The sequence below is a fragment of the Pseudochaenichthys georgianus genome, chromosome 4, assembly GCF_902827115.2.
Source record: "Pseudochaenichthys georgianus chromosome 4, fPseGeo1.2, whole genome shotgun sequence".
In the NCBI taxonomy this organism is placed as follows: domain Eukaryota; kingdom Metazoa; phylum Chordata; class Actinopteri; order Perciformes; family Channichthyidae; genus Pseudochaenichthys; species Pseudochaenichthys georgianus.
Genome location: NC_047506.1, coordinates 41,536,590 through 41,680,768, shown reverse-complemented (window position 1 = coordinate 41,680,768; position 144,179 = coordinate 41,536,590). Strand labels below are relative to the sequence as shown.

Genomic DNA, 144,179 nt, shown 5'->3' with positions numbered 1-144,179 from the left:
AATGGAATTTAACCCTCTGGAGTGCGCATAATTTTACGTCATTAATCATATATTTTCGATTATAAGGAGTAGAAATATGATTAAGATATCCGCGGAATCGCTGGAAGAGTAGCTTTCCAGCGGTATCTCATGTGAGACTGTAACCAGGGCACAGCAGCCAATATGGCCGCTGAAAGCATCTTGACTTTACACTGTATGGGATTGGTGGATTTGTGTGTCCGTCAAGGAAATCTCGGCCGGCAGCCATCATGGTCTCAAATGACCAATGGACATCGAGAAATCACTAAGGGCCTACCCACCAAGTAAAAAATACATACACCACGTGTCTCCCATCAATTTACGTCTGTGAGGAGAGAGAGAGAGAGAGAGCGAGAGCGAGAGCGAGAGCGAGAGCGAGAGCGAGAGAGAGAGCGAGAGAGAGAGCGAGAGAGAGAGAGAGAGAGAGAGAGCAGCAGTGAAGATAGAGCCTCAGAACCTGAAGTCTTCGACTCTTCTGAAGAAGAAGAACACAAAGACAACAACAAGGATCCATTTGGACATGGGTAAGTGTAAATATTACAGTAATAGTGTACTGGCAATGTGTGGGGAATACCGCGAAAATGAACAATAGGTTTATTGATATATATTTTTTATCAATAGTCATGAACTTTTTCTTGGGACAAAATAGACTCCATTAGCAAACGTTTACTCTGTGTTAACGTTATTTTGGTGTGTAAAAGTGAGATTACATGTGTAGATGATTAAATTAATCATTTATTCGTCCCACAACGGAGACATTTACAGTGACATGATTTTGCCATCGATTATTTTATCATACTGTTCTGTACAGATGAGACTTTGTCATATATGTATTTATATGTGTGCCTGTTATTATTTTACCGTCCTGTACAGATGAGACTTTGTAATCAGATGTAGCCTATGTATATGTGTGTCTGTGATTTTATACTGAATGTAAAGTAACTGGAAATACCTGTGTGTGTGAGAGAGAGAGAGAGAGAGAGAGGAGAGAGAGAGAGAGAGAGGAGAGAGAGAGGAGAGAGAGAGAGAGAGAGAGAGAGAGAGAGAGAGAGAGAGAGAGAGAGAGAGAGAGACTCCTTCTGCAACCTCCCAAACTTTATTTTTATGTGTGCATTGTTATTTGTGCTTGAGCAACATTTTACTTTAACTTTATTTCAATTAAATTAGTTGTAATTATTGTCCTACACAGGCGGCGTTTATCCAGCAGCCACAACATCCATCTGTGCCGGCCCCCAGGTCAAGATCTACTGTGGCTCAAGGGCCTTCACCAGAGCCATCACCACCAAGGACCAGCAGACCAGCATCACTACAGCTGCCTGCACCTCCATCTGCGGCTGCCACCAGGTCAAGATACACCTCAGCACAAAGGCTCCACCACAGCCATCACCTTCAACCCAGCCAGCAAGGAGGTCTCGTATAGCACTTGTACACCCACCTACACAGCAGCCCATGCACCATCACCCCCACCTACACAGCAGCCAGACCCACTGTCTTGGAAGACAGACAAAGACCTTGACACTGTCTTGACATTTATAATGAATAGTTGGTTGAAAGTTCTGATGTTCAATATTGTAAATAGTGAGATTTTCCAGTTTCTTATATTTATATAAATAGTTGGTTGAAAAAAACATATTTATAATAAATTGTTGGTTGAAAAAAAAAGGTTGAATGCTCAATTTGTATTTTTACACATCACGTGAACCTTGGTATGTAATATGAAGTCATTATTCAGTCCTGATGTATCTCAGTCCCTGCTGTGGTGAAAGTAGAGTGATAAACACTTGTTTTACTCAAAATTTGAATTTAATTTTAGACATGAATAACACATTTATATACAGTGTAATTCAAATATTTCACTGCTTTTGTGATCCTATGACTTTGGTAACCAAATCTAAAACACCAAAACCATTCGATCACATGAGTAAATGTGTGTTTTCACAAGAGTTTTGAAGATTTTCCAAAAATCGGATGTCACATTTTAAGGTTTTGAGCTACTTATCTCATCACACAGTGCTCTAAGGTGAGCAATATGCATATATAGCAAGACCAGAGATTGTCCTGAACATTTTGATATGTAACACATGGGGTGCCATGTTAGAAGACATACATTTAAAAAGGTGATTTAAGAAAACATCTAAAAATCGAGAAAATACCCCTAGACTCCAGAGGCTTAAGAATGGTAAAACTGCGCCCCCTGGGTTGTCATTCCTAAATTATGAATGACAGCTTGTGGAAAGTTTGCTAGACTACTGGTTGCATGGCAACTAGGCATCTCTCGAGTTGCGGTAATTGGTTAGTACAATAAAGAAAGGATTTGTTTTGGAATTATTTTGTGTTCCGTTTTTTCTTGGGCGGCCCTCAATCCAATATTGGGTACCTAAATTGGCCCTCACTCATCAAAACTTTGAGAACCCCTGCTCTAAGGTGTAGTCCCAAACGACAGCTGAGGATTCTGGGTGGTGTAGTGTCTTCTGCCATCCTAAACTCCGAAAAAATATTAGTTTCTCCGAATCGAAGGGGAAAATACAAAAGCATTGCACACAATTTAAACCAATCAATGTGTGTAATTAACAAGGATAATCTGGTGTTTTTGAGTTGAAGAGTAGTGCAGATATCACTGTAAAATCAATCTACAGTAAGGAGAATACGTACTTCCGGGTGTAGAATCCGCCGTTATCCAATGGGAATGGACGCTCACATTGCCTTTAACTGCCGCCGACATGGACCGATGCGGTGCTTCCCTGAGCGTCAAATACCGCCGCCGATGGGAATACATTGCAATCAGTTGAAAGCTCTTTGCGTGCGTTTATGAAGCTGAAGGAGACTCGGCGCGTCACAACTGCACGCCAAGGGACCCTGACCAAGCGTCGCTATTGGACTATCAGGGAGTGAGACTGTGTTGGTATATCTAATGCCTAATATATCTTAATCTTCTATGCCAAGACTTGGAGGGTAATGCATTACATGTAACTGGATTACTTATTCATACAAAAAAAGGTAACTGTATTCCCTTACAGTTAGATCAAACTAATCAAGATCAAGTAATCAGATAAATGTTATATTTCTAAAACTTGTGAATCACTAGCAGAAGTGTTACTAAAACCTAAAAACAGGCATACAGTGTGTGTTGTAAAGGACCAGATGCTATCTCTTCTCTGTAATGCTTTAAGTGTGAATCTATACGCCTACTGCCTGAATCTGCTTTATGGTTTTCACTTTCTTTGCTTCATTTGTTCCGTTTTTAATTCAGTAGGTGAATTTATATGTTCATGAAATAGTGTGTGTGAGCGTAAAGATGGGGTAGGTAATTTTGGAGAAACCGGCTCGAGTGCGCTAGAATTTGAAAATACACAACCGGAGAAAATCTGCCACTTCCTTACAGAGCCCCTCCTCCAACACACACGAACGCGCACATGACCAATGAGGGCACGAGATAAGTTTGTGCCCAGATGGAAGGCTGACAGGCAGGTAGGCCATCCAGTTATTTTAGCCGGGCCGGCTCAGATGATTGGTCGTGCTTTTTACAGTACTACGGCTTCCACTGATTAATTTTTTTTATGGATTTTTTGTCAAAGCACTTAAGATATTCATTGCTATCGGGATGTTGAGAGCATTCCATGGAATATAACAAGAAGTGTCTTACCTACCCCACCTTTAATGTGTGTATGAAACTAAAACAGATAATTTCTGTCAGCTCGGATTTTATTTCTGCTTTTTTAAACTGTAGTCTGTGCTCATGTGTGTCAGTGTTGGTGTGTAGGCTACTGCCTGAATGTGCTTCATGAAAGGCAGCTTTTTCAATCAAGAGAATAATTTTGATACTCAGTAGATCACATTGTTATTTTTTCTTACATGATACACTTAAGTAAACAACGTTTTTATTGAAATTGCATTGTATTTGATCTTGATGTAATCCAAACGTAATGTCACATTATTCTGAAATGTTGATCCGACAAAGTTTAGGTTACTGATTACTTTCCTTTACACATAGTAACAGAATACACTTTTAAAGTAAGCCTTACAACCCTGTCTTAACCATAGAACTCTCTGGTCCAAACTACAAACACAGATGACATGTCCATTAGTGCTGTAGCGACGCGTCGACAACGTCGACTTCAAAATATCGTCGGCGACATATTTCCGCGTTGACGCGTCGCTACACACACACGTGGGTCACCCACAGCAACAAGCAGTTCTAGCTGTGGTGGCTACCATTAGCAGCTAGCATTTGCTCTCCGATTTTTACATTAAAATGGAATTATGGGTTATAAATTCAATAATTTTTGTATACATAGACGTTAAAAACCTATGGATTAACCGATTCAGCCGTGTTTTTTCTCATTTTAATGCCATTGAACACGTCTTTTGATCAGATTGATAGCGGTGGTGAGACGATCTCCCTAGAAGCTCTGTAACGGAGCGTCCACACTACAGCTTCAAAAAAAGCTTGGAGCTGGGCGTGTCTGTAGCTTGGAGATTTTATTCAAGCAATGCGACCAACAACCAATCACATGAATCTCCCGCCCCCGACATACAAAGCAAAAACCCCCGGGGATTTTATGGGAGCAATATATATATATATAAACTCCCCAAACAGGCGAAAACCTACCAGTTTCCCCCACTGTCTCTGCCACCTCCCTCCATGCCTGGTTCCTCTGGTTTGTATCCCGGTAGGTGTAGAGGGTCTGGTCATACAAAACCGGGTGATTTGCTACAGCGATAGTTAGTTTCTCCTCCGACTTTTTTTGAAATATAGAAATGAACGGCGGGATATCTCTCCCAGCTTAGACGCGGTTTGATTGGCTACAGCTTGAGCTATCAGATTTTCCGAAACGGGATTTGATTGGCTGGCGCTGGCTACTCCAGGGTCTCCGGCGTCAGAAGTTGAACATTGTTCAACTTCTGACGCCGGAGACGGACCGCTCTGCTACCCACAATTCAGTTCGGCGAAAAAGCGAGGCAACGTGACGTCACCCCATTCAAAGTGAATGGGCAGATTGGATTGTCGACGCTGTCGTGTGGACGGGCCGTAAAGGTACGTGTTGTGATGACTGTATTTGCTTCCCCTGTCGCGAGTCCGGATCACTCAGTGATGATACTATATACCTACATAATCTGTGGAGTCTCAGCTTTAATCGGGTATGTGCAGCTACGATAAGTAATAAGGCTACTTTTATCTTGAGTTCTGTGCCAATGTCCTTTAGCATTTTTCGCTCAGGGGTCATTTAGATGCTTCTTATGAGACTTGTGTTTTGGTAAACATGGTTTGTATCGTCAGTTAGCTGATATTATTTCCGTTAATCTGGTATAACACATTAATAGGTTCTTAAATATTAAGATCCCCTGAGACACAGTATCGTGAAAAAAAATGTTTTTACATTACGTTTTTTTTACATTACGTTTTTTATGAATTGAACAACAGAAAAATAATCGTTAGATTAGTCGACTAATCGATCAAATAATCGCCTGATTAATCGTTTTCAAAATAATCGTTTCCCCCCAGCACTAATGTCCATTGACTACTATACACACAGGCACTATGTGCTATATATTCTTACAAGATCAACACATGTGTACACCGCTAAAAGAGTTCCCAACAAATGCACCATTTACCTCTATTTTAGTATTCTTTGCTGGATCTACAGTAAAAACTGTTTTACGAAACTATTGATAAATAAATAAGAAATTAAACTTTAGTAGTAACCAAAAACACAACTTCAAGGTCAAAAATGAATACACAAATACTTTTTTTTATTTCATTCATTGGCAATAAGAAACATCCACACTAGCACTTGCCTTATCCTACAAGATGTTTTAATGTCAAACTGCTGTTTCCATGGTCAGTAATACACTTGTATGCTCCGTATTGAGATATACATATCCAAGATTCCTTCCTTCAACTCCTACACAATAGAGGTAGAAGGAAATGTTTGTGTTGCTCACAGTATAAATAAACGTTCCACATCAGCAACACACTGTCAACCGTTTTCAGTGTAAACATTTCCTGAGCATTTCCCGACATGTATGATCAGATGGATTCAGAAATCTCTCAAATCCAACCAAAAATAAGTCATAGAAATGTTAAGGATTTCTGGGTCTGTTGCTGTTACTGCAGCAAACACGGCTTTTCCTTTAAGGCAGCCCTCAAATATCTGAGGCCAATTCAGCGTGGCAATAAGTGAAGGATTACCATGGAAGCAGCCCTTTAGCTTTCTTTCAGCAGCTTGTTTACACGCGGGTTTGCTGAAGGTTGACCCCAGCTGTTGTCAACCTTGAGCAGGTCTCTGACTCCAGGCCTGTCCCATCCAACGCCTGCGTCCATGTGTGGATCTTGGAGGGCTGAGGGGTCAGCTCCGTTCTTACACCGTCAAGCCCCCTCGCCTGGATCCTCGCTCTGCCAGCTCCACTTACCGTCTCCTGCCCTGTCTCCTGCTCCCTCTCCAATCTACTCTACCTCTGACCGCCCTGATACGGAGCAGAGACATGTTTCCCTCTCAGCCAGCAAGCAGGGTTATATGTTGTTATCTTTCACTATGTGTGCCTTTCTCCACTTTTTCCCTTACCGACCTGTCGACTCACATCGCATTACAGCTGCGTGCCATAGGACTGGCAGCCATTGCGAAAGATCAGCTTCTATTAGGGCGCCTATTATCATCTCAAATCAGTCGCATTTTAGCAATTAAGTGTCGAAAGTTCACGCTGAATGTTCCAGCACCGCGCCTCGAGGTATAGAAGGCACATCAGGCAGCTGCCGATAACATGTTCTCTCTTTTTATTTCCTCCTCTCACACGCTGACTGTTTGTAACATTACGAGGGATTTCACAGGCCGGCGCAGGGTGTGATGAAATGCTAGATGAAATTGGCTGGCACTAGCAATAAATGTTCACGGTGCTCAGCCGGTGATGCACGGTGCAACACATAAGACGCTTTTGTCTTCTAGGCAACACTAGAGCCCTCTTTATAATCCTATTTCCCACTGAAGCCACCCCCTCCCGTACCCACTGCCCACCCCCTGCATCCACGCACACTCTCCCACCCCCCACTGCCTCCCGCCAATCCAACCCGAGGCTGTTCATCTCTAATGAAAGAGACGATAACGCACAGACAGTCGGGATCACACACTTAGATGCCTGCCCTACATAGTACCTTTTCTTCCACCAAATACTTCACAAGATGTCACTGACATTATTTAAAGTGATTACATTTAGCAGAAGTGAATGCCACGGAGCAGCACAATTATTCTCATGGCAAATGTAGCCCTTTTGACAATCCCCCCCCCCCCACTGCCCCATCACTGCGTGCGAACACGCCCACCACCTTTCACACACAGACACAACACACGATGTCCTGTCATCCATACCGTGAAAACTAGACATCAGAAAACAAAGAAAACGATGGCTTATGTTTTAATCCAAGAGGAAACATGAGCTGTCAGGCAAGTTCATCTCAACACGAGGGGCTGGTGTTCAACACTGCTTGTTTACGATGAAAAATCATTCAAAATTCTATTTATGAATGTTAATTGTTTGCATTGTTTCTGTTGATCTAGATTTAACCTGATTTTATCATTTCTTTTTGGGTTCTTTTATTAAAATATCAACACTAACTAGAGAGTGTAACATTAATGCACATCACATATCAAACACAACATCTGAAACACTGATAGAAAAGTCTGCTGGGTGCTTACCAATAAAATCTAATATCAACGTAGAAAATATTTCTAAAGTCCAGGCAGACATGTACACACACACACATGTTCATTTTCACGCACACACACAAATAGGACATTTTTTTCCACAAGGACGTGCGGAGCCTGAAGCCAGCGCTTAATTGCACGAGCTATCATTACACGGAAAATCAACAATTTTAAAAATACACCGAACACCTTTCATCTCCACCCTCCTCTCATCACACCAGTAAGAGCCGTCTGGAGGAGAGCTTGATGTAGTCAAACTATCTAAACAGCGCCAGCGGGGGCCTCACAATCAGCCCCACTGATGCAGATACTTTCGGACACGGCGGAGTGCTGCAATGCTGCCTCGCACTGCTGCCATCCTTTCACCATGTCGTCTCCAATGGGGAATCAGATGTGACCGGCGTGCCCGTTTCGCCCATGGTGAGCAGCAGACAAATGAACCAGGATCGCAGACACCCGACACAAACCTCTCCCCTCTGTATTGGTCTCCGCCTCGCTTTTGAAAAGCCATTTGGAGATTGGTGTTGAAACCAAACTGTTACTCGTGTGTGTTGCGAACAGCGAGGATGCACTTGTCTCCCTCCTTCCCGTCTGCAGCGCTGCCCTCAGCCCTTAGGGAGAGGATATAATGAGGATCTGTATGCCTACACCCTGCCTCGTTTCAATTGTAAACGCTGCACACACCCTGCACTTTGGGCCAGTGATGGTTGCATTATGGGCCACGCTCGCAATGTGACAGTCCATCATGTCCGCACTATGTGCCACCTCACTTTTCACTTCTGTCTCAAGCACTTTGTGTTATAGACTCGGTTTGTATGTGCCTTTTTGCTGCTTTTAGAAAGTTGCTAAAGTTGATAAAAAGGACATTTCTGCAAATGTTGCGCATACCATGCTAAATAGATAGCTACTAGGATTGCTAATAATGTTTATTTTCATTATCCATTAATCCTTCCCCTTATAATTTATCTTAATGCTAATTGCTTGCTCTATATAATGTCCTAAAATAGTTATGAATATACGTCGTGATTCCTAAAAGTCTACATTTCTACTTTCTTCATTCCTAAGCCGAATGAAAATGTGCTTTGAAATGATATAAAACAGAGAAGAGTCAGAAATCTTTATATGTTTAAGATTCTTTTAGCATTTTGGATGAAAAATTACTTAAACTATTATTTATGAAAACAATAGTCAGTGAATATTTTCTGCCAATCATTTATATTCTACGAACAACACTAACAAAAGCTAAGCTAGTTATACCAGTGTTCACACATTAGGCAAATTGCTCAGTATTATTCATACAATTGAATAATCAAACAGCGCAGGTGAGGCTGAGCAATTAGCATGAACAAGGTTAACGAATGAGTGACATGTCGGGTCAAAGGTCAACTCACATTGGAGGCGGGCGACGGCGCCAAACTCCCAATTTACACAAACCGGCCCAACCTCTTAGCCTTAATATTGACAAATGCATAACAGCAGTGTCAAGTGCTCAAGGGTGATCTACTTTTCTCCTGATGTGAGGCTCCCTGGAGTCTGGAGCAGAAACATATTCTCTTCAAACAATCCCAATGACAGCCAAATAGCCTGCTTGTCGCTTGTAAAAAACCTTCTAATGATGCGTGTCGAGGGAGCGCCCTGCCTTCTTGTAGCAGACGACTCCCCTGTGTACGAGGGAAAGCAGAGGGAAAATATAATCATGTTTCCCCCAAATCATTCCTTCTCATGAAACCCAACAACACTCAAGCATCTAAACAAACCCCCTTCTCTCCGGATCGCTCGCATTTCCTGCCTTACTGCTTTTCTGATCTGCCAAGTCATTATTCATTACAATAACCATTACATTTCCATTTTCAAACACTATTTGCACATATGCGCAGACTGGAAATCTATAGGAAAAAAAATTGGACATGATAGGTACATGAGTAGAAGCACAGGGGTCTTCGTGAAGCTATTGCATCGATGTAACAAGGAAGCTGTTCCATCCCTGTGCACACCGCCACCTTTCATATTATAATTAGAACACAAATGATAGGAAGTTGGGTGCTTGCTGTCTGGGGCTTAGTTTCCCCCCGTGAAATATTGGGGAGGGAAGAAAAAAACTGTTTCTTGTTTTATATCATGTCCCGGCCACCAGAACATAGATATTTCATTTTAGGTTGGAAATGCAAAAAAAAACTAACACTGGATATTGGTATTATTTAAATGGTACAAAATTGGTATTTCCATTATATATTCAAATAATATAATTGTATGGTCTATGGCAGGAACTTAGGATTCTCAGTCCTAAAAAAAAAAGAGATTCTCTTTGATATCACATAAGTCAATGCAAACCAGGAAATGATGATCTTTAGGTAGACTAAGACAAGGTTTGCCTTTTTTGCCAACAATATGGCTTACATGACGAATAGATCATTAAAATATTTGCGGACACATTTTCTGTTGATTGATTTATCGTTTCAGCCGTCTATTCACATGTGTACGAGACGTAACTGCTGCTGAATCTAAATTCCATCTTGTTATGCACCCAAACTAACCAATTACACCGTGTGTAACTATATCATGATGCTTAACAGCCTCAACTTTTATAAATCAGTCATTTACCATCAGTTAATAAGATCATTAGAGGAAGATCTTGATCTTATGGGAGCAGGCCAGTTCATTGTCAGATCACAGAGCCTCTTTTAAAAACATATATGTTTCATGTTCGCTGAGCAGATGACAGGACGGCCAATGAGAGCGCAGGAGGCTCCATATCTTAATGCCAAGAAAGTGGGAGTGCTAACGGGCCCTGATTAGCTCCGTTTATCTCTAATTAATTACCTTTACCTAATTAGATGCTCTGTTTCAGCTCGACGTGGAGTCAAGTAGACTAGATTATGAGTGTGCTCATTGGGCCTTTATAAAGGGCTGGAATTAATGTTACGTGCAGAAGAATCCGCTGCTTTAATTGCACAGGTGTTGCCTTGTGGCAGCACTTCATCATCCAGCGGCCCAACATTATGAGCAGGGATTGGTACGAATGGACTGTTCCGAGCTGCGCCGTCGCAGCAGCTCATTAGTTAGGCTTGTTATTGTATTATTTATTACATGTGGCCTTCCCCCATTGCCCATATTGATTCATGGACCCTCTTTTTACCTCCTTTTCTCCTTGACTGTCTGTTCTTTCATAGCCAGTTAGTGAGTCTAATCTCAAAGCCTGTTTTTCACAGAACACCAGAAGCCATAATGACGGGAACAAGTGGATAAGTGTGTTTTTTACACTTGCATCTCTTTTAGGAAGAAAAGCCCCAGTACGTTTTCAAATAGCTTTCCTTGATAAACAACAACAACAACACAACAAAAAGAATGGAGATGGGCTGGCAACATTAATTTGATGATAACTAACTTAACATTGATCAAATTGCACAATGAAATCCCCAATGTGGGTTTTTTAAGAATGTTTTGAGAATATACAAAGATTTGTGAAGATTTAAAACACATATAAAACAATCTCTTTGTATTTTCTTAATGTACACCCCAAATATCAATTTGTAATACATATAGTATTATTTTGAAAGATACATTTACCATGTATGGCTGCAAAATCCCATATTAGTTGGGCTGTCTCGTTCTACAATTTAAACCCCGTCAATCTATTGATATTTAGAGTGTCCTGCTAACATGTTTGAACGCTAACTAGCTAGCTTGAAAGAGTGTGCCATACAGGAGAAGCAAAGGAATGTTAATGCCTTCATTGTTAAACTAAGAGTATATTTGCACTTAGACATATTGTGACAAAGCATTTGATGAGAGGATTGATACCACTCTTAAATCTGACCTGACGGAGCCAGATTAAGGCTGTTTCTGTGAGCTAAACTACGCTAGCTACATTTTAAGTATCTTACCGTACAATTATTCTTGTCATCTATCTCTCCAATGCTTCAACCAGCTGATCTACTAACTGAGTTCATTGGAATGAAGGTTAGTTATAATAAAGGAATATGCATTTTAAGTTATTGTCACAGCATTTTTAAATCCTCCGCACCATACGCAAATAAATACAGATAGAGGCTTTTGTAGAATGATGTCAATTTAAGGACTGCCTGGTAGGGTTTACTAACAATATCACTACCAGCACCCATATAGTATTTCATTTGATACCTCTTTCCCCCATCATGTGAATGGAACATTCAGTTACATTAAATGCAGGAACAACCACATTTTGAAAATATTTCATGAATAACTTGTAAAACCTGTTATCGCTGCTGCAGTAATGGCCCAATTACATATTGCAATAATTCAAAGAAAGCTTGCAGGCATAGGCGAGGAACTATACAAATAGTCCTTGTTTTTTAGACGTCTTGGTACAGAAACTAGTTCACACTTTGTTATAGCTAAATACAAGACTATAGTCTTTGAGAATAGGACTGCAATAGACCCCAATCACATTGTGTGGTTTAAGTAAATTAACGTCAGGACCCAGACAAAGGGAAATGCCTTTAACTGGCAGCAGCAGCTCAAGCTAAACCTCGTTTCCAATCTTTCCGATGAGTTCCTCCACTCATCTCTCTCAAGCTCCACCAGGTGTGTTTTTCCTACTCTCCTCCAATCTCGCATGTTGTTGTTCCGGGGGAAAAAGCGAGGCTGACAGCTTGAGGAAGTTTGATGTCCTGGCACTTATAGCCCTGGCAGAGGAGTGGATAATGCAGTGAAGTGAGGGATGTGGAGAGAGAGAGAGAGAAAGAGAGCCTGGGGGAAGCAGACTACTGCACATGCATATGGTCCTCTCCTGGTTAGCCTCTCCTCCTTCCTCCTCATCACTTATGGCCCCTCGCACCCCCGTCTTATGGCACCTTTGCCAATAAGAATGGGCAAGGCAGCTGTAACCAAGCATGCTCAAGGCCACTGACCTGGAAACGTGGCTCAAACCTAGCAAGCCCACTCACTAGCCCCTACTGGATTTATATGGCCGGGAGAATGTGAACCCCAACCCCCTCCCACTTCATATCACACTGTCCATAACACTGGCAGTATTATTATTGTCCAAAAGGATTGCGCAAACGCTCAGTCTAAATATGTATACGAGCATGACAAGGCAGATTAAAATGTCAATATGTATCCAACACATTTTGTCACGTTAGCATCGGCGCTAAGTGAAGTGAACGCTTCAAAAGCTTTGCATGTCAAGAGTCTATGTTTTGAGGGTTTTCTTGAAGGTGCTCGACTATAATTGTCTTTAGTTGGCTATGATGGATGTATTAAGACACATCTCCGACCGCATCCTCTTCCCTCGCCGTCTTTACTTTAATTCCTCACATGTCTGTATGATATCACACGGTGTGACAATTTCTTAACAAGGCATACTTCAAATTCATTCATCAATAGCCCATCACTTCAGAAACGTCTCTCAGAAAGAAAATGGGCACGCCATGTTTGTTCAACGGCTCGGAATGAGTGAAATTAACAAAGATGATGTGACACTATCTGTCACCAGCCATTACAAATCAACGGGCCCTGGCTTATTCCCAGTGGTTCTACTTCCTTAAAAGTACAGCAGGTATCTTAATGCGTGATGAAAGGGCTCGTTTCATAGCCGAGCATGAAATATGAGGGACATGTGACGACTGCAATGCGACCCCCTGTCTCGGAAAAGCGTTCGCCGAGACGAGATGAGAAATCAAGAGTCACTTTTGAGATGTGACGACGGGGCTTTAAAGTGAAGTTTCTTAACTTGTGTCACGTTTAGAAACAATTACAGCCCATTGATGTGTGATGGTGCCGCGGAGGACTGCTCATTTTAGACGTTTAGCATTTCAAGTACGCTGACACATCCGACTTAAGACAAAAGGCTGCATTGTACTGACGCTGTAACGACAGACATTGCCTTCGCTTGTCTTACACCTGTGTCGTAATCAACCTACTTCAGCACGAAACAAGTAACGGTGACCTACATGTGCTCCATATCGCCCGTTGATGTTACTCCTTTCATTCCATTATGATACATATACATATGACAACATGGCGCTGATTTGAAGTCGGATGTTCGCCGCATTGTTGTTGCTTGATCATTTATTTCTGAACTACTTTAATACCATAGAAAGTTAGATAAAGGCCGTCTGCGAGACAAAGGTCACTCAGCCAAGAGCGTGGAGAACATTCTCCCGCTCCCCATCCCGTCTCTTTGAAGTGTGGGCGGAGCATCAGGGTGTCTCTCACACTCTCTCTCGCTGACACACTCCCGCCGCACTGCTGTCCTCAGCATCTCCGTGGGGCGGTGACTAATTGCCCCCGTAAATCACTGCGCAGGCCGCGCGATCCTCCGTTTATTTGTCCTGACAGTAATTTAGTGCTTGCTCTTTTACACACTTGTCATCGCGTGTTTTTCCTCACATTAGAGGCGGGTGGAAAAAGGACGGTAATTAACGGTGCGACGCGCGCTCGCCACCGCTCTTTCATCATAGTGTGATAATTGTGCTCCTTGTCTGTCACGGTAACCTCTCAGTTTCCCCTGGAACTTGCTCGGTGCTATTTGTCAACCCTGAGACATAGGGAGGATTCCGGGGGCCCTGGCTGCGACTCAGCTCCCCTCGCTGCCGGTTTTCCTATTTGTATCGAGGCCGGGTCATTTATATTTCACACAAAACTTGTCAGAAATATTAGCCCTATCCCGCGCAGGAAGATAAAAGATATATGGTAAACACACCTGAGTGCTTGATAGCTACGGAGTTCCAAACCCTCCTACGCTTTTTTATTTCCTGCTTCTTTTTTGTTTCTGCAAAGGAGGGGAGGTCGCAGAGGAGTTGGCGGGGACAGCCTAATAAACAGTTATTCCATTCATAGTGCTGAGATGCAATAGCCAGGGCAGTGCGGATGCGCAGAACAGCTGAGCCCATAGAAAAGACATCCAATGAGCTAATGTATTAGCAGGACAGCCCATCCGCTCGTCTCTTTAGAACGTACAGGGAGTAATGCAGTGGAGAAGCTGCAGATAGAACTTGTCATATTCTATTTTTATCAGGCGCGGCAGGTGATTCACTGTCTGCCTTGTTATCCTCTGCTGCTCCATGCTGCAGATGCACAGGATCCATCACCCATAACCTGCACCCCAGAGGTTAAGTCATCAATAACTTTGCTGCCGAAAATATTGCAGAGGACTTGGAGGTTTGCGTAAGGTCCTTTGACTGGCTGTCCACGCCCCCCCCCCAACTTCTCCTGGGTTTTTTAATATCTTTATTCTCCTGTCACAGACAGGGGCTAATGGGATGTGTGGTCAAGATTTCAGGATCCATCACTGGCTTGCTGAAGAATTAGCATGGGCCCTATGCATCACCTGCCAGAGCTGTCAGGCTGCTGTCTCCCGCGCTTCATTATAGCCCTGGTACTGTGCTGCCTGTCTCCCCTCAGCGCTCGCTTCTTCCCAGCCAGGAAGCACGGCGGGGGAGAAGAAAAAGGCCCCTACCACGCCCCTCAATGTCAGCCCTGGTCACCAGCCACTAAATTAGGATACACTGTCGCGCTTTCAGAAATTAGGAAGAGGAGCGAACAGAGCTTCTGTCTCTCGGAGGCAAGCGGTTCTCCCTCCCTCCTCTTATCCTCTCCCTCCCCCTTCTCTCTCTGACAGAGCTTCTTCTTTATCACAAGTAAAAAGTCTTTAAAACTATTAGGCTAATTACGCAGCATTTGGCCCCTGTCGCGCTGAAGGAACTGTTTGATTACTCATGGCCCTCTGGTTGGGAGTAGAGGGTACTGCTCTCATTTTTTGGTGGCTAACCCCCTTGTGCCTCATTCAGAGGCTGGACCCAGAAACCCCCCGAGAGCCATCCTTTATGTCTCCTCTGCAGCGCGGATTAGACCGGCAGTGCTAAGAAGGTCACGGTGAAAATGAAGAGAGCAAAGCAGGACTACAGCTGGGGACCCGGCCCCGGTCCTCTCCCCTCTCCCTCTCTTATTAGCAAATCAAAGCTGCCTCCGGAAAGATTCACACTGCTCACCTGATTTTGTCCTTTTCCGCTAATCACATAGCCACTTTGCCTTGACTGACAGTTTTCTTTATAATTGGCCCATGATCTGGCAAGGATCTAATAACCAGAAAATCCCCTCTGAGGGTCCGCCGGGCTTGGGCGACCCACACACACACACACACACACACACACACAGCCTCCACCATCCCCCTAACACCATCTGCAAAAGGCCGTTGCCATGCCGCAGTGTTTGTGCACAACAGCGGCAAACTAATCTTAACGTTCAATAACGGTGTGAATATTCAATGAGCGGCCCAGGCAGAGGATCCTCAGTAGCACACTCTAATTACTGTTCATTTGCCAGAGTATCAAAGCCTAATTACTGTTCACTTTAATGCTCGAGAGAAAAGGGAGGAGAGTCAAGGCGGGGTTAGGGGAAGATGCCCTCCAGAGATCAGCCAGTCAGTCTTTATCCGTCTCCCCGCTGCACTCATTGTCTTTGTGCGAGGCCGTGCATCCTGCCTGTATCCCTGCGCCTGTGTGTTTTATTGTGCGAGCAAACATTCAGAATGTCTTCAAACAAACACGTTAATCAATCACAGAGACAGCTTAGAGGATAGGAGAAAAAAGAGAAGACATGAGAGCACGAGACGACGGCACGAGACAGGGTCCATAATCCTGAGCTTATTGTTTCCTTTCCCTTTTTTATCTGTTTAATGTGTTTTGGGTAAATATCAGACAAGGGAAGGGAGGGGACTGCCGTCATATTGTCTTTGCCTTCACCAGAAGAAAGCTCCTTTTTTTCTCTCCTCCTCTTCTTCTTCCCTCTCACCTAATCCTGACAGAAGCCACCACAATCACTATCTGCCACCCGCTTGACAGTTTCTGTCACCAATTAGCAGCTAAATCAGCCTCTCCCCAAACAAGAAAACCATGCCATTTATATGTCTTATAAATCATTATTTAGAGCTCGTCTAAGTGGGTTTTCTTCCCTTCTGCTTCACACTCTCACTCCTTCACATTAGAACACAGATGAGTGTTGGCTCGCTGGTCCTCTCAGATCTCTGGGCCCCTGTCCCCGGGCCCAGGGAGGAGACCCCTTTGGGCGGGAAACAAACCCTGTCTTCCCCTATCAGGAAGTGTATCTTGTGAATCTTCTACCCCTTGCTATACAACATTTACAAGGCATTGACAAACCCCTTTAATGAGGCACACCCAGCTGTTAGCAGGCTTTCCGCGTGATAGAATGTTAAATGCAACATGCGTGCTTTGTTATCATTCAATCTGCTTGGGACCGCAAACTGGTCATTATCCAGCCATTATTTCCCCTGATTTACAATCGCGGGTGGAGGAGGCGATTGCTGGGGCTTGTTCTCCCCTCGGTGGGATGGATTGGAACCAGCTTGAAAATTAGCATTTACATGATCCGGCTGAGCAGCTTATTAGATCTGGATATTTATTTTCCACTTAAAGCGATGTTTGATTACACTTTAATAAAGAAATAGGGAAAGCACTGAGCTGGCTGGGACTAACTGATCCAGCCCAGTGCTTTCTCTGGGATTGTGTGTAATGAAGTGAGAGGGACACAATATACAGAAGCTTAGGTAGTTTATAACGGAAACGCAGATGAAGATGATAAGTAGGACAACAACAGGGGGAAGACCCCGCAAAAACCATATTCATTCCCTCAACACGGCTAAAGTGTTATTGTGTGACAAAAGGAAATCATAAAGGATTAATAGAATATTCTAAACCAACATTCAGATCAGACTGAGATACTGACAGGTTTAACCTACCGTTAGGAGGAACAACACCAAACATGCAACCTATGAAATGTGTTGTGATCCACAACGTGTGCTGTACCAAAGTGTAACTACAAACAAATCCAACACAAGGCTATAAAGACCAAATAAAGACTTGAAAGGGATTTCACATTCACTGTTTAATGCTGCTCAGACTTCCAAACAGAGACTGCTCAGTAATGAAATACGACTAATTGCACCAATGTGCTCTAAAACTAGATTATTTGCAATATGCTTTAATCTGATTTTTATTCTCACAAAAAAGGATAAATTATAGGTTTGAAAGAGAAACAGAAAATAGCAAAATATCAGTAATGTTGCATGTTTAATCCAACCAAGCACCGAAACAGAAAGACATTTAGTTGAAGCTGAATATTTTCACAATTTGGAAACTGGATACAGAAAATCACATAAAATAAATTTGTATTTAATCATATATCAGAATAGTTTTTTTTCTGTTTATATACTGATCACTTTATAAAAATCGTTTCACTTATAATGTGGTCTATAGTTGGCCTGTAAGACAATATGAGTCAAGTTGTAGACAAAACATTTCTCAGCTGTTAAAAAGAGTTTTCAACATTGGTTTACGGATGTCTTATGGGAGTATTGGGTTTACAAGATATTGCAGCACTGTGACAAAGTGTATTGAGATGTCCTATATTTAGAGATCCCTTTAGATATGTTATAAGGCTTATGTTGCCATGCTATGAATAAGAATGTTGGTAACAAAAATTCTTAAAACTACGTAATTCTTCCTGTGATTGACTTTAAAAATATTGCTGTTGGAAACTGTTAAACTGAGATTAAAAGGTGCATGCAGAAAGACTGTTTTTCTCAACATGTATAAGTGACAGTATAAGTTATGTCTTGAAATGTAAATAACAGAGTGCTGAAACCCAAGAGAGATGAGATCATTTTTGCATTAAAATCTCAATTAAAAGGGGTATTGGCTGGAGTTCAACCAAAAAACTATAAAGTAGGCCGTTCCTTTGGGGCCAGCGGTAAACTCTTCATGGTGCTAGTAATTGAATAACTATTGACACCGTCTGTAAAAAAAGCACATATGGGAATATCAAACAAATGAGCATGTCAGTCCAAGCTAAAACGGAGAATACTATAAGACTACGCTACGTAATTGTTTATGGACATTTGCTTTAAGTGTAGTGATGTTACGCTTGACATGATCAATATTTGCCTCGGGAAGCCATTCATAACCCAGTCACAGTTGATGAATAAGTCACAATCGTAGTGTATCTCTGGTGTAAAGCAAAGGGTCATGATCCCTGATGGGGGTGGTGTCTGTATCTCATTTCTGGACTTCAACATGATGCATGTGATCCAAACAATAGCCTTATTTATGCCACACACACCTGAGGCAGTGCACCTCACCGAGACCAGACAAAAGGTTGATACAAAACACTTGAAGTCATAAACTTAAGTTAGAACTTCACTACAGCTGGCTCAAATACACACCTCTCCCCACACGCACACACTGCACATAATCCCTCTCTCCTGGCTCCTGTAACGGCTGCTTGTGGTCCACCGAGCAGCCGAGGCACACAGAGAAAATGCAGAGGTGAGCCTTTGGCCTAGAGTGCCCCTCATTTAAGACGATCGACAAAATCAATAAAGTGAAGTATGTTTCCGCGCTCTTTTGGCTCTGTTCCCGCTCCTCGAGCATTCCCTCAAGAAACCTACTCCAGCTGAGTTCTGTTACTGCAGCTCTTCCCCCATGTGTATACATCCTCAACCACTCCATCTTCCCCTCAGCAAGTGAACACTCCACCAACACAAAATATATGGTGCTGTCTTTATGGTTAATGCAGTGGTGAAAAACAAGAACCAAGTAACAGCTTCAGTTATAGACCAAAAACACAGTGGTGTTCCACAAACACTTTAAAAAGGAAGTAGATGATTATTATTCAGGAGTCAAACAAAAGCTGGTGGCAACACCTCAATTAAAAGGGACACAGAAAGTGTAATGTAGTGCTATAGCCTATAGCGTTTGTAATCTTAGCAACTGATTGAAGTATGACTGGAGGGAAAAGCAACTAAATGATGATGCAATATAAAGAAACTTTAATATCTATTGTTTCCAAGACATATCACATTGCTAATTAGCACTATACACACAGAGCACGGCTGAGGCTGACGGGTTTTTGTTGTTTTGGGCTTAACAAAAGAGTTAGACTAACTGTTGATATTATTCCAAAAATGTTTTTCATTGCATGGCCTGAGATCTACTTCATATAGTAAACAAGTCTCTTCACTCAGGTGTTTTTCTACAGGCCCTAAAAACGGCAGTCATTAAACGGCTCTTAAAAAAAAGAATAATCTAGATGCTTCAGTGATGAACAATTACAGGCCATCAAACCTGCCATTTCTAGGTAAGATCATTGAAAAAGTTGTTTTTCAACCGTCGAGTAATTTATTGCAATTAAATAACTGTTTAGATGTGTTCCAATCAGGCTTTTGTCCAAACCACAGCACTGAGACTGCTCTTGTAAAAGGTCTTCAATGACATCCACTTAAACAGACATTGACAGAACTTCAGTGTTAGTATTATTAGATCTCAGTGCTGCGTTTGACACAACATATTACTAGACCGACTAGAAAACTGGGTGGGACTTTCGGAAACAGTTCTAAATTGGTTTGAATCCTACTTAAAGGACAGAAACAACTTTGTTTCTATAGGTAAATACACATCTGAGTTGACAAATATGACATGTGGGATTCCTCAAGGCTCCATCTTGGGGCCTCTTCTCTTTAACGTCTACATGCTACCACTGGCTCAGATAATGAAAAACAACAAAATAAGTTACCATAGCTATGCAGATGACACACAAATTTACATAACCATTTCACCAGGAGACTATTCTCCAGTTAAAACACTGAGTAAGTGCATTGAACAAATCAATGACTGGATGTTTCAGAACTTTCTCCAATTAAACAAAGATAAATGTGAAGCTGACCGTTGAGCGGCCCAGAAGAAGCAAAGAGGCAGAGGCAGAACGTCCAAAATACAACCCCGTGTGGGCATTTATTACTCACGGGCACATGACACAGCCTCAATCTTGCTGTTCACGTGAGCACAGTCACCAGCCACAAGGATCTCACACACACTTCACAAAACAGGAAACACAGAGCCTAAATACCCACACTAATTAACCCAACAAGACACTGGTGAGGTGGGAGGAGACAACACAGGGCACCAGGTGCACACAATCAACAGCAACAGACATGGGGAAAGGGAACAATATACAAAGCCCGAAGTCATCAGTCCACAGGGACGAAGCCATCTTCGTCACAATAAAACTGAGGAAATGGTTTTTGGAGCCAAGGCAGAACGTATAAAAGTTAACGCTGAGCTTCAGCCTGCAATGTTCAAAACAACAGATAAAGCCAGAAATCTAGGTGTAGTCATGGACTCTGACCTGAGTTTCAACAGTTACATTAAAGCAGTTACTAAATCAACCTACTATCACCTAAAGAACATATCTAGGATTAAAAGACTAATGTCACAGCAGGATTTGGAAAAACGTGTCCATGCTTTTATCTTCAGTAGACTGGACTACTGTAATGGTGTCTTCACAGGTCTCACTAAAAAATCTATTAGAAAGCTGCAGCTGATTCAGAACGCCGCTGCTCGAGTCCTCACTAACACTAAGAAAGTGGATCACATCACTCCTGTTCTGAAGTCTTTACACTGGCTTCCTGTGTGTCAAAGAATAGATTTCAAAAATACTGCTGCTGGTTTATAAAGCACTGAATGGTTTAGGCCCAAAATACATTTCTGATCTTCTGCTAAATTATGAACCATCCAGATCTCTCAGGTCTTCAGGGACTGGTCAGCTTCCTGTCCCCAGAGTCAGAACTGAACATGGAGAAGCAGCGTTCAGTTGCTCCAAATATCTGGAACCAACTCCCAGAAACCTGCAGGTCCGCTGCAACTCTTACTACTTTTAAATCCAGGCTGTGGACTTTTCTTTTTGCCGCTGCTTTTAATTGAACTATTCACATCTTAAACTGCACTGTAACTTTTATTCATGTATTTGTTCTTTTAATGTTTATTTTATTATCTTTGCTTTTTAATTACTGTTTTTAAATGCCATTTTCTTAATGTCTTTCATTTTTGTAAAGCACTTTGAATTGCCTTTTGTTGAAAGGTGCTATATAAATAAACTTGCCTTGCCTTAAAGAATTGACCTGAACAATAGATAAAAAGAGTTCCTGAACGTTATAATTCATCATGTACAAACCTTGTCTTTTCTGTTCAAAATGTAATGTCTTTCTAATGGATTTCACCAAAATACCAACCTTCTGCTACCAGAGAGAAAGTCATTAGATCACCAAAATCCAGATTCATCCTTTTAAGACTATTGTACAAAAGGCTCACCTAATAGCAAGAAGCATCAGACACTTAATCCGTAGCTAGCACTCTTCCCTTTGTAACCACACACATTTCAATAATGCTGTAATACCTGAATGCCTGTGCATCTATATCTCAATCAATCAATATCTGTATTTATATTCAGTTATTAATAGATCCTTAAAAAGCATTATATAAATAACATGCATTATTATTATTATTATTACAACCCGGTATCAACCCAAGACGTGAACATGTGAAGATTTTGTCCCTTCAAACGTGACAGTTACACGGTATTGTTAACCGATGTTAACCAGTGGAGAAATACCCGGAAATGCCAAGCAAATGCTACCCCGACGGTCGGTTGTTATTGTCAATATTAATATAATAATGATTTATTTTTTAATAGTCACACTCGATTACGCACATTTTCTTGTTGCCCCAGCTGGTCGACACCTCTTTTAGCAGAAACAAAGGCTACATTAATGTATTAAATCGATGTTAATCCATGCGTGTGGATGTGGAATTAACGGACGTGACGTTGTGCGATTGCGTTGCCAGGCAACAGCTTCGGTTCATGTTCATTTACAAACTCTTCCACTACAACCGTAGTTATATTTAAAAACATGTTAGAAGGCCTCACGAAATACTTTAATGTAAATTAAAATGTAAATGTGAAGGAATGTGTGTATAACAAAATACATCCATCATAAACAAAACCGGAAACAGACGTAGGCAAGATCCTCAGCTTGATGATTGGATGGTTTAGCCACAATGCACGCTGGGATTTGGTGTTTATGCGATGTGAAAATAATACTTTATTCCGAGTGTGCTTGCTTTTCTTTTTGAAAGTCATCACCTAACGGCATTGTAATACATGGTTCGGCTGCATTACATATTACATATCTGCCGTAGTTCTGTATTTATAGAGCCCTGATGAGAAGACTTCTAGACAAACATGAGGAACTGAAAACGTGACGTGGATCATAAATATATCAGCAGTTAAACAACATCTTACATTTCTTTTCACACAATACGTCTCCTTGCAGTATCAACACTAATTTGGCTGACTTTTATATTTGATCCAATTGGTAGATAGGCTGTATTTACACCATAACGGTCTTTGTTTTTAATATAACAAAATATATTAATAGGAGGATGTGCAAAACAGACAAACTAATAAGGCTTAATTTAAACATTAAAGAATACTTTATGTTATGGTATTCTTTTGAAGAAGAAAAAAGCTTTGGGGGTATATAAATGTTAATTTACATTAAAGTATTTCGTGAGGCCTTCTAACATGTTTTTAAATATAACTACGGTTGTAGTGGAAGAGTTTGTAAATTAACATGAACCGAAGCTGTTGCCTGGCAACGCAATCGCACAACGTCACGTTCGTTAATTCCACATCCACACGCATGGATTAACATGGATTAATACATTAATGTAGCCTTTGTTTCTGCTAAAAGAGGTGTCGACCAGCTGGGGCAACAAGAAAATCAGCGTAATCGAGTGTGACTATTAAAAAATAAATCATTATTATATTAATATTGACAATAACAACCGACCGTCGGGGTAGCATTTGCTTGGCATTTCCGGGTATTTCTCCACTGGTTAACATCGGTTAACAATACCGTGTAACTGTCACGTTTCAATGGACGAAATCGTGACATCTTCACGTCTCCCAGCATGGTAAATCGTCACATGTTCACGTCTTGCCGTGATACTGGGTTGTATTACTATCAGTATTATTATTATTAAAAAAGAGATCCCTCCCTCCCGTGTCCTGACTAAACACCCCATATTGCTTTCTATGGTTCTAACCAGCAAGAGCTTCATTACAATTACAAAGACATAGTTAAAAAGATATATAAAAGAGAGTATCATCAACAAAGAACAGTTCCAAAAATAATAATTGTCGTTGTCTCAATATTTTGTGTATGATTCAAAACTTTAAAGTTTGAGTAAGCCTCAACTCATTAAAAAGCAAGTTGCCTTTTTATGTTTAATATTATTTTTAACATAACTTTTGTTTTTGGTCCTTGTGACATTGTACTGTATATTATCCCCTCACACTATGTTCTGCCTTCCTCTATAAACTAAGACTCCACAAAGATAATCTTTTTAAACAGATGATGCTTCACTACAAAGTTCTCCTCAAGCACCCCGAAGATAGCTTTGTGCTGAACCATCAACAGTTTCAATAAATATCACATAAGAGGAAAGGTGCAGCTTTTATTTAAGATGTTTCATTCATCAGGAACTGGCTTTGTTTTTCTATTACTGAATAATCATTGTAGACATACCAGGTAAGCAGGCCATGGAGTAAAACTAAGTAGCAGAGGCATCATGTTCGGTGGTTAGCACTGTTCAGCAAAACCTGCCAAAACAGAAGTGTGGATGCTGTGATTAGCATTAACACTTCAGAACGTATGGTTTCATTCACCAAATTATTTCTGTGCTTTTAGCCACTTAAACATTTAACTAAATCTTCCTTCTGTGTACACAATCCAATTTTGAAATACCTTTTGTCTGATAAGTCCTATTTGCGGTGTGAGAGATGAGGGGGGAAACAAGCTTGAGTCTGTAAGGTCAAATCTTTGGGTTCATAGACCCCGAGGAGGTAAATTGATTGTAGAGTGTTAGGGGAGGGGTGGGAGGTAAGCATTTAACTGCTGACAGACAAACTCTGGCCCTGCAGGGGAGAGCAGGCAGCACATTGCTTGACATCATTTCCACGGGCCTGTGTTCCACAAGCCTCTCCTGTTCAATGGGGCAAGACCCTGTGCTTTTGTTACAATTAACCTATTAGGAGAAGTCTTTCATTCGCAGGTGATTCCACAATCCCTTGCGTGCCTCAATAACATTATTTTGATCTGAGGGACTACGGCCTACGGACATTTGCCGGATAAATTCTGTTGAAAGTGGAAGATGTTTCATCAAAAGCGATAGGTCAGCACTGGCGAGGTCCTATTAAAAGTTAACAGCATTTTTGTTGGAATAAACAATATTAAGCACACTTTATGTCCCTTGTTGTCTTGAATAAATGTGTTGTTTCTGCACTGTGTATAGTATATAGCCTGCAATAAAACAAATGACTCTTACCCTTGGTGAAAAACATAAAAGTATTTAAAGATTGACCCCAAGGTCTGCTTTGTCCGTGGCTGGAGGCATTATTATACCCTGGTTGTAACAAAAGTACCCCCCTCAGGTCATTACTCCCGGGCAGCCACGGACCCTTTGGCAGACAGAAGCTGAGCTCCATTATCTGGGACGCAGAGAGGGGCTGAACGTAGCAGAGAGGAAGGAGGGGGACGGACTGGCCGTGGATCTGAGGAAACGGAGGTGCAGTGGAGATGGCACCGTTCTGATGTGATGTTTTCTGGGGCCTCGCCCAGGCCTGGAAAGCCTCCCATTTGGGACAGGTTCTAGTGGGAGCTGGCATGAGCTGGCAGAGAAATACTTAACCCAATCAGGAACATAATTGCATATTTTTTCATCTGCTTTTCATTTGATGCATATATTCTCTTTAGTTAAACTGTTTCTTTCTCGCCAGTTCCAGCCCATTGGAGTGCAGATGAGAGTGCTTTTGTTCATTATATCAAGCAAAAGCACATTGTTAAATGCATCAGGCCAAACAAAGAAATATGTGTCAGGCCACACAGCCGTCACAATGCTCACTGCATAACTTATACTAAAAACAACACATTTAGCCTTAACATCAAAAGGATTGGGAGCGCTGTCCATTCAGAAGTACTGTTTTGGTGTTGCACTCCAGCTCATTTATTTGAAAGAAACAATGACTTTAGAGTGTGGTTTGAAGGTGTTCATGTCCATAGGAGGCCAGTCGGACTCCCGATTGAACCACACAGACAAAGCACAATCTTTTTTAGGATATTTTATTTCCTAATAATGCATTTCACTGCTTAAGTAGCTTCAGTGCAGATATGTCACAGCCCTACACGAGGAAACACCATGTTTCTGCTTGTGCACTATAGCAAGGCAAGGCAAGTTTATTTATATAGCACAATTCAACACAAGGCAATTCAAAGTGCTTTACAAAAAATGAAAGACATTAAGCATAAAAAATAAAAGCTAATACAATAAACATTAAAAGGAAAGATACATGGATACAATTACAGTGCAGTCTAAAATATGAATAGTTCAATTAAACATTAAAGAAAAGTACATGGATAAAAGTTACAGTTGCAGTTAAAGATGTGAATAGTTCAATTAAAAGCAGCGACAAAAAGAAAAGTCTTCATCCTTGATTTAAAAGTGGTAAGAGTTGCAGCGGACCTGCAGGTTTCTGGGAGTTTGTTCCAGATGTTTGGAGCATAATAACTGAATGCTGCTTCTCCATGTTTAGTTCTGACTCTGGGGACAGAAAGCTGACCAGTCCCTGAAGACCTGAGAGATCTGGATGGTTCATAATTTAGCAGAAGATCAGAAATGTATTCTGGGCCTAAACCATTCAGTGCTTTACTAAACCAGCCAGCAGTATTTTGAAATCTATTCTTTGACACACAGGAAGCCAGTGTAAAGACTTCAGAACAGGAGTGATGTGATCCACTTTCTTAGTGTTAGTGAGGACTCGAGCAGCGGCGTTCTGAATCAGCTGCAGCTTTCTAATAGATTTTTTAGTGAGACCTGTGAAGACACCATTGCAGTAGTCCAGTCTACTGAAGATAAAAGCATGGACAAGTTTTTCCAAATCCTGCTGTGACATTAGTCTTTTAATCCTTGATATGTTCTTTAGGTGATAGTAGGCTGATTTAGTAACTGTTTTAATGTGACTGTTGAAGCTCAGGTCAGAGTCCATGATTACACCTAGATTTATGGCTTTATATCTGTTGTTTTGAACATTGCAGACTGAAGCTCAGCGCTAACTTTTATACGTTCTGGCCTTGGCTCCAAAAACCATTACCTCTCAGTTTTATCTTTGTTTAATTGGAGAAAGTTCTGACACATCCAGTCATTGATTTGTTCAATGCACTTACTCAGTGTTTGAATTGGAGCATAGTCTCCTGGTGAAATTGTTTACGTAAATGTGTGTGTCATCTGCATAGCTATGGTAACTTATTTTGTTGTTTTTCATTATCTGAGCCAGTGGTAGCATGTAGACGTTAAAGAGAAGAGGCCCCAAGGAGCCTTGAGGAACCCACATGTCATATTTGTCAACTCAGATGTGTATTTACCTATAGAAACAAAGTTGTTTCTTGTCCTTTAAGTAGGATTTAAACCATTTAGAACTGTTTCCGAAAGTCCCACCCAGTTTTCCAGTCGGTCTAGTAATATGCTGTGGTCAACAGTGTCAAACGCAGCACTGAGATCTAATAATACTAACACTGAAGTTCTGCCACTGTCTGTGTTTAAGTGAATGTCCTTACAGTAAATACCTTTACAAGAGCAGTCTCAGTGCTGTGGTTTAGACGAAAGCCTGACTGGAACACATCGAAACAGTTATTTAAATACAAGAAATTACTCAACTGTTGAAAAACAACTTTTTCAATGATCTTACCTAGAAATGGCAGGTTTGATATGGGCCTGTAATTGTTCATTACTGAAGCATCTAGATTATTCTTTTTAAGAGCGGTTTAATGACTGCAGTTTTCAGGGGCCTGTGGAAAAATACCTGAATGAAGAGATTTGTTTACTATATGAAGTAGATCTGAGGCCATGCAAGGCAAAACATCTTTGAAAAATCCTGTTGGAATAATATCAAGGCAGCAGGAGGAGGACTTCAGAAGTTGAATAATGTCCTCTAAGTTTTTATCATTAATCTGATGGAATTGAGTCATGATGTCTGAATTGATGTTAAGTGGACACAGAGACAACATATGTGCTGTTCCTGATGCAGAGGCACTGACTGCTTGTCTGATTTTCTGAATGTTGTCAGTGAAAAAGAAGGCAAAATCATTGCACGCCCTGGTGGATAGAAATTCAGAGGCTACTGACACTGGGGGGTTAGTTAGTCTGTTGACGGTAGCAAACAAGGCACGTGCGTTGTTTATATAGCATTCTTTAAAAGACTTTGTAACAAAACATTAAATATAATACCTTAAATTGAATGTGTGTTAAGTTAATCTCAGTTGAACTGAGATGAAGAACATTGTAATCATGTCTCGCTAGCTGCTACATATTGTTACTGCTAGAAAGCACGCTAACATTAGCATTTAGCTGAGGACGGATCCATACACATGTTAAGCCTCTTAAAGCCCGGACACACCAAGCTGAATTTGGCCGTCGATGGGCGTAAGGCCGACGATGAGCGTTGACACGCCCTACTCAGATTGTCTTTTCAGCCATGCCGACACCTTGGCCATGTGTCGCACTGGAACACACCGCAAAGACTTCAGCCGACGGCCAAGTAGCACGTACGAACTGCGCACGCGTGAGTGGCAATAACTCTCCTTACCAGCAGGGGGTAGTGTGTATTCGTCATTCAAAAGAGGCAACAACCGGAAGACAGACTGCGTGATAACCGAGAGAAGAAGAACAGACTGTGATATTAACAAACAACAAATAGCGTGTGCGTTCTGTTAGGGAATAATTATTCCTTACTCCTAAGATATTTGACCTTTTCTGTGTGTTGACGTTTACGACGAACCCTGAGTCTGTTATCTGTCTTAAGGAATGGGAGGGTTCAGCTATTGTTGATATTATCGGTCACAGAGGGTTTTATGACTGTGAGAACGCTGGCTTCTAAGCACCACAGACAGGTGATTCAGTGTCTCCAGATGTTGGGGCTATCTCCAGTGTTCCCAGAATGTTTACGTCAGCCCCCCAATATCTGGATTAACTCTCTGTGAGCTAGTTAAAAGGTCTATCGAGAGAGAGGCTGGTCAGAATTGATGTGGCAACCCACCCGGGCAGTCAGAACCTCTTGCTGCTGTGACTTGTGATATAAATTCTCCGGCCGATACTTGTAATAAACTACCAGTGTTTGACATCAAAGCTCCAACTCTCCTCGTGTCTCTCTGAGTCCTGACTCTCCATTGCTGCAGAAGTTTCCCTTACACGTTCCATTTTCACTCTATAGCAAGAAGCTCATGGGGCTTTCCCGAACCTGTGTCGAGAGCTGGAGTTAAATGAAATCTCAGATTTGCCTTCTTAATAGTTTGTTTGGGTCCCTCACTTCCGTTTCGCTTCTCATGCACTGATTCGCTAAGCTGAACAGCCAATCAGAGTGATTTCTTTGGCCGACAGCCTACCGATTCAACATGTTGAATTGGCGGTGGAAGGTGTCGGCACGGCCGAAAAGACACGACGGTGCGGATCTATCGACGCCAAAAATCGGCTCGGTGTGTAAGGACCTTTAGGCCTAACAGAGCTGTTAGCATGGCCTTAGACTAACAGAGTAATAAGTAGCTGCTTGAGAATATATGTAACGCAGGTTCTGGTCCAGGCTCTCGTCATCTCACGCCTAGACTACTGCAACTCCCTCCTGGCTGGTCTACCTGCATGTGCCATCCGACCTCTGCAGCTCATCCAGAATGCAGCGGCTCGCCTGGTCTTCAACCTTCCTAAATTCTCCCACACCACGCCGCTCCTCCGCTCCCTCCACTGGCTTCCGATAACTGCTAGAATCCACTTCAAGACAATGGTACTTGCGTACCATGCTGCGAATGGATCTGGCCCTTCCTACATCCAGGACATGGTTAAACTGTACACCCCAGCACGTGCACTCCGCTCTGCATCAGCCAAACGACTCGCTGCACCCTCGCTGCGAGGGGGACCCAAGTTCCCATCAGCAGAAACACGTGGGTTTGCTATCCTGGCTCCAAAATGGTGGAATGAGCTCCCCATTGACATCAGGACAGCAGAAAGCTTACACACCTTCCGGCGCAGACTGAAAACTCATCTCTTTCGACTCCACTTCGAGCGATAGAATTACTAACAAAGCACTTATATACTAATAAAGGACTGGCTTATCTAAAGCCAGTTGAGTAGCCCTTGAAATACTTGGCTCTATGAAACCTGATGTACTTATATGATTCTGTTTTCTTCAAGTTTGTATTTTGTTGGTCGAACGCACTTATTGTAAGTCGCTTTGGATAAAAGCGTCAGCTAAATGCAATGTAATGTAATGTAATATTTCCCCTTCCGGAGATTGATATTAACCCTAACCCTACCCTATGATATTGTATTGATTCTCAAAAACCTAATATTATAATATGCAATGAATGTATGAACCTGCATTGCATTCTTTGCAGAAGTTGAAGGCTTCAGTTGTGTAATGATTCTGCTAACAAACCAACAAGAGGGGCATCGAGGGTGCAGACCCATGCTTCACCCAAGTTGCATGGCAATCGTGTTAGCACTTTTTCCACAAACCTGCTGACAAACAGACAAACCAAACCAAAATGACTGGGGTGAACATGGTCTGTCTACAGATTTCATATCACAGTTTATAATTGTGATGTGTAACTTTAAACGTCAGCGCTCCCTGGCTATACAGGGTACAGCAGCAGTGATTGGCTGATTGTAATTCAGAAATAAAGTAACCACATGGAGCCAGTTCTTAAAATGATTGCTAAAACAAGTTGTTAAGCCAACAAGGTGGATCCAGTCGTGTACAGTATAGGCTGTTATGGAATGTATGCAAATGTCTCTGCATAAAATCTTATCTGAGGAAAAGTAGAACACTGTTGGTTATTGTGTATTAACTCATTCATTACGTCTTTGGTTTGAAGACAGGAAGACCTTCATGTAAAGTGTTCTCCTGAATCTCTTCCCCCTCGTGCTGGGCATCATGGTGTGCGTCAATCAAACATGACAGCTATTTACACTCACCGGCTGAGATGAAAGGTTCTGGCTCCATCGCTCAGGCCCCGCTCACCTAAGAGAATGGAGAATGGGAAAGAAGACAGACAAAGCAGGAAAAAGGCCTGTACATTTTTATATTCTGAGCTGTCTCAGATGCTCTCCTACAGCAGGCACACCGATGTGCACGCACACTCACAGCAGCTATGTGTGTGTGCAGAGTCAGAGGAGAAACACACACACACTGCTGCTAATACTGGGGCGGGCCTTTGATGTTCAAGGTGCTGTATCTGTTGTGCATGTCTGTCCTCTCAAATCATTCCCAGCACCGGGAGTAAAACATGGAAACAAAGGCAAACAACATATTCAAAAAGTGTCAAACGACACATCTGCTGTTTCATGTTAGCGGGATTACGGTGACACGGAAGAGCTTCTCTCAGCGAAGACGCAGGACGGGCTAATTGACAGAGGCTGCCACAGGAGGCAGAGGTTAGAGAGGCAGCGAGTCTCCATCTCTGTCAGCAGCTGACATAAAGACGCTAACCTGACTGATTCATACGCAATCATTTTAATCAACTATTTAAATCATTCATAAACATTATTTGTTGCTTTTTTTATTTAGGGAATTTGCTGCTTTTCATTGTTTATATATCGTCGTGACTGAATACCATTGTTTAAGTCCAACATAGCAAGGAAGCAGGCCGCTCAAACAATTGTGCTCACATATTGTGCTTACTTCAAAAAGCTCTTTATGCTGCAGCACCTCTTTTCCCCCTCTGTCTGAAACCAGAGCCCAGTCGGCTCTGATTGGTTAGCTGGCCAACTCTGTTGAGATTGGACAACCGCTTAGAGATGTCCCGCCCCTTAGCCAATCACATTCAATGTGTTGGAGCGATAGCCACCAGAAGCGGGTGTTACGGGATGTCAGTATGTAAATAAACAAAGGAGTCCAATGGAGGCGGTTCAGGTATGCCATAGTCAGTGCCATCGTCTACATCATTGGCCTGCTTGAGCTCATCACATACATTGGTATTTGCATATGTCTGCCAATGAGTAACGATAAATTGCAGCAACTATTTTTACAATAACGTGGCTTTGAACCAGAAAGCAAGAGAGAAGTTGATTTTATAAATGTAAACTGTCACACTCACGACACACCTGGGCCTACAATTAAATAAGAGAATCACTATCTCAAATAATGATGTTCCCATCAAACATAATCCAGTATCTGTCAGAGTATTATTGACATGGAATAAACCCTGAGTGTGGAATTCTTCATTTCAAAAAATAATAATGGGATTACACGGTTATGTGCACAGTAACAAATATATTTCTCATCTTATTTGGGGCTGGGAAGCAGGTCAGGATTTCCTGTGGAGAAATACAAATTATAATGCTGTACTTTTAAAAGCTAAAGTATAATCCGTTTTATTTATGTGATTGGGAAAGCCTGTCACTTGTGGGTGGAGACTGATCCCGATGTCGGATTGAAAATATTACCACGACTTTGGGAAATGGTCAGCCAAACATGTTCAGTGTAGATGATGTGTAGTCATCACCGTGAGCATGGTCCTGTGACGGGACAGAGCACTGAGCTCTCCAGCTGTCCTGCCATCTTCACATGAACATGTCTCACTGACTTTAGAAGACTTTATTTAAGAGGGCTTTCTCTGTCAGAATATATCAATAAATAAATGTCATTTAAAAAAGAATTGTATATCCTTTTTTGAGTGTGTATTCTCTCTGCAGCTCAGGTATAAAGGGCCTGGCTAGTGTTGAGAAGTGGAAATGTGCTTATTAATAGTGACACTCACCTGCATGCATCGATATGACTTTTCTTCAAATAAATGCTGTTGGTTTAAATACAATTACAATGAGTTCCCTGGTTCTGATAGCATACCCACTGACTCATCAGGCATGCACATGGGATGGAGCTGATCACTGAGTCCCTGAGAGGACAGATGTGACTTTCAGCTCCACTGATAACTGCTCAGCTCTGTGTGAAAACAACACACCGCCTCCCTCTCACTGCGTGCCAGCACTGGCTTCAGACATGATAATGTAATGTCTCTGAAAGGCGTGGAGGAAAACAACTCTGCCGGTTTCATAAATCACTTCAGAAAAATGATAATAGATGCTGAAATAAATTTGACAATTATTGGCTGAGGGGAAACTTCTCAAATAAACAGCTTTATGGTAAGTCATATCACTTGGCAGTTGATCATCATGATCACGCCTGGATTGTCCCAGAAGGTGGCATATTTATTAGCATGCAACAGATGGGGAGCATGCGTTTTTCCTTGCTATGGCTTGTGAAATTGGTCTTTTGGTAGCAGTATAAATATGATGAACTGGAGCCTATAACAGGCACTGGATGCCACACAAGGACAACATGTCCAAATGAGCAGCAAAAGCCATGTTGTGTCTGCTTTACAACAGTGCCATCAATGATTGATCTACACCCCGCTGAGCCACTACAGGAAACAAAGTATAGAGCCTATAATTTAGTTGGAAAACAATGCATGAGACCGTGGGCTCGTGCATCCATTTCAGCACAAGCATTCCCCGGTGCAGATAGATCATTAAACTACCAGGCGCTTTGCAATATGGTGTAGTCAATGTCACTGAAAAGATGGGACAATAAAGTGAGGGAGGGGGTTGCAACAGCAGGGAGAGAGCATGGAGCTGTATTAATGTCACACCGGCTTTAGCCTGCCTCCTTAAGCCCTGCAAAGAGTCACCAAAGCCAATTTCCATTATCATATTGATTGAAATAGTTCATCATAGTGTAATTTTAGGTTTATCGCCGCCCGGTTGGGAATAAGACCAAAGCATTATCCAACAAAAGCTATTGTTCCAGGGGACGTTTCGCTGTTCCAGTTCATTGATGGAGTTGATTAAGTTTAAATGAAGCAGACACTGGATAAAAGTGAGGGTATTGACCAGCGAGCGGCGCGCCACGCTTGAGAAAGCCTGATACACGCGGAAAAGCAAGATTTGCTAAATGCTCTAATCTTCAATCAAATCTAACATCAATACGGACAAAGTTTGGTAATGAGAGATTCAATGAAGCATGCAGCAGAGAGAATTAATCCCCCTCGCCTAAACTGAGTTCAACTTTGAAGCTTGCTCCTCAGGACAGATAGTTATCTAAATGCTAAATAAGAAACGTATTGTACTTTTCACAGCATACTAATCATTTGTTCATTTTGTCTCCATTATTTGTTCGCTCCACATCCCTCTTGTTGATCTGGTGATCAGATCAACCTTGGATAGTGGAGGAGAATGGAATAATGAGGTGTGGAGCTCAGCGGCAGGAAGTGTCCCGGCCTGTGGGGACGCTGCTGCTGCACGGCAGAGCTGGAGAGGGACATGGGCAGAGACATTAAGAACATGTACAAGTAGTATAAACATTATTTACACTGGTCTACAGGTTAGGCGGGAATCATTTGGAATGTTGGGGGGGCTTCACACGTGGTACAAGACAATTATATTCTGTAATTTAGGGAAGATCACATGATATTCTTTTAGCTAGTTTTCACAGACTAGCAGTGGTTCCCGACATTTTTGGCTAACAATGCTTACCAGACATAAACGCATTGCAAAATGTTGGTCTTTTACCTGCAGACAAAGTTAGAAAAAGTAATTCCTACCTCATTGATACATTCAGAATCTGTACTTAATCTAATATTATTCACTTCAAAAGTTGAACTACCGGACTCTCTGTTTGTGCATTCAAGGCTACACGTTCTCCCACATCGCCAGGGCGGACTGGTCGGTTGTTATTGTCAATATTATATAATAATGATTTATTTTTTAATAGTCACACTCGATTACGCACATTTTTTGTTGCCCCAGCTGGTCGACACCTCTTTTAGCAGAAACAAAGGCTACATTAATGTATTAAATCGATGTTAATCCATGCGTGTGGATGTGGAATTAACGGACGTGACGTTGTGCGATTGCGTTGCCAGGCAACAGCTTCGGTTCATGTTCATTTACAAACTCTTCACTACAACCGTAGTTATATTTAAAAACATGTTAGAAGGCCTCACGAAATACTTTAATGTAAATTAAAATGTAAATGTGAAGGAATGTGTGTATAACAAAATACATCCATCAAAACCGGAAACAGACGTAGGCAAGATCCTCAGCTTGATGATTGGATGGTTTAGCCACAATGCACGCTGGGATTTGGTGTTTATGCGATGTGAAAATAATACTTTATTCCGAGTGTGCTTGCTTTTCTTTTTGAAAGTCATCACCTAACGGCATTGTAATACATGGTTCGGCTGCATTACATATTACATATCTGCCGTAGTTCTGTATTTATAGAGCCCTGATGAGAAGACTTCTAGACAAACATGAGGAACTGAAAACGTGACGTGGATCATAAATATATCAGCAGTTAAACAACATCTTACATTTCTTTTCACACAATACGTCTCCTTGCAGTATCAACACTAATTTGGCTGACTTTTATATTTGATCCAATTGGTAGATAGGCTGTATTTACACCATAACGGTCTTTGTTTTTAATATAACAAAATATATTAATAGGAGGATGTGCAAAACAGACAAACTAATAAGGCTTAATTTAAACATTAAAGATACTTTATGTTATGGTATTCTTTTGAAGAAGAAAAAAGCTTGGGGGTATATAAATGTTAATTTACATTAAAGTATTTCGTGAGGCCTTCTAACATGTTTTTAAATATAACTACGGTTGTAGTGGAAGAGTTTGTAAATTAACATGAACCGAAGCTGTTGCCTGGCAACGCAATCGCACAACGTCACGTTCGTTAATTCCACATCCACACGCATGGATTAACATGGATTTAATACATTAATGTAGCCTTTGTTTCTGCTAAAAGAGGTGTCGACCAGCTGGGGCAACAAGAAAATCAGCGTAATCGAGTGTGACTATTAAAAAATAAATCATTATTATATTAATATTGACAATAACAACCGACCGTCGGGGTAGCATTTGCTTGGCATTTCCGGGTATTTCTCCACTGGTTAACATCGGTTAACAATACCGTGTAACTGTCACGTTTCAATGGACGAAATCGTGACATCTTCACGTCTCCCAGCATGGTAAATCGTCACATGTTCACGTCTTGCCGTGATACTGGGTTGTATTACTATCAGTATTATTATTATTAAAAAAGAGATCCCTCCCTCCCGTGTCCTGACTAAACACCCCATATTGCTTTCTATGGTTCTAACCAGCAAGAGCTTCATTACAATTACAAAGACATAGTTAAAAAGATATATAAAAGAGAGTATCATCAACAAAGAACAGTTCCAAAAATAATAATTGTCGTTGTCTCAATATTTTGTGTATGATTCAAAACTTTAAAGTTTGAGTAAGCCTCAACTCATTAAAAAGCAAGTTGCCTTTTATGTTTAATATTATTTTTAACATAACTTTTGTTTTTGGTCCTTGTGACATTGTACTGTATATTATCCCCTCACACTATGTTTCTGCCTTCCTCTATAAACTAAGACTCCACAAAGATAATCTTTTTAAACAGATGATGCTTCACTACAAAGTTCTCCTCAAGCACCCCGAAGATAGCTTTGTGCTGAACCATCAACAGTTTCAATAAATATCACATAAGAGGAAAGGTGCAGCTTTTATTTAAGATGTTTCATTCATCAGGAACTGGCTTTGTTTTTCTATTACTGAATAATCATTGTAGACATACCAGGTAAGCAGGCCATGGAGTAAAACTAAGTAGCAGAGGCATCATGTTCGGTGGTTAGCACTGTTCAGCAAAACCTGCCAAAACAGAAGTGTGGATGCTGTGATTAGCATTAACACTTCAGAACGTATGGTTTCATTCACCAAATTATTTCTGTGCTTTTAGCCACTTAAACATTTAACTAAATCTTCCTTCTGTGTACACAATCCAATTTTGAAATACCTTTTGTCTGATAAGTCCTATTTGCGGTGTGAGAGATGAGGGGGGAAACAAAGCTTGAGTCTGTAAGGTCAAATCTTTGGGTTCATAGACCCCGAGGAGGTAAATTGATTGTAGAGTGTTAGGGGAGGGGTGGGAGGTAAGCATTTAACTGCTGACAGACAAACTCTGGCCCTGCAGGGGAGAGCAGGCAGCACATTGCTTGACATCATTTCCACGGGCCTGTGTTCCACAAGCCTCTCCTGTTCAATGGGGCAAGACCCTGTGCTTTTGTTACAATTAACCTATTAGGAGAAGTCTTTCATTCGCAGGTGATTCCACAATCCCTTGCGTGCCTCAATAACATTATTTTGATCTGAGGGACTACGGCCTACGGACATTTGCCGGATAAATTCTGTTGAAAGTGGAAGATGTTTCATCAAAAGCGATAGGTCAGCACTGGCGAGGTCCTATTAAAAGTTAACAGCATTTTTGTTGGAATAAACAATATTAAGCACACTTTATGTCCCTTGTTGTCTTGAATAAATGTGTTGTTTCTGCACTGTGTATAGTATATAGCCTGCAATAAAAACAAATGACTCTTACCCTTGGTGAAAAACATAAAAGTATTTAAAGATTGACCCCAAGGGTCTGCTTTGTCCGTGGCTGGAGGCATTATTATACCCTGGTTGTAACAAAGTACCCCCTCAGGTCATTACTCCCGGGCAGCCACGGACCCTTTGGCAGACAGAAGCTGAGCTCCATTATCTGGGACGCAGAGAGGGGCTGAACGTAGCAGAGAGGAAGGAGGGGGACGGACTGGCCGTGGATCTGAGGAAACGGAGGTGCAGTGGGAGATGGCACCGTTCTGATGTGATGTTTTCTGGGGCCTCGCCCAGGCCTGGAAGCCTCCCATTTGGGACAGGTTCTAGTGGGAGCTGGCATGAGCTGGCAGAGAAATACTTAACCCAATCAGGAACATAATTGCATATTTTTTCATCTGCTTTTCATTTGATGCATATATTCTCTTTAGTTAAACTGTTTCTTTCTCGCCAGTTCCAGCCCATTGGAGTGCAGATGAGAGTGCTTTTGTTCATTATATCAAAGCAAAAGCACATTGTTAAATGCATCAGGCCAAACAAAGAAATATGTGTCAGGCCACACAGCCGTCACAATGCTCACTGCATAACTTATACTAAAAACAACACATTTAGCCTTTAACATCAAAAGGATTGGGAGCGCTGTCCATTCAGAAGTACTGTTTTGGTGTTGCACTCCAGCTCATTTATTTGAAAGAAAACAATGACTTTAGAGTGTGGTTTGAAGGTGTTCATGTCCATAGGAGGCCAGTCGGACTCCCGATTGAACCACACAGACAAAGCACAATCTTTTTTAGGATATTTTATTTCCTAATAATGCATTTCACTGCTTAAGTAGCTTCAGTGCAGATATGTCACAGCCCTACACGAGGAAACACCATGTTTCTGCTTGTGCACTATAGGCAAGGCAAGGCAAGTTTATTTATATAGCACAATTCAACACAAGGCAATTCAAAGTGCTTTACAAAAAATGAAAGACATTAAGCATAAAAAATAAAAGCTAATACAATAAACATTAAAAGGAAAGATACATGGATACAAGTTACAGTGCAGTCTAAAATATGAATAGTTCAATTAAACATTAAAAGAAAAAGTACATGGATAAAAGTTACAGTGCAGTTAAAGATGTGAATAGTTCAATTAAAAGCAGCGACAAAAAGAAAAGTCTTCATCCTTGATTTAAAAGTGGTCAGAGTTGCAGCGGACCTGCAGGTTTCTGGGAGTTTGTTCCAGATGTTTGGAGCATAATAACTGAATGCTGCTTCTCCATGTTTAGTTCTGACTCTGGGGACAGAAAGCTGACCAGTCCCTGAAGACCTGAGAGATCTGGATGGTTCATAATTTAGCAGAAGATCAGAAATGTATTCTGGGCCTAAACCATTCAGTGCTTTATAAACCAGCAGCAGTATTTTGAAATCTATTCTTTGACACACAGGAAGCCAGTGTAAAGACTTCAGAACAGGAGTGATGTGATCCACTTTCTTAGTGTTAGTGAGGACTCGAGCAGCGGCGTTCTGAATCAGCTGCAGCTTTCTAATAGATTTTTTAGTGAGACCTGTGAAGACACCATTGCAGTAGTCCAGTCTACTGAAGATAAAAGCATGGACAAGTTTTTCCAAATCCTGCTGTGACATTAGTCTTTTAATCCTTGATATGTTCTTTAGGTGATAGTAGGCTGATTTAGTAACTGTTTTAATGTGACTGTTGAAGCTCAGGTCAGAGTCCATGATTACACCTAGATTTATGGCTTTATCTGTTGTTTTGAACATTGCAGACTGAAGCTCAGCGCTAACTTTTATACGTTCTGCCTTGGCTCCAAAAACCATTACCTCAGTTTTATCTTTGTTTAATTGGAGAAAGTTCTGACACATCCAGTCATTGATTTGTTCAATGCACTTACTCAGTGTTTGAATTGGAGCATAGTCTCCTGGTGAAATTGTTACGTAAATGTGTGTGTCATCTGCATAGCTATGGTAACTTATTTTGTTGTTTTTCATTATCTGAGCCAGTGGTAGCATGTAGACGTTAAAGAGAAGAGGCCCCAAGGAGCCTTGAGGAACCCCACATGTCATATTTGTCAACTCAGATGTGTATTTACCTATAGAAACAAAGTTGTTTCTGTCCTTTAAGTAGGATTTAAACCAATTTAGAACTGTTTCCGAAAGTCCCACCCAGTTTTCCAGTCGGTCTAGTAATATGCTGTGGTCAACAGTGTCAAACGCAGCACTGAGATCTAATAATACTAACACTGAAGTTCTGCCACTGTCTGTGTTTAAGTGAATGTCCTTACAGTAAATACCTTTACAAGAGCAGTCTCAGTGCTGTGGTTTAGACGAAAGCCTGACTGGAACACATCGAAACAGTTATTTAAATACAAGAAATTACTCAACTGTTGAAAAACAACTTTTTCAATGATCTTACCTAGAAATGGCAGGTTTGATATGGGCCTGTAATTGTTCATTACTGAAGCATCTAGATTATTCTTTTTTAAGAGCGGTTTAATGACTGCAGTTTTCAGGGCCTGTGGAAAAATACCTGAATGAAGAGATTTGTTTACTATATGAAGTAGATCTGAGGCCATGCAAGGCAAAACATCTTTGAAAAATCCTGTTGGAATAATATCAAGGCAGCAGGAGGAGGACTTCAGAAGTTGAATAATGTCCTCTAAGTTTTTATCATTAATCTGATGGAATTGAGTCATGATGTCTGAATTGATGTTAAGTGGACACAGAGACAACATATGTGCTGTTCCTGATGCAGAGGCACTGACTGCTTGTCTGATTTTCTGAATGTTGTCAGTGAAAAAGAAGGCAAAATCATTGCACGCCCTGGTGGATAGAAATTCAGAGGCTACTGACACTGGGGGGTTAGTTAGTCTGTTGACGGTAGCAAACAAGGCACGTGCGTTGTTTATATAGCATTCTTTAAAAGACTTTGTAACAAAACATTAAATATAATACCTTAAATTGAATGTGTGTTAAGTTAATCTCAGTTGAACTGAGATGAAGAACATTGTAATCATGTCTCGCTAGCTGCTACATATTGTTACTGCTAGAAAGCACGCTAACATTAGCATTTAGCTGAGGACGGATCCATACACATGTTAAGCCTCTTAAAGCCCGGACACACCAAGCTGAATTTGGCCGTCGATGGGCGTAAGGCCGACGATGAGCGTTGACACGCCCTACTCAGATTGTCTTTTCAGCCATGCCGACACCTTGGCCATGTGTCGCACTGGAACACACCGCAAAGACTTCAGCCGACGGCCAAGTAGCACGTACGAACTGCGCACGCGTGAGTGGCAATAACTCTCCTTACCAGCAGGGGGCGGTAGTGTGTATTCGTCATTCAAAAGAGGCAACAACCGGAAGACAGACTGCGTGATAACCGAGAGAAGAAGAACAGACTGTGATATTAACAAACAACAAATAGCGTGTGCGTTCTGTTAGGGAATAATTATTCCTTACTCCTAAGATATTTGACCTTTTCTGTGTGTTGACGTTTACGACGAACCCTGAGTCTGTTATCTGTCTTAAGGAATGGGAGGGTTCAGCTATTGTTGATATTATCGGTCACAGAGGGTTTTATGACTGTGAGAACGCTGGCTTCTAAGCACCACAGACAGGTGATTCAGTGTCTCCAGATGTTGGGGCTATCTCCAGTGTTCCCAGAATGTTTACGTCAGCCCCCCAATATCTGGATTAACTCTCTGTGAGCTAGTTAAAAGGTCTATCGAGAGAGAGGCTGGTCAGAATTGATGTGGCAACCCACCCGGGCAGTCAGAACCTCTTGCTGCTGTGACTTGTGATATAAATTCTCCGGCCGATACTTGTAATAAACTACCAGTGTTTGACATCAAAGCTCCAACTCTCCTCGTGTCTCTCTGAGTCCTGACTCTCCATTGCTGCAGAAGTTTCCCTTACACGTTCCATTTTCACTCTATAGCAAGAAGCTCATGGGGCTTTCCCGAACCTGTGTCGAGAGCTGGAGTTAAATGAAATCTCAGATTTGCCTTCTTAATAGTTTGTTTGGGTCCCTCACTTCCGTTTCGCTTCTCATGCACTGATTCGCTAAGCTGAACAGCCAATCAGAGTGATTTCTTTGGCCGACAGCCTACCGATTCAACATGTTGAATTGGCGGTGGAAGGTGTCGGCACGGCCGAAAAGACACGACGGTGCGGATCTATCGACGCCAAAAATCGGCTCGGTGTGTAAGGACCTTTAGGCCTAACAGAGCTGTTAGCATGGCCTTAGACTAACAGAGTAATAAGTAGCTGCTTGAGAATATATGTAACGCAGGTTCTGGTCCAGGCTCTCGTCACCTCACGCCTAGACTACTGCAACTCCCTCCTGGCTGGTCTACCTGCATGTGCCATCCGACCTGCAGCTCATCCAGAATGCAGCGGCTCGCCTGGTCTTCAACCTTCCTAAATTCTCCCACACCACGCCGCTCCTCCGCTCCCTCCACTGGCTTCCGATAACTGCTAGAATCCACTTCAAGACACTGGTACTTGCGTACCATGCTGCGAATGGATCTGGCCCTTCCTACATCCAGGACATGGTTAAACTGTACACCCCAGCACGTGCACTCCGCTCTGCATCAGCCAAACGACTCGCTGCACCCTCGCTGCGAGGGGGACCCAAGTTCCCATCAGCAGAAACACGTGGGTTTGCTATCCTGGCTCCAAAATGGTGGAATGAGCTCCCCATTGACATCAGGACAGCAGATAGCTTACACACCTTCCGGCGCAGACTGAAAACTCATCTCTTTCGACTCCACTTCGAGCGATAGAATTACTAACAAAGCACTTATATACTAATAAAGGACTGGCTTATCTAAAGCCAGTTGAGTAGCCCTTGAAATACTTGGCTCTATGAAACCTGATGTACTTATATGATTCTGTTTTCTTCAAGTTTGTATTTTGTTGGTCGAACGCACTTATTGTAAGTCGCTTTGGATAAAAGCGTCAGCTAAATGCAATGTAATGTAATGTAATATTTCCCCTTCCGGAGATTGATATTAACCCTAACCCTACCCTATGATATTGTATTGATTCTCAAAAACCTAATATTATAATATGCAATGAATGTATGAACCTGCATTGCATTCTTTGCAGAAGTTGAAGGCTTCAGTTGTGTAATGATTCTGCTAACAAACCAACAAGAGGGGCATCGAGGGTGCAGACCCATGCTTCACCCAAGTTGCATGGCAATCGTGTTAGCACTTTTTCCACAAACCTGCTGACAAACAGACAAACCAAACCAAAATGACTGGGGTGAACATGGTCTGTCTACAGATTTCATATCACAGTTTATAATTGTGATGTGTAACTTTAAACGTCAGCGCTCCCTGGCTATACAGGGTACAGCAGCAGTGATTGGCTGATTGTAATTCAGAAATAAAGTAACCACATGGAGCCAGTTCTTAAAATGATTGCTAAAACAAGTTGTTAAGCCAACAAGGTGGATCCAGTCGTGTACAGTATAGGCTGTTATGGAATGTATGCAAATGTCTCTGCATAAAATCTTATCTGAGGAAAAGTAGAACACTGTTGGTTATTGTGTATTAACTCATTCATTACGTCTTTGGTTTGAAGACAGGAAGACCTTCATGTAAAGTGTTCTCCTGAATCTCTTCCCCCTCGTGCTGGGCATCATGGTGTGCGTCAATCAAACATGACAGCTATTTACACTCACCGGCTGAGATGAAAGGTTCTGGCTCCATCGCTCAGGCCCCGCTCACCTAAGAGAATGGAGAATGGGAAAGAAGACAGACAAAGCAGGAAAAAGGCCTGTACATTTTTATATTCTGAGCTGTCTCAGATGCTCTCCTACAGCAGGCACACCGATGTGCACGCACACTCACAGCAGCTATGTGTGTGTGCAGAGTCAGAGGAGAAACACACACACACTGCTGCTAATACTGGGGCGGGCCTTTGATGTTCAAGGTGCTGTATCTGTTGTGCATGTCTGTCCTCTCAAATCATTCCCAGCACCGGGAGTAAAACATGGAAACAAAGGCAAACAACATATTCAAAAAGTGTCAAACGACACATCTGCTGTTTCATGTTAGCGGGATTACGGTGACACGGAAGAGCTTCTCTCAGCGAAGACGCAGGACGGGCTAATTGACAGAGGCTGCCACAGGAGGCAGAGGTTAGAGAGGCAGCGAGTCTCCATCTCTGTCAGCAGCTGACATAAAGACGCTAACCTGACTGATTCATACGCAATCATTTTAATCAACTATTTAAATCATTCATAAACATTATTTGTTGCTTTTTTTATTTAGGGAATTTGCTGCTTTTCATTGTTTATATATCGTCGTGACTGAATACCATTGTTTAAGTCCAACATAGCAAGGAAGCAGGCCGCTCAAACAATTGTGCTCACATATTGTGCTTACTTCAAAAAGCTCTTTATGCTGCAGCACCTCTTTTCCCCCTCTGTCTGAAACCAGAGCCCAGTCGGCTCTGATTGGTTAGCTGGCCAACTCTGTTGAGATTGGACAACCGCTTAGAGATGTCCCGCCCCTTAGCCAATCACATTCAATGTGTTGGAGCGATAGCCACCAGAAGCGGGTGTTACGGGATGTCAGTATGTAAATAAACAAAGGAGTCCAATGGAGGCGGTTCAGGTATGCCATAGTCAGTGCCATCGTCTACATCATTGGCCTGCTTGAGCTCATCACATACATTGGTATTTGCATATGTCTGCCAATGAGTAACGATAAATTGCAGCAACTATTTTTACAATAACGTGGCTTTGAACCAGAAAGCAAGAGAGAAGTTGATTTTATAAATGTAAACTGTCACACTCACGACACACCTGGGCCTACAATTAAATAAGAGAATCACTATCTCAAATAATGATGTTCCCATCAAACACAATCCAGTATCTGTCAGAGTATTATTGACATGGAATAAACCCTGAGTGTGGAATTCTTCATTTCAAAAAATAATAATGGGATTACACGGTTATGTGCACAGTAACAAATATATTTCTCATCTTATTATTTGGGGCTGGGAAGCAGGTCAGGATTTCCTGTGGAGAAATACAAATTATAATGCTGTACTTTTAAAAGCTAAAGTATAATCCGTTTTATTTATGTGATTGGGAAAGCCTGTCACTTGTGGGTGGAGACTGATCCCGATGTCGGATTGAAAATATTACCACGACTTTGGGAAATGGTCAGCCAAACATGTTCAGTGTAGATGATGTGTAGTCATCACCGTGAGCATGGTCCTGTGACGGGACAGAGCACTGAGCTCTCCAGCTGTCCTGCCATCTTCACATGAACATGTCTCACTGACTTTAGAAGACTTTATTTAAGAGGGCTTTCTCTGTCAGAATATATCAATAAATAAATGTCATTTAAAAAAGAATTGTATATCCTTTTTTGAGTGTGTATTCTCTCTGCAGCTCAGGTATAAAGGGCCTGGCTAGTGTTGAGAAGTGGAAATGTGCTTATTAATAGTGACACTCACCTGCATGCATCGATATGACTTTTCTTCAAATAAATGCTGTTGGTTTAAATACAATTACAATGAGTTCCCTGGTTCTGATAGCATACCCACTGACTCATCAGGCATGCACATGGGATGGAGCTGATCACTGAGTCCCTGAGAGGACAGATGTGACTTTCAGCTCCACTGATAACTGCTCAGCTCTGTGTGAAAACAACACACCGCCTCCCTCTCACTGCGTGCCAGCACTGGCTTCAGACATGATAATGTAATGTCTCTGAAAGGCGTGGAGGAAAACAACTCTGCCGGTTTCATAAATCACTTCAGAAAAATGATAATAGATGCTGAAATAAATTTGACAATTATTGGCTGAGGGGAAACTTCTCAAATAAACAGCTTTATGGTAAGTCATATCACTTGGCAGTTGATCATCATGATCACGCCTGGATTGTCCCAGAAGGTGGCATATTTATTAGCATGCAACAGATGGGGAGCATGTGTTTTTCCTTGCTATGGCTTGTGAAATTGGTCTTTTGGTAGCAGTATAAATATGATGAACTGGAGCCTATAACAGGCACTGGATGCCACACAAGGACAACATGTCCAAATGAGCAGCAAAAGCCATGTTGTGTCTGCTTTACAACAGTGCCATCAATGATTGATCTACACCCCGCTGAGCCACTACAGGAAACAAAGTATAGAGCCTATAATTTAGTTGGAAAACAATGCATGAGACCGTGGGCTCGTGCATCCATTTCAGCACAAGCATTCCCCGGTGCAGATAGATCATTAAACTACCAGGCGCTTTGCAATATGGTGTAGTCAATGTCACTGAAAAGATGGGACAATAAAGTGAGGGAGGGGGTTGCAACAGCAGGGAGAGAGCATGGAGCTGTATTAATGTCACACCGGCTTTAGCCTGCCTCCTTAAGCCCTGCAAAGAGTCACCAAAGCCAATTTCCATTATCATATTGATTGAAATAGTTCATCATAGTGTAATTTTAGGTTTATCGCCGCCCGGTTGGGAATAAGACCAAAGCATTATCCAACAAAAGCTATTGTTCCAGGGGACGTTTCGCTGTTCCAGTTCATTGATGGAGTTGATTAAGTTTAAATGAAGCAGACACTGGATAAAAGTGAGGGTATTGACCAGCGAGCGGCGCGCCACGCTTGAGAAAGCCTGATACACGCGGAAAAGCAAGATTTGCTAAATGCTCTAATCTTCAATCAAATCTAACATCAATACGGACAAAGTTTGGTAATGAGAGATTCAATGAAGCATGCAGCAGAGAGAATTAATCCCCCTCGCCTAAACTGAGTTCAACTTTGAAGCTTGCTCCTCAGGACAGATAGTTATCTAAATGCTAAATAAGAAACGTATTGTACTTTTCACAGCATACTAATCATTTGTTCATTTTGTCTCCATTATTTGTTCGCTCCACATCCCTCTTGTTGATCTGGTGATCAGATCAACCTTGGATAGTGGAGGAGAATGGAATAATGAGGTGTGGAGCTCAGCGGCAGGAAGTGTCCCGGCCTGTGGGGACGCTGCTGCTGCACGGCAGAGCTGGAGAGGGACATGGGCAGAGACATTAAGAACATGTACAAGTAGTATAAACATTATTTACACTGGTCTACAGGTTAGGCGGGAATCATTTGGAATGTTGGGGGGGCTTCACACGTGGTACAAGACAATTATATTCTGTAATTTAGGGAAGATCACATGATATTCTTTTAGCTAGTTTTCACAGACTAGCAGTGGTTCCCGACATTTTTGGCTAACAATGCTTACCAGACATAAACGCATTGCAAAATGTTGGTCTTTTACCTGCAGACAAAGTTAGAAAAAGTAGTAATTCCTACCTCATTGATACATTCAGAATCTGTACTTAATCTAATATTATTCACTTCAAAAGTTGAACTACCGGACTCTCTGTTTGTGCATTCAAGGCTACACGTTCTCCCACATCGCCAGGGCGGACTGGCCATAGGGACGTTCAGGACGAATCCCGATGGGCCGGTACTGAAGTGGGCCGGTCGGACGATGTGGGCCGGTCGGATAACTCACTAGCACCCCCCCCGACAATTTACTAGCGGTATTGACTTACGTTACCGAGGTGGGCCGGCGGTACCGAAGTGGGCCGGTCCAGAGTCCCGGGCTGATTGGTATCCAGTCCGCCCCTGCACATCGCACTTATTTAGGTTGTAGATTGGATCGTGGATTCCAAAAGCAATACGTTTTATACTCTTCCCTATAATAATCCTATCAGCTTGTGACCCTGTGGGGGGTCTCGAGCCCTATATTAGGAAACACTGAAACCGAACTGAAGGATGTATTTAGATCTGGCCTTTATAATGCAGATGGCACTGTAGGAAGTTTAACATCACTAAGTGTACAGTATGTCACATGGGAAGATGTGATGCTGCTTCACCTCCGGATGATGTCTGCAGTGTGAAGCTTCTAGTCACCCAGAGCATCCTCCATCATCTGCAGCTCCCTCAGAACTTCCTGCCCCTAACTTCGCAAGCTCTCGCGGTATTTTCGGATCAGTCCCCATCCACCAACACAGCGCTGAAAAAGACTAAAACGTATTTATTGTGCGCAGCGCAACCCTCAACTGACCCGCCGCTATACCTGCGCAGGTTATCCCCGGGATGTATGACGTCACGATCAACTTAAGCGTCATGTGACCTTTTTAAAACTAGCCTACCTAAAATACAAAAAACTTTTATATAAAAAAGAGCATGAAACACAACTAGATGTTGCCTCTACGTAATAAATAAATACTATTGTATGTATTTATTTATATGGATTTAACTGTAACCTTATAACAGCAATATAATATAGAAACATTTGTATAAATCCTTTTTTTTTGTGGAGCAACTGCTTCATAAGGCATACGATGTTTATGAATGTTAATATGAATATAAGTCACCACCAGTATTACACATATTTTAAAACTAACCCTGAATAATAATGCTTCTTTCAAATATTCCCTATCCTCCTGGTGAGGCCTGAGGAGTCGCTCCATCCGCAGCATAAAGTGAGTAGGAGCTGCATCATGTAGGGGGGGGGGGGGTGACATGCTGTCCCACAGAACAGGTGACACCCCCGCACTGAACAACATGCTCCACCAATAGCTATTTTCTTTATAAAAGGCTTCCTGCTGGCTACGCCCAAATCCACTGTGTGCCTCGACGACACATTATGGGGGGGTTTAATTTCTATTTTAGAAATAAAAAAGAAAAGCAAACCCGTCAATGTTTATCACACTATTATTGTATATTCAGGCCTTGAAACGCCTAAAGAAAGCTTCCCAGCGCCACCCATCGGGTCTTAAGCGGGCCAGAGTTGGTTTTGTCTCAACTCCCTCTCTTTACCTCCATATGCCAGCTCATTATTTGCATTACTTTGTGCAGAGTGACGGTAAGTGTTGTCAACCTGCGCTGAGTGCATTTCCAACCCTGTTTTCCATTGTTGGGATGTGAGCTGTGGGAGATGAAGCCGAGCCGTGTGTTGTCAGGATCCCATCTAATCTGCATGTTTGTTTCTTAAACAGGGCATGTTCACTTATCCCCCTTCTTTCTCCTGAAAATCGACAGGAGATGCAACCTGGGAGAAGAGCAATAAAACAAACTCTGGCTCTCAGAGGCGCGCGCGCTTTGTAGCGGCGCGTGTGCCTGTTAGCGGCACATCCTGCGCCTTTTCATCTGTCAGTTACTCCCTCATGTTTTGTCATTTGCTCTGTATATTCATTTGTCGCCTGCTATTTTTTTTGTCTTCAATGCCTGCGTTACACCCGCGGTTGTAATTAAATGTCTCCCTCAAATGCGACAAAGGCTTTTTTTCTTTCTGTTTTTGTTTAGGGATGTGTTTGATTGCAGATCCTGGAGACTGCGGAGCTGAAGGCGGGGAGGTGATCTCTCTGTGGCCGCAGCAGGGTGGATTGAAGCGGGGAGGAATCGCCTGCAGAATGGGGCCTTGAAGGAGGTCTGGAAGTCAGTTGAAATCCTCCCTTCACCGTGCATAAGCAGTGGAATGCATCCGGCCTGCAGTGAGAGTCATTCTAGGAATACTGCATCAGTAGGCTAAATATATATAGTATAACTATATATATATATAATAGTATAACTAAAAACATCACAACACTTAAGCATAAAAGGTGCGCATAAAAGGTGCGCAAAAATCAAATGCATCATCTGCATTATTTGATCGAATTACCACCTTAATTCCCTGCTTTAAATTGAGTTGTAGCCTCATGTACTCCATTATCATTGTTTCAGTGTAAGCACAGTGCTCTCAGAACGAAATGAGCAGCGCCCCCTAACGTTCGCTGGCTGACACTGCACCTCACTGCAGACTGAGGCTCCTGGGCCCAGCGGTTAGTGAACACTTCTAATCCCAGAGAGCCGTTTCACACCCCTCTAAGTGAGCACTGCAACAATCACAACCGTAAATATTCACTTCTGTGTGAATGATTGCAGGATTTAAATCCAGAGGTGGGAGAAGTATTCAGATATTGGTAAAAGTAGTAGAGTAGCCTACTCTGTTACAAGTAAAAGTCTGCATTGCAAATGTTATTCAAATGCAATAAAGTATTAGCATTAAAATATAATTGAAGTACCACAAGTAAAAGTACTCATTATGCAGATTGGTCCTTTTCAGAATAATATATATGATATGTTTTGATTATAATTAGTAATGCATTCATGTGTTATCAAACTGGTAAAGGAGGATTTAATACAAATTACTTTATTCTCTGCTGGGTAGCATGTGAATTTAATCCAGGAGGAACTGAAGCTATTAAATAAATGTAATGGAGTAAAAGTACACGGTTAACCTTTGAATTGTATACCAAGTAGCAAATCAATCTCAAAATCATACTTAGTACTGTATATGTACTTAGTTGCTTTGCAGCACTGTTTGAATCATATCTATGTTGGTGTAAAATGGGACTGAGTGAGAGGGGATGGAAGTCCATGTTAAAGCAGCAGTGATGGATCACTACAGACGCCTTCTGATTTATTTTCTTCATGTCCATTTTTTCTTTATTCCCTGAAATCCGGGCTGACTCGTCATTTCGGCTCATATACTACATTTCTCTCCTCATCCGAATCAAACGCTCTGTGCTCGGCCTGTCAGCCTGCAGTTTAGTGATGTAAAAAGAAAGGATAAAAAAGGAGGTCAGGCTGAGCCCGGCGGGATCAGGGCAGCTGCTCCCTGACCGGTCCCCCCAACACCTCCTGCACCCCCCAACCCCACCGTACACTGGCATTCAGCTGCAGAGTCATTAATAGGAAGTAATGATGTAGCCCACGGTGCAGCATCGCCACACAACACGCAGCATGGGCATATTGTTGGCCGCATTATGAATCTGCTATACTGTAAATGACTGACTGGTGATGTTTACAGTGCGGCTATTGATGCATTCATCTTATTGTCCAGTTACTTACTTCAACTCTGTACAAATAATGTGTAGTCGATACAGACACTCTATGGATAAATATCGTACACTGTTGATATATTTACTGTTTATGAGTGTTTTTTGTTTCATTGTATTTAATGTGCAAGGCATTGTTAACTTTACATGCTGCTTTGACGAAATAATTCCCATTGGGATCAATAAAGTAAATCTAATCTGAATATTTTAACCATCGTACATTCTCTATTTTATCAATATTTAGATAGGCCTACTTAGATTATTTTTCTTTTTTTTTACTCAGAACATGCGTTGCATACACCATCATTTTCATTTTCACACACAACATTCCCTCTTCTTCCAGGAACACACAGAAAACCCACCTCTGTCTCAGGTTATGATAATGTGATCGTGCCATAACGCACTTCATTGTCTGCCCAATTAGCTGAAACAATTATTACAACTTTGACTTTAATTACGTCTCAATTTGCCGCGCTGCTGTTTAACACTGCAGTGATTACAGCCCGTGGCCCCGGGCCTTCGGGGCCGCGCTGATTAGGACCTGTCAGCTGCTGCACGCGCAGGCAGCCATGCGTGATGTGCAACATGACCCGCTGTTGTTCAACCATGTCAACATATTAACCTGAATTCCCCAGTCATTATGGGCTGAATTGCCCACATAAGAAAAAAAAATGTACATGTAATGTGTGCGTAATTGAAAGAAATCGTGTTTCCTCAAGTCTATTAGCAGGGAGCGTGACGTTACTGAGAGTCCCAGGGCCTGTAGTTCAGACAACAGAAGATTCAATGAAATACATGTTTATTATCAGATATTATGCTGGATTAGGAGAGTGGTGCAGTACTGTTATTAATATGATGTAATGTAACTACATTTACTCCAGGGCTGTTCTTATGTAAACAATCAGGGTACTTCTCTAACTGAGTATGTTCACATCATGCTACTTTATATTTTTTCTCCGCCAGTCTGTGCTAAGCAAATAATGTACTTAGGCAAGGCAAGGCAATTTATTTGTATACCACAATTCATAAAGTAATGCAATTCAAAGTGCTTTGCAGGATCAAACAGAGAAAACACAATACATTAAGAAGAAATACAAAACACACAAAATAATTAATTAAAAGAAAGAAAACCATGTTTAACAGTCCAAAAATTAGAACATTTAAATTTGAAAAGCCATATTAAAAATAAATGTTTTTAGACTTGATTTAAATTATTCTAAAGTGCTTGCCATTTTCAGATGTTCTGGGAGTTTGTTCCATGCATTAGTAGCATATGCAGAAGGCTGCTTTCCCACGCTTTGATCTCACACATGGAACAGTGAGCTGGCCTGCGCCTGAAGACCTAAGTGGTCTGCTGGGTTCGTACCACTGAAGGAGGTCCTTGATATATTTGGGTCCTAGCCCGTTTAGTGCTTTATACAGTATGTGTGCATTAACATCTTAACATCAATTCTCTCACTAACTGGAAGCCAATGCAGCGATCTCAGCACTGGAGTGATGTGATCTGTTTTCTTTGTCCGGGTTAAGATTCTGGCAGCAGCATTTTGAATTAGTTGGAGTTTACGGAGTGATTTTTTTGTGAGGCCTGTGAAGATGCTGTTGCAGTAGTCAAGCTTGCTAAAAATGCATGGACAACTTTTTCAAGGTCTTACTTGGACATAAGGTCTTTAATACGCGAGATATTTTTTAGATGGTAGTAGTCTGATCTCTTGGTTGCCCTGATGTGGCTGTTAACATTGAGGTCAGAGTCTAAAATTATACCTAAGTTTCTTGCTTGACTTTTCGGTTCGAGTAATAGTGATTCCAGGTGTGCAGAGACTTTAATTATTTCTTCTTTGGTTCCAAAAACAATTACTTCGTTTTTTTGTGTGTTGAGCTGTAAGAAATTACGACACATCCAGTCATTTGTTTTAGACATGTGATCAATAAATCAGTAGGACCGTATTCATATGGAAAGTGATATGTAGATTTGGGTGTCATCCGCGTAATTATGATAAGAAATGTTGTTATTTCTAATTATTTGAGCAAGTTGGCAGCATGGACAAATTGAATAGAAGGGGCCCGAGGATCAACCCCTGGGGAACTCCACAAGTCATTTTGGTTCTGTCCGATGTACAGCTACCAATTGTAACAAAATACTCTCGGTTTTCAACATAGGATGTAAACCATTTTAGGACAGTGCCAGACAGACCCACCCATTTCTCTAGTCTTTCTATTAAAATGTTGTGATCTACAGTGTCCAATAGAACTAAAACTGTGGATTTCCCACAGTCGGTATTCCAATGAATGTCATTTAAAATCTTTAATAAAACCGACTCTGTGCTATGACGAGACCTAAAACCAGATTGGAAGGTGTCTAAAATGTTATTGGAGGTCAAAAAACTGTTAAGTTGAAGGTAGACAACCTTTTCAATTATTTTGCTTAAAAATGGTAAATTTGAAATTGGCCTGTAATTACTGATTGTTGATTGTGTATCGAGGGTGTTCTTTTTTAGCAGTGGCTTAAACTTACTGCACTACATCTATTTTACGTATTTAGTTACTAGTAATTTAGTAGATTCATTTGCAGTTTCTTGATATTTGTATTGAAACACATTAAATATGTTATGTTATAGGTTAAGCTACATGTATGTCAAGTAATTCAAATAAACCCTACTTTTACCAAGTGCAACATTAAAGTGATGAACACATAAATGCATAAAAAATCATAAAATGTGAGTATGTTTACAATGTACTATGCTACTTGTACTTAAGTAATTAATTTGAGCACTTCTTCCACCAGTGTAACTATTACATTGCATCTGATGAGTCATGGGGTGATTACATGTAGGCCAACTGAAATAAAGAGGTTTGACAAGGCAGGCTGGTGTTTTGGGAGGGCCAAAAGGTTCATCTGAAGCACATTTGATCCTTGTCAAAATATATTGATTCATGTTCTTTCAGCAGACAGTTGATGTCTCCCTTAATTTCTGACTGGCCATCTGCACTGAGTGATGAGGGCGGACTCCTGTTCTCTGGAGGCCAACACATAATGTCAGGGATCAACACATCAGTTATGAAATATGAAAATGATCTTTTCCCATTCAATCTGAGATATGACACAACATTCTGTAACACTTTCTATGAAGTAAATGTCTATATTGAATTATAATTGGGTTATAACACTGTATAACTATTGTAAGCATTTGTATAATGCTTTATATCAGCAGTAATAAAACATTACAACACATTGTATGACCTACAATGTCAAGTATCATATCACAAAATATTGCTGTTCACTTTTTCCTCTATACTAAAAGCAAACAATAAGCACTTGTATTAACTTATAGTTTCATGAAAATGCATTATGAAAGTGATTATAATGCATTATATAAAGGTCATAATGGTGGAATAATATTACACTATGCAAAGAAGTGTCAGTGAGCTTTTTGGAAATGTTGTGACACTTGACCATATGTCATTGAAAAAACCTATACAAATGTGTTATGATAGTTTATATATAGAATTCTGAATATTTATGAGTGCATGGATCTATTATTAGGCCTATACATAAACAGTTAACACATTATGTTAAGTCATAGAAGGTGCGACCCAAACCTCATTTCTAAAAGATGATCAGTGATGTCAGAGTGTATGCATAATGCAGAGCAGATGCTCCTATATCTCCTATATCAAATAGTTCATATACTCCAGGTGCTTACAGATGAGGATTGTCCGAGTCCCGGCTGCAGACTGGGCCTCAGGTTTATTTTATGAATTTCCCCTCAGCCACAATCAGTGCAGCCGAGTTTCCTTTGGTGTATCCAGAGGTGAATAATTGATGGGAGGATAAAAGCGTTTTTGGTAGAGAGCTAGACAGTCAGACAGGAGAAGGCTGGGAATCCCCCCCCAATCCCCATCTCAACCCCGCCCGCCCCGTGCCGCCTGGTGGCCTCGCACGGTGCTCCTCGGACGGCTGCTTGAAGTGCAAATCTGTGTTCCAACTTGTTCCCGGTGCCTGTCAGCATGTTTTCCTCTTGTCAGCAGCCGCAGTGTGGGCCCGTGTCACCCCCGCTCCGCCACTGTAACAGGATCATTGACAGGCCAGTGACACTGCCCAACCACATAATGGAAACCTATTGATTTGTCTCCTTTTTTTCCCCTTTTCTCACACAGTAGCAGTCTGTGGCGCTTTTGGAATAGCTGGCAGAAGGACAGGTCATGATCAATGGCCCTGATCTCTGGACCGCTGCTGCCAAAAACACAGCACTGACAAAAAAGTCCTGCAGTTAATGCTCACTTTCTCAGGACACAGCGATTACATGTTAAGTTCTGATGGTTTGAAGTTGGGTTCCATGAGTTATTATCCGTCTTCACTTTATTACACTGAAAAATCTGAAAAGTTGACTTTAATTAAATGTATTATGTCAACAGATTTCACATAGGCCTAACTGAATTAGGTTGAAAGCAATAATATTAAGTTGAACACTATATTTTTTATTTAAACTAAATATTATTGCTTTCAACTAAACATTTAAATAAAGTCAACGGTTCAGTTTTTCAGTGTACAGTAGATAGCGGTCAGAAGCATTAGCATGGGAGCTAAGCAGTGTTCTGCTGTGTGGACGGTATCAGTAAGCTATATTTAGAATATTTTCACGGGTTTACGTTGCTGTCAAAATGTCCTTTATGACAGCTGAACCCTTAATCCATGATCTTTACCAAACCACTATGACTCCATTGACAAAAATAGTCATTTAAAGTTGCAAAACAGTAGAGTTTCTGGTCTACCACTGCCTTGATCAGTTGGTTAGTTTATGTGATTGTGACACTTTGGTAAATACAAACTAACCAGAGTAACTAAATAATATAGTACTCCATTTCGTGTCTCCAAATCAGGGCCAAACTAAAAGCCATCTAACGGAAATCTGAGAAAAGTAAGAGAAAAATACAAAATATAAGAAAAATCCCTTTATTCCCTACTATTAAAAAAAAAAAGTACTTTATTAGCTAATAAGCAAAAATTCCAAAATCACAAAGTAATTCAGGTTAGGGTTAATGGTCAATGTTCCTTTTTTAATCAGCTATCAAGCAAGTGCTACATGTGTGTATAAAATGCAGGTTTTCTGTGGAGTGCATACAGGGTTGGCGTTTGCCATTTTAATGGAGCAATCTCCAGGGAGGAGCCCCCCCTTTGATACCCATGGCAGTGATAAGCATGCTTTGGCTGCCTACCATTGGACACCCATGGCAGATGGCGAGTGAGGGTCCTGCAACAACACATTTCTTTATGTCGGCCTTGTCCCCTCTCTCTTCAGCCATTGGAATAATGAAAAGCCCAATTCTGGTCATGGCTAACTCAATCTCATTATAATCTCTCCTTTTTTATTCATTCGGCCCCTTGGGATGCTGTCTGCCAGCGATGTGGCTTTCAACCTCCAGAGAGAACATCTTTTGAAACAGCTAGGAGACCTAATGAAGTCACAGTGCCACAATTATTTCCCAAAGAAGGAACATTAATGTACTTCAAAATTCCCTCCGGAGAGGCATGATGACAATTGGTTTGTACAGCTTTGATCGCTGCTTTAAATACTGCCCAAGATAAACTGCAGGGTTAGCCCCCTTTGCCACTGGTAAGTAGAAAACCCAGGAGTGGCTACCAAGCCATTGGATACATCAAATACTGCGCCTGTAACGCTAAAAAGTGGAGTTTAAAATAGCACATAGCCCTAAAAGTACTTCCTGTTGGGAATAATGGCACAACATCATACAGGAATCTGCATGTTTCACCCTGAAGAATTGCAACAAATAAAATGTGTAGTAGGCAGGGGAATAGTTCACCATGAAAGGGTCAGCTCCAGAGGATGCTAAAAGCTGTGCTCTATAGGGAGAGTGGAAACATTGTATATGAATACAACTGTAGACAGGGAAGTAGATGCAGCACATAGTATATAACATGATAAACACTAGACAACTTATATTGTCTTTGATCAAATGCTCCAGAAATTCATATCGTTTTTATTTTGCAAAGAATGTGATTATGTTACTACCAAAGGATATCAATTTACTAAATTAGTGCCATTAGTATTATTTTTTCAATAAATTCAATACCATATGATATAAATAAATAGATAAAGATCTGCTGTAAACAGTATATATGTTACAAAAAGGGTCAATGCAAAAACTAGGAATTAAATAAGATGGCTAGAGTCACAAACAACATGTCCTTAAGTGCAGGGGTGTCAAGCTCAATTTCATTGCGGGCCACATTCGCATAAAGGATGCACTCAAAGGGCCGGTTGTAACTATATATAATATATATATATAAAATAATGTATAATATGACATTATTGCCTCTGAATTGGATTATTATCGGATAGGATAATAACTTAGTAATTAGCTACGTCTGAAAGCAGAAGTCCAGGGCAAATAATTGCAAGTCTCTTCAGTGCGCATGTCACAAAACAAGATGCATTGTGGGACATGTAGTTTATGGGCAACCTGCTTTTGTAAAGTGGCATGTAACCGTATAATAAACGTATTATATTCTTTGCAAGCTCTTGCGGGGCCACATAAAATGAAGCCGCGGGCCGGATTTGGCCCCCGGGCCTTGAGTTTGAGACCCCTGCTTAAGTGCTTTTATTAACAGCCAAAATGCTGAAAGAACACAAAGTAACAAGGATATAGTCCAAAATAGAAAGAAAACAAACCTCAATATATATGTACAGGTCGAAGAAATATAACTGGTACGTCTCTGCTCTACAGCCACAGTCAGACTAATTCAAAAACACTTAAGCCCCTCCCCATAGGACAATCCACTATGTATACCCTTAATTACTGTTATTCTTATCATCTACAAACGTATTCAAAATGTAGTTCAAACGAATTAAACACAATAAATCAAATAGGTCAACATATTCTACATTTCTGACCACAGGAAGAAAATGGTCACCCGTGCCCATGCACTACAATACATGCATGCTCCAATTGAGCACACCACATACAGCTGTATCTTTACTTTCAAATAAAACCACAAGTTAATAAATAAGAGTTGACATATCATTTGTTGACATGACATGTTATTAATTAAACACAGATATAGCAGCATATAACATCGTGACTTCAGTGTTGTGTCTTTCTGTGTTTCTCGTTGGCTCTCCACATCGATATTCCAAAAGATACAGCTTATTCTCTGGAACACAATTGTCACCTGACGTTGAATGCCCAACACATTTGGCCACCATTTCTTCAAATTGAGAACCACACAAGGCGAACCTTTAGTTAAACCTCTCCACAAAAACTGTAAATAATCTCTTTAATTTAACTAGAAGACATACTAAACTGTAGATCGACTCTCAAATCAATACAGCATATCTTATGAAACTGTTTTCTGGATGTGCCATGCTGTAATTCTCGAATCTACATCCAACTGTTGATGTAACTTATCAAATAATTATACATAAATGCTTTCGTCTAACTATTTAAGAACAATTCACTTTATCTAAAAGATAAAGTGAATTGTTCTGCATGTCTACAATTTTAGAAAGCTGGATATTCCAAGAAAAATAGATAAATACATTTCATTACATTCGGTTATTAAAGCTAAATATTTATTTTATTTAGAATTCTTCTTCTTGCATTCTAGGTGTTATATAATAATGTGCATATCATTGGAGAAGCATGATTGAATAACACAGACATGTATTTATTTTTTAAAGACGTTTTCTAATATGAAAATTGAAATTCTAAAATTGTAATATTCTAAGAAGTATTTATGATAATGGCGACATGTGAGTTGAGTCTTTTGGCGTCGACTCACCCACTTCCTGTAGGTGCCGAAAAGAGGGCGAGATGGACAAAGTGTATGACAACATGTCCTGGCAAAAGACAAAGTGCTATCTTCCAGTGACAAACCCGGAAAGTTCTACACATTTCAAATGATTTGTCATCTTTTTACCTCGCATAGTCTGAAAGTATGGACGAGTCTCTGCATCCTGCAAAACAAGCACCACGTTCATGAAGAAACATATGGAGGGCAGGTTATCGAAATGCCAAAAAAGTGGCCAGTGGTTTTATAGAATATTTCAATACATTCTCCGTCATAGAAGAAAAAAAGCAACTAATTTAGCTCCAAAACTTCAGGAGCACAGATCTGGATGTTGAACACTATGCTGTTAATAATGGGGACGTTTCCTCGTTAGAGTTTTCTCTGTATCAAAAGATGTTACCGTGGCTATATTGAGAGGCGGTTTTCAGATGTGATGTTGCTGGTTGAAGGTTAAGCAGAACAAGCTGTCCTAACATCTTGAATGTCACTTTGATTAAGAGATGCTGCGTGTGGGGCAGACACCGAGGTGAACTCCGACGGAGCACAGACTAATGACAGCCCTGTGTACACTGCTTAGCAACACCTTATTTGATCTCCTCTCTAAAACTAAATGAGATATGAACTTAATTAAAAAGGCTCATTTTAAATCTTGCCAATATAGGACTGGCAACACTTCTATTACATTTTGTTGTTGTGATAAAACGTTTCTAAGGAAAACAATATTGTTTCTTTCTTGTAATGAGAAATGTACCTTTTCTGACCTAAATTGTCTTAAAACATATTGTATGTTGGACTGTTAGAGGAGCTTGGGACTTCAGCTTTGCATTGCCATGACAATAAGACCTATGAATCTTGAATTGAATCTTGAATAAAAAGTTCAGAAATGTTAATATTTTCTTCATTTCATAATGAATATGATTTCTCATCAAATGCTTATGACAAGGCACTTTTCTTTATGAGAAACACATGTTCTAAAGAAAGACCAGTTTCCATTGAAGAGATGTCTGCTGCCCATTGTTTTGTCTAACTTATCTAGCAGTCAATATCGATCAATCTTATAAGCTTTCCTAGCCAAGTATAAGGCAAAGCATAACAGTAAAATATCCTATACATACATGTGTGCTAATTTAGTTATATTAATATATCATTTTAAGTAGTCTTGAGTTCACTATATATTTCTAGGACTAATCTAAAACAATGTATGGATTATACAAACAATGTGCACATTCAGGCAGCTGGAAGTTCCAGATGGGTAGAACTCTACGTTGGCTCTTGGCGCTCATGGGAAATCTGTACTTTGTGAAGACCCAAAACCTCCACCATCCCGGTCCCTGACTGAGGCACCCTGGTGTGCAGGAGGTGCCTCTGTAGATGCCTGATCCAATCCTCCTGGATAGACAGGGGGCCCTGGAAGACCAGGTCACAGAACCTGCAGAGGGAGGGGAGACCCGTCAGTTATTGTGCACTCATCGTCTCCCAGTGTGAGAAGTAAGCATGCTTTCTCATATGACTTTATTTCTATTCAGACTATAAAGCGATCTATCCAGCAGTTACATATTCCAGATGTTCACGGATTAGCCAGGGGGGATCAGCAACATGTTCCATTATAACAAGTTAAAAAGTCTTCCCGCTGTCAGAAATGTATGTTTCCGGAAGAGGAGCGCCTTTGAAGTGCATTAGTAGAGGAGAGAACTCTAAGACTCTCTCAGTTGGTTAGTCGTCAGGCTTCTGTCAAACACCTTGGGCCCGTAAAGAAACAGCGCCAATGTACATGTTCACCATGTGAATTGCAGTGCTTCTCAAAGTGTGGTCCGCGGACCACTGGTGGTCCGTGAGCGCCCCCTAGTGGTCCGTGAGTATATTGGTAACATTTCACATTTGAAATAAATAAATTAATTTAAGTTTTCCGCACTCTCGCGGGAATATCTCCGCAATGGAGCGAGCTTAAGTTTCACTTTTCATTGCATGATATAGCCCAGATAAACACCTTCATCACACATGTGGCCACTTGTTTGTACCATTTTCAGGCGATTTGTAAAAAACGATGTGTTTTTGGATATTTGTGGAGTTAGGTGGTCCGCGAGTGTTTTTTTATTGGTTAAGTGGTCCTTGGTATGAAAAAGTTTGAGAAACACTAATGTAGAGGGATGGGATTGTATTTCTCTGAGAGTTAGGGTTAGGTCCATCACTGTTCCCAGCATGCCTCTGGGTCACTGGTCAGGTGGAAGATCAGACAAGCAAGGACGTCCATGTAGTACACTGTGTACACATACTTACTTTGGTCTGCGTGCATTTTGAAAGGGTCGAGTTTTCTTCAACCAAGCTCAGATTGTGTGCACTTATCCAAAAAGGCAATCGCAACATGTGCGACCCTTCCCCTACGTAGCCTAGTTGGTAACCAATGAGGCTACTCAACCTTTTGACCCTCATGAGTTCAACTCATAATGCACTGTATTTTGCCATATCTGTTAGTGTGAACGCACTCAGAACAGCAAGTATGCTCATGGGAATACAACAAAGAACAGGCGTACTCGATGCTCTGCTGACATTAAAGGCCTGCTTAAAAAACAGAGAACCAAAACCAAATAGCAGGATCAATGCGATACAATTGTCCATACCCGGTCCGGTAAGCATTAGAGTGTGGAAGCTAATTTCGGCCCCTGGGTCTTTTCAATAGTTTAAAGAGCCTGTGACAGCATCCCAACAACTGTTGTGCAATGAAATATTGGGCTACTAGTCATCTCGAACCGTCAGTTTAAAAAAGAAAAAGCGATACCGTTCCGTTAAATATCAATAATTTCGAACATCGCGGGGAAATTCCTTCGACTCATTTTGAAGTTTTGGGGGAAGCCGGAAGTGACGTCAATGCGGGAACGCTTCACTGTGCGGCGAGAGAGCCAAACACGGAAAAAGTGTGTTGTCATGCGTAGAAATGGTGAATTACTGAGTTTAGGCACGCTAATAACGTGTTAATGAAGTTGACTACAGTATATTCATATTTGTCAGTGCTTTCATGTCAATTCGGCGAACATAAACATAGATCAGGGATCACCAACTACATTTGTGCAAGGGCCGAAATGTAACCAATAGACACTATCGCGGGCCAGCGATTTTTATATAGCCCAGAATTTTATAAATAGTATTCAGATTACTTTTGGAATACTTTCTTTTTCCATAACAGATGGGTATGTTTTGGTGCACAGGAGACACTTATTTTACTGTTCTAATGGCTTATCAAGAACTCAAACACAACATCTTGGTGTCATTCTGGACAGCTCTCTCATCTGCACCCACATAAAAAACATCACCCGGACTGCATTCTTTGTACTGTCTTAAAACCTTTCCTTGGAATATGTTATGAATTGTAAGGTGTCCTTGGGTGCTTTGAAAGGCGCCCCTAAATAGAATGAATCATCATTATTATTATTATCTGAAACGATGTAATAACTTTTAAAACTTTTTCCAGTCACTTGCCCCATGCATTCAGCAGCAGCAGGCCATTCACTTTGATTTCATCCCGTTATAAATGTCATAATTTCGACAATAAATAAATGCTACATAAACGTTATCTTGCACATTTTATCTAACCATCTCCGTTTCTAACTTTCAATATATTTAAAAAGAGATCTCTCTCTCTCATCTGCGTGCGGGGGCGGGGCCTCACAGACACGCTGCATCTCTCTCTCTCGCTCACAGACACGCTGCAGCGCCGTGCAGTGTGCACACAGTTCTGCCGGTAATGAATATTACATTTTGTGAGGAAACTTTCCCACCAATAATTCCAATAAGTATTCCAAAATGTATTCACTTCAGGTTTACGAAAGTAACTGCAATCAGATTACTCGTTTTTCAAATGTAACGCCAGCTGAATGCAGTTAGCCTACTTGATTTTTGTATTCTGATTACGTAACGCCGTTACATGTATTTTGTTACAACCCAACCCTGCTTCTAGATGATCGTGGTGAAGATGATGATTACATTAGGATTACAAATCGGTAGTGAGAGCTGCTGAATTTCCTCCCGTAGGATGTGATATAAAAACAAATCGATTATTTTTGTGGTTGTAAACTCAAGTGGATGAAACTACATTTATTAGTGCTTTCATGTCAATTCGGCGAACATATGATACATTAAATGATCGTGAGGATGATGATCGTTTGTTTGAGCTGGTCTGCATTTCCTGATGAGAAAACAAACGGATGCTTTTTGTAGTTGTAGTACAACAACATGGATTAAACGTGTTTTTTTTACCACAATGTTGGGGAAATTAATGGATAAAATGCACGGATTATTATTATTATTATTCCCACTCCGATCGGGACACGAGGTCCACCGTTTCCCCGCAGCGAGGCTCCCCCGTTGACAGTTTACGTGGGCTGGGTGCAGTGGCGGACTGGCCATCGGGACGAATCCCGATGGGCCGGTACCGAAGTGGGCCGGTCGGATAAGTCACTAGCACATCCCCCATAGGCGGCGCGTGAGGCTCAGGTTTGGGAAGGCTAAATAACTTCTTTTACCTGACGCTGCCCGCCTCCGGCGTCTATAGAAAAGAGATCCACTCAGTGTGCGGAGTTTAAATCTCTCAAGTCATATTACAGGATAAAGGAAATACAGTTTAAACTGCCGTATGCAGAGAAGACGCCGACGTGTCGCACTTATCATTCATATTACATCATCAATCAGATCATCGATCATATAATATCATAATATATCATATATTTCCTTATCTGAGTCAGCTTCTCCAGCCTCATCTGGCCGTGCAACACTCACAGTGTCACAGACTGTATGCAGAAGTATTATTTAACACATTATGTTGACGAAACACTCGAGTCAAATGTAATTAAAGTCAGATCCACGCGTGTCTTAGACGTGAACGCGCTCTCAGCTGGAGAGAGAAACCCTGGCTTGATTTACCGAGTTGATAACCAGCGTCGTAGGACCGCTTAGCGAGATCTCGTTTGTTAGTTTGTTGTTGTTAGTTTGTTTGTTACTCAAACATATCCAGGGTCTGTTGAACTGGCTTCGTAGTACAGGGCACAGGTGGCTCGCAGCGCTAATGTCAAAGACACAGACATTATACATTATATTTGTATTTTACCAGGATGCAGTGACACAAATATTTACATATTTACATTTACTATCTACAGCACCCGCCGCCCCTGACATCCCCCACTCCCCCCGTTGACAGCTTACTAGCGGTACCGAAGTGGGCCGGTCGAGAGTCCCGGGATGAGTTTTAGTCCCATTCCACCACTGGCTACATGACCGTATGATCGCCCATATTGACGCACCTCATTCCTAAACTTAGAAGATACAACATAAACCGATCCCTCAGCCTCATATGAGCTCTCAGACACGTTCAACATTAACCTGTCATCGCTGTCTGAGCTTGCTGCTGTGTGCGCCGTCGTGCGTTTACATCTGACTGTATATATATAAAGGTTTACATGCAGATGCTGGGATCCTGGACGGTGCAGCTGGAGCGCTGTGCCCGCAATGACGTCACCCATCATTTGGCGGGACTTGAAGAATCCGCGAGAAGATCCAGAAAATGGTCAACATTGAAGGATTAATGGTTATCAAAGTACAAATATCCAAAATCAGTTCAGTAACGGTTTTCAAGGGGACAATATTTACTCAAATTGATGGGTTTGGATGATGGGGGAAAACCGTGTCACAGGCTCTTTAAGAGTATCAGATTGTGCTTGCCCATAGATTCCAGGTCACCACTGGTTTTGGATGTAACTGAAAAGGATAGGAGTGACAACTGGTCACTATTTTTAGTGTGCTGGCTTATCTATTTAATTCAAGGCCTACATATGAAATAGAGGTGTAAGCACTCTCACTCACTCTTCCCTTAAAGAACCATGGTTAACCTTGAAATCTCTGTACCTGCAGGTGAGCGTGCATATCTCCGCATTTAAGGAGAGTAAAATCTTCTTCTTTAGCCCGGGCCTCGGCTTCTTCGGTTTATAATCATCGCCTAACAAGACAAAACAGTGCTGCTTAATCTGAGGGCATGTATTAAGTGATCACTGACAAAACGCATACATAAATCATCCCAAATCCAACTATTGCATTTAATACTGATATTTACTATTCTAGTGAACATGCATTTGAGATGGGCCGATGTATCTAATGTCTGAAGCATTACTCACAACATGAACCACTTGATTCACGTGCTCAAAACAGATATTTCATGTAAACGAGACACTTTGCTGATATTTTGCATATCGTCAAAAATGTACCTGCATCTTGAAAAAGGGCAAACCTCTTCCTGTGTGCGTAGCCTCGAAGATGACCAGAAAGCCGGGGTAAAGTGTTGTTAACCCGAATAGAAATGTCATCCGAATCACATTCATCTGAAAGATAGATAGACAATGAGAAAGAAATATTTAACTCAAAGAGAGAAAGGCAAATGAGGAAACTCAAATGATGTGATTATACTATCCATCAGCCAAAGATAGACACTGCATTATTAAGGAGAAAAGCATGTTGGGATCGTGTTTGAGTTCATGCAGTAATTTTATTATCAAGCAAACTGTTATTCCCAGTGTGTGCTAAAGTCTTCTTCCACCTGCTTTCATTCTGAGCAGCTGATTTGCACTCTCCTATTAGAAAAGTGTTCCTGTTAAAGTATAACACAATCTGGTGTCTTCGGGGGGGCTATGTTCACATACACCACCTCACGAGTGTCACAGAGAATTCATAAAACATCACAGATGTGTTAGTCCTATGACAGGAATCTGGCAGAATGTGCTGTGAACCATTTCCTGTGTTATCCCAAAAGATCTAACAAAATTAAAAAGTTAAAAACCTTTTTTCGCTTAAACAATGCTTAGAACAATGTCCTACCGTTAGAAACATGTCCTACCGTTAGAAACATGTCCTACCGTTAGAACAATGTCCTACCGTTAGAAACATGTCCTACCGTTAGAAACATGTCCTACCGTTAGAAACATGTCCTACCGTTAGAAACATGTCCTACCGTTAGAAACATGTCCTACCGTTAGAAACATGTCCATAAGTGTTGAGCACAAATGAGGTTAATATCAATCTAACTTGCCAATGAAAATATATTATCATATGATATTAACATTAACACCGTAATTATATATTTGACCTTATGTATTTCATCAGTTTCAGTACAGGAGAAATAAAGCCATCTTTGCGAGTACATTACAGATGTCACGGTAACACCATAATAACAGCAATAACCATACAATTTAGTTTAAAATAGAACTCAACAAAGAGTCCTTTCATTGTAAATCTTTATCTTTTATCTTATTTCTCTCAGAACCTGAATAAAAGTTGGATTTGGACAGACATTAAACACCGTTGTGAAAACACGGATGATGGGTTTCCAACTCCACATCAAGAGGACCTCATGATTTTTTAATATCAACTTCAAAAGCACTTTGGCGACATTCAGTGTTTTTTCTTTTCCACCAATCAAATGATTGTGGACTATTGTTTAACTGACCCCCACCTGCAGTTTATGTGTAATGAGATATTGAAAATGTGTAATAAAATATTGATGAACGTCAGAGAACTGAAAGCTAGTGTATACACAATTAATAGCAGACCCCCTTGCAATCGAACACAGCTAACAATGTTTGATGTGTAGACATCTCATGAATGATCCAGCTGAGCAGCAGTGTGCTTCCAAGAAAGAGCGGGGGTTCCTGAAATGCTTCATATATCTGGAAAGAGATTTGGCCAAAAATCAACAAAACGGGTACATAAATGCTGACATTTGTATACAATTTTAGGATTTATTTACTTCTTAACTTCCTTCACCTTTTAAAGATACACTTGCAGAGACTTGAAATGTACCTAGGATGCTTTCCAATTAAGCTAACGGGGCCCTCTTGTTCTCAAGTGTGTCTCTCCTGGGACGTGTCTCCATGTTTAATGTTCACAAAGCTCATTATTTTCCTCATACTGCTTTTGCTGCAGCACCTCTGTTCACCCTCTGTCTGAAACCAGAGCCCAGTCTGCTCTGATTGGTTAGCTGGCCAGCTCTGTGGTGATTGGTGAAGCTCTTCGAGATATCCCGCCCCAAAGCCAATCACTTGCAATGTTTTGGAGCGCTAGCCAATAGCAGTGTGAGTGTTACATAGTGATGTCATTATGTTACGGAAGTAAACAAAGGAGGCGTTTTAGGCACCTGGATATAGACCTGGATACAGCGTGGAGGCAGAACCCTGTTCATTCCTATGACAGTTGGGATTTTAACCTTTGCAGACCATTTACATGCACACAAACAGAACACACTACTGGAAAGGGGAAACCCCAAAACGCATAATAGGGCCTCTTTAAGTTACTTTATGTACAATAGTGCGGGGCTTAAAAATACAAAACCACCAAGTTGAAGATGTATCTTTACCGTGAACCCATTCTGGTTCCATCCTGGTGATCTGGGTCTGCTCCATGTAATCTTTGGTCAGAGCATAGAGCTCCCTGGTTCCAGAAGCTTCCTGGTTGTGTCTCGCTGTGAGCTGCATACGTCCCCGTCTCATCTTGAGAAGACCAACTAAAGTGCTGGAAGAAGCCTTGGTGTCTCGTTGTGCTTCAGCCTCCTGTTGTGGCACGAAGCTGTCCAACATGAGAGCGGGGCTCCTCGTGTCATGCTGGGTTTTCAGCGGGATGCCCATGTGCATCAGAACCAGACTATTGCTGCTGATGAACTTCTGAGAGACAAAGGGTGGTGGGGGGGGCTGGTTCTGGAGGATGTTCTGATGTTCCCTTTTGTCCTGCAGCAGTTCATTTAAGATGGACAGTGGAGACTTGCTGGTGCTGGTTGCACTCCTACCGATTCGCTTCAGGTGTCCCCTCACATGGTTGGAGAGGCCGGTCTTAGTATCGAACCACCCGCAGCACAGCGGACATGTGAGCTCTCCTCTGGTGTCTGGCTTCACAGCTGCAAGACCAGATGACATGTGTCAGAACACAGCAACACAACATGATATGTTGATGATAGATCGCTTATTAATGCGCATGCCCACTAGAGTCTCACATACCCAAAAGTCAATTCGAAGTGGCTCTAATATTTCTATTTATCATAATGACAATGTGAAAACAATGTGACCGTGTAAAAGCGGTTGCTCATTGCATCTTAATAAGACTTTATGGAGCTTTATAGTCAGTTTTAGCTCATTGTTAGCTGTTTAGCTGTATAGTACGAAAGCTTTTTTTATAAACTAGTCGTGATTGACCTGCTCATCACGAAATGGTACACAAACTGTTAGAAACTAACTGGTGAACAAAGTGGAACATTCAGCAGATTAAGATCCGGATATATACATTGTACAGAAATATAAGCGCAACACTTTAGCTTTTCATGAGCTGAAATCAAAGATCAAAGTCTTTTTCTATGAACACAACATTTTTCTTGTTTAATACTTTCTGTACTTCTAAAATAAAGACATTGGAGGATCCGAGTGACTTGTAGGGTTATACAATGAAAGGCAGTCACTGATGTACAGTATGTCAGGGACAGCTTATGTAAAGCCTCGTAAATCTTTAAAAGTGCTTTAAAGTAAATTCTGAAAGACCTGTAACCGGCACAGGGGGAATGTGATCCCTTTGTTGGTGTTTGCTAAAATCCTGGCCGCAGCATTCTGATAATGGAAGGAAACCATCCCAGTTCTCGCATGGCCTGCATATTTAACTGACATGTCACCCATTGAGCACGTTTGGGATGCTCTGGATCGGCGTATACCACAGCGTATTCAAGTTCCTGCCAATACCCAGCAACTTGGCACAGCCATCGAAGTGGAGTGGCCCAACATTCCACAGGCCACAAACCTGATCAACTATTGTGACCAGGCACACTGTGCAATCATGCTGTCCAATCAGAATCTGGATACGCCACACCTGTCCGGTGGATGGATTATCTCGGCAAAGGGGACGTTTTTTCAAATTTGTGAATGTCAACCTTTCATAATATCTTCACATGCCAAAAGCGGCATTTTGAGGTTAGGGTTATAAATAACAACAACGATTTTAAGATGTATGAAGTATGCATTCAGATATGCCCACAATGACATCGCTAACACATAATAATAATAATGTTCATCATGTTCACCATATTAGCTTAACATATTAGTTACAATTCAGGACAGAAGTGAATGTTCTGTACCCAAATCTCATGGCAAACTAAACAAAGGATGTCCAGACATTTCACTTAAAAAAATGTGTTGTGTTGAGTTGTTGTTGTTACCTTTTCTAATGTTCCTCATGGTACAGGGGATCCTTCTGCGTGTCCGTGGCTGATGGTCGTGCAGCGCCACCTGCTCTGGTGAAACCATGTGTCGAGCGTTATAGCTCAAGCCGACTCGGTGCAGGTGCCCTCGCACGTGATTGGACAGGCCCACCCCGGACTCAAACATGGCGGGGCAGTACGGACAGGGCTTGTGCTCCACCCCCAGTGAGGGCAACACATCAACACTGTCACTTACAGACATGCAGGGCGACTCTGGGGAATCACCACACACTGGGCTTTCAACGTGCTCCTCTTTGATTACCAGCTGCTCGATGTCACTACAGTCCTCATCTCCATCCTCCTCATTCGTGTACACATGCAGGCTTTGGTCTTTGGCTGAGCACCTCTGCCTCTTTGTGAAATACCTCCGAGCATACGGGTTGCTCACATTCTGGCTCTCTAAGAAGCTGCCTGTAGCTGCACTACTGTCATCACTGGAGTTCTCCCTGCCCTCACGGCCTTTCTCTAACTCCTCATCTGCTGCACACCGTTTCCTGAGCCTCTGGCAAAGCGTTGTCGATATATTACCGTTCATGTTGTCGATAGTGCTATGCAAGGGTGTTGACATTGTTCTTATTGACAGAGAATTTTGGTTTGCTCGCGGTTGTAAACTCACGTTTTCGGGGTGGGTCTCGAAATCCAGACAGAACGTCTGGTCTAATTTAAGATTTCTGGCTGATGGTAAAACATCAGCAGTCGCAGGACGGTTCGCCTGCTTTGAGCTGCCAAAAGCCTCGCAGTCATTGTTTTCAGAGTCTTTTTCCACATAGGTGAGAGCAGTTGCCACATCGACATCTTGCTGTAGGAGGAGTTGTCCATGCCTGTCCACCCTCCACATAGACGGCAAAAGCATGTTTTTAGAGCAGCACTGAAACTGAGGAGGATTTACAGTTCTGTCGCTGGGCCTTTGAATGTAAATGCCCTCTGTTGTCCTGGAGCGGGCCGTTTCTCCGAGAGTCAAGACATTTGGTTTAGACATGGCGATGTTGGGCTTGTTCGCAACCTTTTTATAATCGCCATAGTTTGAACGCAGGTGCTTCAGCTCGGAACATCTTTCAATTATTACTTTGTTTCTGCTTGTGAAAAAACTCATTCTACGCTGAACACGGTCCACTTCCTGTGCATCATTATCATGAGTCATTCTCCTGCACTTAGGCTGGTGTGTGTCGAGGTGTGCGACATGTATGTGTGCTTCAAGTGCCTGCTTTGTCAGAGTAATGTAGTCACACTCCTCACAGAAGTAGTAGTGCTTCAGATGATCATGCATTCTGGCATGCTGGACAGACATCTTAGGGCAGTTACAGCCGAACACACACCGAGGGCACTGCACTTCGGTGCCCCGGTCTGCGGATTCGGTGTTCTTGAGACCTTTGATTTCCTTCATACGTGTTTCCAGTCTCTCTTGGTGAATAATGATGTGACTCATGAGGGAGTTGCTATCACAGAACAGACGCCCACATTCCCTGCATAGAAAGGGCTGAGAGACACCCTCCCTCTTCACCTGATTATGCTCGCCTAAATGATACATCATATGTCTATGGAAATGTCTTTTTTCCTTGAAATTAACATTGCATAGTGTGCATGAAAAGAAAAGTGTCTCTTGTTCCACTTGTTCTTTCTTCAGCTGTTCCACTTTTGAACTGGAATTGTCTTCATCTTCAGGGTCATTCCCCTCATTACAGCCTCCCTGCGCTGTGCTATGAATATGGCGTTTGGAGTCTGAAGCTGTGCTCGTAGAAGTGCCTCTGAGTGGCACGCTGGAATATCTAACATCAGACTGAGTACACGAAGAATCGTCTTTGTTGGCAGTGTCAACATTTCCCAAATCATTGCCACTGGTGAAACAGCAGCGTCTGTATGTGTGATTTAAGCTGTTGTTAACCTTTTCCAGAGAGCCTGACATGCTTTTTACATGTGTATTGTGCTCGCTGTCCCTCTGGTGCATCACGTTGGTCTGCAGCCTGCTGTCACTGTGTGAGAAGCACTCTCTCTCTGAGTCCCATCTGATTACTTTAGCGTCGTCATAATCATCCAAGGAGCTTTCTGACCATTCTGCGTCCCGTGGAGATCTTGTTTTCATTGTCTGTTTTGTCAAAGGTTGGCTAATGTGCATTTCCTCGCCGCCGTCTGCAGCTGACGGCGTGGAACAGGCCAGTTTGGACTCCTTCTCCTCCGAGTGAGACGATGGCGTGTTGACACCTGGCTGTGTGGCCGGGGGTTTTTCGACGGGACCCGCTGTGTTCTTCCAAGCGTCTGATTGAAGCTCACTAGGTGGTGGTAACACCTCGGGGCGCGTGTCCTTCTCCGCTTGCCACGCGGCATCCAGGACATTGTTGGATAAAATAGTGCCTTTGTTCAGGACACAGTGTACCTCTGAGGTGGGGTGTGAACCAGGTCCATTAACAAGTGCTCCTGAAGGCAATGAATTGCCTGCATGGGGAACAGCAGGGACACTGCTGTATACAAATGGATTCGGCTGGGTTCCATTTAAAGGGTTTTCGTGTTCATCTGAGGACAGACCGGCAGCATTGTTCTTCAGGGACAATGTGTGACACTGTAATGGCTCCAGAGTACGACCTGGGCTGTCACACACCCACTCCGCGTCTTCGTCCTCTTGTGCATGTGGCTTCAGATCTGACATCGTGGCAATACTTTCTGAAATATAAAAGAAAATTATTTTAATGAACTCTTTATTTCTAATCATTACAAGCGAGCTCAGTAAAGCAAACACTGTCTTATGATATGATATTATTCTTCATTGGTAGAGCTCCTTGCATGGAAGAGATGCAACACAACGTGGTTTACAACAAGGGAACAATGGACATAAACAAAGACATAAAAGCAGGGATAGAATGTTAAAGGAAAGTACAATGGGAATAAAACCAACTTGATAATAATAGTGAAAGTAAAGTTAAGATGAAATAGAATACTTAGACTGAACAACATAAACCTACTGAATAATAATAATAATACATATAAATAAAAAGTTAAATACATAACAAATCTGTACCCACAGCAATACACACGGCAGCAACACTAAAGTTCTACCAGCATAATATTCATTTTATTTTGGTATTCAACCATCCGAAGATAGTTTGAAGAAAAAACAAAGCACATACAAATTACAAAACGAAACACTGTTGCACAACACATAAAGTAGTTCACTTGTCTCATGCATGCTGATCATTTGGCTCAGTTAAAAAAGTATTTCCCTCCATAAAATGAGAGTGCTTTTATTCCGTGCTGCATTATGATTTTCCAACACCCTCTTTCGCCACTTCTATTCACAACAAACCCCGCTGTTAGCCCCGAATACCCTGGCGAGGATGCTTAATTATGTGAGGGTTCCTCTGGGACGCAACCTTCCTGCGTCTCCACCTCGAGTTCTCAGTCGTCTGCTAAAATTGACCAATTTCCATGGGAACAAAGTACACCTCCGATGAGATCACATTGCGTCTTATCACTCTGTGATGGTGCCAACACGGAGCCCAGCATGAGACTGTTGTTACTTGAATCCTGACAAATTGGCAGGCACACAATCTGTTTAAAACACAAACAAAGACCCGCACAAAGAAGACATATGCCTTCGCAATCAGGGTGGGGAGGGTTACTTTAAATATGTAATCTGTTACAATAACTAGTTACATGTAATCAGTGACCTAATCTATGTATCAACATATAAATGTTATAACCTGATTACTTCCGATTATAAATAAAAATAAGATGATTTTTACGTTAAGTGTGTGTAACAATGTAACCTTAGAAAAGAAGAAACCAAGATATTTCATATCAAACATGTAATAATAATAATAATAATAATACATTTTATTTTTTAGGCGCCTTTCATGACACCCAAGGACACCGTACAATTTAAAAAAATAAAAAAATAAATAAAATAAAAGCTAAGAGGCAACAGAACAAGATAAAAACACAAACAGGAAGATATGTATGTAGTAACAGTAATAGTAAAGTTCTGTTGTTTAAGCTTAATACATGAATCCAAAGCAAGCTGCATTTGTTGTTTAATAAATCAGGTGTTCACCCACTGCATTAAGATATACATGTATTTCAAATAAAGAAGAATTAAAATAGCCTAAATACAAGCCATAAAGAAAATGTATTCAGCACGTCTACCTGTAATATATATCAACCTTTATTTAAAAAAGTGCTGTGTTTAATCGTGCTAGTAATATCAATTGTTTATGTAAGAGTAATCTGATTACTTATTTTTATGTTATTGTAATCAAATACAGTTACCTTTTTTTATATCCTGATTACATACACTCATTACATGTAAACCGTATTTCCCCAACCCTGTTTCTTCCCTAATTATACTATGAACTATTCAATTGGTTATTAAATAGGATCATATTAAGGATTAAATTAAACATGTGTATGCTACATTTTACAACAGATTACACCCTGCAGTCCAGAGCTGATTTATTTCTAAACGTATGCTCTGTGGATTTGACATCCAGGGTGGCTCTCTCTACAGGAAGCTGTGTTGCTAACGAAGTGATAAATTCAGTGCTAATGAGTGGCTTCACTGTTACCACCTCAGAGGTAAAACCTTCCGAGCTTCATATTCTCCCCATCTGTTGTGGTGTAAGAGGTTGGAGGGGAGAACAGACGCTCTCCATTTAAAACCGACTTCACTGTTACCCCCAAACGGCAGGGTGGCAAAACCATCAAAATATCTTGGTTGGAATTGTGTAAGCCTCATTAGCAGCCAACTCACACAACCGCGTCTATATATAACGAGGGTTCAACAGAAATGTAATTTTTATGAATCTATTTGCCTCTATTTACTTCATTTAGTCAATGTTAAAAGGCTGACTTTGCCTGGAGATATTTACAGGGATTATGAGCTTTAATGCTGATAAGCTGTATGCACAGATCAATCTGTGATGAGCCGTGCTAACCTTGCCTGCTACGTTCCCCAAACACTCACCTCCTTTTCAGTTTGGTCAATTAGATTTATGGGCGCCTCATCATCATTGTGTTCTGTTAGACAATAGAAAGCAAACAATCATTAGTGTGAATGCTGTTTACAGCATTCCACTATAGTTCTTCAAATCTTTAATCTTCTTCTCCTTATTTCAACCAATATTTTGCCGTTGAATAACTTTAGCCTATACTTTCAGCTACAGAAACCATTCAAATATCAAAATGTTCAGCATTTTCCGCACATGATGGGAAACTTTTCAAAATATGTTGTACTTTTTGAAATATTCAGCTTTTTAAACTCTTTTTTAACATGTAACTCAATGGGAGGAACCTTCAAATCCTCTTTTACCTACACCGTGTGCCAAATGCTACTCCTTCCATACTTTCAGCTAGAGACTTCATTCCAACTTTAAAATGATCACCACCAAGACCTTCAGCTATAAAACTTGTACTTCAGATTTTTCATATCTTTTACACATTGAGATATTTAACTTAGTTTGGAGCTTGGTAAAGAGGCCTTCTTCAGATTTTAACATTAGTGGGTATTGCGCATCTCATTAAGGCTACACTGATAAAATAAGTAAATAATACTATGATTATGTGTTTAAATTATACAAGAAATTACTAATAATTTTCTTTTACTCAAAATCTCTCTTATTATTTAATGTGTTACTTGAATTTAAAGAGCCTGTGACAGCATCCCAACAACTGTTGTGCAATGAAATATTGGGCTACTAGTCATCTCGAACCGTCAGTTTAAAAAAAAAAAAAGCGATACCGTTCCGTTAAATATCAATAATTTCGAACATCGCGGGGAAATTCCTTCGACTCATTTTGAAGTTTTGGGGGAAGCCGGAAGTGACGTCAATGCGGGAACGCTTCGAGAGCCAAACACGGACACAGTGTGTTGTCATGCGTAGAAATGGTGAATTACTGAGTTTAGGCACGTTAATAACGTGTTAATGAAGTTGACTACAGTATATTCATATTTGTCAGTGCTTTCATGTCAATTCGGCGACGTAAACATAAATGATCGTGGTGAAGATGATGATTACATTAGGATTAAAAATCGGGAGTGAGAGCTGCTGAATTTCCTCCCGTCGGATGTGATATAAAAACAAATCGATTATTTTTGTAGTTGTAAACTCAAGTGGATGAAACTACATTTATTAGTGCTTTCATGTCAATTCAGCGAACATATGATACATTAAATGATCGTGAGAATGATGATTAACAATCGTTTGTTTGAGCCGGTCTGCATTTCCTGATGAGAAAACAAACGGATGCTTTTTGTAGTTGTAGTACACCAACGTGGATTAAACGTGTGTTTTTTTACCACAATGTTGGGGAAATTAATGGATAAAATGCACGGATTATTATTATTATTATTATTATTATTCCCACTCCGATCGGGACACTAGGTCCACCATTTCCCCGCAGCGAGGCTCCCCCCGTTGACAGTTTACGTGGGCTGGGTGCAGTGGCGGACTGGCTATCGGGATGAATCCCGATGGGCCGGTACCGAAGTGGGCCGGTCGGATAAGTCACTAGCACATCCCCCATAGGCGGCGCGTGAGGCTCAGGTTTGAGAAGGCTAAATAACTTCTTTTACCTGACGCTGCCCGCCTCCGGCGTCTATAGAAAAGAGATCCACTCAGTGTGCGGAGTTTAAATCTCTCAAGTCATATTACAGGATAAAGGAAATACAGTTTAAACTGCCGTATGCAGAGAAGACGCCGACGTGTCGCACTTATCATTCATATCACACTGATATCACATCATCAATCAGATCATCGATCATATAATATCACAATATATAATATATTTCCTTATCCGAGTCAGCTTCTCCAGCCTCATCTGGCCGTGCAACACTCACAGTGTCACAGACTGTATGCAGAAGTATTATTTAACACATTATGTTGACGAAACACTCGAGACAAATGTAATTAAAGTCAGATCCACTCGTGTCTTAGACGTGAACGCGCTCTCAGCTGGAGAGAGAAACCCTGGCTTGATTTACCGAGTTGATAACCAGCGTCGTAGGACCAGCCGCCCCTGACATCCCCCACTCCCCCCGTTGACAATTTACTAGCGGTACCGAAGTGGGCCGGTCGAGAGTCCCGGGATGATTTGTAGTCCCATTCCACCACTGGCTACATGACCATATGATCGCCCATATTGACGCACCTCATTCCTAAACTTCTAACAGATACAACATAAACCGATCCTTCAGCCTCATATGAGCTCTCAGACACGTTCAACATTAACCTGTCATCGCTGTCTGAGCTTGCTGCTGTGTGCGCCGTCGTGCGTTTACATGCAGATGCTGGGATCCTGAACGGTGCAGCTGGAGCGCTGTGCCCGCAATGACGTCACCCATCATTTGGCGGGACTTGAAGGATCCCAGAGAAGATCCAGAAAATTGTCAACAGTGAAGGCAGATTAATGGTTATCAAAGTACAAATATCCAAAATCAGTTCAGTAACGGTTTTCAAGGGGACAATATGTACTCAAATTGATGGGTTTGGATGATGGGGGAAAACCGTGTCACAGGCTCTTTAAGGAGTAATTTTGTATCTTCATTTTGATAAGTACATTTAAATCATAGCACCAAGTAAATGTTAACTAAAGTAATGCGTTGACCTACAACCTGTGAAAAGCTAGTAAAATGTACCTGGGCAATTTGAGTAAAGGTGGGCGACGCCCCCGATGACTTTGCGCACGGTACAGACATTTGAAAAAAAGCAGACGGTTCCAGTAGAAGAGATGAAAGCATGAAAGCATGGACCCTCGTCTAATATGAGTACTCGTAGATTTTGAATCATGTAAGTATATTTTTGTACTTTATTAACTCTGTACATCCCTGTTAGCTTGTCAGCTTAATATGGATATCAAACAAATGTTAGCTAACGTCAGTGTTTCAGCTTAGCAATTTAGCTAGTTAGCGTGCTTGCTACTTTAGCCTGCTGTCATGGACGAAGGGACACACAACATGTAGCCTAAGACTTAGTGGTTTAGTAGTTGCTTCAAATTAGTTAACAGTTGGCGAAATTCACCGTTTTGAATAAAACATGTGGCAGTGGGGCACCGCACTAGTAGTTCAGAAGAGTTTTTTTGTTGGTGGTGTTCGCGCTACATTTTCAAATCCTGCTCGGTAGTTAGCAGTGTGTCGCCAAACTGAGTTTTCCTTTACTGTGGAAGTCAAGCCAGTTCACTCACATGCATCCGACTGTGTGTGATGCACATGTGTGCTTTTATTTCTGTACTTAAAGTAATGTGTGTTCGCTACAATAATCGACATGTCTGTTAAACAGCACCACGTTGAAGTTAGACGGAAGCCGTCCTCCCGCCTGATGGCGCTTCTGGAAGAGTCTGCAGAGGAGCTGATTAAAGAGAACCAGGTAAATGTTCTGCTTGATTTGTGTTAAAATGTGTCTGCTGTTCTGTTTGTACATGAATATCTCTATTCTCTAAAGGTAAGTAGGCTACATCTTGCCAGTATGTGAAAAACCTCTTCAGTCTCCAGTTTTTAAGTTAACATTTAGATAAAGTACATTGGAATCTAATTTGACTGTATAATATTTATATATATTTTCAAACTTACTCAATTTCAATGTTTAATATTCTGATTCAAATGTGTTTTTCAGGAGAATTGATAGTTTGAGCTTGTAGAACCCAATTATTTAATCAGGTTCACTTCCTGTTGGGAACAAGGCAAACATTTAATGAACTGAGCTTCCTTACTTGTGGTCATACTTTGACCGTAACAAATAAGAGTTAATATAAATTCCCATATCCACACTGTAGCTATATGATATAAAGCCCTTTGAACCTTTTGAAGCTTCTTTTTGAACCCATCCCCTCTGCTTAAAAAGAACATGGCTACTTAAACACTAAATTAAATAGCTAACCCAACCCAATCAGTTTAGTAAATTCACAGAAAGGTTTACACTGATTTACATGTTTTGACAGAATGGAGGCAAAGATATTGTGGAGAAAGGACTATGCTGAGTGTCGTGAAGATCCATGTCCCCCATGAAGTGCAGCAAAAGAAGACGCCACACCTCCCAACGTGTCCATCTCCATCGAGGGAGAATAGTGTTGTTTTAAAAGTGTAACACAGTTTTATTGAATAAGAATTGCATTTGATGTTACTTAATAATTATAGTTAAATATTACCTACATATTTATTAAATGAAAGATAAGAATAGCAAGTAAAAATAACCTGAAAAGCCAAATATGTTTTACTGAAGATTTGTAATAAGATGCACATGTAATCTTAAGTAAAATCTACTATACAATAGTAAATAAAATGTACTTACAAAACTGAGTGTGACAGTAAAGTTTACTTAAGTGCCTTTAGTAACAAACACTTCTTAACTGTAAATAGAAGCTATTTGAAATATGCGTTGTTAAATTTACTTAGGTTTTCTGCATGCGTTTTCTTACCTCGATGTTCCTAAGTAAATCTTACTCCCCGTTTTTTTCAGTGTAGAGTGTGTGATGTCACAGCTAGAGTGGAGGACAGCTTGAAATGTGCCTTACATTTTTTTTTAACTGCCATAATTCAAACCCTACACTCCTGGGACATAATTGTATGCTTCAATTGTAGGAAAACATCTCTTAGCTTGAAAAATTCAAAAAATGATGCAAAAAAATGAAACAAAATGCCTCTTGAGGGCATGAAGTGACAACAAAATTCAACATGTCTCCATTAAGGCCCATTGTAAATTAAGCCCGATCTGTCCTCAGAGCAGCAGCTGCACACCTTTAGTAAATCTGCCAAAAATGCCACATTATTGACCCGAAAGTACACAAACAGCAGACTCAGACACTTGTCGGGGTCCTGAGATGCTGCACACGTTGACATTTTGCCAATATTAGCTACCGTTTTTTAACTATAGTTAGAAATGTAAGAGCTTTATTTCTCATTCAGAACAATGGAAAGGCTCTCCTTTCACAGCACACATCTCCCTGGAAACCTTTGATCTCTGGGCTCACCTACACAGATGTTTGATAACGTCGTCACCATAAGATAAGATGTATGGAAGCAAACAAGAGACAGAAGTATTTGAATTTGATCAGACACCGAATTTATAGCATTGAAAATAATTACTTTGAAAATCATGTATCTGAATTTGTTTTGCTCCGAATGTACCTATGTGAAATACAAATGTAAAAATTCAAGTAAAACAATTTGAATGTTCAAATTCAGATCCCAAAAATTCAAGTGAAAAAAATTCGACGTCAAATATTTCGGTGTTTAAAATTCGATGTCAAAACATTCGGTGTATAAAATTCTACGTAAAAAATTGCGATGCAGCATCATCCGGGCTACTCAGGCAGGATAAGCAATCGAGCCCAAATGCAATCAAACCGACTTCTGGCCTATCAGAGCCAAGCGGCGAACCCTGGGACAGTGCGGTGAAGTCCAATGCTGCAAACTGTAGGCGATGGATGCAGATGGGAGCAATTCCCGTAGACCCTATGTTAAAATGTCCAACTTAACATCAGAAAATTAACATGTTTCTAGCCTGGATCCACAAAAAACATATTCTGTATAGTTAGATTCCCCCTTCATGACAACGGGACTGCTACTCCTAGCTCCTCTGTCTCATTGCTAGCTCCGTTAGCTCCATTGGCTCCGTGATGCTACAGGGGCTCAGCTCATGAGAACACTACTTGAACTCGGCTGTGTTTGTTGTGTTGTTTCCTGGTGGACTATTCGTCATGCAAATATAGGATTTATCTGCGGTTAAAACAGACCGTCCATGAATGCAGTTTCTTCGGTAAGTCAACCCTGCGTAGGCGTACTTTATGTTATGTTACTGGTGTTTTTATTAAGCTAACGTCAATGAATGTTTAGAGTTGGGTTAGCATTTGAGCAATCGTAGCTCCATCTGTGCTAACGATGCTATGCGTAGCATCCAAGAGTGTAAAACATTAGTTTTAACTCCCTCCAAAGATGTTCTATGGGATTGAGATCTGGAGACTGGCTTGGCCACTCCAGGACCTTGAAATGCTTCTTACGAAGCCACTCCTTCGTTGCCCGGGCGGTGTGTTTTGAATCATTGTCATGCTGAAAGACCCAGCCATGTTTCATCTTCAATGCCCTTGCTGATGGAAGGAGGTTGTCGTCACTCAAAATCTCACGATACATGGCCCCATTCATTCTTTCCTTTACACCAGTGCTTCTCAAAGTGTGGTCCGCGGACAACTGGTGGTCCGTGAGCGCCCCCTAGTGGTCCGCGAGTATATTGGTAACATTTCACATTTTAAATAAATACATTTCCGCACTCTCGCGGGAATATCTCCGCAATGGAGCGAGCTAAAGTTTCACTTTCGATGGCATGATATAGCCCAGCACAACACCTTCATCACACTTGCTACCACTTGTTTGTACCATTTTCAGGCGATTTGTAATCTGTTCTAGAAAAACGATGCGATTTTGGATATTTGTGGAGTTAGGTGGTCCGCGAGTGTTTTTTTATTGGTTAAGTGGTCCTTGGTATGAAAAAGTTTGAGAAACACTGCTTTACACGGATCAGTCGTCCTGGTCCCTTTGCAGAAAAACAGCCCCAAAGCATGATGTTTCCACCCCCATGTTTCACAGTAGGTATGTTGTTCTTTGGATGCAACTCAGCATTCTTCTCCTCCAAACACATCTAGTTGAGTTTTTACCAAAAAGTTCTATTTTGGTTTCATCTGACCATATGACATTCTCCCAATCCTCTTCTGGATCATCTAAATGCTCTCTAGCAAACTTCAGACGGGCCTGGACATGTACTGGCTTAAGCAGGGGGACACGTCTGGCACTGCAGGATTTGAGTTCCTGGCGGCGTAGTGTGTTAATGATGGTAGCCTTTGTTACTTTGGTCCCAGCTCTCTGCAGGTCATTGACTAGGCCCCCCCGTGTGGTTCTGGGATTTTTTCTCACCGTTCTTGTGATCATTTTGACCCCACAGGGTGAGATCTTGCGTGGAGCCCCAGATCGAGGGAGATTATCAGTGGTCTTGTATGTCTTCCATTTTCTAATAATTGCTCCCACAGTTGATTTCTTCACACCAAGCTGCTTACCTATTGCAGATTCAGTCTTCCCAGCCTGGTGCAGGTCTACAATTTTGTTTCTGGTGTCCTTTGACAGCTCTTTGGTCATGGCCATAGTGGAGTTTGGAGTGTGACTGTTTGAGGTTGTGGACAGGTGTCTTTTATACTGATAACGAGGTCAAACAGGTGCCATTAATACAGTTAACGAGTGGAGGACAGAGGAGGCTCTTAAAGAAGAAGTTACAGGTCTGTGAAGCTGACAATTGAGCGGCCCGACCAAGCAAGGAGGCAGAGGCAGAATGTCCAAAATACAACCCGGTGTGGGCATTTATTAAGTCAGGAACACATGACACACAGCCTCAATCCTGCTGGTTCTCCCTGACCACAGCCTGCAGCCACAAGGATCTCACACACACTCTCTCCCAAACAGAAAAACCCCAGAGCCTAAATGCCCAACCCAATCAACCCAACAGGACACAGGTGAGGGGGGAGGAGACACCACAGAGCACCAGGTGCACACAATCAATGGCAACAGACATGGGGAAAGGGAAACACATTTCAAAATAAAATACCATAAACACTACATCAATCAATAATATAAACTGTATAAACATGTGCACATATGCAAGGCCCGAAGCCATCAGTGACAAAGTTACCTTCGTCACAGTGACCAAATACTTATTTTTCTGAGGAATTTACCAATTCATTCATTAAAAATCCTACAATGTGATTTCCTGGATTCTTTCCCCCCATTCTGTCTCTCGTAGTTGAAGTGTACCTAGGATGAACATGACAGGCCTCTCTCATCTTTTTAAGTGGGAGAACTTGCACAATTGGTGGCTGAGTGGCTGACTAAATACTTTTTTGCCCCACTGTATATATAATAATAATAATAATAATAATAATAATATTCAGGGGAATTCAGGTCCATCTTAAAGGACAGAGAACACGACACCATTGGTAGATGTGAGTGCTCGTATATCCTAAAATCGTTTTAAATGTTGCCAGTTTTGAATGATTTTAATAGTTTGTTTTACTTTGCATATTGACTGGCTAATGTGCCATTTTATTTGTGTTTTACAGCTGTATTTGTCTGCCTGTCATGTCTGTGTTTTATCAGTTGTAACTTTGTACATGCTGCCCTTCTTGGCCAGGTCGCTCTTGGAAAAGAGATTTGAATCTCAATGAGTCTTTTACCTGGTTAAATAAAGGATATATTCAATTCAATTCAAAACCTTTATTTATCCAGGTAAAATTCCATTGAGATCAATGATCTCTTTTTCAAGGGAGACCTGCAGCAGTAGGTTCCACAAGAAGACATAAAAACATAAACAACAGAACAACAAAAGGACATCATACAGCAAAATGTACAGGGATTACAATTTACATATTTAACCACATGTACAGCATCTGATTTTGTAGCATCCAACCGAGCTTTAAAAACATGTAGTGGTACTAGCTTGGTAATTTTCCATTCTTTTTGCAGACTGTTCCAAGTTAGTGGAGCTGCACATCTAAAAGCTTTCTTCCCTAAGACAGTCCTAGCACTTGGCACATTTAATAAAACCACAGCATGCGATCTCAGGCAATAAGTACGTTCAATTCGCCGAGAGATCAGGGAGCAGATATAAGATGGTAGTTTATCCAACATGGCTTTGTAAATGAGAAAGTACCAGTGACTGAGCCTCCGTACAGTAAGTGATGGCAAAACCGCCTTGGTATACAGGGTACAGTGATGCGTAAGTGCTTTACAATTTGTCAAAAATCTCAGTGCACTGTGATACGCAGCATCTAACTTGCTCAGGTAATTGGCAGGTGCATTCATATAACAAATCAGCACAGGTAAAAAGGTCACAGTGACTAGCCTTTTCCTGGCCTCAAGCGAGAAACAGGACTTATTTCTGTAAAAGAAACCTAACCTAACCCTCAGCTTTTTAAGCAGGTTATTTACATGAAATTTAAAAGTGAGACAATCATCAAGCCAGATACCCAAGTATTTGTAACAGGTAACCACTTCAAGTTGTATTCCTTGCGCAGTTACAATATCCAAAGCAGTCTCCAGTGTATTTTTAGCTTTAGCTTTAGAAAAGAGCATTACCTTGGTTTTATCCACATTTGAAAGAAGCTTAAGCTCAGAGAGCTGAGCCTGAATAATGTTAAAAACAGCCTGTAATTTAACAACAGCCTCGTTAATCGAGGGACCTGCACAGTACATAATGGTATCGTCCGCATAAAAATGTAAGGTTGCTCCTTCGACATTTTCACCTAAACTATTAATATAGATATATAATACATTTTATTTCTATAGCGCTTTTCTGGAACCCAAAGACGCTTTACATTTGGGAGGGAGGGTAGACAAACAAAACCAAAACAAAGCCAAAAAGAAACAAAGAAACAACAAAATAGAAAAGCAGTTAGGAGGAAGTTGGTTGAGAGGGGGGGGGGGGGCTTATGGATACAGAGTTGAAGAGGTGGGTTTTGAGGCGGGACTGGAACAGGGTGAGGGACTCAGACTCACAGAGGTATTGGGAGAGGGAGTTCCAGAGCTTCGGGGCTGCCACAGAGAAGGCTCTATCCCCGAAGCTCCAGAGTTTGGCCTTGGGGATGGAAAGCAAACCGGCTGAGGTGGATCTGAGGGACCGGGGTGGTTGGTAGAGGATGAGGAGGTCAGTGAGGTAAGGGGGGGCCAGATGGTGGAGGGCTTTGAAAGTGAGGACCAGGAGTTTGTAGTGGATGCGGTGTGAAACGGGGAGCCAGTGGAGTTATTTGAGGACCGGGGTGATGTGATGCCATGATTTGGTGTGGGTGAGGAGTTTGACGGCTGCGTTCTGGACACGCTGGAGTCTATTGAGGGAGGTGGTGCTGATGCCGTAGAGGAGGGAGTTGCAATAGTCAAGGCGGGAGGAGATGAAGGCGTGAATGAGTCGCTCAGCTGCAGGGCGGGTGAGAGAGGGACGGAGTTTGGCAATATTGTGGAGGTGGAAAAATTAGGTTTTTACAACTTGACGGATGTGAGGCTCGAGGGAGAGGGTGGGGTCAAATATAACGCCACGGTTGCGTGCCTGGGTGGAGGGGGAAACAGGGGTGCCATCAATGGTGACTGTCAGGTTGGAGGTTTTGGAGCTGAGGGTGGATTTGGAGCCGATGAGGAGGAGTTCAGTTTTATTGCTGTTGAGTTTGAGGAAGTTGTGTTGCATCCAGGATTTTATTGCAGTCACACAGGATTCAATGTGGGTGAGGGGGGGGGGGGTTGTGGGGGGATTTGGTGCTGAGGTAAATCTGTGTGTTGTCAGCGTAACAGTGAAAGTCCAGGTTGTATTGGCGGAGAATCTGACCAAGGGGGAGGATGTAGATGATGAAGAGGAGGGGGCCGAGTACTGAACCTTGGGGAACACCTTGGGTGACTGAAGCTGTGGCAAAGGAGTGGTTGTTGAGGGAGATGAAGTGGGATCTGTCGGAGAGGTAGGACTGGAGCCACCTGAGTGCAGTACCTTTGATACCGATGTCCTGGAGTCGGGTAAGCAGGATGGTGTGGCTCACGGTATCGAAGGCTGCACTCAGGTCGAGGAGGATGAGGATGTTGAGGGAACCGGTGTCAGCAGAGGTGAGGAGGTCATTGAGGACTTTGATGAGGGCCGTTTCTGTGCTGTGGTGGGGACGAAAACCAGACAGAAGGGGTTCAAAAAGCTAGTTGGTTTGGAGATGGCGGTGGAATTGTTTGGATATAATGCGTTCTATTGTTTTTGAGAGAAAGGGGAGGTTGGTGATGGGACGGTAATTACTGAGGGAAGAGGGATCCAGACCGGGTTTCTTGAGGATGGGAGTGACAGCAGCAGTTTTGAAGGCAGAGGGAACGGTTCCTTGGGACAGGGAGGAGTTGAAAAGGTTGACATGGTAGGGGCAGAGGACGGGGAGACAGGACTTCAGTAGAGGGGTGGGTAGAGGGTCAAGGGAGCAGGTTGTGGGTTTGGAGGAGCTGATCAGTTTGAGTATTTCAGGGGGGGTAACCAGAGTGAACTGGGAGAGGCGGCCGTGGGGAGGAGGGCTCGGGAGGTCCAGAGAGATGGGGGGAGAAATTGTGGCGGTGGATGTTGGGGGAGATGTATGTGTGTCAGATGCAGCGGATAGGGAGAGATTAATGGCAGTGATTTTGTCAGAGAAAAACTGGAGGAATGAACTGCATAAAGTGGAAGTGGAGGAAGGGAGGGTGTCAGCACGGGGTTTGAGGAGCTTGTTGACGGTGGAGAAGAGGGTCCTGGGGTTATGGGAGGGGTCGGTAAAGATGGTGGAGTGGTAAGCAGTTTTTGCGGCAGTGAGGGCGTCTCTGTAGGTAGTGAGATGGAGTTTGTAGGATTCATGGTGAACTGTGAGGGATGATTTATTGGTTAGGCGTTCAAGCTGGCGGCCGGTTTGCTTCAGTTTACGGAGTGCAGGGGTGAACCAGGGTGAGGAGGTTTTAAAAGTGAAATGTTTCCTTTTGAGGGGGGCCAGGCTGTTGAGGGAGGCGAGTAGGGTGGAATTAAGGTGGTTGAGTAGTTCATCGAGTGAGCTGAGGTTCGGGTCCAGGGGGAGAATAGAGGACAGCAGGTCGGAGAGGTGCTGGGGATCAACAGAGCATAAATTACGGAAGGTGATGTTCTTGGATGGGGGGGGGGGGGGTGGCGGACAGGGGAGGCGATGGTGAACTGTATGAGTTTGTGGTCAGAGAGGGGAAAGGGACAGGGGTGGAGGTCGAGTACTGGGAGGTTGGTGGAGCAGACAAGGTCAAGGATGTGTCCTTTATCATGGGTGGGGAAGGTGACATATTGGGTAATTGAGAAATTGTCCAGAAGGGAGGAGAATTCAGAAGCGAGTTTGCAGGTGGGGGAGTCCATGTGGATGTTGAGGTCGCCGAGGAGTAACAGAAGTGGGGAGAGGGATGAAGCAATGTTGAGGAGTTCAGTGAGATCAGGGAGGAAGGAGGGGTGTGGTTTGGGGGGGCGGTAAATGAGGATAACTGTCAGTGAGGGAGGGACTTTGAAGGCGAGGAATTTGAAGGATGGTACTGAGGGGAGGGTGAGTTCTGTGGTCCTCATGTTGTGGTTGTAGATGACAGCCAGCCCACCACCACGGCGTGAGGGGCGGGGTTTAGTGATGTAATTAAAACCAGGGGGGGGTGTTTGGTTGAGGGAGAAGAAGTCATTGGGTTGTTGCCAGGTTTCAGTGAGCAGAAAGAAGTCGATGGATTTGTCCAGAATTATTTCGTGGAGGATGTGGGCTTTATTGTTAAGTGACCGGATATTGAGGAGGGCAACATTGGTCAAGTGGGGGGTTGGAGGGGTGGTGGCAGGCTGGAGAGGTATGAGGTTGGCCAGGTTAGCAGCGCGGGGGTGGGCATGAGAGGGGGGGCAGTGGAGCGGAGGAGGGGGGCTTGATGGTGGGGAGAAATGGCTTGTTATGTTGGGAGGCGGAGGGGAGTGGGATCCGCTCCAGGTATTTCAAGCAGCTGGGAGTATAGGTGAGCGGGGGAGAGAGGAGCAGTAAGAGTTGCGTTCTGATGGCAAGTCAGGTGTGCGTTGGGTAGAGCAGATGGATGCTATTGATTGTCCGTGCTGAAAGTAAACAAAACTGCGGCGGGTGCTTCGGTGAATGTAGCGGGGTCGACGAAGGATGACTGAGATGGAAGACGGGGTGGAGGAGTTGGTGAATGACAGGAGCTGTGAGATGGAGTATTTCAGCATGATGACAGGCGGGAATGCTGGGAGCAGTGTGTTAGCAGCGATAGCGGCTAGCGGGCTAGGTGCACAGAAGTGGAGGATTGTTGTGGAGACGAGGAAGATCCACGACATGGCAGGAGGATGTGAACAGCGGGACGGGACAGATCAATCAATCAATGTTTATTTATATATCCCAATATCACAAATGTTACATTTTTCTCAGTGGACTTCACAGTTTGTACAGAATATCAAAAATGTAATGTGGATCAGTATGTGTGAAAAAATTATAAAATTATAAAATTATAAATTGTCCTGCTGGTCCACGTCAAAAATGAGCTGGTGTACCCCGAGGCGGACTCTTGCCCTCTGTGCCCTTGTCATCCTTCTCATGGTGGGCAAGAGGCTCTTGAAAAATTGCAAGTCCTCGTCCTCCTCCACCACTGGTGGGGTTGGCTGGGCAATTGGTCTGAAATTGCTGACAGCAGACAGCAGACTTCTTTCAAACGGGGAGATCTCCCTCCCCCTCCCCCGTGTTTTGCCCCGGACCTCAGGATTCTCCTCCATGCTGACTGCTGCTGGCTGACTGGCGGGCTGGCTGGCGGACTGGCTGGCGGACTGGCTGGTGGACTGGCTGGCGGGCTGGCTGGCGGGCTGGCTGGCGGACTGGCTGGTGGACTGGCTGGCTGGCTCACTCTCTACCTGGCTCTCTTCCTCTTCCACCAGGGTGGATGGAGGCAGGGTCTGCCGGGGGACATTGCTGGACGTCTCACGGTCTACGATGAATGGGGTTAAAAACCCCATCACTGCCATGAAACGCCAGGGCCTGTACCCCCCTGCAGACCCTGCCCCGCTTCTTTTGGCCTCCTTTTCCACATTTTTTTCCTTGCGGAACCTGTCCCTCAGACTCTTCCACCTTTTCTTGCAGATGTTCTCTAATGAAATGAAATGAAATAATAAAGTTAATAAATAATAAATTGAATTTCTTTAATTTATTCCTCCATTAATGAATGCTATTTTTATGCTACATTCCATGCTGGCTAAATATACTGTCTATGCTTGATAGCTGTGAATCAAATCAAGTTTTATTTATATAGCACATTTATAAACGATTTTTGGTCGAGCCAAAGTGCTGTACATATAATAAAATTAGCCTACAGTAGAGACACTTTACAGCAAATACAACAGCACAGATTGTTCAGAATATCAGTATGAGAAAAACGACACCCTCTGCATGTATTATATGTTATATATTATGCTTATACTTATATTATATATAATATTTTTTTTTATTATATTAATATATATTATATGTTATGCGACATTACTAGCTGGCTAAATATACTGTCTATGCTTGATAGCTGTGCATGTATTATATGTTATGTTATATATTATGCTTATACTTATTATAATATTTTTTTATTATTATATTAATATATATGATATTGTAGTGCCGAGAGATATGGGAGTCGGAGGCGATGCATCGAAGGTGGTCACCACAATATGTTATTATGCTACATTACTAGCTGTCCGTTCAATGCTAAAACGAAGTAAACTGGATATAAACTCTCCAAACAGTTGAAAACCTACCAGTTTCACCAACTGTCTCTGCCACCTCCCGCCATGCCTGGTTCCTCCGGTTTAGGTCCCGGTAGGTGAACAGAGTACAGTCATACAAGACAGGGACATTTGCCACAGCAATTATTAATTTTTCCTCCATTTTCTGATATATGGAATAGTCAAGACCTGCATACACGCGGTTTGATTGGCTAGTGCTTGTACTGGCGGGAATTAAAAAACGGGATTTGATTGGCTGACGCCAGCTTCGAGCAAGCCTCGAGCCTCAAAAGTTGAACATTGTTGAACTTTTGACGCCGATAGACGCTCGCGAGGCTTGCAACGCCTTGCCATGCTACCCACAATGCAGTTCGGCGAATTTTGAAAATATCCTACGTCACCCCATTCAAATGAATGGGCGAAGCGTTGGAAGCCTTTTTTGACGCCTGTAGTGTGTGCGGGCCGTGAGAGTACACAGGTATAGACAGAGAGAAGGAAGAAGTAAGATGTCCCCCGACAAACTAAGCCTATATCAGCAAAACTAGGGGCTGAATCTAATCAGCCCTAACTATAAGCTGTATCAAAAAGGAAGGTCTTAAGCGCACTCTTAAAAACGGATAGGCTGTCTGCCGCCCGAACACAAACTGGAAGCTGTTTCCATAAATGAGGAGCTTGATAAGAAAGGCTCTGGCTCCCATTGTACCTTTAGAGACTCTAGGAACAACCAACAACCCTGCATTCTTGGAACGCAATGCCCTAGTAGGACAGTAGGGTATAATGAGTTATTTAAGGTAAGATGGCGCCTGCCCATTAAGGGCTTTGTAGGCGAGAAGAAGAATTTTAAATTCTATCCTGTGTTCTATAGGGAGCCAGTGAAAGGCAGCCAGAACAGGAGTAATGTGGTCCCTTTTCCTAACTCTGGTTAGTACACGAGCTGCAGCATTTGGAATCAGCTGAAGCGACTTGACTGACTTCTTGGTACACCCTGATAATAAGGAGTTACAATAATCCAGCCTTGAAGTACCAAATATGTACCCCAGAGATGAAGGCAGGAGGCAAAAAGAGTCCACGGTTGTTGCGTGGGACGGAGACAGACAAGTAGGCGATGTAGCAGATAGCAATAGCCACCCGGCACTTTGATGGCTGAGTGAGGGCAGCCGGCAACGGCAGCCAGCAACGGAGGCAGAAGTCTAAAATAAGTTAAAATTAAAAACAATGTGCAGTGCAGTAAAGATGTGGGGCAGTAGTCCAATTCGAAAGTGTTGCAAGAACGAATGTTAGCTGAGGGTGATGGAGGGTAACAGAGGCGGAGAAGCGGCGAACAGTCAACGCCAGCGTCCTCTCCGGCGGGAAAAATGTGTATAAATGTATATAGCCTATGTACAGTGGGGCAAAAAAGTATTTAGTCAGCCACCAATTGTGCAAGTTCTCCCACTTAAAAAGATGAGAGGACTGTAATTTTCATCCTAGGTATTTCTCAACTATGAGAGACAAAATGAGAAAAAAAAAATCCAGAAAATCACATTGTCTGATTTTTAAAGAATTTATTTGCAAATTATGGTGGAAAATAAGTATTTGGTCACCTACAAACTCCACTATGGCCAAGACCAAAGAGCTGTCAAAGGACACCAGAAACAAAATTGTAGACCTGCACCAGGCTGGGAAGACTGAATCTGCAATAGGTAAGCAGCTTGGTGTGAAGAAATCAACTGTGGGAGCAATTATTAGAAAATGGAAGACATACAAGACCACTGATAATGTCCCTCGATCTGGGGCTCCACGCAAGATCTCACCCCGTAGGGGGTCAAAATGATCACAAGAACGGTGAGCAAAAATGGACCTAGTCAATGACCTGCAGAGAGCTGGGACCATCAGTAACACACTACGCCGCCAGGGACTCAAATCCTGCAGTGCCAGACGTGTCCAACTGCTTAAGCCAGTACATGTCCAGGCCTGTCTGAAGTTTGCTAGAGAGCATGTAGATGATCCAGAAGAGGATTGGGAGAATGTCATATGGTCAGATGAAACCAAAATAGAACTTTTTGGTAAAAACTCAACTAGACGTGTTTGGAGGAGAAAGAATGCTGAGTTGCATCCAAAGAACACCATACCTACTGTGAAACATTGGGGGTGGAAACATCATGCTTTGGGGCTGTTTTTCTGCAAAGGGACCAGGACGACTGATCCGTGTAAAGCAAAGAATGAATGGGGCCATGTATCGTGAGATTTTGAGTGACAACCTCCTTCCATCAGCAAGGGCATTGAAGATGAAACGTGGCTGGGTCTTTCAGCATGACAATGATCCCAAACACACCGCCCGGGCAACGAAGGAGTGGCTTCGTAAGAAGCATTTCAAGGTCCTGGAGTGGCCTAGCCAGTCTCCAGATCTCAACCCCATAGAAAATCTTTGGAGGGAGTTGAAAGTCTGTGTTTCCCAGCGACAGCCCCAAAACATCACTGCTCTAGAGGAGATCTGCATGGAGGAATGGGCCAAAATACCAGCAACAGTGTGTGAAAACCTTGTGAAGACTTACAGAAAACGTTTGACCTCTGTCATTGCCAACAAAGGGTATATAACAAAGTATTGAGATGAACTTTTGTTATTGACCAAATACTTATTTTCCACCATAATTTACAAATAAATTCTTTAAAAAAAGTGATTTTCTGGATTTTTTTTTCTGATTCTGTCTCTCATAGTTGAGGTGTACCTAGGATGAAAATTACAGGCCTCTCTCATCTTTTTAAGTGGGAGAACTTGCATAATTGGTGGCTGACTAAATACTTTTTTGCCCCACTGTATATATTTATATAAATATATACAATTTCAGAATCAAAAAGAGCACTCTCATAATAACGTAACACTTTGGACAATAAGAAATATAAAGTTAACTGTTGAGTTGCTCAGTTTTTTAGATTGACAGGGTTTAATAATACAAACAAAAGGAGAGGCACCGTAAAATAAAGATTGGTCTTTCAATAAATTGTGTTGATTTTGTCTTTTGAATTGTTTGTCTAAAGTCAAGTAGCTAGAACTGTTACTTATAGTTTGAATGATACAGTCTGGTTATAATGTTTGGAGGAGGCATCACAGGTAAGAGCACCAATTGTTGTGTTCCATCCACAACAAATGCACACAGATTGATGTGTGTGTATTTATTTATCTACTATTTCTTGAATCATTACTGTCAGTCCAAAACAAGAGATTTTCTTTTAAATATTAAGCTTCTTCACAATTTGTCCTACTCTTCCAGTTTAACACTTCACTTTCAAGTTTTCAACAAAGTCATTGCAATGCATTTGAGCTGTAACAATTTTGATTCAAATCATTTCACTTTTCTCCGCTAAGTTCATCAACACACTAAAAGCAGCTACAGAGACCATTCAGCTTTTTCTGCATTTTCAGCTAAATTCAGCAACAAATGTACAGTTTACAGCATTCACATGCATTTTCAGCAGGAAATTTATTTTCTAGTTTGCCTTAGTTAACTTTGTAAGCCTATGTTTATCATGCAGTCTTAATATACACTGAAAGGCCATTATCAGGTACAACTGTACAGTGAGATCCAATCACAGGTCTGACGTCCTCTGCCTGCCCGGCTCTACCTTAACCTAGGTTAGAATGTTTCATTTTTCTGGGTTTATTGTCAGGATGTTGTATCAGATTAAATTGTACATGTGCACATGATAATCACAAGGCTGAACAATAAAAGCTTTTATTTGTACCAAAATAAAAATGGCTTCAAGTTAGTGAATTAAAATGGTGGTGTGCGGCATTCACTAACTGATGTGAGAACATGGCACTGATGGCACACAGTGGCAGGGATCAGTGCCATGTTCTCACATCAGGACAGATTGGAGTCTGGCTCACAACCTCGGCGCGTGTCAAACTATATTCTCTTTCATCCTGCACTCATTATTTTCCGTACATTTAATGAAAATGACATGTCAAAGATAGTGCCCAAATTAATTATTGTAATACATTTGCTATGTGTAAGTACTAAGTAGTAAGTAATGATCAGTCAACAATAGTGCTGCGTACCTGGACTCACATTCAGGTTCAGGTCCGGACTCAAGTCCAGAGGTTCAGGTTCAGGTCCGGACTTATAAGTCCGGACCTGAACCCATGGCTTGTGTCAAGTTGTGCGAGTAACTAAAGTGAACTTATTGTGAGCTAATTATCAATTGAAATTAACTCATAAACAACTGAAATTCAAACTCGTCAGGTTTATTGTGCTCCCTTCCAACTTGTGTCTACATTTCTCTAAAAAGTACAAATGTAAAAAACACTTTTTTTTCCACTTAGTCTACAAATGACTTATGACAGCAACTACAGTGAACTACTACAAAGTTCAATATAATAATAATGTTTACATTATACAGTACATACTACATACATAGTGATGTACATACATACTGTTAGAAATTAAAATCAATGTTGATATGGCGTAATTTTGAATTAAATACACTATTTAATTTAAATCAGTTTTATTCTGAAAATCCGGAAGTTCACACTATTTACTTAATACTTTTATTCTGAAAATTCTTCACTTCCGGTTAGCATTAGCATGTGGGGAAATGCTACGTCTTCAAACCGTGAATCGAAGGTGAAATGACATGTGATGTTGTACACTGAGCACACTGGGATTAGCACTCATTTATTGACACTGAATCACGTTTATCAGGGAATGTTTAAATAACCACAGACACCAGAATATACGTAAGTGCTAGTTTTTTTGCGAGTCCAAGTACCGGTTCCCGACGTTCCGGTTTTAACCGGACTTGAACCGAAACTTTTTACAAGTCCAGTACCGGTTCGGCGTACCGGTACGCAGCACTAGTCAACAATGTACTTCTATCTAGATGAATGTGAAGCCTTTCTATCTGACCTGTTACTGTCAGTGTCATTATGTTGTCTTCTGCATTTGAAGAATCCTCTTTGAATGGTAGTAGAGTCTTTATGGTAGTGTTAAGGGTTCCCTGGCTCTTACATGTCAAGATGGCCTTGAGCAAGGCCTCTCAAAACGTGACACCCTAATACAAATATTTATAACAATAATTTGAGATGAGGACAGTGACAATCAATGAGAAAGATTAGCCTATAGGAAGAAGAAGCATCAGTTGAGGATGATCAGGATTAATGAATATTGGGTAACAAATGAAAGTAATAATTCGAACTCGATTTTGACAGGAAAGCAACTGGACACTTCTAGAATTGTGTGAGTAACATTCTGTTTTTAGACTTCTCTGTTTCAGTGTGTGTACTCTGTATCAATGCTCTGTAGTTGATCTGACTGAAATTGTGATTTTAAATCTTAAAACCGCTACAGTATCTGTCAGGCAGAAACTTGGGACAGGTAATTTGACTGAAAACCTTAAAACTGAACTAACTGACTGCTAGGGTTAACTTTGATTTAAACATGTGTATACTACTAAGAGCTTTATTGAGTAGGTGTAACTGTATTAAGGGTTAAACTCATAACTTTATAACTTAGGGTTTAATGTAATTGACTTAAAAGACAATAACGAGTCAGGAGGAAGCCAGTCTTGATTGAGGCCCATCAGCTGTGATCTGAGGCCACTCCCCCCACTTCCCCCACAGAAACTGTATTTAAATCTCATCCTAATCACTGACCTGCCAGTGTGCAACTCGATTTTGACAGGAAAGCAACTGGACACTTCTAGAATTGTGTGAGTAACATTCAGTTTTTAGACTAATGTAATTGACTTAAAAGACAATAACAAGTCAGGAGGAAGCCAGTCTCGATTTCCTTTTGAGGGCCACCAGCTGCAGAGAGTTAACTAATTAAAGGGACGTGGCCCCACAGCTGTGAGAACTCAGCAATCAGGTGTCCATTTTAGGTAGCACTTTCCTGGAGCGTCAGACAGGCTAAGACTGGCAAAGACATTAGAGTCCTGCGGGAGTAAGACTGGCAAAGACATTAGAGTCCTGCGGGAGTCTCTAAGACTGGCAAAGACATTAAAGTCCTGCCGGAGTCACGAGGGAGGCAAAGAGGAGGCAAATCCTACTTTGATTGAGCTAAGTGTCGCTGGTGTTTTATTTTATTTGGTTGTTTAGCCCCTCAGGCTATAATCATGTGTATTTTCTCCATTCCTGTTTATGTGTCTTCTCGCAATTATCACTGGCCCCGTGTATCTCGTAATCGCTATAACCGGCCTGCTCTCGTCTATCCCACATGCTCCACTGAGATCCAACATCTAGTTTCAGGCGGCCTGTGGAACTGCCGGTCAGCTGTTCCTAAGGCTGACTTCATCTCTGGCTACGCCTCCCTGCAGTCTCTGGATTTCCTTGCTCTCACTGAGACGTGGATTACTCCATCCAACACATCCACCCCAGCAGCTCTCTCCACAGCATATTCCTTCTCCCATACACCCAGACCCACTGGCAGAGGAGGAGGCACTGGTCTCATGCTCTCTCCCAAATGGAGCTTTTCCCTCTTCAAGCTACCTAACTTCACTCCTTCCACCTTTGAATTCCACGCCGTCACAGTAACCCATCCTATACAATTAACCATTGTTGTTCTCTACCGTCCACCAGGCGCCTTGGGGGACTTCTTGGAGGAATTGGATAATCTCCTCTCACACATCCCTGAAACTGGTCCTCCCGCTGTACTTCTCGGAGACTTCAACCTCCAGACGGGGATGATAGACGAACTAACATCTCTGTTAACCGCCTTTGCTTTCTCACTGTCTCCGATAAGATCCAATCTTCCTATTCCAATCCCAAAAAACTATTTTCCATCTTCTCCTCCCTCTTGGACCCCCCCAAAGCCCCTCCCCCCTCCTCACTTCTGTCAAGCGACTTTGTTAACCACTTTGAAAAAAAGGTTGATGATATTCGCTCTTCTTTTTCTGACTCACCCCTACTCACCGCTGGATCACCTGACCCTCCTTCCACCCGTACACTAATCTCCTTTCCCCCTCTCTCTCCAAGTGAGGTTCTTACCCTCATTACCTCTGCTCGCCCTACCACCTGTCCTCTGGACCCTATCCCTTCAAACCTCCTTCAGACTATCGCTCCTGATATTCTACCGTTTCTCACCCATTTCATCAACACTTCTCTAACTTCTGGTCACTTTCCAAACAGTCTCAAGGAGGCAAGAGTAAACCCTCTCCTAAAGAAACCCACTCTCAACCCGTCTGATGTTATAAACTACAGGCCTGTCTCTCTCCTCCCGTTCCTGTCTAAAACACTTGAACGCGCTGTCTTTAGACAACTCTCCTGCTATCTCCATCAGAACAACCTTCTGGATCTGCACCAGTCTGGTTTCAAGGCAGGTCACTCCACAGAAACTGCCCTCCTTGCTGTCACTGAGGAACTGCACACTGCTAAAGCAGCCTCCCTCTCCTCTGTCATCATCCTGTTGGACCTGTCTGCTGCATTCGACACGGTGAACCATCAGATCCTCCTTCGCACTCTCCAAAACTTGGAGTTTCAGGCTCTGCACTTTCCCTCCTCACCTCATACCTCAAAGACCGCACCTACAGGGTTACTTGGAGAGGGTCTGAGTCCGACCCTTGTCAATTAACTACAGGGGTCCCTCAGGGCTCTGTTCTTGGTCCCCTCCTCTTGTCCTTGTACACAAACTCGCTCGGATCAGTCATTAGCCCGCATGGTTTTTCATACCACTGCTACGCTGACGACACCCAATTAATTCTGTCCTTTCCCCGCTCAGAGACCCATGTCGTCGCACGCATCTCTGCTTGTCTAGCTGACATCTCTCAGTGGATGTCTGGTCATCACCTCAAGCTCAACCTTGACAAGACTGAACTGCTTTGCCTTCCGGGAAAAGATTGTCCCACTCTTGACCTGACCATCAACATCGGCACCTCTGTTGTTTCCCCGACTCAGACTGCAAGGAATCTGGGTGTGACCCTAGATAACAACCTGTCCTTCACTGCAAACATCGCTGCTACAACCCGCTGCTGCAGATACACGCTCTACAACATCAGGAGGATGCGTCCCCAGCTGACCCAGAAAGCGACGCAGGTTCTGGTCCAGGCTCTCGTCATCTCACGCCAAGACTACTGCAACTCCCTCCTGGCTGGTCTACCTGCATTTTCCATCGGACCTCTGCAGCTCATCCAGAATGCAGCTGCTCGCCTGGTCTTCAACCTTCCTAAATTCTCCCGCCCCACGCCGCTCCTCCGCTCCCTCCACTGGCTTCCGATAACTGCTAGAATCCACTTCAAGACAATGGTACTTGCGTACCATGCTGCGAATGGATCTGGCCCTTCCTACATCCAGGACATGGTTAAACCGTACACCCCAGCATGTGCACTCCGCTCTGCATCAACCAAACGGCTCGCTGCACCATCGCTGCGAAGGGAACCCAAGTTCCCATCAGCAGAAACACGTGGGTTTGCTATCCTGGCTCCAAGATGGTGGAATGAGCTCCCCACTGACATCAGGACAGCAGATAGCTTACACACCTTCCGGCGCAGACTGGAAACTCATCTCTTTCGACTCCACTTCGAGCAATAGAACTATTAACAAAGCACTTATATACTAATAAAGCACTGGCTTATCTAAAGCCAGTTGAGTAGCACTTGAAATGTTTTTGCTCTATGAAACCTGATGTACTTATATGATTCTGTTTTCTTCAAGTTTGTATTTTGTTGGTCGAACGCACTTATTGTAAGTCGCTTTGGATAAAAGCGTCAGCTAAATGTAATGTAAAAACTTGAAATAAATAAATGGAAATGGTTTAATTGAACTTAAAGACTGGAAACCAAAACAAGTCAGCTAATTACTTTACAATGTTTTTAATTAGAGAAACCAATGGATGCCATGATAATGGGCAATGAAACTAAATATAATCTGTGTGGTATGCAGCTTTGGACAGCAGTTTAACAGGTAACTGCTGCCAAAAGGCTCAAGTATAAGAAGTTGAATGTACCTGTTATTTAAATATACATTGTGGAGATTTATTTGATATGGTTGTGTTCTTTGGGTATGCAGAAGAGCATGGAGAACAGAAACAGCATTTGATGCAATGGCTCTACTGAAAGACAGAGAAAGAATCCAACATCATTCGAGTCACTTATCAGGAAATAATACCAAACATTTAGAAGTAATAGCTCGTTAGATCTTAGTATTTGTATCTTTTTTTCTCTTGTATATGATTGTATGTATGTGCAATTCTTGTTTTGGACTATTGATTGAACAAAACCATCAAGACAAAGTCATCTTGGGCTGTAGAAAATTGTAATGTGCATTTTAAACGAAATCTTGACATTTTATAAAGCAAATAATTAGAAAATGATCTGCTTATTAATTCATAGGGATAATTATTGTTAGCAGCATCTCAAGGAAACGTCCTGACATCCACTAAAAATTAAATATATTTACGTTGAGACGTTTATTTTAAATTTAGAACACAATTCAGTGCAAACAAGTGAAATAACACAAACTTCCTGGTCTGCTGAGGACAACACACACACTGAAGAGAGTTTGGTGCTGTAGGCTTGTAAAGGCTGTGAATGTCTAAGCAAATTCTTTCTTCCTGTTCAACTGAAGACCCGGGCTGGCAGCACAGTGGAGACGGCGCTAAAAACCAACTGGGACCAGTCAGCCAAACCATTTCAACTGCTGGAGCTGTCTGTACGGATCAACAGCCAGCCTCACACTCCTCTGCCATCGCCTCCGCTGCACAGACGTCTAAACAAGGGGAGCCACGCTCCCTCAAGTACTGCACTACACAACTTCCTGGGCTAATGGGATCTATTGATTTATTTGACACAGTGTGAATTTATGAAGCTGCCTCTTAAGTGTGAAGGTATCAAAGAGTGGCTCAAAAACAAACAGACAGAGATTCGGCTTGACACTCCGGTAATCCCAAGGTGAGTGTGTTCTCTCGGAGAAGGTGCCACAGTAAACAAAACATCTACTTTCCTAGCCCTGCCGTTCTATTCTCAGTACCAAGAAAAGTAGGCAGAAATTAGCAAGACGCCACAAATCTCCCTTTCTTGAATGTGACTTTTCTTTTTTTAGTAGCAAAACTATAAACCCCAATTTGGAGTATTCATGAAACACCCTACATTTCGTAAATTAGCACAGGAGAAAATAAAGAGAGCGGCTTCACACCATGTCTTTGTCTGGATTACGCACTCTTTTATCCCACTGAATTCTTGTCACCCAAAGGTCATTTCCATAATAATGGTCTTCTTTCTCCCTAATGGGATTTTGGCTGTGATTATGTATGCCAGCGTCTTGTGCAGACACTATCAGCCCTGTCATCCTGAATTGCACAAATGTAATTACACAAAGCCTTTGATAACTAAACAATGTAATTTACTGCTTGAGTGAAAATATATACCGTGTTATACGACTCAAATTAGACTCTAAAGGACAATATAGGAGTACCATAGGAGGTGTGTTGCAAATAAAATGATCTTCTTTGTAATGAGAAGATTAAATGCTAATACATGCTTTAACAACAAGAATACCGAGTGTTCATTCAAATGACTTAGAAAAGATAAGTTAAAGGAATAGCTCCATATTTTTGGAAGTATTCAAATGATACTTCATTGTCAAATGTTAATGCATACAAATCATTTTGTCAACAATCGGCTGTGGAGAGAATATATGTTTTTAATTTAAACAGATTTGGGCTAGCTGCTTCCCCATTTACAATTTCAGTTTACGTTAGATAGACTAACTAGCTGCTAGCTTAGCATCATTTCTAAAATAATGCTTTAGAGTTACAACTTTTCAGTGGTTTTAAAACAGTTTTGATTTACTTCGGATGCCAAAGATAAGCAGAGTAGACCATCAGAGATAATATTGGTTATTTCTATAAAATTATTATTATGGCTGTCCAATATGGTTTGTCAGATTGCCTGCAATATCACAACGATTTACAGCATGACCGGAAGATCTGATTATCACACTTTTACAGACAACTTTTCAGGAACAGCAGTACATTAAAGGACATTTTCTTTGTAGAGTTTTCTTTCTCAATCATATGTATTCACGTAGCTATAACACAAACTGTATAGTACAGTTGTTAATCTTACAAAGTCGCTAATACAAACATTTACTCATTGCTATGCCAAAAACAGATGTGTTAAACAAAGAAAAATACTATTAAAATGAAGCACTTTGTACTTGCTTCCGAAACAAATGCATGTGCAGTCAGATCAAGACTTTTACAACTTGAGGCGGTACTGCACAAGGGGTCCAAAATCAACACAAAACGAAAGTCCCTTGTAGTTGCTCTAGCAAATACAATGGACAAATGATAAGTAATAATTTCTTGCACAATCCGTGGTGTGTGAAAGGCATCTGCAGCTACATAATAAAAAGTATAAAAACTGTTGGAGAAGTGCATTAGAAACAATCCTGTTCTTTGTCCGAGATCCTTCACGAGTAAAAGTGTGTTGAGGAGCCCCCCCGATCCTGCCCACAACAAACTTCTCCGTGCCCCCCTCGTCCTAGAGAAGGGGAATGAGTGAAATGGCTGTGATGGTAGATTTACTGATGGAAAAAGGTGAAGCGAGAACATTGGGAGTGATAAAAGGGGACAGGGAGCGAGTGACAGTTGGGTTAAGACAGAAGTCATGTTCAATAGCAGGTAGAAACATCAAACGGCGAGTTCACAGGAAACCCATGCAACCTTGTCTTGAAGGAGGATTTTCTGTTGTGTGGAGTAGATTATATCTGTTCAAGCTGCTGACACAGCCTCATTTGCTGCCCGTAGTGTTGGAGGGGGATTAAACGATATAAACTTTAAAGCTTTAAACAATACCTTTCAAAATTAAATGGATTAAGGGAGGGATGTCTGATGGGGATTTCCCAAGGCTTTGTTAGTTTTAAACTCTACTCCTTTTAAAGAGGGAAGAAAAAACAGCGGTTAAAAATGTCTCAGGCATGTGACCGTTTTAATGAGGCTGCTCTCACGTTGAGGAGGGCAGTGGAGCAGATGGCTCTCATAAACATCATATCTGCTCTGTTTAGATACATGACTTCTCATCTCCCGACACTGAGAGGAAAACAAACCCGAGCACCACCACAAGCACTACCCACTTGCCCGCTTTTGGCAAGCTGTGCCGGCTCGTCGAAATGGCACATTTCCATTTCTTGCATTACTCCTTCATAACAATATGCATGAGCTGCGCAATGGATATACATACACTCTAATCTGTTATAAACAGGGTCTGGGAGTAACAGATTACATGTAACGGGATTGCATAATCAGGATACAAAAAAAGCAAGCTGTATTCCCTAACAGTTACATTAATCGGAATCAAGTTTATTCCCCGGTAAAAATAAAAAATGTAGCACAATGAATATATCACAATGTATGAACATGGATGTAATCAGATTACCGGTAGATTCTTTAAAAATGTGGAATACCATGTTAAAATATATTTAAAAAATTAAGAGATATTAAAAATGTTACCTGCCTGAATTTGCCATTGCCTGAATTTTGTTTTTTCATTTAATTTTTTATTTTGTTTATACTTAATAATAACTTCATAATTATCTTATTGATATTTCTTTACTTTTGTATTGTTTTGCATTATATTTTTTGTGTTTATATATTTGTTTTGTTCCATTTTTAAGACATGTGACAAAACAATTTCCCAATTTACGATAAATAAAGTATCTATCTATCTATAATTTATAATTCAGGTAATCCAAAAGTAATGGAAAGTAATCACATTACTTTATATTGTGTTACTTAGATTACGTTACCCGATAACAGTTTTTTGCATGTAACTTGTTATTGTAACAAAATACATTTGATAGTAACCCTCCCAACCCTCTTAGTATGTAGAGGGGCTGCAGCGCTGGGTATGTTGCTTTAGTGACAGATATGTTGACTTTTATTAAATGTTATTATTACCATATAACTGAGAGCACACAGACACGAACCAAGACAGAAGTTGTTGCTATGATTAGGCAGATGCTTCCCTCTCAGGTTTAGATGGGGAAAAAAATTAAATATATTTATATCAAACTTTGTTGCCGCAGACATGTGACCATTCAGATGAAAGGGAGTCGGTGTCAAACTGCTCTCTAAATTGAGGACGGGCTCCATGTTGCTGAGCAGACATCAGTGAGCTTGAATTTGAAGGCATGTCAAGTATCGCAGGTATTAGTATGAAATCTCTCATTATCTTTCTTTAAAACATAATATGAGTGCACCGCTGCGGGGACGGGGAGCAGCGGCCCCGTAGTCACTAATGGCAACCAAAGTGTAGTCATCTAGATGTCTATTATTAGACCTGGAGAACATCTCTTAACAGCAACTGGATCAAGTGTGTCGTCTGCAGCCTGTGATGGGGTTTATAGAGCTAGAAGTGGCTCAAGTAAGCACCGCATGGGGTCAAAGAGATGACATGAATAGCAGAACAAAGAAGCAGCCAGCCTCTGACGAGAAAACGCCCAAAACTGCGCCTGTCAAAAAGTCACAAGGAATTCAGAGGGGCAACGAAAGCCTATTTATCTAACTCTATCAGGGAAAACGGACAGCCTGAGCGCAGCGGCCGTGACAGCAGTGGGATTCCCTTGTCACTTCCCAAGGTCCACACACACACACACACATAAACACACAGACGCGTGTAAGGCGATTATTCAGTGCCGCTTGTCAATTGTACCTTTTCAACCCGGATCAATGCGTGGTCTTGCACCGGGGGCCTGTATCAGCGCCAGTCATTAACATGTGAGTGGCACTCTATCAGCCCCAGATCCTAATAAATCAAAGGGTCGGCCACAGAAGAAAAGAGGCTAATATTTCCTCAATAACCCCAGAGGGACACCATGGAGAGATGCAAATTGCCTCCCAGGAGACCCCGGGGGATGTGAAGGAGAAACTCGCTGGGAGGCAAAGGGAAGCTAATGAGTATAATGCTAAATGTATACAAGGAGAGGGAGAAATCCCTCTCTATTCATACCAATTAATACAATCTTATCAATGGAGGTGTACTGTAGAAGGAGGGCCCGCGTCTAACCCCGTGCCCTCCTCCCCACTTCCACCGAGCAAGCGTCTGTATTATTCAGCACGGGCCGGGCTGCGGTCATTAGCCCTGTGGGAGGCTGGGCCAGGCCTGGGGAGTTAAGGAGATTTTAAAAACCACTCACTCCTCACATCAAAACAAATCGGGGCAAATCAAAGGGGCTCAAAAATGTCCTTTCTTGAAGGGGCGAGGGAGGAGACCCGCCATTGTTATGAAAGGCTTCTTTCTGTGGCGTCAAAGAGCAAACGCATGAAGAAGATAACGTTAGCTATAGCTTCATTCATCATGCTGCATTTAAGGAAATAATGATTAGCGGTGATTAGAAAGTCGTGACATGAACTAATATGGATGCACGGTAGTGTTAAATGTCTAAGCATAATAAGTAGAAACTGATGGCATCAATATATTCTGTTGATTAAATGGAGCTTTACTGTGACATTCTAGCTTTCAATAGTTGTTCTCATTAACAGATTAACAGGATGGTCCCCCAGTTTCTTGATAGAAAAATAATTATTTGTTGTATTGCAGATGAAACCTGAATAAATAAACCCAACAAACACACACTGTGAACATAAATCCCCCAAAATGTATTTTCCAAAACAGAAATCACTTAATGGGGGCAACATGTTTTCCAACCAAAAGCTGACGTTTCATGAACCTTTTTCAAATCAAGTTATTTGTTTGTGGTAATAATGTTGGTATTTTATTATCCCCTTGAGATACAATCTGATCTGTAATTGTATAAATACATGGTCTTTTGAAGAAGCAGCAGACACTTCATTGGTCAAATAATTGGTGTGGCACTAAATCCTCCTCAGTACCAAATATCACCAACAGAAGGCACCGGCAGCTAACGATTGTTGCGGAAAATATGAAAAAGTGGCAAGAAGACGTGATGACTCATGATGTGATGACTCGTGCAGAACATAAGTTTCATTGCAATGATAAGAGCCTGACACGTTCCTTTAAAAATGTAATAAGACATAACGCAAGGAACATTAACTGGGTATTTTTGCCATGCTCCACAGCGCCCCTAGTGGTCAGTAACTCCACAGAGGACCTTTAAGTTACCTCTGAATCGATACTGCCATACATCCAAAGAAAATCGAACAGGTTTGTATTTTAAGGAAGCATTTGAACTTCCTGAAAAGGTTAAACAAATGCTTCAAAAGCATAAAAAGAAGGGGGGGAAAAAGCCTCAATCTATCATTTTGAAGGTCATTTATCAAGGTGGAGAAATATACCTGACAGCAGGCGGATTTGTCTTCTGGAGATCACGGAGGGGACTCAAATGAAGGTTAATCACTATATAACTTTCTGCATGTCTAATCCTACACTCCAGATTTCATTGAGCATAGCTGTAAAATCCCTCCGTCAGCATAATTGTGCCTAACCTGTGCCCCGCACGCTCAAATCTCTCAAATATCACAGCCAACTCTGAGAATAAGTGGGACATTAATGAGGAAAGTGCTGAGCTCAACCTTAGAGCAGTACCAGAGAAAGGGTTAGCCGCCTCTCAGCTCATGTTCAACGGAAGCTCTCTAATCCAAACCCTCAAACACAGAGCTGTTTGGACCTGTGAGGTGTTCAATACTGACTTCACATTCTTGCATACTTTGGTTTATCTTGATCAGGCCTAAAATATAGCAAAATATATTTCTAGGTAATCAAGATTTCATCATCAGGTTAGTAAAATGCAAAAAACACAACCTATATTTATCATAATAATACCTTAGAATATTCTGTATATTAACATGACTCTTTTTATCTTTGATTTACTTTCAGGTTTCATTTCATTACAAAATGTTCTTTTTTGTATTGTAAGCAATTCTTTGTTTTCATGCATCATTCCTTTGATTCAAATGAATGTGATTACACACTGCACATTAGCTGATGTTGCTTGTCCTTGTATCATCCCCTTGAGCGAGGGCTGAGCGCATCAGTGATCATATTCTGCCCCTTAGTGGAGGAAACGGTCCATAACGCGAGTGAAACATGATAATTGGAGGCTTGATCTACAGAGGCTGGATTGTGGACAGCTCCTGACTTACTGCTTCATTCAGCCTTGGACAAAAAGCAATCTCACCTGCTGGCTTCTTAGATTTAAGTAACGTAAATCTGTCTTCCCTTTCAAACAAAACCTTCTCCAAGAAAGAGTAACTCCCATGGCTCTTTAAAAAACACACTGCCACTCAATGTACATGTAAATCCAGGGTTGTGAACATGAAAAACATCCCAAACTAGAAACTAAAAAAGAATGGAAATCCAAGTCTGGATTGAAATAAACTGGCTTCAAAAGCTTCTAGCTTGAGGGTTTTTATATAATCAGACTGCACCGGAGAATCAAAACCAGAGAATGAACCCTGATCCCTACAAATTCATCCAAAAATATGTTTCTGCAAATCCCTCTCAGTAGGGCTGCCATCACATTAAGACAGGGGGAACCTGCCTTATAACTCCATCCTACTGCAGCAGCAGTGAATGTTCACCATTACGTTTCAGTAAGAGGATATTAAGTCCATGTAATTGCACATACATGTGTAAAACCAATGTGTAACCAATCCTATTGGCAACTAGGATCCTGGTCCTCCCTAACACAACATATGGATTCAAAATGTCATGATTTGGGGATGCAGAGCGGTTTATACAGGCTTTTCTAAACCAAATGTTTGTAAAAGTGACGTTTTTATAAAGGTTAATTACGGTCATACATGCCATTCAATTCCGTTTGCTCTTTCTTATGCTGCTTCACACCGGACGCAATGTGAATATTCGCTTCGCTCTAATCGCATCGCTCTAAACGCTCGAGTTTCACCGCTGCTGCCAGCTGTGTTTACTCGCATCATTCAAACAAGACGCGCTGGCTCGGGAGCTACAACTACAACTAAATGAACATATTTGACCGTGATTAAATTGTAATACACATTTCTAAATGATGCCGAAGTAACAACATACTGATACCGGTTAGTAAAAACCATGAATTAATGCTTTGACAAGTCTGCAGACAAAATTCTTGTTTCCTGAATGAAGATTGGGTCGACCAGGCTAAGCTAACGTTGTGCTCACTCCACACTCACAACAACGGCCTACAGACATAACTAAACCAGCGACTGTATTCACCATGACACAGACAGCCTGTGGTTTGTACTTGTTTAACTTTTGTCTAGTTTCTGAACAGATATGAGGAGCTGTGAGCTCTGTGTGCTAACTGCTAAGAGCTAACGGCTGATGTTTTCTGGTTGAACGTTAGGCTGAGATCCTCACCGCTGATTGGCTACCGCGAGATCGCGTCACGCGAATATGACGCTCGAGTTGAACAAATTGAACTCGAGCGTTTGTCGCGGCCCCCTTCAATCGCCTCAATCTTGCCGCGGAATTCGCGTCCACCGCTTCATGCTTATCGTCGGAGCGAATTTAAGTCTGTCCGCGTCTCTGCATTGACTTTACATGTAATCGCACCGCCCCCAAACATCGCATCGCGTCTGGTGTGAACGCAGCATTAAGCTGTGCTTCAGGACACAGACAGCGGTCTCCTGAGGAAAAGTCTTCGTCTAACTGAGCCATCCATCCACATCAACCTATTCTGTACGTAAACTTACGTGGACTTTGCAGAGAAATAGGTTCAGTAATATTTTGCATAATAATGTTAAATGTGTCTCATCGCATTAATGGATATGATACATGAACCCTTGATTAAAATGCACATTTATTTTATCATTTTAAGTACGATTTGGTAAGTAGCAGTTATTCAGTGCCATTACCAAAACTGTTGTCATCTTCTCCAAGTCAGGGTTCCCTCATTGTTCATAGTTAAAAAGTGTTTTAGCCCGGAGCTGAATCATCTGGAATTATCCGCCTCCTACCCAAAACAAACGGCCCCAGCTAATAAAACTGAAAGAACACTTAATAGTGCAGTTTCAATGTAAACATCTGTATTTCTTTAACTGATGTAAACCTTAGCTTGTTTCTCAGATAACCTCAGAGAGGCCGGTGATTACATCTTTATGGATAAATAGAACCAAGATCAAAGAGCTTTAGATAATCCGTCTTAAAACTGGAAAAAAAAAGTTGAATAATGTCACCTTCTGGCAGAGAACCAAGACACTGAAGCATTTTAGAATAGAATAGAATAGAATTCCTTTATTGTCATCGCACCAGGTACAACGAAATTTAAAAAAGCAATCCTCGCAATGCATTTCCACATAAAATGAATACATATATATCTATATAAACTAGGGCTGTTAAAAAAAATTAACGCCACTAATTATTTTAACGCGATTAACACGTGTATTTTCTTTCCTCGGCCGCCCCGTAGCTTCAGAGCGCATCGAGTTTAAAATACCATCTACAAGCTGATGCTGACAGCCCCGCTCCTGCTGTCCACTTGTGGCAGACCACACTTCCACGCTCACCGGCAGGCACCGACTGGCCATCGGGAGGACCGGGAGGGTGTGTGTATGTGTGGCCCGAGCGAGCGAGAGAGAGACCTTACGTGTATTGTTGTTGTTAGCATCTGGTGCTAGCTAGCTGCGCTAACGGATACAAGGAGCTGTTTAAATGAAAACAGAGGAGCGCTCTATCCACACAACTGCGCCGAGCACTTGACTTTATGCAGGAAGCCAGACAGTGGGACATTGTAGGAGAAGTCAGCACACTCAGTACGGATAGTGCAACATGATTGCAGCGTCCAGGCAGCTCCCGTTCGAGCATATGCCTTGAGTTGCACATAGCTCCAACGATCCATCACACACACACACACACACACACACACACACACACACACACACACACACACACACACCACACACACACACACACACACACACACACACACACACACACACACACACACACACACACACACACACACACACACACACACACACACACACACACACACACACACACACACACACACACACACACACACACACACACACAGTTTGTATTATTGTATGAGCGAGGTTCCAGGTTGAATTGAGGCGAATATTTGTAATGTTCAGAGGTTGTTGTGTTTAATATTCATGAGAATATTTGTCATTGTTCAAATGATAATAAACATTAGCATAAAGCATATTTGTCCACTCATATGTTGATAAGAGTATTAAAAACTTGAAAAATATTCCTCTAAGGTACATTTAGAACAGATCAAAAATGTGCGATTAATTTGCGATTAATCGCGATTAACTACGGACAATCATGCGATTAATCGCGATTAAATATTTTAATCGACTGACAGCCCTAATATAAACATATATACATTAAACATGCTCACACATCCATACATACATGCCCGCACATTATTTAAATACAGTTTACAATATAAAAAAACACAGGGATGATATTTTGCATCTCTGATGTCGATCAGTTAATAAGTTAATACAACTATTAAAAAGTAGTGCAGTTGAAAGTTGTAACTGTTCAGTTCAGCGTTTGACAGTGTTCAGTTCTCGTATGGCTCTGGGGTAAAAACTGTTTTTCAGTCGGTTTGTTCTTGATTGAATTGACCTGTAGCGTCTCCCGGAGGGCAGAAGAGCAAACAGGAAGTGTCCAGGGTGTGAAGAGTCTGCAATTATTTTTGCCTGCTCTGTTGAGGCAACGTTGGCTGAAGAGTTGGCTGAAGAGCAGCCGATGACCTTCTGGGCTGTGTTGATGACCCTCTGAAGGGCTTTCCTGTCCTTTTCTGAGCAGCTGGCACACCACGTGGTTAGGCAATATGCGAGCACACTCTCTATGGAGCAGCGGTAGAAAGACACCAGAAGCTTCTCCTCCAGGTTGTTTTTCCTGAGGATCCTCAGGAAGTGGAGTCGCTGCTGGGCCTTTTTCACAGATGTTGTGGTGTCGATAGACCAGGATAGATCTTCAGCAATGTGTGTGCCGAGGAACCTGAAGGCGGGAACCCTTTCCACACAGTTGATGGACAGTGGATCTGGTGTTGTGCTGTTTTTCCTGAAGTCTATAATGAGTTCTTTTGTTTTTATGGAGTTCAGAGCAAGGTTATTATCTGAACACCACACTGCCACTGGATTTCATCCCTGTAGGCTGACTCATCTCCTCTTGTGATCAGTCCAACCACGGTTGTGTCGTCCGCGAACTTGACGATGGTGTTGGTGGGGTGAGTGGGGGCACAGTCATAGGTGTACAGGGAGTAGAGCATGGGGCTCAGCACACAGCCTTGTGGTGAACCGGTGCTGAGTGTGAGGGTGGAGGAGAGGTGAGGGCCTATTCTCACTGTCTGGGGGTGGTTAGTTAGGAAGTCCTTAATCCATTGGCAGATGTTTGGGGAAAATCCTAGGTCAGATAGCTTGGAAACCAATCTTCCCGGGATGACTGTATTAAAGGCAGAACTGTAATCAACAAAGAGCATCCTCACATAGCTCCCCTGGTGTTCAAGGTGGGACAGTGCACTGTGAAGAACAGTGGCGATGGCATCCTCTGTAGACCTATTTGCTATATACGCAAACTGATTTGGGTCGAAGGTGGGTGGGAGAATGGTTTTGATGTGCTGCAGGACCAGCCTCTCGAAACACTTCATGATGAGCGGTGTGAGTGCTACCGGACGGTAGTCGTTGAGGCTGGAGATGATGTTTTTTTCCGGCAGAGGGATGATTGTGGCAGATTTCAGGCACGAAGGGATGATGGATTTGGAGAGTGACGGGTTGAAGATCTTTGTGAAGACCTCCGTAAGTTGGTCTGCACACTCCTTTAACACCCTTCCCGTCACGCCATCAGGGCCTGCAGCTTTCCTCCAGTTCACCGCTCTGAGCACACACCTCACATCATGCTCCTGCACAGTGAGGGTGTGACTGTTGGATGCTGGTGAGGTTGTTGTGTCCGTCTCTACTGCATTGACCTCAAAACGAGCAAAGAAACAATTAAGTTCCTCTGCCAGTGAGGCGTCCCCGTCAACCGTTGTGCTGTTATTGCTCTTGTAGTTGGTGATGTGCTGTATACCTTGCCACACCCGCCGTGGATCGTTGTTGGTGAAGTGGTCCTCAATCTTCCTCTTGTAGGCTACTTTGGCATCCCTGATGCCTCTCTTCAGGTTGGCTCTAGCTGCACTGTATTGAGCACTATCACCAGACCTGAAGGCGATGTTTCGGCCCTTGAGGAGAGCTCTGACCTCCTTCGTCATCCAGGGCTTCTGGTTGGGGTATATCTGAATACGTTCTTCAACAGTCACATTATTCACAGAGTTCTGTATATAGCAGAGTAAAGTTGATGCGTACTCCTCCAAGTCCTGAACCTCAAAAATATCCCAGTTAGTCCTTTCGAAGCAATCCTATAGCTGCGAGGAAGCTCCTTCAGGCCATGTTTTAACAGTCTTTGTGGTGGGTTGAGTTTTCCTCCTGACAGTGGTGTATGCTGGGGTTAAAAGGATGGACAGGTGATCTGACTGCCCTAGATGTGGTGTGGTACAGACTTAAATCCCTTCTTAATGTTTGAACAGGCCTTATTAAGTGTGTGTTTACCCCTGGTAGCACATGTTATGTGTTGTACAAACTTTGGGAGAACTGTCTTTAAGTCTGCATGGTTGAAATCACCAGCTATGATATGGGCGGCTTCAGGATATGTGCTTTGTTGTGAATTGATAGCACTGTGCAGGTAGCCTAGCGCAATTTTAGCATTAGCATCTGGTGGCATGTAGACAGCTGTTACTATGACAATGGTAAACTCACAGCTATACAATGACATTACAGATGAATAAATGGAACCCTGATTAACATTTGAGATTTCACTATGTCTGAATGTAGTTAAAAACAATGGGGACAGTGAACGTTAGCAACTAAAAAACATATTTAACACTGGCCTCGTAGTTATAAAAAATGGTAATGCGGTAGTGCTTCCTTTTATGATTGGATCATGGTGGTACAAACTTAACTCCTCCTCTTCAAAACAAATGGACACGGGAATTAAAACTATTAGTTACTAAACCACAGTTACTCCGCTACACGCACCCCCAACTCTGACTGTCTTCCCGCGTCCCTGTGTAAATGGGAAACTGATAGAATTGGATCATAAAATCGTGGTGATTTTGCAACTTCAGCATAGGGGATAGGGATGTTTATTGAACTTCGGCTTTCAACTGACTTACCTTCGAAACACATGTATGGCTCTGCCGCTCAGTGCTGCTGCTTGCTCAGTCTGTGGCCGTTTCTCAATCGCGAGGATGCTTGCTTGGTAGCACATGTCTTCCGAGTCACTTCCTTCAGAAGCTAGGCAAGAATCCTTCCTGGCAATCGGAAAACGAAGTGTGGAACGGGCTAGCAAGTGCGCCTTACATTTTCCGCCACAGATTTGGGGAAATTGGTCCGTGCGCAAAGCAATGTGGGGATTTGAAGGACGCGAAGTCTACCCATGTGCAGCCTCGAAATTACCCCCAAACCAAGGAAGCGGCCTCGGCGGAATTCCAAGTATGCTGGAGATTGGAACAGTCCTTCGGCGGCACTCAATGACGTAGTATCCTTGAAATATTGGCTTGGAAGCCAGTTTCCACGAGATTGAGAAATGGCCTGTGTCTGCGTTCATTCGCACCTGCCTGTAATCTGAGAAGGTCCCGCCTCTCTGGCTGGCTCCCGCCCGGAAAATCTTCAGTGTTGATTGACACTTCAGTAATAGCCTATCAGGTAGCGCTGTGGGCGGGACATTGCTCGTGTACACAGAGTGGTGGTTGCAGCCAGAGAAACGGCCGCATCAGAGCCAAAGTTTTATCGGCAATTTGATTAAAAACCGATAATCGGTCAAATGCGGAATATCGACCCCTAATCTTAAATTCCAGACATCATAAAATCCTTATATGAATAAAAAAAGTTTATCAAAATCTGTATTAAAACCGGATTAAAATGATGTCGCCATGAAAGCTAACCATATGAAAGTCCCATGACATTGAAACTGATGGTTTACTCTAGGTTTGAACATAAAAAAGTATATGGTTTAATGCAATAATGCAACTCAACAACATGTATTACACCGGTCTAGTCGTTTTTAGACATTTTAACGTAGAAAAGTTACAAATAATACCTTTCATGATTAGATTACTATGGTACACATTCATCATGGTGACAATTTCCACATCAAAATAGGGACTTACATTTTTAGGATTGAACAAAGACTGGAGTAAACACTGGTTGGGTTTCACACCGGAGAATAATCAACAGCCAGCTTGTCACTCCCTACAACCTGCCAAGTGTAGGAGTGGAAGCACTGACACATGTAACTGATATCTCAGATTTAATTTGACTGCTAATCACACCCAGCTACAGTTTGAGAGCATTTCACACGTCGGAGCTACAGTTTCAGGTGTTAAGCCGGTAAGGAGACATACTACTGTGCCTCTGAATGCTAACACCTCTTCAGAGACGGTCACATTTTTGCTTTATGCTCTGCCATTGTGATTATAATGATGATAATACTAACAAGAACATTAGACTCCACAGACACACACATTTTTCTTTCTTTTCAATTAAAAAGCAATCAACACTCATTTTGAGTTTTACCCGCTCAAATACTTTTAATTTCAGATCAGTGGCTATTTGAATAAACATATGTCGCTCCACAGGAGGTCACCCTGTTGTGATTCCCGTCTGAATCATAATGCTGATAATAAGTGTAAGGGAAACTTCTGTAGCAGAGACGATATCCGACTAACACCTGTGTTTGTCAAATTAGAGAAAGTGGATCTCAATAATGAGGCAGAATATTTAACAAGTTACATTGAAAGAAATAAGAAAAGTAATGTACTTACCAGTGAATGTTGAAGCACAGATTCCCCCTCATGGCTCCTGGAAAACTCATCTGTAACAGAGAACATGTTCTCAAACTTTAAACTGCTCACGACAGAGAACTGAAAAACATCTCAGCTTCAGTAAGATTTTGTGATTACAAATCTGTCCCTCCAAATTCAGACTCTGTATTAGGATCCAAAAATAAAAGCTTGATTTTTGTCCTTGCTAAATAAATCCACATAAGTACATGAAAAAATGATTATCGCAGCGTCAGATAAGCGTTGTGATGATCAGAAGATCCATTGTATTACAGGATCTTTTGTGTTCTTGTGTTTGTGTCTCCAAAAACCCAAAGGGTTAAGCAACAAATACTCAGATTATATGTTAATCATTTATCAAACACATTCCTCCCTTTTTGTGGTTTAAGACAGGAAACATAATCAATAGACTAAACAATTAAAACAATGATTGGCAACAGCCTTGGTGTTGCCACAGTATTTTACAGGATCATTGTTAGACTAAATGTGAAGAAAATGTCAGCACCATCAGCAAAGTTAGGGACAGCCCATTATGTTTCCTGGTTATTCTTCAACTTAAAGCTCAATTTGAACATTCAATTAAGAAAATGGTTTGCCAAGGGTATATAATTAACTTTTAAAATGTTTACAATACGGAAACTGAAGCTAAGAGTATATATTAGTCAATTTCCCGCAAAACAATAATCAACAACCATTTTGAGAACGTTACATCAAAAGCAAAGCGTATGGATTTATGGAATACCTGGCGTTAAGAAAAAACAAGCATTTACTAAAATAACCATGGTGTCTGGGAAATTGTGTTGGATGCTACTTTAACTATTTTCTAATGATTAAACATGAAAATAAAAGATAACACTTATATACAGCCAAATGGGAACAGGCATATATATATATCAGGGTTTCCGCTAGGATTTTTTCTCGCCGGTCAAATGTCCGGGCAGAATTTATTTTACCGGACTAATTTGAAACTTACCGGTCATATTTCAATAATAATAATAGTTGTGTAGCAGAGTTTCCCTTAGCAGGTAATTACCAGACTATGAGCAGATATGCTTCAGTTTAAAACTCAGTTCACGGGCTCATTTTTATATTGCTTCAGTTTATAATCGTAACAGATCGAAAAATTCAGATTCATTTTTCAATAAATGATTCCACAAACAACAAACAACATAATTATTACATTCAAACAAACTACTTGTAGTAGATAACGTACATTATTCAGAAGTTGACATCAACTTTGAATAATAACACGGGAGAAACGGATCCTCTCCCTCCCTCTCTCTATGACAGCCCGTCAGTTTCTCATGCAGCTCGCTAAACAGAGGGCGGGGCTTCAGGTGATCCTGCAGAGCTGCGTGTCTCGGTCAGACTCAGCAGCTGATCTGATCTCTCTCTCGCTCCGGTTACACTTCACTCGCGTTTATGTCCATATCGATCAGATCCAGCTCTCCTGATCGGCCTTTATAGAGAGCACCGATCAAACTATTAAGAGTGAATATCGGCCGATAATGACCGGCGGCCGATCGATCGGAGCCTCCCTAATTATTACCAGACATTTTGACCGTCAGGTTTTGAATTTACCGGTTTTTTATAAATTTTACCAGCTAAAAACCGGTAATTACCGGCTAACGGAAACCCTGATATATATATAAGCCCAGTTCTCAGAGTAACATGAAGTGAGATGTCTCACTATGGGATGCGCCTCATCGCGGAGCAAACAGAAGCATCAATCTCATTACGCCAATCCTGATTGGCTGGTGATCTTGACGTCAGCGTCAGGGAATCCACCCCCTATAAGTAGCTTGCGCCACGACGCATGCGTCATTCAAAATAAGCACCTCTTCTCGCTTCACCATAGCAAGGAGGGCCGTCTGATGAGACATCTCACTTCATGTTACTCTGAGATCTGGGGTTACGTAAGTAACCTATAGTTCTCATTCATAACACTCCGTTCGATGTCTCACTATGGGAAATTGTAGCTCCCGTATTGCCAGACGAGCTTATCTCGAAAATCACCAAACCGACCAGAACTTTAACAGGTAGGGCTCTGACTCAACCAGGTGCCCAGCACTGCTTGAGTCACACTGGGAGCAGAACGTCCAGCTTGTTAAGAGGCGGACAAAAGTGAGCGGCGAGGACCAGCTCGCTGCTTGCACCAATGTCTTGGATGGGAGACATCCTGGACGGAGCCCAGGATGCAGCCAGACCCTGAGTCAAGAGAGCTCGCGAACCCGAAGGTGCCTGCGAGCTCTGACTCGTACGGGCCCCACAGCAATTGCTTCCACAAACAGTGGGAGAGCCGTTGCTTAGTAACAGGCTTGCCCTTGTAAGGGATAGCCCAGGACACAGGGGGCTTGGTCATTATGACAAAGCACCCCCGATTATGGTACCACTCACGGGCCAGGCCCATAGAGCCAATCGCTCTGGGTGTGGGTGAAAGATCGCCCCCCCCGCTTGGGACAGTATGTCCCTGCGTAGTGGGAGCTGCCATGGCTGCCCGCACAGCAGCTGATATATCTCCGCTAGCCAGTACATAGCTGACCAGTGTGGAGCTATCAGAATAAGTGTGTGGCGTTGCTCTCTCACTCTGGCCAGAGTTGGAGGTATCAGAGCCAGGGGTGGAAACGCGTACAGAAGGCCCGGGGGGCAATCGTGCGCGAGTGCATCCACGCCTAACGGTGCATTTAGATCCCGCATCGAAAAGAACAGCTGACACTGAGCGTTGTCTTTCGAAGCAAACAGATCCTCCGCGGCTCTGCCGTAACGCACCCACAGCTGGCTCACAATCCTTGGATGTAGAGTCCAGTCTGCATAAAGTGGTGTACCTCTGGACAATAGATCCGCCCCGAGGTTCATCACTCCCGGTACGTGCGTCGCTCTCAGAGAGAGGAGACGTCTACCGCTCCATAAGATAAGTTTGCGCGCCAGTGTGTGTAACTGGAGAGAACGCAAACCCCCATGGCGGTTAATATACGATATTGTGGTCGTATTGTCTGTCCTCACGAGGACGTGATGTCCCCGGAGGAAAGGCAGAAAGCGTCTTAGGGTGAGGAACACCGCTAAAAGCTCCAGGTAATTTATGTGCGCCCGCTGGAGGTCTCTGCTCCAGAGACCCTCCAGCGGGCGACCTTCATAAATACCTCCCCAACCTGTCAGACATGCGTCCGTGGTGACCACTTTCCGTGAAAGGACAGCACCCATGGGCACACCCCGTACTAGAAAAGTCGGGTGCAGCCAGTGGCGCAGTGCCGTTACGCATTTCACAGTAACCATCACTCTGGTTTAGTTTTAGGGCGGCCACCCAGCGCTGAAACTCCCTCATGTGTAAGCGTCCCAGTCGTACGACCAGGATGGCTAATAATAATAATAATAATAATAATAAATTGTATTTATAAGCGCACTTTTCATTTGCGTAAACAAAACTCAAAGTGCTAACGACGCCATGAGCCCCAGCAATCGCAAGCATGTTCTGAAGAGAACATGTTTTCGCAGCTGGAAAAGAGCGAGACAAGCTCTGAAAGCTTTCACTCTTTCCGCTGACAAGCGAGCTGAAAAGGGCACCGAGTTCAGGCGTAAACCCAGGAAGAGTATAGTCTGCACGGGGCACAACATGCTCTTCTCTGTGTTTATTATGAAACCCAGGTTGAGCAGGTGCTTAACGAGGACATTTGTCTGCGTAATAGCCTCCTGCTCCGACTGTGCGAGAAGCAGCCAGTCGTCCAGGTAGGTCGCCAGGTGAATGCCCTGTTGTCTCAACTGGGCTATCGCGGCTTCCGTACACCGTACAAACACCCTTGGACTGAGAGACAGACCAAAGGGGAGTACTCTGTATTCATAACAGATCCCCTGAAATGTGAATCTCAGATATTTCCTGTGTGGATAATATACTGAGATGTGAAAATACGCATCTTTCAGGTCGACTGATGTAAACCAGTCATTTTGTCGCACGAGCCGCAGCCGAGATGTGTGAGTGAGCATTCTGAACTTATATCTTTTTAGATATTTGTTCAGAGCCCTTAAATCAAGTATTGGTCGAATTCCGTTCCCTCCCCTTTTGGGAACGAGGAAGTACTTGGAATAAAAGCCGCCCTGACTCTGCTCGGCGGGTACAATAGATATAGCCCTTTTTTTCTAGGAGTGAGAGAATCTCTTTCTCCAGAATGAGGCCTGACTCTCCTCGGGCCTGCGAATGCAGAATGCCCGAGAAGTGAGGGGGGGGTGACGGTGACTTGGAGTCTGTAGCCCCGTGTTACTGTCTTGAAAACCCAAGCAGATGATGTGAGCACTTTCCACTGCATGCTCCTTAGAGCCAGTGAAGATGTCACATCTCCTCCTCTCTGAGTCTCTATTTGTTGTGTTATGGGGCCCTCCAGTGTCTGAACACAGTGGTGCCCCTTATCGACAGTACCCACCGACACTGCGCGTGACGGTGGTGCCTTCACAGCCCAGCCGGCACTGCGCATGCGCGTGGCGGTGGTGCCTTTACAGACCCGTCAGAAATCCACCTTTTGAGAGATGCCGTAGCTGCACTCAGAAGGGTAACAATTGACGGGTTGTTTATTGGCTTCATTGATTTTCTTTTCATTTTTTTTAGCTGCGCCCTCGGCCTGAAGCCTGGATGCGTCAGCGGCAAATGTTTTATGACAGAAGAATCAACCAATGTGTGACATGTGTTTGTGCGGACTTGAGGAGGTGTTTAGGCATCTCTCGAGGCGGCGGGAACACATTCAGAGCTGGGGAATGAACTTCCAGCTCTGTCACGGTGGGGAGAAGGAGGGGCTTCACCACGCCACTCGCTTCTTCTTCCTCGACTGCTGGCCGAAATTCTGGGTTGGCTGAGCCTGAGCTGCAGCCGGAGAATTTCTAGGCCAGCTTGCCCTTGTCTCCAGCCTGGGCTGGGGACTCGGGGCGGGCTGCGACCTCTGCGTCTTCGGTGCTTTAAACCGAGCAGAGTTCGAGGCAGCTTTGGTAAAGGACTGCTGCTGTGAAATCAGCGGCTGGACCCTTCGAGGGAGGCAGAGGTGGAGTGCCTGGTCCTCCCTCTTCTTCGTCTCACACCTCCTGTGCATGGAGGCGAGAGCGGGCATATCCAGCACATCCTCCTGTTCCCGGTCTGGGAGGGTGGTGAGGTTGAGCCATCTCGCTCTTTCCTGCACCACCATGATCCCCATTACCTTGCCGGTGGCCTGGACGGCGCAGCGTTGGACACGGAGACAAATGTCCGTGACCGCTGCCATCTCGTCCAGAGTGGCTGCCCCCGGGTTACCCGACAGGTCCTCGCAGAGCTCCTGGCGGACAACGCTGCAGCTTTATAGGATCTTTCAGTCATTGCTGACTGAAAACGGTCCGACTTTGCTGGCAGCGTGGAGTTCCTGCTTGGTGACGGGCCCACCCGTGGTAGAAGGTGGGCCGCTACCAGCGGTTCCATGGGCGGCATGCGGAGCAGGCCGAGCTTCTCCATTCCGTCGCAGTCTAGGGAGGAGGCACCCTGGATTGGGACCTTGTTGCTGAAGGGCCGGTCTCTCCACGAGACCGACACTTCATCCAACATCTCCGGGAAGACTGGAAGGAGTTGCCTCCTTTTCCCCGCTGCTTGGGGAAGATGTTTTCCCTCATAGCGGGACCCGGAGGTCTCCTTGGCCATTTCGGGCCACGGGACGTTGAGTCTGGCCGCAGCGCGTTTACACATGAGATTGATGCTTCTGTTTGCTCCGCGATGAGGCGCATCCCATAGTGAGACATTGAACGGAGTGTTATGAATGAGAACAGAACAGCTATAATGTTCATCACCAAGAGAAAACAACTTTGATATACATTCATTTCCATGCAGAGGTTTAATGAGTCTTTCAGTGATGCAGACGGTGTGATTCCATGGATGCCCGCCCTTATTTCCTCGCCTTTGATATGATTCTGCAGACCTCAATGTTCTTGGTAGATCCACCTGATTACTAAAATATCTCCTCTCTGCAGCTGTTCCTCAGCTGAGTTGCTAATTCAGGCCAGTGTTCTCCCATTTAAGTAGTCCCCGGTGTCTTCATTTATAGCAGTGTAAGCAGCCGGGCAGGCCAGCAGAGAACACAGAACTGTTTGCTATGCTGAGCATTCAGGGACTTTAAGCATCTTGGTCAAAATATTTGACCTTGTCAAGTGACATTTAATCAATTTGTGGATAAAATGCCTCGACCGTCTGATTTATTTAGTCGAGCAGTAGAACCTACACCAGCCTGATAAGCTGCCATTGACTTCCTCCTATAGCCACGTAAGCTCTTCTTATAGACACCTGCAGGGAGTCATGGACTCACTTATGTTGGTTTGATTTGATAAAACCTCTATTCCTGAGCTGATTACAGAGATATGAGTAATGCAACTATGCTTGTTATCTCTGCTGGCAATTATTTGGTTCAATGATTGATGAAAATCACAAATTGTTTGGATAGAAGGACAGACGGACGGATGGATGGACACATTGATGGATGTATGGATCATGGATGTATGAAGCGCCATTCAAAATGAAACTCTTACCAATAACTGCTGATATGTATTCACTATCACCATCCTAGGGCATCAACATGGACATGCACATGAGTTCCAACTTACTTAATATATAAATCGTTTTTACAGTTTATAAGCACAACTGAATTTTTGAAGTAGTTTTCTTTTTCAAAATTCAAAGATTCAAAGATTCAAGATTCAAACACAGTACAATAGCTACAATGTAGAAATGGCAATGATAAAGTCCCAAGCTCCTCCAACATTGCAACATAGTTATATAGGACATAAAACAATAAAACAAATACAAATACTTTGTGATCAGGTTGACTAATTGCATGACCTATTGACCTTTCAGTAAACCATGCCAGTGTTGTCTTTTGCTATGGAAATGGTGGTCATTAGTGAGGAAAGCCATCCTGAGCAAACAATCAGAACACCAAAGTACAGAGGAGCATTGTGCGGAAGTATTTTAGTTTCACACCTCAGATGGCAAAAAATAACTAACAAAGATAAGGCTTTGGTCAACTTTGTACAAAGCAGTGGTCTGACTACAATGACAACAAATCTGCAGTCTCAACTGCTAGCTTGCCAGCAAAGTGAGGCAGCAGAGGCACCATAGACCAGCGGCGCACCGACAACCTCGTCTGTTTGCCTAACATTCTGCTCTGAGAAAATGACTGTGGGCGTACCTGTGTTTTAACTTGGCAACAAGTTCTACCAGATGCACTCTGTTTCGTTACTGGTAAGGCTAAAATATTTTAACAAGCTAACAATCGAAAAGTCTTCCATGTGTTAATTAAAAACTATCAATGTGTTATTTCTGCAACTGCATGTTTGACATGCTTTCTCTCTGTTGCTTGCAGGCTTGACATTGCTAACATAAACAGCAGCTTCGCGTGAAGGGACATGCTGGGGCTTTTGATAATTTAGTCGTTTTGACCTGCAATAAAACAAATAAAAATAAATCTAAAGAATTACACCAATGTTGCGACAAATCTGTCTGGTTCCGTAGACACTCACAGGTTAACTTTATAATTACAGTGAACTTTCTGATCAAACCTATTTGCATCATTACTGAACGTTATATTAGGCTTTTACACAAAAATATGTTTTTATTCTATAAAATACAACACATTTCATTGTGGGATTTTTAGTGGATAGTCGACAAATAGATAGGAGGAAGTAGTGTACATCTGTGATGAATCTGTGAGGGTATTCCACACTCAAAGCAAATGGAGGAAGGTAAATATTGTCTTTATTGTTATGCTTGCTCTGTCTTCTTATCATTTAAGAACTTCAATATGTAGTTGAACATGTTTTGAATCAAGGCTGCTTAAATGTGCTTAGGTGCTGTCATGTTTTGCTGTGCTAGCTCTGCAGTAATAATGTTGGCAATGCTATCTCAACTTGACATGCAGAGTTTGCTTTGCCACTGACCTTACTTTTGACGTCTAACAACTTACACTATCGTCTTGTAATTTCCATACAACCACATCACTCTGTTTCTATTGGGCCATTTATAGTCATTGATTTAAAAGTTGATAAACCAAGTTTATCATGCAGCTCTACATCAATGCTTTGCATATCCTACAACAATATCAAAGTAACAACCAAGTTTATCTCGTTTGACTCCAAAGAAACCCGGCTTGTGTCCACAAACTGTTTGTCCTTTAGTACCAACTGAAACAACGTAGCTAGATAGCAAAGAGCTGGCTCTGTTAGCACTTAGCAGTGACTTTATTTTGACAGGCTCTGCGACAGTCAGCTAGCTGCTCTTCCCACAGGCTGAGCCTCAGAGACACAACTGAACCAGCGGCATATGGAGAAACACTTTGTGTAGCAATATCGAACACATAGAAGTTGAGTTAAACTAGCTCCCAGTTGTTGGTCACTGCAGTGTTTGAATACCTTCACATCGACCCACGACAGAGACAGCGAGACACGGCAGACTAATGACCGCACTTGACTACAATGTATCCCTGCGCACATCAGAGGTTCCGAAAGGCTGTATCACCTACCTCAGTACGAAGACTGCTGTCCTCAGGTTTGTCATTGCACCTGACCCAGTTACTCGGCTCTCCACTCCGTTACACTGTCGCCATTTTGCTTTAAAATCACGCAGGTTGCACTCTGGTCCAGAGGAGAGGGATGCTCAGCAGGAGGTAGACTGCACACCCCGAAAAAGCTTCACGTCCACTTTAGTTCCCCGACATTCAAACTTAAAACAGCTTACCATAATGACGTTACTACTTAACTAAAGCGACACATGGCGCCATATTTTGAAAATGGTTGGGAACAGATGTGACAACACAATTTATTTGAGTGAGGTTCATGACCTTGAATGCATCCTGATATCAAATGAATTTAGCCTACAACCTACGTTTTCGTTCAGAGATACACAGACGTGTTCTTGCTAGTGGACTCACTATCAAATGAGATATAAAATAGGAATATTTTATATATAATAATTGTGTAAATTACTGATTCCCAACCAGGGCTAGCATTTGCACCCCAGGGGGTGGGCTACTTTTGCAGTTGACATGGAATATTTGGGATGAGCTCAACTGCATTTAAGCTAAATTGAAAAAACAAATAGAATAAATATAGAACAAATCACAAATGATTGGCAAGGGTTAAAAATAGCTAAAAGTAGTTGATAAATGGTTGGATAATTAGATTGCCAAAAAGTGGGAGCTGGTTAGATAATCTTTGCTAAACGTAACGGCTTAATGTCTGAAATAGCTAACATGTATGCATTAATTGTTGACTGAGTTAGCTAAAAGTAATGGATACATAGTTGAATTTACCACTCTGAGCTCGTCTTTTTATGAATGAGAATGTGACCACATTCTCAATATTGCCATTCAATGGTATGAGAAAGTATTTTCACAATATTCACTTTTATTTCATTAATGAAGGGTAAACTGCTTTCAAATGAACATGTTGGAAACACGGAGGGTAATATTGTTGAATAGTCTTGACACTCTTCATTTGAAATGGCTGTGTCTGTCGTAACTGTGTCATCCACAGTGTAACTTGGACAGAAGGGATTACATGTGTCTTCTGTGACCATTAACTGAATTTCAAAATGGTTGTATAACTGGTTAAAAAAGAAAGAATGTGTGACTGTTGTATATTTAATGTTGAACTGCTTTTGTACAAGAAAAGCAGTGAGCGTTAACCCTCGTTTAAATTGTCGGATAATGATGCAGAATGCATGCTGGAAATACATTATTAATACTGTCACATGTTTTTTTTCTTTCTGGCCCAAGTGTGATTTTCATGATTCCGCAGAAGACCATCAGACCATTTAAACCTCATCAGACATTACAAATGCAGCATCATGTGTAGTAGAACAGGTGTTATTTATTACAATTATTTCTTGTTTACTTTAAACTTCAATGCAGGTTTTTTATTTATTTGTACCTGCTGTTTATTGATAACATTAATGTTGCCATAATCAATATGTAAAACATTTTGTAAATGTATTTTTTTCTGATTACCGTGAAGGAAACAAATTATCATAGTTGTTGTTTTTTTTATGTTGACATAATGTGTCATTGAACTATGCAGGAACCCAAGCTTTAAGCATGGTTAACTTTACATCTGATTGTCCCAACGATACATTGCATTGCACTATATTGTCCCTTTAAATTGGCCATAACTTTGCTTTAGGTCCACATATGCTTCTACAGGGTATATATCCTGTATCCAATGACGTAAAAGCAAATATTCCAAACACATATATTTATTGTTTCTAATATTACAGAACATCTTTGCTCTGTGCTTTGAGGAAACAGTGTGTGGTGTCTGGAGTGGTTGATTGGATTGCTAATTCTCATATTCATAAACATATGAAACATTGATTGGATTAAGCAAACAACTAACACATTTGAATGTACATTGCTCCAGTGACTGCTATTATCAACAAGAAGTAGTCTGCAGACAACAAAAATGTATCCAGATCGGTTGAATATTTATAGAGTGGGCAAAAATATGACTTGTTTATTTTAGCTAAATTATTTAATGTGTAGAATGCAGATCATTAATATTGATATATTGAGAAACTGTAAGACATAAATATTTGTGCATACATATTTATCTACTCCATGCCAGTGTGCATTAGCTCTGGGTTTAGCTGCTTATTCAACAGAGATGTGTTTCGTTCAAAGCTATTTCCAAGTCACTTACTGTATTTGTGCTTGCCTCTCTCATCTGAGGTTATCAGCGTACCCACCCATACAGCAGACAACACCAAGTGATTCCGAGGAGTGCGTTGTCTTTTTGTGTGAGATATAGGGATTGACACAAGCCTTCTGTTTTCAGAGCATGAAGTAATTATTTTAATGGCCTACCAACTGTGCACTCCAAAGTTTGATTTTGCTCTGCAAAATGAGAGCAAAAAAAAAAAGAATTTATTATGCTGTGTGTGCCTCGCTCCACTAGTTATCGTCTGCAATTTATTCCCTACCTTGGGGTACTGCAAGCCATTTTTCTCCATTTTCAGTGGCTCACTTTTTTTTTCTTGATCCTGCATGCTGCTGACTAAACTCCTGCCTCCAGCCATGGTGTTGGAACATCACAGAAAACGACATCATTATACTGAAGCTAGTTAACAAAGAGAGGCAGAGAACCAGTTTAAATCACCGGGGCACATGACAGTGTGAGGAATTACTGAGTGCACTATGAGACGCAGCTATTCATAGCCCGTCTCTCTTCTGTAGCTCAGGTGAAATGACTCTAATGAAGGCTGCAGACCTCGGTTTGATTCAAGGTCGCCACCTGACCACTCATTTATATTTGAAATTCATATGTTCTATTATATATTATGTTTAACTCCAAATGAGTCCCATATATGTATCAGATGCTTGTAAGTGAGGATCTTTTCCCATTCATTCACATGTATTAATACATTATTAACACGTGCTTCCCCTGCTGTGTCAAAAGGTCTGTCCGGCTGGCTACTTTCTGTAAAAACATGAGAGAAATGTCCCTCTTAGCTTTCTGGAGTGCCATATATCTATACCTTATATTACAGGTAAATATCCATTGTTTAAAATGTTAGTTAAAGGAATGCTTCATCCCCAAAATGATCATTTGTATATCAAATACTCACCTGGTGTTACCTTTAATTCTTTTAGTTAATCGAGGTTGCACAGGTGCACAACATGTTTCTCCAGAGGCCTCAGAAAAGACAGATTCATGAAAAAAGAATTCCCATAATTAACTTATGGTTAATGGTGTGTCTTGTTGTCTGGTAATGCCTTCCAGACTCCATAGACCCAGTGTGTTGCACAACATAATCTAAATATCAGTGATGCAATCATCCTTAGACTTTACAAAGCATAGACATTAATATTGAGCAGTTATACGCTCCTCATTATGATCGTGTGTACAATCAGTGCCTCCACCATGAACCTACACCTTTAACAACAATTATAGACTCAACACACATTTACTACACACGGGCATTACAAGTTAAACATTGAAACTTTAACATAAATCATGTGCGTTTACGATAATGATGAAAGCATCCATGGAGTACTGTAGATGTACCACAAGGTGGCAGAGGGCCGCTTACTGTGTCCATTCCTAGTATGTCTTTTGAAATTAGTCTTAACTACCATTAAATCACTGCTCACAAATTGTATTTTGATATGCAAAACGCTTCTTAAACGCATATTATATGCTGTTTTAATCCTTAATATCAGTAAATATGGCATATTAAGGCTTTTAATAATATTCTTAAGAGATTATCAGGCCCTCGCTGGCTGTTTCAGCATTATCAAATATTAATTTTTCTAAACTTGCTCTTTTAAGAGGACTTCTTTGATGTTGATGTAATTTTTCATCAGCTAAGCAGATCTCACACAGCGGTATCTTCTGGAAAGCAGTGGGCCATGATTCATTGATGAGCCATGGAGCGCCGATACTCACATTCTAATGCGTGTGCAAGATCTTAAGCACTGCTTAGTGGTGGGGCGAATGGAACAGAGAGCTATGGCGCTGGGCTGCTGGCCTCACACTGATTTAAAGGGCTAAGTAGAGGGCGAGGAAAACTAATCTGTCAACTTTGTATTCATTTAAAATGCTTAGAAATCAACCAAAGAAGAGGTTTAAAAACGGTAGATATCAGGGCTCCACAGACAGATACACAGCTAAAGGTCAAAGTCACAACAACAACAACGATGTTTGTCCCCACTATGAAACAAACAAGCACCACTTTGATGCCATGCATGTTTTTTTGGCGGAGAAAGAAAAAACAGGAAGAATATTACCGAGGCAATTATTATGACAAAACAGAAAGTTTAAGGTTATCATTATTAAATTATTCATTTCTGACAATGTCGGCCCTCAGAGTTTGGGAGTTGATCTCTCTGTAAACACGCTTAAGCAAGTGAGATTGACATCAATTGGGGAGACGAAGCCCTCTTTTGAGCACTCTGCATTCTCTTTCATGTCCTCACTGTGGGGGCTGAACACTGCTAATACGAAAGTGGGAAGACCTTGGGCGAGTAACACGGGCTGATTAGTTTTGTACACTGGAGACAAGCCGTGCTTTGGAGTCTGCTATGATATTTGTTTTATTCTCGCACGGAAGAGAAATAAAGAGAATGCTTAAAGTTTTCACCAATGTGTTTGTTCTCTTCAAAGCGCACAGAGATCTTGTGAGTCAGATGCTGTGTGAGCATGCTCATTATTTCAATGAGCACATAAAGAGAATAGAGGATGACCCTGGCTCTGTTGTTAAGTTAATTCTGTTGCACCAACATAAAATAATAATAGATGCGGGTGAGGGTAACAGTGCGGTCACACTGGGACCCCCTGTCCGCCTTGTTATCCGGGACGAGATGAGGATCTGGCCCCTTTGGAGCACACGAGTCTGCTTGAATTAGATATAGCCAGAAAAACAAGGCCTTCTGTAAAGTTCCTCACTAATGGGATAATTGATTGACAGACTGTGAGCTTTGAAGCAGCTGATGTATTTACTGTTGCACTCGCATGCTGCAAAGCTTTCAATTTCATCGAGAAACAATTGGGTATAAGGGGCAGCAGTGCCATAGGGGGTGTGAAGTGATGGGACCGTTGTAATGATCCCGCCACCAGAGAAATTAGATCCATTGAGCCTGTTTGCTCTGTGATCTCACTATAGAAGTACACAGTCGTCATCTCGTCTGTGTACATCTCCTCCCAGTTGGATATATACGGTGGCATCCAGCTGCTGCTCCGTATCCATTTAATATCAAAGATTCATTATGTTGTTTTGCAGACAGTACTGGAGGAGTTTCACTTGTGTTTGCAGAGTACGGTGTACTTTGTCTGCTCAGCCGCCTCGGCCAGTTTCCCAACACTGTGGCCTGCCGAGCCGAGAAGCTTCCTGTACATCCAGCTGCTGTGATACACGTGCTACAGTACTGTGGAGTGTACTGAACTGCAGAGGAATGCAGACTGTGGCAGTCTGTCTGTATCCATCTATTTATTTATGTGTTCATGTATTTATTTAACAGGGACAGTGCACATTAATGAACATTTCTGTAGACGTGCCAGAGTTAGCCAAGAGGCTATTTTTCATCTGTAGTCCCTGGACAGATTTTAAAAGTCAACCTAAAACACATCTAATTTTAAACAAGTAAATACAATACATTTAAAACATGCAACAGACATTACTGGGATACTTAAATAAAACAATTTAAAATACACAACATTAAAACAAAACAAAAGAACATATTAAAACACAGACGGTGGATTGTAAGGAGCAGAGGTTTGGGTCAGTGTTGGCAGAGCTGATTCCTCACTAACCAGGTTTTGAGTTTTGATTTAAACAAAGTGAATGTGGTCTGGTCTCTGATTGGAGGTGGGATTGAGTTCCATCGCTGAGCAGCTTTAACAGAAAATGAAGACTGACTGAAAGAACTTTTTCTGAGTGGAATAATGCAACCTCCTCTCGCTGCACCTCTTGTTACCCTCGTGGCAGTTGTGCGTATGTTAATAAACTGTCTAAGAGGAGGTGAGGTAAGGCCGTTGACAATCTTGTACAAAAGGCAAGCATTTGTTTAATGAGGTTTCCCCGCTTAGCAAGTTGTATTTGTTGAGAATTGGGCAGTGATGCGAAAAAAACGATTTGTTGTCCAGTATGTTGAGTGTTTGTTTGTACAATGACTCCAGTGGTTTTGATGTTGTTGTACTGACATGTGACCAGGTAGCTAAACAGTAGGTGATGTGTGATCTGCACACGTGTCTGTCTGTGCAGGACAGCTATATATCTACTGCAGGTGCATCTCAAAGCTTAGAAGCTCACACTGTGTGCATTATTCTAATTTGAGAGTATTTTCTTGATGAATCGATTTGTAATTCTGTCTATAAGATGTCAGGAAATGTGGATCGGTGTTGTACAAAGCGCAAGATGAGATACATTGTCTTTCATACAGGAATAAGAAACGAGATAAAAAAAGACATTTGGAAAGCTGGAATCATAACATTTGAATACATAACATTACTTAATGGTTGACAACCAATTGAATGAGTCGGCTGTGCATGAATCCAAAGTTTACAAACACTGTAGGAAGAAATGCGTTTCCTTATTTTCTAAAATGTGGAAGTTGGATGTTGTATCCACCGAGACGTCTTTGTTTCAAATTGTATTCAATCTGGCTTCAAGATCTGTTCTTATACTTAATGTGTGATATAGAGCCGGGACTCGATTAAAAAAAGTAATCTAATTAATTGGAGGCTTTGTAATTAATTAATCGAAATTAATCGCATTTTTAATCAAATATACATATTTGACCTGAGAACAGTGAGAAGCAATTTTCACATGGATGTTACTCCAAGTGGTCTACAGTCGAGTGCAATCCAGTGAGCAGGGAGCTGGTTATTCTCTCAGACGTGGACTGACTTATCCTGGCCCTGAAACCAGTCATCTGGTTGAGTGTGGGTTGGGTCAGGGCAGTGTGCGAACTATACCACGGTCTCCGGGGGAGCCGGGATTTTTTTTTTTTGGGGGGGGGAATGCTGATCCATGCGTTAATAGCAGCAGCACAGACATAGGCCTATTATAAAGAGAAAATCTGTTGCACACAGGGTGGTGCCACAGGTATACATTTACATGAAACGTCCCGATGGATCATGTTCATGTCAACAGATTTCCCGAGCATGTATGGGCTACGCAAACTTCAATCAACTTGATAATAAATAATCCACGGACCACCAATGTAACGTTTGACTGTTTAATTAAATCAACTTAAAATGACTCAAAAACAGGCTACATTTTTTCACATGGGCTATAGCCTATTATGGCTGTAGCCTACACAGAGCCGAACACACGCGATAAGAGCAGCCAGCGGCACCAACCATGAACAATATTAATATTAATAATACAGCTATAGCACAACACAACCCTCTCACTGCCTGGAGAGACGCGACGCCACACACACAACGGCTCGTCTTCTTGTGTCTCTTCAGCCCCCAAGTTAACGTTAGCTGTCAAGTTAGCACTAGCACTGACGTTAGCTCCCTCCTCTCTCGGTTCTGTTGTAGCAGCAGTCACAACGTATGATGTGCTACCACCAGCTACATTCGGTTGGTCTTCTTGATCAGGTTGTTTGGCCGTCTTTTTAAAGAAATTGCCCAAGGTAAGTTGTTTTTTTCTTTTCGACATGTCAGCAGCAGCAACAATGCCTGGTAAACATGCAGTGCTAACTAAACGAGCTTGGTAGTGGGTGGAGCTGCGGGCAGTGTGCAAGCAGGCGACACTTTTTTCATGAATCATAAACTCTAAATATAATTTTAATTCACTTATTTTACACCTTTGAAAAAAAAACCATGCCCAAATTTATTTGGTCATCATATCAGTATTTTAGAGAGCTCCCCCCAAATTTCACAAACCATGTTCCCAGGGGAGCTCATGTCACCACTAGGGGAGCTATAGCTCCCCCTGCTCCCCTCCAGTTCGCACCCTGCGGTCAGGGTGTGGTTCCTTGCACTCGGAGTCGGGCTAACGTCCACGCTAGCTGCTACATGCTTTGCATTTAGGTGATACTTTAGGCTTGATGTGCTGCGGTGATATGCAAATTCATTTTTGCATAATTTGCACACAACCGTGCTCTTATCGACGCTTCCATCCGTCCGTTTTTTAAAACAAAATGTCCCATCCACGGGGCCGACCAAAGCGGTCTCATCAGCTTGTTCGTTCATGTTTGATTATTGTTCACCGTGGTTTGTTGTTGTTTGAAGTCCCATGCTGAAGTCATGAACGTTAGTTGGTGCTCCAGTATAATCGGTACGCCTGAAACTCATCCAGTGAGAAACGTTCCGCTGTGCAAAAATAAGTGCGATTAAAGTGCGATTAAAATGCGTTAATTTTTGTGTAATTAATTAATCTTAATGAACGCGTTAAAGTCCCGGCCCTAGTGTGATACATACAGCAGCTGAAGTACCGAGACTTGGTGGGTAGCGCATTAAAACAGCCAAATGTATTTGTATTATTCAATGATTCAATGAAATGTGAGAAGAGGCCACTGCAGCCTTTTTGTAGAAGATATTTCCAGCTGAGAAAACACACATTTATAACTCACTTTAATGACTTCATGCCCCTTTCATCAGGTATTACCTGACCACCTACCTTCCACAGAATCGTAATCCCTGCCCAGGATTACGATGAAAACAACAAATTCTAAATAACTAATAAGTGAATGAAAGCGTTACTTCCCAGCTAAAGACTCACCCTGACTAAACCGAGGAAGCTGTTCACCTCTATGGACTTTAAACAAAGCTACACATCAACACGAGTCAGACACAGAAAATGAACGAATTACTAAATATCTTTTTTTCAAGATCCTGGATGAACCCCCACGTGTCCTGATACTGTTGGGGAAGTAACAAAACAATTACAAATAACCCAGGGGGAAAAGAAAGCGAGAAAACTAGATTGCATAACTAAAATATGTTGTTTATTGATTATAAAATGAAAAGGCTCACCATTGACAACTTTTGAAAAGATATACAGCAGCACTGGTGATGCTGAATACATTTAGTTACAATGGGGCACATCACTAACACTTTGGCAAGAGAAAACTATTCACTCATCTGACACATGTAAGGTGCTGCAGCTTTACACGGGTGGGGGGAGATACACACACACACACACACACACACACACACACACACACACACACACACACACACACACACACACACACACCACAGCATGTGACAGCCAGCCATGGAAAATACGCTTATACCCAATATGCACACTATTAGTTGTCAGTGGATGTATTGCTCATGGATATGTTGATATAGTAAACATTATTGTGTATGATTGCTCACAGAATGGGGCCGCTGAGCTTTTCTTTCATCCTGCTGTCAATTATAATGGCATTTTGTTTCCACTAGAGGGCGCTGCAGATGAGCACATTCCTCTCTGCTGCCATCCATTTGATAAGCAACAACATAAGAGAAGCGTGGAGCGTGGAGCCTTAACTAATGCTGCATTAACTTTGTATTAATCTTACATGTATTATATGTAGACAGTGTATAATATAAAATAACTTATTCATTATTAAAGTATCTCTGTACATGTGGCATCTGGAAATGATTGTCCCACTCTTGACCTAACAATCAACATCGGCCCCTCTGTTGTTTCCCCGACTCAGACTGCAAGGAATCTGGGTGTGACCCTAGAGAACAACCTGTCCTTCACTGCAAACATCGCTGCTACAACCCGCTGCTGCAGATACACGCTTTACAACATCAGGAGGATACGTCCCCAGCTGACCCAGAAAGCCACGCAGGTTCTGGTCCAGGCTCTCGTCATCTCACGCCTAGACTACTGCAACTCCCTCCTGGCTGGTCTACCTGCATGTGCCATCCGACCTCTGCAGCTCATCCAGAATGCAGCGGCTCGCCTGGTCTTCAACCTTCCTACATGTTCCCACACCACGCCGCTCCTCCGCTCCCTCCACTGGCTTCCGGTAACTGCTAGAATCCACTTCAAGACACTGGTACTTGCGTACCATGCTGCGAATGGATCTGGCCCTTCCTACATCCAGGACATGGTTAAACTGTACACCCCAGCACGTGCACTCCGCTCTGCATCAGCCAAACGACTCGCTGCACCCTCGCTGCAAGGGGGACCCAAGTTCCCATCAGCAAAAACATGTGGGTTTGCTATCCTGGCTCCAAAATGGTGGAATGAGCTCCCCATTGACATCAGGACAGCAGATAGCTCACACACCTTCCGGCGCAGACTGAAAACTCATCTCTTTCGACTCCACTTCGAGCAATAGAACTATTAACAGAGCACTTATATACTAATAAAGCACTGGCTTATCTAAAGCCAGTTGAGTAGCACTTGAAATGCTTGGCTCTATGAAACCTGATGTACTTTATGATTCTGTTTTCTTCAAGTATCTTCTTGGTCGAATGTACTTATTGTAAGTCGCTTTGGATAAAACCGTCAGCTCAATGTAATGTAATGTGTGTGCAAATCTGTTGGCTCAATGTATGCACATATACATGCTTTATGGCATACTGTATGTGCATCTGGCAAGCGCGTGTGTGTGTGTGTGTGTGTGTGTGTGTGTGTGTGTGTGTGTGTGTGTGTGTGTGTGTGTGTGTGTGTGTGTGTGTGTGTGTGTGTGTGTGTGTGTGTGTGTGTGTGTGTGTGTGTGTGTGTGTGTGTGTGTGTGTGTGTGTGTGTGTGTGTGTGTGTGTGTGTGTGTGTGTGTGTGTGTGTGTGTGTGTGTGTGTGTGTGTGTGTGTGTGTGTGTGTGTGTGGACACCTCTGATCAAACAGTGTTCTAGTGTAACTGCACTGACCTCAGCTCGTCGTCCAGAAAGAGGAACATGATGGTGTGTGTGTTATCTCATCTCACACTTTGTGCCAGAGCTGAGAGTGAGATCATTGTTACGGTTTCACCTCCTGACTGTCCTCTGGCACACACTGACACATGGTGTACACACACTTGGAGCCCTGGTTGCAGCTTATTCTGAAAAAGTCTCCACGACAAAGTCAGAGCTCCACTCCACTCATCACCTTTTATTAGCTGAGGATTTGGAGCTCTGGGAAAGCTTGGCCCTGGGCTCCAGTCTCAGTGAAGTTCTATCTGCTGCCTCTGTGCCCCCCCCCCCCCCCCCCACTATTACGCAATGTGAGCTCAGCTAATGTTGCACAACCCTCTCTGCTGGTTCCCATCCAACACAAACCCTCTCTGCTAATGAACACATCCTAGTAGAAACGATACTTTGTGCCATGTGTAATCCTAGGGAGGTTTCTCTCAACACAAATGATGGCTTCACTACCCTCCTATAATGACCACATTTAAATGATCAATAAACAGGACTTGTATGTTTGTGTTGGAACCTGATCCAAGCTCCTCTTTGACCTTGCATTGTGCTGTTGAGAAGTGATCACCGGCTGTGGTCTTATTAAGAATTATTAGATCGTCTAAAGCGTTGAGTGATGACACGCCTCTTATTGGAGGAACACCAAGCTCAAGTGACTGATGGAAATGCTGGTTCAGAGCCAGGACTCAGTGGAAAGGACTCCATCTCGCAGCTGGCTTAAGGAGCATCTGCATGGAGCAGCAGGAGAAATATATACTGCACATGCGAGTAGTATCCCAGTTATGTGCTGCACATCTTATTCTGGTTTTTAGAAATCTTTTCAGGCTTTTATTTTATGGTACCCGAAAATGATGTGCTCTTTGGCCATGGAAGCATGTTGTCTACAGCAGTAAGCTAGTTAGCTGGACGTGCTAACAATTGCACATGCATGCGAACATAACATCTCCAAACTCTGTCTCCAGTGGTTACCGGACACTGAAACATGCACTCATAAACCGGAGTTGGAGTTATTTGTGGTTGTTCTAATTGTCTGTACCTATTAGCTTCTATTTATGCATATGTGGAGGATTTTGCATCTGTTGTGTGTTAATGGGTGTGTGTATATACAGGCTTTTAATTGGACATTGGTTTGGGTTGAAATGAACCCTATCTGTTAGAAAGCCCTGCAGGCAAACTCCATTTGGTGCTAACAATTATAGCTTACATTACAGCAAATATGATCAGGTGTATATCAGTATGTAGTGTCTCTACTGGGACATGGCTCCATGCTTTAATGTTCAAATAGCTCTTTACTGTTCTCATACTGCCTGTGCTGCAGCACCTCTTTTCACCCTCTGTCTGAAACCAGAGCCCAGTCTGCTCTGATTGGTTAGCTGACCTGCTCTGTTGTGATTGGTTAACCACTTAGAGATGTCCCGCCCCCTTAGCCTATCACGTACAATGTGTTGGAGTGCTAGCCAGAAGAAGCATAGTTTTAGATAGTGATATTATCATGTTACGCAAGTAACCAAAGGAGTCCAATGGAGGCATTTAAGGCAGGGGGGTGTGGGAGAGAAGCTCCCTTTGGAGGGAGCACAGGATTATCACCTTTGCAGACCATTTACAGGCACGTATACCTATATAAGTTAACACACTAGGAAAGGAAAAACCCCAAAAAGCATAAAAGGGCCTCTCCTTTTAAAAAGACAGTGGATGACAGCTTGTCTGAGTCTGATCGACAAACAGGGTCCATTTTCAAATACAGGGGCCAAGACAGGGCCACATGCAATTGAAGGGGTGCAAGCTATAATAGGCACTGAATGTCACACACCAAATCCTTCATAGGTTCAGTACAACAATGAAAAAAAGAATAAGAATACTCTCTCAGTGTTAACGTATTTTATGTATCACTGCCAGTGAAACATTTCAGTAAATATTTGCCTCCTCAGGGAGCTGCTTCCTCCACATCTGGATCCCTGAGCTGTTTCTTCTTCTGCTGTCCTTGCGCTAAGGTTATTAATCTGCAAGGCAACATCTGTGAGCCCCTCTTACTCTCTGCACGTTTGTACTCCCTCTCCTCTTTATGATCTGCTGCCTGCTCACTGGGCTTACACCAGGCGGCCAAGTCTCTGCAGATGCAGTGGTGGGGGGGGGGCAGGTGGCTCCAGACAGCAGGTACACCACAGCTTCCAGGAGAGGGGCAGTCTGGGAAAATGCCAAGCGATGTTCAAAGATCGCAACAGGTAGCAGACGCCACATATACAAAAACAGAAACCCAAAACGCTTCTGCAGTGCATTTATTTTACCAATCCTTCCCAATATAAAGTGTTGGAACTACATTTACTCAAGTACTGTACTTAAGTAACATGTTGGGGTACTATTATTTTCGTAGTATTTCCATGTAATACTACTTTAGACTTCTACCCCACTAGATTTGAGTTATTAAAGACTAAGATACCTAGCAGTGTCATTAAAGCTAGCTCCACCTTTACCCTGTGCAACATCAAAATAATGAACTCATGAATGCATCATTCATTGTTTTCAAGTGATAAAATATATATGATCCGAAATTGCCATTCTGCACATTGAGTACTTTTGGTACTTGAAGTATATTTTAATGCTTATACTTAAGTACGTTTTTGAATGCCAGATTCTACTTGTAACTGAGTATTTCTACACTTGTATTACTACTTTAAGTTAAGTTAAATATCTGAGTACTTCTTCCACCACTGCCAAATAAGTTGTGTGATAATACAACCTGGAGCTTATTCAAATGATTTGTTATTCTCTAGGACAGTGTTTCTCAAACTTTTTCATACCATGGACCACTTAACCAATAAAAAAACACTCGCGAACCACCTAACTCCACAAATATCCCAAAACACATAGTTTTTCTAGAACAGATTATAAATCGCCTGGAAATGGTACAAATAAGTGGCAACATGTGTGACGAAGGTGTTGCCCTGGGCTTTATCATGCAATAGAAAGTGAAACTTAATCTCGTTCCATTGCGGAGAAATTCCCGCGTGAGTGCGGAAAACTTAAATGTATTTATTTATTTCAAATGTGAAATGTTACCAATATACTCACGGACCACTAGGGGGCGCTCACGGAACACCAGTGGTCCGCGGACCACACTTTGAGAAGCACTGCTCTAGGAGATCTTCTGTTTACCGTGAATGTGAGGATACATGTGACAGTAGTCTGTGAAACTGAAGAAAGCTGATGCAATTTCCTTTACTAAACACCCTTTAGAGTCACATGGACCAGAATGCCCTCAACCTGGAAACATCTGGCTCAGATAAGACGGGCTACACGTGCACGTTCAAATCACAGCACACGAGGAAACCCAATAACAACTGCACAGAGCCATACAGTATCACAATCTGCTATAAAAACGTAAAGACTTTGATAAGGCTGCTCGCTCCGTGCAAAGATTGTGTTCAAAATGTGAACCAGGCTCCGGGAAATGTGTGTGGGAGAGGCAGCCAGCAGCCTAATTGTGAGTTGTGGCTTATCTAATGGTCTAAACATGCTTTATAAGAGCAGGGGGAGCGTTTGTGTGTACGCCGCAGTTTGGATGACAACAGATTCTGAATCTTAATAATTGCCCGCGTGATTACGTTTACCCCTGGGAACGGAGGTTTGGTGCTGCAACCACATGAGCTGCTGCGCCGCCATCATTAACCCCCACTTTACAGCAGAGGCCTCTCCTCTGAGCACGCCATACACACGCCGTCTGCAGATTTAACACACTTCCTTGGCACCACAGAGTATCAGATGATGTGATCTGCCTGCGATGCAGACCTGGACTAATAATGAGGTTTTACGCCAAATGATGTTAATAGTCATGAATTCGTTTTTATCAGTATCAAAGTCACGCTTACATTTATTTCAACTATTTATTTCAGAATCTGAGCTATTTTCTGTGCCCAGTTCCTTGCATACATGTAAATGACAGATAATTTAACTTCTTTGAGTGAATTAGGGGCGGCCACTGCAGTTTCTGCAAAATTACAAATGCTTCTACAGTATGCAAATCAAGACCTATTTTCATGCACAGGGTTTTATAAAGGTGTAAAGTTTGTAACTAAGTCATCACCATGAAACTTCCCCGTTTGATTACTTACAATAATACAATTTTCATTTCCGTTTTATGTTACAATTATGTTACAGTTACAATTATGTTTAAATATGTGGTTGTTTGCATACATTTTCAGAATATGAATCTGTATAAAACAAGGTTCAAAATCATTTCAGAATCAGAAATCGTCACAGCGGGGAAAGTTACGGGGACAAAAAGGCAAAAAGCAACAGATCAACATGTTAATAAGAAAAATCAATTGGGTACACGTCCATGGAACAGACATACAAAAAAGGAAAGGTAACTAACATATAAAGTACACTAGAAGTAGGGAGACCAGGGACAGTTGTAACACGGGTTGGTTGTAACACCTTCAATATCTCCAATCACAAACAAGCGAGTGATGAAAGTCACTCTGCACATGCGCAGTTAGATGGTAAGATCGTTGAGAAAAAAAGGAGCCACGTTTGAATTTCTCGCGGAAGTTATCAGCAAAAGTGTGTTTCTGAGGTAAAATATTAACTACAATGATATGATGTATTTTTTGGATACTGTCTTGAGTTCAAATGTCTAGGAATCCAAACTAGTATTATTAGAATCACTGTTTTGTAAGCTACAAATATAACTAGCTAAATATGGGTCAAGCTAGCAACCAGGCAGGTTCACAGGGGGTGGAAGCAAGACGGGTGGTCCTGACTCCTGGGACGGTTGTAACGGGACGGTTGTAACGGGACGGTTGTAACGGGACGGTTGTAACGGGACGGTTGTAACATGGTACTTTTACAATGATGGCTAATTTGCTTGAATGATCAATTGTTCATTCAAGCAAACAGTTGTATTGTTGATTGGTGTGCATTGTCCCTGTACAAATAAACAGAATAAAATACTGTACAGTAGGCCTAAAGTGTGTGTGTGTGTGTGTGTGTGTGTGTGTGTGTGTGTGTGTGTGTGTGTGTGTGTGTGTGTGTGTGTGTGTGTGTGTGTGTGTGTGTGTGTGTGTGTGTGTGTGTGTGTGTGTGTGTGTGTGTGTGTGTGTGTGTGTGTGTGTGTGTGTGTGTGTGTGTGTGTGCGCGCGCGTGCGTGTGCGTGTGTTTACAGTATGCCACATGTCAGAAAGAGGAAGAGAAACAGGGGAGTGTACTTGCTCTGCTGCAGAGGGCCTCAAATGAAGTTGAGAAGGGCAAATCATTCAGGGAAGTGGCAAAGTCCCATGATATATGCCATGTCACCCTGTACCGGTTCCATACAAAGAGGCTGAGGTTGGAGAGTCGGGGATCACAAACACCCCCAGGAGTAGGCTACTGGACACCAAAGAAGGTGTTCTCAACAGAGCAGGGGATGCTTTTGAGAGACTACCTGATGGAGGCAGCTGATTTGTATTATGGTCTCAGCTCAAAGGAGGTAGGTCTACATCATTAAGGTAGAATAATAGGCTATCTATACTGAACAAAAGAAAAGTAAGTGATCAAATATGTTGAGGCCTAGTGAACAGACAAGTGAAATATTTTCCAATGTATATTCATTTTTCCTCCCCACTGTTCTCACAAACTACAGCCCTTAGACGGGCCACTGAAGAAGCACATCAACAGCCGCTGTGACAACTGGATGAAGACTCATCATAGGTACTGCCATTAGGTATCGTCAGACCCTGCGCTGGTGCAGTGGGTCAGGGATCCTCCTGTTGCACGAAAATGCCCGGCCTCATGTGGCAAGAGTATGCTGGAAGTCCCTGGAGGATGAAGGAATTGATACCATTGACTGTACCCCACGCTTGCCTGACCTTAATCCAATAGAACACCTCTGGGACATTATATTGTTTTCCATCTGACGCCACCAGGTTGCATCTCAGACTGTCCAGGAGCTCAGTGATGCCCTGGTCCAGATCTGGGAAGAGATACCATCCGTCGTCTCATTGTCAGGCATGCAAGCACGTGGGGGCAATACACAGTGCTGAGTCCCATTTTGAGTTGCTGCAATGGAATTGCAGCAAAATGGACTAGTATGCAGCATAATTTTTCCACTTTGATTTTCGGCTTGTTTTTAAATTCAGCTCTCTGTAGGTTTATCATTTTCCTTTCCATCAAACAATGTGGCATTCTTTCGTGTCTAACTCATTACCCAATCCATATCAGTATAGATATCCAGCATGCTTTATTTTCCCATTGAGATATGATGTGTTTTCAAAGTGCTCCTTTAATTCTTTTGAGCAGTGTATATACTGTATATAGGTAAAAAGATTTACCAAATTAATCTAATCATGACATTTCACCTGTTGATTACTTATAGTGTTTTTTAAAGATTTATATTACAAATTTGCTGAAATTGAATGTTTAAATATAATAAGGCATTATTTAATGCTAACTTTTGTTGAATTACGGAGAGATCCACCGACACAAATACACAAAGTTAGTGAAATAAATATCTAATGTGTGTTTTTGATTTTCTTTTTACTTGATTACTTGAAGTGCCTGCGGTGTCTTGCGTTATAGGGCACACTTTTAAGGACTAAGAACAAAGTGTAAAACAAGAGTTGACACGGATGAGAGAGAATATTGGGGATAGCTGCTGAATGTTTGATAGTGACCATGAAAGAGACTCTGCATGTGTGAGAAACTGACCACAGAAGCCTCTGGACCAGCAGCAGAGCGAGGATGAAGAGCAGGAGTGATGCATTTAGCTCCTGCAGGGCACTGATGGAGCTCTTGAAGCACCACAGTGGACCCTCATGTCCTCGGAGACGTGGACAACAGAGACCCCCGCGCCGCCTCTCCATGTCGGCCGCTCGGTGTGTTGCCTCAGAGGTCTGCTTTGATTTCTCAAGTACATATCATTCCTACATCAATACATGATGACAGGGTCACGATGTGGGCATAACTGACATGTAAACATGCTGCTAGATGCTCAACTTTTTAGTACATTTGGCTAATGGAGTTGTTTGATTATCAGACATGAGCTGTATGTTTTATTATTTTTAGGATAATTTAGGCCACCACTACCTTTTATTTAGGTGTTGCTAATGGGAGAAAAGGGGATGGCACAAGGCTAATGGTTCCAGGCCCGATTTGAAAAGGGGTCTTCTGATGGGTATTGACCCAGCTAGCGGGGAACGTTCTCACAACTTTGGCTAATGTTACCTATTGGTTCTAATAAGGTTTTAAAGAAACGTTTTAATCTGATGTTCAAAGAACCTTTTTAGGATGTTTATTTTTTCAAATAATGTTCCTATAAGGTTTAAGGTTAACTAAGACATAACGTTTTAACTGCAACTTTCAGAGGATGTTTTCAGGATGTTATTGAGGCCTGAGATGACAGAAATGTTCCTTTAATGTTACATGATAACAAATGAAGAACATTCTCCAAGCAACATTCTGCAAATGTTTTCAGGATGTTATTGAGGCCTGAGATGTCAGAAAGTGTTTTATAAAATGTTCCTTTAATGTTCCTTTAATTCTAAGGATGTGTTTTGGACGTTGTTGGGTAACACATTAAACATGTTCTTTATAAAACGGTCCCTCAATGTTACATGATAACCAAAGAAGAATATTTTGAAAGCAACATTTGGAAAATTACCCCAAGTGAAGGAGTTCAAGTATCTCGGGGTCTTGTTCTCGAGTGAGGGAACAATGGAGCGTGAGATGGGCCGGAGAATCGGAGCAGCGGGAGCGGTACTGCAGTCGCTTTACCGCACCGTTGTGACGAAAAGGGAGCTGAGCCAGAAGGCAAAGCTCTCTGTCTACCGGGCCATTTTCGTTCCTACCCTCACCTATGGTCATGAAGGATGGGTCATGACCGAAAGAACGAGATCGCAGATACAAGCGGCCGAGATGGCTTTTCTCCGCAGGGTGGCTGGTGTCTCCCTTAGGGATAAGGTGAGAAGTTCGGTCATCAGGGAGGGACTCGGAGTTGAGCCGCTCCTCCTTCGCGTCGAAAGGAGCCAGTTGAGGTGGTTCGGGCACCTAGTTAGGATGCCACCTGGGCGCCTCCCTAGGGAGGTGTTCCAGGCACGTCCAGCTGGGAAGAGACCAAGGGGTAGACCTAGGACCAGGTGGAGGGATTATATCTCTTCGCTGGCCTGGGAGCGCCTTGGGATCCCCCAGTCAGAGCTGGTTGATGTCGCCAGGGAAAAGAAAGTGTGGGGCTCTCTGCTGGAACTGCTACCCCCGCGACCCGACCACGGATAAGCGGGAGAAGATGGATGGATGGATTTGGATAATATTTTCAGGAGGTTATTATTTTTTTATAAAATGTTCCTGTGTTGCGAAATATTAACAGGGTCATGTTCAATGTCAGATTTATTTGTAGTGCGCTTTAAAAAACAAACTTGCTGCATTTGTTTGAAAAGGATGTTTAAAAGAAATCTGTTGTCACCACATTTTCGTTTTTGAAAAAAAAAACAAGCACGTAATTCATGATATTGCATGTTTGCGGTGGCATGTCTGAGTTCCCAGCTAGACATTGTTGGTTCTAAAAACATTCTGAGAATGTTACCATTCATTGTTCTAGGAATAGTTTCATCGAGAAGTTTTATTTTGGTTCCTACTGTAGTGTAGTGTAATGTACTTCTGAAAGGTAGGATAACGTTCTCTGAAAACATTCTTAAAATGTTTGGTGATAACATTGTTTGAACATTATACCCCAAGTGTTTTTGTTGTGTATGCACATATCTCTATGGTCATATGCAGGGCTGCACATAACTGGTGCGCAGGTGCGCACCTCCGCCAAAAAGAGCACCGGGTCATTTGAAAAAAGGCGCATTTGCGTACCAAAATTGAGAGAGAGAGAGAGAGAGAGAGAGAGAGGAGAGAGAGAGAGAGAGAGAGGAGAGAGAGAGAGAGAGAGAGAGAGAGAGAGAGAGGAGAGAGATAGAGAGAGAGAGAGAGAGAGAGAAGAGAGAGAAGAGAGAGAAGGGAGAGAAGGGGGAAGAGAAAATAGAGGAGAGAGGAGAGAGAGAGAAAGATATTTGCGAGTTGCATATGAAGCCCGTAGCACTGGCGTTATCGATGTTCGCCTAGGGCGCCAGATCTGTGGAGGCGCTGCGCTGGCAGTTCTGGGAGGGAAAAAAACATTTTTGACCGTTGAGGCTCATCCTAATTTTCGGCCTTGATGTAACAATATTCATAATTAAGTAAATGTAACACCCTTTTCACCCCGGTTACACATTTGCCCTGTACGATAGGCTCTGTAAGTGATGAAAATGGGGGATGTTGGCTTATCTGGCGACTGGCGCCCGCAGCTCACAGCCAAAATGCGAGTGAGCGAGGGAGAGAGAGAAGGGCGCACCGCCCGGTGTTGTTATTAGAATCTGGTGCTAGCTGCTCTAACGGAAGAAGAAGATGTTTCTACAATAATGTGGAGGGAGAGTCCTCTCCAGTCAGACTGAGAGGCTGATACTACAGTTCAGTGAGGTAAAGGACTCTGAGTGTTTAGATAGTTCACTTTAGTCTAAGTCCAAACAGTTTGGTCACAATTTATATAAACACACTTATTTCCAAGGCATTCCTTTATAATTATTGGGATAAGCAGCTGTGAAATCATTCCAATGTATACTATAGGACAGTAACCACAAATATCCTTTAAAACTGGAGAGATAAAAAAAAAAATGCATAAATAAATAAATGTTAAGGTAAAATAAGATATGAATGAATTCCCCCCCCACCTGCCTGCTGGTCTGCTCTACACGGCTGGGAGCAATCTCCAATAAACCACACCTGCAACCTGCTCATCAGCCACACTATGAAAACCTGCAGCCTGCACTCATTCCCTACCGGATTGTTGCTGTGAACGGTTTGTTGCGTGCCGCTCTAGCTTTTTTCCAGCATATTCTTTGACAACTTTGCCTGCTTTTGCCTCACACTCATTGTTGTGTCTCTCCCAGGAGGAATCCAAGGCCTTCCACACTCCCAAGACCAGCCAGGCCTCTCCACCCTGGAACAACTGTTTCCCACTGCCGCCATAACCAACCTCCACTCCCAGCTCCCCTTTTCTAATAAACAAATGTTACTTTCACCAGCTGATTCCGATTCATCCTTTTACATGTGTTAATAGTCAAATTCCAATAGTTAAGTAAACTATCTTAATCATCCTAATGACCACAGTGGTCAGTCCACTTACCCAGGAATTTTTAGTTGAACAATTACAGGAATATTATGTCTTTATGTTCGAATAATGAAAACATATTTTAGTAAATTGTTACCACAGAACATTTGGATAATGTTTTAAACAAAGCATGCTATCCTTCTCTAAAATAATAACATTCTGGCAACATAAAAAATCTGTTGTGTCTCATCAGATGTGTTAGTTATGTTTATGTGTCTCATGTCTCGTTTTCCATTTCCTGTTTTATTTTGTACTTACCTCTTGTCTTTCATTTCAGGCCCCGTTTCTTCCTCCTCTTGTGTGTTTTTCCCGCCATCGTCAGTGTCTGCCCCGCCCCTGATTGTTTCCACCTGTTCCCACTCACCTCGTGTTTAAATAGTCCTGTCTCTCCCCTGTCCTGTATCAGTTCATCTTGTTTGTTTCCCCGAATGGTCGTGCCAAGCCTCAGCTAAGAAAAGGTCGCTTTCACTCATGTCAGGTTTTTGTCAGGGTTGAGTGAAGCAGGCAGGACCCAAATGCAGATATCACAGAAAATACCTTTATTTCAAGGTTAAATAGTCACAAACAGAACACTACCCCATGAACACAGTCAAAAACAAACAAGGATCTCACAAAGACTAACAGGAAAAAACAAACCTAAATGCACACAGGACTAATCAAAGAAAAAAGAGACAGATGAGGAGGGAGGAGAAAACACAGGGGCACCAGGTGAACACAATCAGGAAATCAGGAGGAACACACAGACAGGAAACCAAAGACAGATCTAGATAAGACAAAACACAACACAGACAGATCGTGACAGTTTTGTTGTTTTGTTAATTTTGTAGGCTTGAGTTTCTTTCTTAAGATCTCTTTTTGTTATGCATAGTTTTTCCTCCTTGTTTTTCCTCCTTCCTCCTCGCTTTTTGTTAATTCCGGTACCGACTCTGTTAAAAGGAACTTCCTGATCTTTGAAATTAAAGATACTTTTTTTACATTTAAGACTTTGTCTCTGGGTCGTGCATTTGGGTCCATCAGTTTTGTCGAGGTCCTGACAGTCTAGTTAATCAAAAACAATAATATCAAAACAAAATATTACTACTAACTTTATTGTGAAATTAAAACAGAAAGGTAAAAGAATAGTTTCCGGTCTATTCTGAGGCACAATCTCTGTAGATAAATAAAGAACTACGACAGATGTGTAATATGTAATGCAGCCAAACCATTTATTAGGGCCCGAGCACGGAGCGCTAGGACCCAACGGCGTCCTAGTTACAATGTATTTATGTGATGACTTTCAAAGAGTAAAGCAAGCACTGCTGAATAAAGTATGATTTTATCTTTTACGAAACGTTTTTCCATATGGAATGCAGTTGGAAGTCAACCAATCACAGAGCTTGAGGACTAATCACGGGGTTTGTCGAGCAAAGCGCATGGTGTATTCTCAAACGATAGCTGAGGATTATGGGTAGTGTAGTGTCTTCGGCAATTCTAAACTCCGAAAAAACATTTGTTTCTCCGAGTCGAAGGGGAAAAATACAAAAGCATTGTACACAATTTAAACCAATCAATGTTGTGTAATTACAGATGTAGCGCTTCATTTCAGACAGTTTGAAACGCGAGGGCCGTGATTGGTACGTGATCTGACCTCGCTCAAGGGAAAACCTCCAGCTTGACTTGAGACCTCCCCCGTGATAAATAAATGTAATTATAATGAAGCCAGCTGCAATGGGTCATTAACCCACCAGGGGGTGCAGTGGGGTTCCACACTGGAGCTCATGTGAAATAAAGTCAGATACAGTACACTGGATGTACAGGGGAACTTTGATAAGATCCATATGTCACGGATATCATACTCTGTGCGAAATAAGAGACATGTAATCATTTACAAAATATCACCATGTTGTTATTTAACAAAATAATGTTGTTTAGTCGAAAAAAACGAACGGGAGTAAATGCAGCCCGGCTCTCGATTTTTAATCCTAATTTAATCATCATCTTCACCACGATCATTTATGTTTATGTTCGCCGAATTTACATGAAATCACTGACACATATGAATATACTGTATTCTGTCATTAAGACGTTATTAACGTGCCTAAACTCAGTAATTCACTAAAAATATTTATAATTTAATGGAGCCTCGTCGGCAGATCAGGATCCCAACGCATAGCGGAGGGATCTTGAGCTGCATGAAGGGTGCGGGACCTGCTGCTTCCGAACTGGAAGTAAACAGAGCTAGCTCAGGCTAAGAAGCTAAGCTAACATGAAATACATGCATACCAAGTTACTGCTAACAGTGTAGTTCCCCTATATAAACGTTACATTCATAATCAAATGAGACAATCTGCAAGAGAATTAGCTATATTTTGTTATTCTTAATGCTTGTCATTCACACGTTGAGAAAAGACGGACCCCACCGCCCGGACCTAACGGAGCCGCAGTGGGCTAGCTCCGGGACGCCGGCTGGAGCTAGCCCCCTGCGGCTCCGTTAGCTCCGGCGGCCACCACTAGGATAATTGGGTCCCCTATTAACATTTGCTCCCGTTTAGCATTATGGGCGTCATAGCCATAGACTATAAAAGTCTTACCCAAGGCTGAATCATAAACTAAAATGTATATGTATGTATAAAGGGTTACGTCCATAGGTTACGCCCTTAGCTGGCTAATAAGTAGCAAGCTAAGCTACCAAGCACACAAACACCTGCGAACGGGGTTAACATGTATAATATTATAATTTTAGACTTCTTGGAAGTTGTGTTAGTACATTCAAGCGCACAGCACAATATTTTAATTGTCTGGTATTTGTAACAATATTCCCTAAAAGGCACAATCACCACGAACACCGCTAAAGGGTCAAGTACAGTAACTACAACTAACTAACGTTGTAGCCTCTATGGTTGTAGCCTAGCAGAGTGGACAAGTTGCTGTTAGCTGACAGTGAGGCATGTATGCATGTCCATGTCCATCAAAGTGACCACGCCCTAATTTATGCAAAAGCTTTAAGGCTTAATATTAATTAAACAGATGAGTTGAGAAGAAATGCACCCCCCACACAGTAGTCATGAAGGGGGGATCTAACTATACAGAGAATATGGTTTTTTGAACCACGATGTAAACATGTTTATTTCTGCTGTAAAGTTGGGCATTTTAACATGGGGGTCTATGGAAATTGCTCCCTTCTGCAGCCTGCTCCTACTGGCCACTAGATGAACTGCAGTGTGTGGCACTTCCGTATTGGCGTCCCGGCTCTTCCCCAGAGTTTGCCGCTTGGTATTTACCATAGACTGTATATGGTATTTACACAACTAATGGCCCATCAACCACAGCTCTCTCCCCCACTCCCCCATGATCTTTCTTCTCCAGCAGCTAAATTAACTGTAGGTTACTCTGAGTGACAAGCTTACAGTTAGACACAACACTGTCATTGCAAGTGACCCTCAGTTAGTTGACTTTTATGTTCAACTGCTAAATTCGTTACTGATAAAAAAGGGCTTCTCCTGTACCTAATTACCTTAACACTAGAACCGCCAGAAGTTTTTGTATAGGCTTACCTAACACCGTCAAATCCCGCTATTAGAATGCAATTTTTAACAACATAGGGTGCTACATAACACACTTTCAGGAAAAGTCACGGA

General features: G+C 42.1%; 1 protein-coding gene across 3 annotated transcripts; it reads right to left on the bottom strand.

The window, feature by feature from the left end:
• Positions 1 to 55,986: 55,986 nt before the first annotated feature.
• znf644b (zinc finger protein 644b) lies at positions 55,987 to 119,777 on the bottom strand. 3 transcript variants are annotated; one of them, XM_034080305.2, is made up of 8 exons: positions 119,579 to 119,777; positions 111,051 to 111,100; positions 73,030 to 73,082; positions 68,037 to 70,733; positions 66,201 to 66,734; positions 64,060 to 64,173; positions 63,704 to 63,794; positions 55,987 to 59,240 (listed from the first exon to the last, which is right to left on the bottom strand). In XM_034080305.2, the coding sequence occupies exons 4-8, from the start codon at positions 70,717 to 70,719 to the stop codon at positions 59,072 to 59,074; spliced, it is 3,591 nt and encodes a 1,196-aa protein (XP_033936196.1). In that variant the 5' UTR covers positions 70,720 to 70,733; positions 73,030 to 73,082; positions 111,051 to 111,100; positions 119,579 to 119,777; the 3' UTR covers positions 55,987 to 59,071. The 3 variants fall into 3 exon arrangements, with proteins under 3 accessions (XP_033936196.1, XP_033936189.1, XP_033936198.1); XM_034080298.2 differs by lacking the exon at positions 73,030 to 73,082; XM_034080307.2 differs by lacking the exons at positions 55,987 to 59,240; positions 73,030 to 73,082 and adding an exon at positions 63,437 to 63,556.
• Between the last annotated feature and the right edge of the window lie 24,402 nt (positions 119,778 to 144,179).

What these genes read in the sequence shown, in the direction of transcription:
- znf644b (XM_034080305.2), bottom strand. Translation starts at nt 70,719, where the DNA reads ATGTCAGATCTGAAGCCACATGCACAAGAGGACGAAGACGCGGAGTGG. An exon ending in CATGAGGAACATTAGAAAAG is followed by an intron (nt 66,735 to 68,036) that starts GTAACAACAACA and finishes CTGGTCTTGCAG; the next exon opens with CTGTGAAGCCAGACACCAGA. An exon ending in ATATGCACGCTCACCTGCAG is followed by an intron (nt 59,241 to 63,703) that starts GTACAGAGATTT and finishes CTCCCTCTGCAG; the next exon opens with GTTCTGTGACCTGGTCTTCC.